Source organism: Prinia subflava, chromosome 5, assembly GCF_021018805.1.
Source record: "Prinia subflava isolate CZ2003 ecotype Zambia chromosome 5, Cam_Psub_1.2, whole genome shotgun sequence".
NCBI lineage: Eukaryota > Metazoa > Chordata > Aves > Passeriformes > Cisticolidae > Prinia > Prinia subflava.
The window spans coordinates 55088454-55221118 of record NC_086251.1 but is presented as its reverse complement, the minus strand read 5'-3'; the positions used below and the strand labels follow the sequence as shown (position 1 = coordinate 55221118).

The following is a 132665-nucleotide window of genomic DNA, read 5'->3' as shown; positions in this document are numbered from 1 at the left end:
AGGCTGTTTGGAGCAGGGTCACTCATACCAACAAGCTTTATGCTATTTCTTGTCCATGGTTGTGCAACTGCCCTTCTGTCCAGGTGTCCAGCATTGCCACTCAATGAGTCTGCACCAACCAGCCCCTGCCAACAGCTCCTGAAAAGGGAGTGAGGGGAAGGGCAGCCTAGCCCAGGGTGGCCACTGTAATTGTCTGCTCACTGTTGTTGTGGCCATCTCCACCTGCTCTGGGTCCCTTGGATGGGCCAGGCTTCTGAGGCTGACTGGAGGAAGAGCAGAGCCCTAGGTTGGCAAACACAGTCAGCAGGCACTGGCAGACACTTGGCAATCAGGTGTGTTCCTACCTTGCTCCAGCTATTTCATTTATGTGACTGTTTGAGGAAAACATCTGGCACAACATCTGACTGACACATATCCAGCTACAGAAAGCTGATAAAAAGCAGCCATCAGGGGTAACAAAATGCATTTTTGTGCATCTTAAGCCTCCTTCTCTTCCCTCAGCCACCAGACATGAGCCAGGAGTAACTGAGCTGATATCAGTGAAGGACAGGCTAAAGATGGTATGAATTTCACTTAGAATGTCCCTGCCTGATGAGACATTCTCTTAACCAATACATCCAAATTTTCCCACTTGCACCATCATTGATTTTGTGTATGATCTGGGATAGTAATTTTTCTTTCCCTCACCTCGGTTTCTGTCTGTAAATGAGGGAAACAAAAGGCTGTTTTGGTCACAGAGGTTGATACCTGCCAGAGCATTCTAGAAGAGTTAAACATAATTACAGCCATTCTGGCTCCGTTGATGTACATAACTTCTGGTGAACATCGAACAGCCAAAGGTAAAACGGGATGAGGAGCTAGAAAGTGAAACACTTTCAGTTTAGCCTGGCTGTATAAAGCATGCTTTCAGGACAAATGATGAGCCACAGCAACAGCTTCCCAGTAACCATGGTGGATTCTCCATGCAGAGTATTTATAGGCTGCCAAGCTTTTTTTTCTGACATTAAAGGTAGAGGATGTAGAGGACTAGAAATGCGTTTGAACACATTCAGCTTTCCTGTATCCAACAGCTGTTGTCCTCACTACTTTAAATTAGAGATAATACTATCATGTGAGGGAAGCCCAGGTCCCCGTGGGGCTCAGAGGCATGATCCAGCGAGCGAACAAGCTACCTCATGTCAGCTGAGATGTGGCAACTCCGTGGGTGCTTGCTCCAACAAGCAATAACAATAGCTCCCTACAGCAACTGCAGTGTGCTATCCCAGCCCTGCTTTCCCCACGAGCAAGTGCCATTCTGCTGCCTTTACGGGAGGCAGAGCGGGCCCATGGTCACAGCAGCCACCCCTCGGCTGGGCTGACCTGCAGTAGCTTGTCAGGTGGTAGGAACTCGACTGAGACCTCTCCAGAGATGTGGTCATTCTTCAGATGTCTTCAAAGGGGATTGTGGCTGTGCAGTGGCAAAGTTCAAACAGGAAGCCCGCAATCTTCTCCCCAGGTCTACGTGAAGTTCTACGGCTTCACAAGCAGACACTGCTGTTGCCATCTGAAGTAAATGCTTAAAATACTTTCTGCTGTTGGAATACGCCAGAACAGCCCTCCTCCCACATCCAGCCCCCATATAGAACGATCTAAATGCAAAAGAAATTACTAAAAGGGTGTTTTTGGAAATAATTAGGTCAATTAGAATGTAACAAGGAGAGTGGTCTAGACATACAGAGCATTTAAATTAGCAACAAACTGCTCCATTTGGGTTCTTCAGTTCAATCAGCTATTTAATCATCAATTCATCTATGTGAATTCCTAGCAAATTAGGGAATTTGCTAATTTAATGTACCCTCAAGGTGGTGACTAAATTATGTATCAATGTCACTGACGCCTGCTCTGTCTAAAGCATGAGGAACACAGTCAAGCTCTTCAGAGCAGGGCTTTCGTGTCACACACTCTCCAGGGATCACACAAACTGATGTGTTTTACAAAGGTCTGTAAGGTTAAAAAGAGACTTTGGTTCTGCATTAGCTAATCTGAATTTTGTTTAATGTTTCCTTGCCCAAACCTGAAGTCCAAGCACAAAGCTGATAATAAATGAGAGGGAACTGAAATGAACTTGTTTCTCAGCATGTCCTGTACTTCAAAGTGGCAGGTGGCCATTTTTGAAGCCAAAGGTAATAAACAATAATCACTTTTATAACTGATACAGTATAAGCAGAACTAAAAGTGGAGGATGATATAGGAAACCATAGCATCCTCTTACATGATATGTTAAGAAACCAGTGCTGTGGCATGCACAGTGTGTCTCCCAGGCAATAGAAAATGCCATCAGTCTCTCTTAGTGGAGCTAACCCTTACCTGGGTGAACCTGGCCCCAGTGGAAAGCTGCACAAGAGTTATCCATCACTCAGGTCACTCCTCTAATTGTAACTGACACATTAAAAAAATCTCTTCTGACTCTATAATTGATGCCCTGCCAGAAGCCAAGGTGTCCCTCCTCTGGGGCTCAGATGTGATTATCTCACATCCTTCTTCAGGACTGACACAGACTTTGGTGAGACTGAAATGAAGCTCTGAAGAACACAAGTGTGTGGTGTGTCTCTGAAAAGGACCTTTGCAGAAAACATGGGTGGGGAGGAAATGGAAGATGAGAAAGTTGGGTGGAAAGGAAGACAAACCTGGAATTTTTGAAAAATTTAATTTTGTGCTGCACAACCTGCCTGTTTTACCTTCTTTGCCATTCCCTTTAATTTAGACTCAGCAATTTGAGGAAGCCCCCACTGTGTAGTCAATAACAGACTGTGGATTCAATCTTGGGTCCTGCCTAGAGCAAAATGGATGCTGTTATTTGTCACAGAGCAGCTCTGCTAAAACACCGCGTGGAAAAGGGCGTGCTGCTGTCTGGTGAGGGCAGGCTGACAGCCCCAGAGATCCTTTCTGGATGGAGTGGTACCTCTGCAGGTAAGAGGCAGCATCATTCCAGCACGAGGTGCTCTCTGTCAGACACTGTCATCTGCAGGGGTTCCTGTGAGGTTACGCGGTGACGGAAAACAGGAGAGCGTCACCGGGTTCAGATGTTTCTGGAGTGGTGTTCAAATGCCTGGAGACAGAGGGATGGGTGCAGCCTTGGCAAGATCTTAAAAGCAAGATAAGGAGAAAGGAATAATTAGGCATCTGACTGGAGCTGAAAATTCACATCTCTCCTCAGGATTGGTGAACAGCTTTGGCTAAAATAAGATGCAATTTGAATCTCTGCCAGTTGCCTGTATTAAAATGAACCTTTCTTTTTTTTTTTTTCTTTTTTCTCCATAAGATCAGAGATTGCTTTGTTCAATGTTGGAGCACGTCAGAAATTCTTCTGTGATCCTTGGAAGTCTAAGTGGGGGGGAGTGGAGAAGAAGGAGTTGCCATATTGCTGCATTTGGCAGCTGGTGCAACCAGAATGCTGCCTCCAGGTCTGGGTCTGGGATTCAGCAGGGATTTTGAGAAATTAGAGAGGCTGCACAGATACAGTTACCTACTTTGCTACCTCTCTGTGCCTGTTTTGAGGACATTTGTCTTGGTTAAATATGAACTCCAAAGAGGGGGACCCTCTGCTCATGCCGGGGCTGGCTGTTTTCAGAGAAGTTTGCCCTTCAGCCCAGGAGCTTGCACAGGGATCAGCTTCCTTCCATAGCTGTCTGCTGGCTTTAAAATGACTTGCACCCTTCCCAGATGGGCCTGAGATGGCCTCCCCAGGTCCTTGGGATTCTGAAAGCTTGCAGGCACCACCACTGAAGCCCAGAGCAGACCCAGGAGATGGGTTTCAAGAAAAATACCCTTTCACTTCAGCAGAAAGTGAGATTATTTGGGCAATGAATGAATACACCAAGTATAGACTAATGTGGCCAGATCTGAAATGAAAATAAAGGCAATTTTAGCATTCCTTTACAGTGCCTGATTGAAGAATTTGGTCACATGGCAGGAAAGAAGGTCACTGAAGAGAGCTCTTTAAACAGAAGCTCATTCGTATTTTAAACTGGTCACATGCCCTTTCATTTGTGTCTTCTCTGATGTGAGTCCCCTCTTCCTTCATCTTTATTTACACTAATCTGTTTTCATCATTTCATAAAGCAAGCAGTCTTTTCTCAATCAGCCAGTCTGGAGGGGCAGCAGAGGCATCCCCCTCAACTCCTGCTTGCCCTGTGTCCAAGAGGAATCGCCTCTCCTAACGAAAGAGCGTCATGGCAATTGCTTTGACGTGATGCATTTCATGCTGACTGGTCAAGATCAATTTTAGAAACAAACTGTAGCACGCAAGTGCTACTCTTCCATTTGTCCCTGCAGTCAGGCTCACATCAAACCCATTCCACGTCACGTCGCGGAGCAGAAGAAAAGGTTTGCGGCTAAAACTCACAGCTAACACTGTCAGAAGTGTTCCATAGTGATGGCACAGTGGCAAAACATAGATTTCTATCAGAGAAACATACATCATGCTCAGAAGGACAGCAGTGTTTGTAAAAGCGTGCAGTACATAATGAGGAGAATTTCAGCACGCACAGCTAGGAGATGTGTCGGCGGCTACAAAGCAATAGATTTAATTCATACCTGTGAATAATTTGATCCTCAATTTTCCTCCACATTACTTGCTACACCCAAACAGCTTGTACAAGCTATCAGTGGGCAGAAATTGTCAAAGAGTTATGGCTTTTTAAGATCTGACTTTCTCAGCAGTTGCAAACGCAAGAGCAGAATGCTGATTAGCCCTAAGATGACATATGCATAAAAAAAAGGACCCCAGGAATATAATAATTCAAGGCTACTTAAAATGGAATGTGTTTTTGTAAACACTACACAAATAGTGATTTGGGGAATCTGAGCCCCGAGCTGAAAGCTAGGCTGAATGCATTTCCAGGGAATGTGCAGTTAGTACCTCGACTGTGGTAAGATTGCAATGAGCATTTTTGACTATTGCTAACTATACATTTGAGCTGTGTGGGTCAGCGTGGTGACTCAGCAATCAAAGTTACTTCATCCTGCTGCAGAGGACTGCAGTTTGGTTTCCAGCACCACATTTAGGATTTCCAGGGGGAGCAGGAGATGAGTCAGGGAATTAGAGCAACCTTGCATTACTTAACTAGTGCTTGTGGCTTGATCAATGGCACTGGGAAGGCTCTGCTGTAGGGAACCCCTGCAACAGTGTCGCAGTGTGCTCGCTGCTACAGAGCGCTGTGGAGGCTGCCAGTGCACTCAGAAATGGGGGGGAATATAGAGGAGACAAAAAATATACACACGGTCAGCAAATAATGGGAAAAATTACTGTAGCATCACGTGGCAGATATTATTTACCTTGCTGTGCGTGAAGTGATGCAGACTGTATCCCATCTGCGATGCAGACACACACAAAACTTCTGATTGCATGGCTAAAAGAAATACTGCTATTTTCTGGGTATAGACAATCCCTGGTAAACTGGAATGTACACAAACATCACAACATTTCTTAGAGCAGGAGTGTGTCCTCGGTCAGCTGCAACATCGGGCAGGTAATTAACAAATGCCTGGATAAAACTAGCAAGGTCTTGTTTATCAATCAACATCCTATTAATTAGCTCACGTGTCAATTTTAATTGAAGTGATTTGTATTAATAATGGTCGTCTGGGCAAGTTGTGTGGCATACCTGCAGGGAGCTGTGCTTGCTCCTGGGCTTAAATTTTGGCAAATATTCCAGCCTAGGAAATACCTTCACAGTTTCAGAACACTGATTTTTGAGAGCTAAATAGCTGTGTAACTGATAGCTATTTATTAATAGAACCTTTACATGAGAAACCAGCACCTGATAACTACATCTGAAGTGAAAACAGAATAACAGTGTTATGTAAGAAACTCTCTGGCTCAATCCATGTCATAAAAAAGCTCCAATGACACACATAAGGGGGTAACATTATTTGCAAATTATAATAATGGCTTTCCACATCTGTTCTCATGAAGAAGGAAAGCTGTGTGACTGCTGGTATTTTATTTAAGGTTTGAATCCATCCTATATTGCTTTACATTTTGCAAAAAAACCCACAAAACTATCACTCCTCTTCATTTTACCTTTTCTTATATTTTGTTAAAGGCAATGTTGTAACTCAGGTTACTCGGAGGTTGTCATCATCCCAGGATCAGGTCAAGCCTCTTCTGGAACTGAATTATCCCAGGTGTGCTTTCAATTTAAAAATGACTCTGTGAGGACAAATATTAGGACAATCACAGCTGCTTCTGTGCTACTGCACATGATTGTTATTTTATCATTTATAGACTTGCCAGAGCTCCCTGGTGCTGTGTGCTGTCCTCACACTGCACAAGAGGCAACGCCTGCCCCAAAGGAACTTATAATCAAAAACTGCAGAATGGGCTGGGAGAACGGAATTAATCAATGATTGACTTTCTCTGCATTAAATACAGGAGTGTCTGAGGTATGGAGATTCAATGACTTGGCTAGGTTATGCAGAGAGTCTATAAAAGAATTGGGAATTGAAAGTAGTCCTCTTCCATCTAAATCCAGACATGTTGAGTCATCAGTCAATAACAAGACTGATTTCCATGGCAGTAGTGTTTGGAGGCTTTAATCAGGTTTCATGTCCTATTATGCTGGGTACTGTGTAAATATAGAATAACAGATACTCTCTGCAGGCATGTCCTTAAACAGATCCCTGCTGATTTCAGTGGAACTCTACACGTCCAGAAGGATACCCTGGGGTAGATCTGATTTTCTAAATAGGGATGAGGCACAGTAGGTGGGAATAAAATCTGCAGGATTTATGGGGAACATACCATTATAGGTAATGGGGTAGAAACTTCTTTGATCCCTTGTTTTATTTTGGAAGAGGGTAACTGAACGAGGGAAAGTCATAAACTTTTTCAGTGATAATCTGGTACCTATATGCTTTGAAGTATCTCAGTAGTGGTGTTTTACTGAAATGTAAAATTTTTCTGCCCAACAATAAATCAAAAGCACTTAAAACAACTTTGGCAAAGCTCTTCTCCAGTTTTTAACACAGTCTTTAGCGAGGAGTAACCTCTTCGCTAGCTTAAAAGGTGGGACTGTGAAAGGTAGATGGAAAATAAAGATGCTATAATGGTAGAACTGCGAGCACGTTTGGAGGACATCTGCTAAGATGTTATCGTGGCAAAGAAGCCCTGCCCATTGGGTGACATCATTCCCTACCAGTGCCAGCCTGTCCTGGCAGGCTCCGGGGCTGCAGCGGGAACGCTGTGTGAGAGCCAGGCTGGATGCGGCAGAGGAACACACTGGGCTTGGTTCCCTCTGGGCTGGCAGGGAATAAATGGCTGAGGAGCAGCCGCTCCTCGAGCTGAATGCAGATGACAAGGCAGTGAAGACCGCAAGGCCAGTCAACAGATTGCTTTCTTTCATGGTTGCCTTTATTATTTTAAAAGTTGGTTTGTTAGATGAGCACCGAGAAGCTCCTGCGGCAATGATGCTCCGCACTGGATGTGGACACGTGGAGAGGTGGGTTCTGTCCCACACAGCCCTGCAGGGACAGTCCTGTCCTGACTTCCACAGGCTCCTCTTGGATCCAGCTAATGCATGAGCCCTTCTGTTCTGGGCTGGGATGGGAAGCTCAGCGGATAGGCAATGTCTCATGACTCAAAGTCCAAGAACACTGATGCTATGTGTCAAGTATGCTGAGGGGTGGGCAACCAAATAGGTATTTGTTAATCAACACATGTGCAGGGGTTTTGAGCCTGAATTTTGCAGTGCATGTGTCTGATTCTTACTCCTAATATCTTCTTAAACTTCTCCCCAATATCTACTTAACTTCTGGTTTCAATGCCTTATTCTACTAGCGTGCTTGAATCAGGACTGTGTTGTTGAGGCAGACCTCCAGATGACATTGATTTATTGCAGTTAGGTTTGTATCACAGACCAGCCTGGGAGTGCATGAACTGAGTGCCCTTCCAGTGAACCCAAAGCAGTGTGATCCTCCAGAGCAGTTCACATCAACTCTGGCCATCACTGGGTATATAATCCATGGGACCCCATTAAAGCTAACCTGAAGCACCCTCACTTCCCTGAAACGCCTTTGGTTTGGAGATGGGTCCTCGACATCCACAGAATCACTCCCAAAAACCACTCCTCCAGGGCCACTACTGCTCACTCAGACCAAGTGCACTGCAGCTTGTTGCTCTCAGGGAACTTCAGGCTGAGGGCAGAGGAAGAGGGTTTGGGCTTGGAGAGGAACCCAGCCCCCTCAGAGCAGGATGGACATAACTCACTCTGGCCACAAGAACAGCAGCCACAAGCCTGTCTAGAGGCACAGCTAACAAAACCAGTATAGAAGTCGCCAAAGGCTAGAAAAAGCACTCCAAAGTTTTGTGACATAAGACATCTGGCAGAAGAGGAGAAGTCAGTAATTTCATTGAAGGCAAGTAGTAGCATAAGCTTAGACACCAAACAAACACAGGAGAGAGATGCTCAAACAAACAAACAAAAAATACAATACATAAATTATTACTACACCTCTCCTTTCACAGGACTGCTTCTTATATTACAAATAAAGCAGAATCTGAATATAAATGAAGACATCAGTAAGCACAATTTTGTGGCTGCAGTAGCCAGATTGTCAGACCAGAATGATGTTGAAGCGGTCACTTCTGCCCTTAGTTTTCAAAACTATATAATTTTGAGCAGGTGATTCAAAGCATAGCAGATTGTTGTGCACATGCAGATGGCATTAAAAACACACTGAAGAAACTACAAGCAATCCCCTCTCTTCTAAGATTATTACGCAATAATAAAAACACTTGCCAGTCCACTGGGAAAATGTCTTATGCATATACACTTTAAAGGATATGGGAAGCCCCTGTCACCATAATGATTAAAACCTTAAAAACTTGATGGCAACTCTTGCTCTTTGGGAAACTGCAAATGTCATGAGGAAGACTGAGCTGCTCTGTGCTGGTTGTCACCTGGAGATCCATGTGGCCAAAACCAGTGCTCCAAGTGTTGCTGCCCCTTTCACAGAGATCTGCATTTGGGGATCCGCAGGGGTAATCAACCACTGAAACAGCCCCCAAGTTAATATGCCCACACCATGCTTAGCTCTGTAATTTTAGGTGAAGAACATAATCAGCACTGGGTGTGTGAGGGTTGGGAATGCAACAGGAACCTGAAAGTTTATACTTTTCTTTTAGTGTGTGTCTATAATGTCAGTATTTCAGTCTCAGAGGATTTGCCTATCTGACTATAGGTAAGATTGTGATGTTTTCTCACACAGATCATCGGGGTTTAGCTTTTTTGGGTGTCTTTCCTGATCTGTGAATTCATGATATGTCCCTTTACAAGGAAGGGGGAAAAGCAGCGGGGTGAAGCAGACTTCAGTCCCTGCAGATCAAAGCCCACATCTCCTGATGTGCATCCACAGCACCTAACAGTGCCTAGTCCAGCCTGACACTTGTGGTTATTATTGTAACAACAGAAGTGACTGCAGTGGGGTATGGCACAGAACTGATAGATTTGCTATTTTTGTATGTTTTATTTAGTGCATTTTCTGTGCAAACCAATTCAGTTCCTGCTTATGTATCCAAGTGCCACAGCATGTTTGCCCCTTGTCATGGTTATCATTATCCCTGGTGAAGAGGACTGTGCTGCTCTCACTTTGGAATTACCAGCATTGATACCCTGCCATTCCAGGGCTGTCTAGCTTTAGCATCCCAGGAACAGAAGCAGGAAACCAAAGCTAGGTCTCCTGTTCAGCCTATTCCAGAACTGAGGAACAGCAGCAAGGCCTCATTCAGTGCTGCTCTCCAATGTTTCCAGTTCAGCTGACAGCAGTTTTGTAGGAAATTCATTGGAGAAGTACAAATGAACTCATATATCTATTTAGTATCAAGATGAATTTCTAAAAAGCAAACACAAGTTTCAGCGTGACTATATTTATTATTTTTTCCAGAGAGCCTGCTATTGTTTTGCTATTGAGAAATACACCTTCAAATATTGGATTAGTTCAGTTTTAGAAGCACAACTATGTTTATTATATTTGGCGCTGTGAAAAACATTTCAAATTTCTATTTTTATTGAGCTAGATTTTTTTCTCTGAGACCAAAACTGAGTTGTTTGTTTAAAAGCTATTAATGCCTAGACTGAGATATCAGCTCTGTAATTCTAGTAAGATGTCATATAGTTTTTTCCTCTGAGTATGTCTGAGTACAGCCCACCTATTAAAAAGGGAGGAACAAATTCACTGTTAGCCCACAGAGGTGCTGCCATTACTTGAAATCATGGAACAGAGCTTGCTCTACTGGGGGTTAACTCAGTAATTCCACTTCATCTTACCATGCTAGTCTTTCTTCTTATGACTGACTGGATAATTTTATCCAAAGCTTCATAATTTAAACATTTAGAAATAACTTTTAAAAGTGACACTGAATTAATTGTTACCTATATATGTGTTAAAAAGGGATGGGAACAGGAGTGCCTGCTCTTCTGGCGTGGTATCAATACACTGTCTGGAAATCATCCATTCTTTGCCACTAACTCCCACATTCAGTATTTTCTGGTAATGTAATACCAAGGCTCAGTTGATGCACCTAATCCTGAAGCACTTAATAAACTAGAGTTAACAGATGTGAAATCTGAGGAAGTGCTCAGGGAAATCTAGGGACTTCCCTGAAAATTAGGGTTTATAGACTATAATCCCACTGATGATAGCTGAGTGATAAAACCCACATTGTTTGTATTTATAACAATTCTTGAGTGATTTCATTGTTCTCAAAGCAAAAAAAAGCTGCTTTTGTTCATTGTTGATACAAAGTCACTCTTGTTGTTGCAGACCAGGCACTTCCTACTTTACCTGGGTATTTTTATCCACAGCACTTTGCTGTGTTCGAGAGATAAGCCCTTACTCCAGACTCTGAATCACACTTCCCCCTCAGATTTGGGGAATGTCAGATCCAGATCAGGGTCCAAACCTTCTAGTTTGGGCCTGTCTTTCATCATGGTAAATCAACAGTCGGCAAATCTAAACAATATGTTCATGCTGAAATCTGGAGGGTTTTTTTAAATTGTACTTCCTTTCTAACAAACAACAGACGTTTATTTTCTTCTCTTTAGGACAGAAAACTGTTTACTCTGTGTTATTATTTTTTAAACTGCTGCTTCATTTGCAGGGGGAAGTCCTAATGACCTTGCTCACCACACAGCCTGGGAACTTATCAATCAGGAGAGCATTTTTCAGGAAGCTCTCCTGAAATCAGATCTATTACCAGAGATCCCCCTGCCTGGACAGAAGTGTCTCACAGCCAGTGAACTCCTATACTTAAATGCACTCTTTACTTCTAGATGTAACTACAGTCTGAAGGTTCAAAATTAGTTGATAAATTATTTTTTTCCTTGTTTTTGTTAAGTAAAATACATGTTCTCTGCCTGCCTGCAAGTTTTATACACTGATGAGGAATTTAATTTTAAATTCATCTTTAAGGACAACTTACATTTTAATACACACTAAGTAATTTAAAAGTAATGCATGGAAGGTCAAAATGTGATCACAAACCCAGATTTTTCCTGTCCATTACTTTTACATCTTAGAGAGTTCCCTCAGCCATTCCATTCTGCCCTGGGTAACTGGGCCAGTACCGTGGGGCCTGCTTACTCTGCTAAAGTGCCTGAATGGTACATTTTTAAAACTGTGCTAAAATATGCCCCAGTAAACCTAAAGGTGACGCACAGAAAACCCCACGCTGGTGTAGCTGCTCTGCCAGCAGGAACTGCTGTGTACATTGGTGGGAAAGGAGGCATTACTCTTTTTTCACCCTCCACGAAGAAGAGTGAAACATTTTCTCCTCAGCCTCATCATTGCTCTTCTAGCACAGCAGAGTACCCAAAATCCAGGAATGCATTTGACACTCGGGAACCCTGATGACAGATATGATCAGTAAGATCTAGCGGATCAAAATGGAAGAAGAAAGTGAATTTCAGTAAATGTTTACAATCATCAAAATGATGTGGTAAGAAAGCCTCTTATTATATCCAATAGGTTTGTAAAGGCAGAGCTGTATTCCCCAGCTTTACTGCTGTAAATGCGTTTTATGCACTTTTATGTTGCCAACAGTGCAAAGCTGTGGGAAGATGTGCTGTTTCCTAAATTTCAGCCAGCTTCCGATTGCAGAAATGTGATCATCAGTGATCGTATGTTTCTGAAGAAATCCAATCAGTTCTTACAACCCAGCTAACGTTTATGGCACTGTCAATTTGAGAATAAGCAAAATCCCTTAATGACTGAAGAAGACAAATTTTGATCGTGGAAGGGCGGAGAAACGTTAATCTGTCTTAGGTGTTTCCACAACATTGTTTTTTAGAGCAGAATGGCTCTCAAAAACCTTACCAAAAATATTGCCATGCTGTAAGCAATAGTTGAAGCAATTTGTGATGTTTTGAGCATTCCTGCTGTGAGAACAGGATGGCCTCAAGTGCAACATCCAGAATCACTATCCCAGCCCCTCCATGGGCAATTCCTTAATGCAGCTTGTCCAGTGTGCAAAGGGATGTTGGAGCACCCTCTAAGGTACTGTTGTAGCCCATTATAATCATCTGGTATTTTACAGGAGTGTGAGGGAAAGCTCTGAGGGCAGAGAAGCAGGACTGCCACCCAGCTTTCAGGGGAGCTTGCTGGAATCACCCCAAAAGGTTTAAATGAGCCTGGCCCTTCCTAGAAATGCTGGGGCTGCCTGGGCCTCTCACCTATGTGGGGTTGGGTCCCTCTTTTTTGGGGTTGCCCTTTTTCCAGGGAAGGACAACTAATCTGGTGAAGGGTGTGGAGAACAAGTCTTACAAAAAACAGCTGAAGGAGCTGAGGGTGTTTAGCCTGGGAAAAAGGAGGCTCAAGAGGGACCTTATCATTCTCTAGAACTCCGTGACAGGAGGGTGTAGCCAGGTGGAGCTTGTTCTCTCTTCCAGGCAATTCAGTGACAGGAGCAGAGCACATAGTCTTATGCTTCACTGGGAAAGGTTTAGGTTGGACATTAGCAAGAAATTCTTCACAGGGAGGGTGTTTTGACATTGGAATGGGCTGCGCATTTCAATGGGAGTCACTGTCCCTGGAGGTGTTTAAGCAAAGACTGGATGTGGCACTTAGTACCACGGTCTAGTTGACATGGTGGTGTTCGGTCATAGGTTGGACTCGATGATTTGCCTTTGCCAACCTAATTGATCCTGTGATTCTGTGAAATCGTCCGTGCTCCAGGCAGCCGGTTCATAGGCCGAGTCAGGAGAGGCCACGTCCCTCCCGGGGCACAGCGTCCCCGGCCCCCGGAGCAGGGCCGGGCCGGTGCCGGGGGAAGGGGGAACGCCGGGCTGCCCGGGGCCAGGAAACGCCGCCCCCGGGGCCTGGGGCCGGGCCGGCGGGTGGGCGGAGGGGGCCGGGCTGGCGGGCGCTGCTCCGCCGCGCTGTGGGAGCTCGGAGGGTGGCGAGGCCACGAACCCCGGCCGGGGAGCGGCGCGGAGCGGGGCGGCCTCGGCACGGGCGGGAAGCGGCGGCGGAGCCGGCGGCCGCTCCGCGGAGGGTGTGAGCGAGCGCCGCGGAGACGCGTGCGGGGCGAGCCCGGCCCGGGCGGCGGGAGCGCGGCCCGGGGCTGCGGGGGGAGGCGGCGGCGGAGCGAGGCGAGGGGCGGCCTCGCAGGGCGGAGCGGCGGGGAAGGCGAGCCGGCAGCCGGAGCGGGCGTACGAACCCCACGGGCCGAGCGCCTGCGAGAGGGGGAGGAGGAGCCGCCCCGCCGCCCGGGGATGGTGAGGAGGAGGCGGCGGCTGCCGGGAGCCCAGTGAGGCCTTCGCTCGGCGCCCGCCGCAGAGCCCGCCCGCCTCGCCGGCCGCCCCCTTCCCCCGCTCGCTCGCTGGCTCGCTCCCCCTTCCCTCCCCTTCCCCTGACTCCCTCCCCGGCTCCCTTCCCCTGCCGCCGCCGCCGCCTCCTCCCCGGGCTCCAGCCATGTAAGTGACCCGCTCCCCGGTTGGGAAGGGCTGGGGGAAGGAAGCGCCGGGGCCGGGGCCTGCTCGGCGCGGCCGCATTGTGCGGGGCCGGGAGGGAAGGGAAGGGACGGGAAAGGGGGCGGCCGCTCTCCCTTCGCCTTCCCCGGGCGTGGGCTTCCCCGCCGGCCCCCGGGCACGGCCCGGGCGGGGTGGGGGGCGAGGAGGCCCGGGCTGCGGGCGGCCCGGCCGGTCGGTGCGTCCTGCCGGCGGGCCCGGGGCGGACAGGAAGCTGTTGGCTCCCCGGGGATGCGGTGGGTGAGAGGGCGGCGGGGCGGGGGTCTCCCCTCGGGCCTGCCCCGGGCCCTCCGCGAGCATCCCCTGGGGAAGCGGCGGTGGGGGCGGCCGGGGGTGGTTTGTGATATTTCTGAAACAGCGGCGAGCAAAGTAGCCGAGGGCCCCCCATTTTATCACCTCCCCCGCCCCCATTTTCTCCCCTTGTCTTCTGCGGCCGCGTTGTTCAGCCCAGCTCCGCTTTGCGGACCACTGAGTGTTTGCCGACGGGGGTGTGATTCTCTCCGTGGGCGTTTGGCGTGTGTGGGTGGCTGTGCAGCGCTTATGGACTTGATTTTTTTTTTTTTTTTTGCAGTCGTGTTTTGCAGAGGTGTAGGGAGCTGTCTGCAGATGCCCCCCTCCCCCCGCCCCCAGGTGAAATTCTGCAGTTGCCGAAATGTTCTTAGAGACTTGAAGGACTTGTGTCTGTTTCTTTGTAAAACACATAATCAGGCTTGTAAACGTTCTGGTACTTTTAATATATTTTACTGACGGGACGGTAGTGATGCAGATACAGCTTGCACCTTATCGGTGGTGCGGTTCCCCCGGCCCTGGTCACCCCTGGGGGAAATATTTAACTGTTTTGCTTTGTTTTCCTACTACCTCTATCATGTAAGAAGCAAATCCGTGATTTGCGCTTGTTTGTTTTATTTGTACCGCAGGAGGGATGTACATTTCAAAATACAGTTATAAAAGGGAGTTACTAACACTTAATACTGAAGAATATTTGTTTGCAGGTAAATAAATTTGACATACTGCATGACTAGCAATTACTTTCATGTGGTAGTTAGTTTCATGGTGACAGCCACACCATTTGTCTGACTTAGCAGATATAAAGACACCGTGGAACTACCTTTGATTTTTTTTAAATAGTAGGGTTTGTGTTGCATGGAGTGTTTATAGAACTGCTTTTGGTGTGCAGCAGTGGTAAATCAAATTTAAGAATTGATCCAGAGTCCACAAGTCACTTTCAGCTCCAGTATTCACTTACAGTCTTATAAAAATGTCCTGTAAGTGATTACATTAACAATTAAATAGTTTCACAATTGTCTTGATTTCTTTGGGGATAGAACAACACTTCTGTTACAAATACTTTACAGTAGAATTTGATTAAATATATCTCAGGTTGGTACTGAAGTTCTGAGCAGCACAGTTCTTAAATTATATAAGCATAAACTGTAAAGGGACTTGTTCTTGTTTGGGAACATAAAGATTTTATCTGGGCTGCAGAGGGGGTTATGAAGAAGTCACTTTTCTGCCTCTCTCAGTTTTGAAATAGGTAGCTTACTTTGTCCTATCAAACTCTTGTTGTGTTTGCAGCATGGACAGCTGGATGTCGTAACTGTGGCCCCTCACCTGAACAGCATTAACCTCTCTCTATTGATCAGCAAAGGCAGGAGAGCACAAATATTTCAAATTATGGTTTTGTAAACCTAGATTAGGCCAACAGATTGAAAAAAAAAAATTTGGCAGTAGAGATTTTTGTTTTCCAGTTACCATTTTCCCCTTAAGTTAGTATCTGAGAATCCTTTGTGAACCTTGTGATCAGCTGCACTTGCTGCCATGAAATTCCAGTTTAGATGTGGTGTCATTCCACACACAGCACAAAGTAGCAAATCCTGGTGACCACACCTAAGTTGTGGCCCACAATGCCTTTTTGTAAGGGAAGCTAAGATGGTGGAACACCCTGGTCCTTCTAAGCTTCCTTGAAAGCTGTCTGCCCAGATTTGGTAACTGGGTCATGGTGCGAAGCTGCTGCAGGCTCAGAGGGCCTTGAGCACGTTGGAATCACTGCTGCTCCCGTGAAACACCCAGGGCGGGATTTGCGTAACGCAGGAGATGTACTCCGCTGGTCAGAGCCTGGTGGGAACATCTATCAGTGCGCTCCACTTGGAACGCTGGCTGGAGCCCAACTTTGTTGTGTCTGTGCTGTTTAGGTGCAGTTGGCTGTCAGCTGGGAGCTTGCACTGCGATGAGAGCAGAGTGGCTCATGGCATCCCTTGTAACGGGCCCGAACGCACCGCCCTGGCCCAGTGCAGTTCCCCTGTAGCTCCTCTGCTCTCATGACACTGTCATGTGGCCACAGTAGGCAAACTTGGGCAGCTGGATCCTGTTTTGCCTGGTCCTGCTGCTGTGCTATATGAGAAGATGTAAGGACGTGCAGCATGTTTGGACTCAAGGTGTCCTGGGAGAAGCAGGAATGTGCCACACTAGGGCAGTGGGCATAGATAACTGGTGGTGTGACAGGGCAAAGTGTTAGCCCATTCCCCCAGGGAATGCTTTTGTGTAATCTGCTTTCTGATCTGGGCTAATGAGTGTGGCCCGGACACAGTCTGACATGCCGGGGCTGAGGCTGGTGGGTCAGAGTCCCTTTAGTTCTTTGCTTACTGTCCCTCATGAAGATGAGGTGATCACCATGGGTGCTCCTGCATCCCATAAACTTCAGCATTACAGAAGACTTCCTTTTCTTCCTGATCTGCTCTAGGGTGTGAGCAGAAACAAATATAAAACTTTGCATTGGAAAGAGGATGGGAAATACAGATTAGTATTTCTACTTTCTTAGAGAAAAAATAGGTGAGGATAATGTATAGAAGAGAACGAGAGAAGGAGCTCTAATGCGACTCTCCCAAATACGGAAAAGATGGTTCTGCTCCACCTTCTGTTGGATGGTTGGTTTGACTGACCCCTTAAAGCAGGTTTCACTGCTGTAGTGGCAAGAGAAGTAAATTATCTCATCATTTATGAAGAAGTTAATAACCTTTAAGGAATTAATACGTACGCAAAGGCAGTGTCACCATGATACGATTCTGATGTCATGGCATTCATGATTTACAGCACTTCAGCTGCGTGAGGACTATTTCAGTGTTAAAAAAAGTATTACAGAAATGCCTATTGAAAAACAAGCAAAGAGAAAACTAAGAGAAAGACCAAGTTGTTTAGCTTTTGACAGTATTCAGTCCTGTGCAGACACAGACTGGAGCAGCCAGGTCATACTTACCTCAGATGCCCTCTTTTCACTGGGAACCATTCCTAGATGACCATAAATGAGGACTGTAATCATTCCTTTTTTTTTTTTTTTCTTTTTCCCCTCTAAGGATTTTATGGAAAAGGAACTTTTTCTGGTTTACACATCTTCAGTAGTACATTGACCTATAGTTAACTTGCTCTTCTATTCCGAGAAACTACTCTTGCTTGCTGCCACTGTCTTCAGTAATGTCTCTTACTGAAATAGATGCACTAGGCACAGCTTGAATGTGTGTTTTAAAATACACCAGATAAAGCAGGTTTGCTGCTGTTGTAGCTATGTCTATGGACATCTTATTAGACAGTGAGAAGGGATCCCTAGCTCTTGCATTCCAAATTAAAAATAGCTTAAATTTCTCCATGTGAAGTAAGTGCTCTGACATGGCTGACTGAAGGACTGAGGTGCAACCCAGGCTGCAGGTTGGTGTCAGGAAGTGTTTAATGTTTTTCCACTTCGTTGTGCCATGGCTTCTTTACAAAACCTTCCACCCTCTTCACCACCCCTCTCCTCTGAAAGGAGGTGGGCAGGTAAAGACACATCCCTGAGAGCACAGCTGCAATAGCAAGTGGGAAAGGATTCCTGGGTCGAAATGGTAGGGAAAAGGCAGTCCAAGATCCTTGGACACCACAGAGAGTGGAAGAAGTAGTCCCTCTGAACTTTTTATTTCTTTGTTGATCTGCTTTTTTTGGCTCTGTTGTCATTCAAATTTGGATTATTAAATGACAGTTTAGCTGATGACAAGCAGGAAGCTGCCAAGTGGTTATCCTGGCAAGTGTTAACTCAGGAAAACCTGGAGCAAGTTAGCTGCAGATTGGAGAATTCTAGTCCTTCATGCTTTTTTAATGTTTTTAATAATAGTATTGCCCTTTCTACAGCCTAGTTTGTCTTGTAGCTTCCTTTTTTATGTATGGTTGCTGGAAGGGATATTGATTGCTCAGTGCCTCTAAATGGTTGAATTCAGGATGCAGAGGTAGGATTGCACAGTCCCTGCACCCTTTATGACACAAAGTTAGAAGTGTTAACTTTCACACCTGGGTGATGCATTCCCATACTCGAGCTGTGATAACCTTGAGGGTTTTGTTCAACACTTTGCAAATTGCACAAGCCTCTAACTGAGGTCTCGTCTCTTCTTGACATCAGCAAGCTAGTCTAGCTTGCCTGGCTATTGTGCATGGCCATTTTGAAAGGAAAAAGCCTGCTATGTTTATCAGGTTCTATCCTAATTACTCTGGAGCTCAAGGAGTTGGTTCCAAGGTATCTCTGGCATCTGTGGACTACTGGTCTCTATTCTGCAGCATACAGTTCATATTTTTGTATTTTCAATAAATTCCTATTTATTTATGAAATTAGGAATTCTTACATGTCACTTGTTCCAGTGTAATTTTTGTGTGTCTTCCCTCCCTCAGGCAAACATCTGTTTCATGGAGTTGATAGTTCTAACTACTGAGATTGGCAGATTTATAATTTGGAAAAAAATGCCAAACTCACCTTGTTTCTGGGGAGAATTTCAATATAAACTGTGGACTGGAAAAGCTGAGGAGCAGTAACAAACAGTGTAGGTTTGTAGGCAGAGTGTCAGGGGAGTGACCTCCTTTCTCCGTCCATTTCTGCTGGTAGTGATGGAACATGTTCAAATTTGACCCTTGTGCTTTGAACACTGCCTGTTTCAGATGACTCTGATGTGGTACAAAGCCCCCTGCCCCTGCTGAGGTTTCAGTTCTAGGTTAGATTCATTTTGACCACCTGTTTTCTCCCATCCAGAGTTGTGTCTCAGTGAGTTATGGGGAATTAGGTGCTTTTTAATCTAGTTTCTGATGGATGGCTATCACCTGCATGCTCAGAGGTAATCGATGCACGTGTACCAGATGCATGCAGAGATGGTATAAATTTGTCAGGTAGGAGTGGGATGTCTCTGTGGTAGGTGAGAGACTCCAGTAAAAGCCAGGTCTTTGGTGGCAGTTTACAAATGCTGCTGGGTTTTGTTTTATTAAGCTTGTTGGTTGCTGCTGGGAATCTATCACCAATTAGGTTTTTTGATCACTCAAGTAACAGCAAATTGAATGGCAGCATGGACACTTCAGAGAGCACAGAAGAATTAAAGAAAAACGAGGAATATTTGTACCACAAGCAGAAAAATAATCAGACTCAATTGAGAAAAATAATAAAAGCTAATGCATTTGGGAAGAGATTACATTCAGTGAGGGAGAGAAATGCACAGAATGTTTCTGTGGTAATCAGCCATGAGCAAGGCACATTTTAAATAAGAAATGGCAATCTTGAGCTGTTTAGAGAGGGACTTTGTCTCATAAAGCAGAGGGGTGAAAATCCCAAGTTGTGCTTTGGTATTTTTCAGTGTGAGCAAGGCAGCAGCAAACTGCACTGCAGTTAGGGAAGAGCAGTAAAATTAATCAGGGTGCTTATAGGGGGTGATTTGGGAGAACAGTGAGGTGCGTGAGCTTATCTGTGGTTGTTTGTGTACCTCTAGGAGAGGTAAAAGTTAAAAATATCAAAGGTAGAGAAGACACTTTTTAGAGAGTCAAGGAGATCTGAGTGGGATTAAAGGGGTGATGCTGAAGGTAGGAAAATCTGAAGCAGGGTAGGAATATTTGCTGTCAGAGGTTTATCTCTAAGACACACCGTGTACTGGTTAATAGACTATTATCAGGCTGTAAAGAAACCTTCCAGGACATGTTCTAGAAGTCTTCCTTACCAGGAAATATTGAAAACTGTTTTTTGTGATATTTCAGATTTTTTATTGTTGCAAAGAGTGAGGTGGTGTTGCAGAGATTGAGGTCTACTAGGCGAGGTCTTGAATCCACCTGTAATTCAGACAGTACCTGGTAGTATTGTGAGTCTGCCCATGATCAGCCTACTCAGGGAAGAAGCAGGACTTTAGCAAGCCTGTATTTTGGCACATCCACCTGCCAAGATAAATTCTTGTGGAGAGCTAAGCCCTTGTTTAAGATGTGTAATAATATTAGAACAGAAAAATCCCAAACCAACAAAGCAGCAATGAAAACTACTCCCTGTTGTATCCCTTGCTCTACATCTGCGACATGCTTTGAGATGATTGTGTACTCTTCTTTTGATCCTTTTAGAAATAGCTGGGAAGGAGGAAAACGGAGGAAAACCCCTCGTCTCTCTTCTGGAGCCTTCTGCTGGAGTTGAAGAATTTCAGCAGAGTTATCTTTTGCCATAAACTGGTTTTTCAAGAGACATTCCTGCCATTATGAATGAAGTAGCGATAGTGAAGGAAGGCTGGCTTCACAAACGAGGTAAGTGACTCTTCTCTTCTGGACAGTAAACTGACTCCATCTCTCTCTAATGTGGTGTTCAGCAGCATGTCCTCAAATAATCCATTATTTTCCTGTTCATCCTATTGGGAAACAGCACATAGGGAGCATGTCTGACTTTTTTTCAAGGTTTAGAAAATGCATGTGTAAGAGGTTTTCTTGTGTGTGTGTTCACCAAAAATTAGTGTCAACTGCATTGAAAATGATGATAAAGGTGGTAAGTGAAAGAGGTGCTACTTAGGGTGTTAGAGATTAAACTGTAGTAAATAATTTTGGTTTGTGTGTAGGTCTGTAGCTTTCCTTTTTGTGCTAGAAGGGAGAATTAAGATGAATGTTTTTGGACAGTGCAAAATATGCCTGTATTTTGTGAGCAATGCTGTGCTCTTGCAGAGACTTGCTAGAAAATGTGCTTTTCTCTTTGTGTCTGAACTGCTCTGGGTTACCAATGTCCTGGATGAGAAGAGTGGCCTTGAGTTTGTGCACTCTGCATTTTGTACCACCAATGGCATTTGATTTTTATAAAAAGTCTTTATTCTTGAAAGAGTGGCAAAACTGAAAAGACAGTCACAGGTATCATTAGGCTTTTTGCCTTCTTACATGTTTTCTTCCCAAAACAGTGGATTTGTTCTTTTTTGGGGAGGTGTTCATTTTCAAGTACCCCAGCATTGATCCTATAGAGTACTTGACTTACCTGTTTCTTTGTATTCTACTATTGTTTCTTGGAAAGGAGAGAGCACTGTTAGGTACTTTCCATGATAGTGTCATTTTTTTGGACCAAAACCAGAATCTGTGTGCTCCAGCAGTAGGGAAGCTTATATGGTTCTGCAGACTCAGGATTTTTCTAGAGGGTTTGCAACAACTTGCCTGAAGGTGCAAAGGGTGTAGCATAATTATTTATGGAAGAAATTTGAAAGGCATTATCATAACCTTGGTAAAGACTGCAGAAACAGTTCTTCAGCAACAATAAGAAATTTCTAGGAATTTAGAAAACATGTTGATAATGTGTATTTTAAAAGGGTGGAAGTGTATATTTCTAACAATTGGATATGCAGTGTAGTTTAGCAGATTGATGCTTGATGTACAAATGTTTTGTTCAAGTTTTTTTAGGGAAATGGGTGGGGGGTTTGTTTAGTTTTTTTTTTTTTTTTTCAGTTGAAAACACCTTTACACTCATTAGCTTAACTAGCTCATTCAGTAATTTTGCTGTAACCAGGCTGCTTTTGTTCTGACAAAGTATTTGAGAACTATTCTATGTTTGGATTAAATAGAAGAAAGAAATACAGAATTGTACTTCCCATTCCCATTTATGAATCTAGAGACTCCTCAAATGAGAGATTTTTTTTGGTTTTAAACAATGTTTTCAGGCTGAGGGTTTTTAACCATCTGTTGCTGCAATTCTTCCTGCGCTTACCTGTAATTAAAAAAAAAAATCTTTTCCTTTGAGGAGCACTGGACAAAAATCTGAGGGAGAAACATTTATTTTGAACAATGTGGAAAAGGCAGTGTTAGCATGATTCAGAGGCACATGTGTCTGAAACTTTTAAGCAATCATGTATTTTAAGTTTGTCTGTGTTTAGTTTTGGGAACTGAATTTTTGTTGTTTCTAGGATTACAATAAAGCTGCTTTCAAGTAAAGAGACCTCTGGAGGATGTCTTAGTAAAAGATGCCCAGATCTCCTGATCTGATTTTTTTTAGTTGTTTTAAGGTTGCCTTAGAGAAACAGATTTCTCTCTGATGGTTTGCTGATAATATTGTGATGAGATTATGTGCTGAACACATTCCCATTTTGAAAATGTTACTCTGCATGTTCCTCATATTTGATGCTGCAAATTTGTGCCCAAACTCCTAAACTGTTAAATGTACCTTGGCATTTTTTTGGATGCCAGATTTCCTAATCCTTTTAACCTGTTTCCCAATGCCTTTTTGCCCTCTTGGTATGTGTGGTGACTACTATTTCATTCCACTCCATTGACTTTACAATGGTTAATTCAGTGTTGTCCTGGTGAGGAGGTTTTTAGGAAGCAGTGCTCTATCTTCTCTTCAGCCTGCTGGTGTCAGCTCTGGCAGTCTCTCGGGTTTTGTAGCTGTTCAGGGATAAGTTGACAAATTCAGTTCATTTGGCTCTGTCTTTGCTGGGGAGTAGCTTATCCACTCTCTGTGAACGTGTGCTTTTTTAAGCATCTTTTTTTAATAATCTACATTTATTGCCAGGCACTATCAGTTTGCTGGCTCTGCTAGATCAAGTGCTTCAACCACAGGATGTTTCCAAAACTGATGTCAGATACGGTGAGCTTCTGAAGTCAAGGCATAAACAATAATTAGTGCAGGGAGGGACTGCTAAGGGGGGGGATTTCAGATATCAGAAACATATATAGTTTGTCTTTGAGATCATTTATAAAACCAAAGGTTGCACTGTATGTGTTCTTTAAAGATCCTAGGGCTTTCCACATGCAAATATTTTAGGTAGTGACTGGCCAAAATCCAGATTGGGCAATGATGTTCTCTCAACCTAATGTTCCCCATAGCTTTGGTTGGATTTGGTGTCTCTTACAGTTCCTGTCTTGAGCAGTTGAACAGTGTGGCTGCGTGCAGTTAAACAGTTGCTACATCTCACCCCAGCAGTGGCTTAATTTTGGTGGTTTTAATGATTTGTATATGTATAAATCAGGCTGCAGAATGCTCTGGAGCCCTTCTGGATGGCAGGTGTAAGTAAGCATAAAGCCATCATTAGCAGGAGCAGGTGTTTCGGCCTGGCAGGGAAGTAGCAGGGCTTGCTAGAACCCTGGAGTTGTTTTCTTCTGTCAGCATGCTTTACATTTATGGTTTGTGTTTCCAAGATTAAAAATACAAATGGAGAAATGAAATTAAACATTGCTGCCTGACCGAGAGCCCTTGACAGTTCTCTAAGTCAGTCACTAAAGGAAGCTCCACTTCCATTAGTGCAGATGTTTGTTTGTGCAGGGGCCAGTCGTGTCCACGACATGTCTAACCTCAACCAGGCAGAAATAGAATTCATGAATGAACTTTCCCCTCCCCATCCCTTTCCCCATTGGCAGTGCTGGGTTGAAGGTTCTGTTCAGTGGGAGAGGATGGGGGAAATGGTTTGACACAGAGGTGCTGTAATTGTGATTGAATATGAGGGGAGAAAGAAAATTATCTGCTGAAATTGCTGCTTGTTGAGCTCCGAGATTATGGGGTTTCTGAATGTATGTCATGAGGATCCTTAATTTTGGTTGTGTGTGGGTAACTTTTTGGAGAACAGAGGTGTGCCCAAGTGTATTTTACATGCTTTACTGATCCATTTTAAAGATCTCATTGGTTTCTTGCATCTTTGTTTTCTGGTCCCTGTTTATAAAGGTCCTTCTATTGTTTTCAGTCTTCATCCTGTTTTTTTTTTTTTTTAAGTCTTTCTGCATGGCTAACAAAGAGGGGATTGTGCGTTTTGATACTCTGTCATCTCTGTCCTCCCTACTATGTCCGGTTTTCTTATTAGGGCATAAACTTGTATGAAAAAAAGGAGTCTTTTGGAAGCAGCAAAAGAGGGGGAGGGAAAAATGTACACTGACATTTGAAAAGGAAATAGAAAAATCTCCATTTCTCAGTCTGAGAAATCTGAAGCAAGTATAAGGAGCTGGAGAGACCTGTGTATTCAGCCATTAATATTTAGCAGGAAATGCAGAGCTATTTTGTTTTTAAATAGTATATTAACACCAAATAGTAATTCTAACCATGAAAACCATAACATGTCCTCCAAATGCCAATTTTTATGGGCTTCAGGCAGGTAAAACTATTTGACTGATGGAGTCAATGGTTTACAAGCTGATCAAAACTAATACAAATACGTAAGATACCTACTCCACTTCTGGATATAATATCTTTTTTTTTCTTTTGGTTAAAGAATTATTTCCATAATGAATGGAGTGATACAGGTGACCTAATAAATAACAAGTGGCCTGTTGTGATTTGTCTTGCTATAGCTTCATTGCATAAAATGGATGCAAGAGCCACGTATAAAATACAAACCAGGACTAAAATGCTGATTGTTGCTCTTTTAACTTTCTCTAGCAGAATAGCACAGATGGTGAACTTTAGCTTTGTTATTTTGAGCACAGGTTCATACTTTAAGTATTCTGTTAGTGTGAATCAAAAGAGGATTTTACAAGATATGACCAGATACATTTTTAAGCCAGGGAGTCTCTGGTGTTGCTGTTTTTCTTCACCTTTTCTTTCTTCTCTCTTTTCTGTTCTCACCATGTTCCCTACCTCTTTTTCTGTATATACGTGTGTGTATGTTTTATGTTGGGGTGTTTTTGTTCCTACCTTGGCTCCTGTCTGTCCCTGGGATGTAGTGATGCACTGTCTTGGTGACCTGTGTAGTCAGAACCTCTGAGGTTCAGATTAGTTCAAGGATCGTCTGGCTTTCATGGTATTTCAAAGAAAGGCTGTGGCACTTGATGCAAAGGATCCTAAGAGCCACCTGAACTCTGAAGATGCCAGCTATAGAGGGCACAGCTGCTTCAGAGGAAAAGCTGGGGGGAATGGAAAGGTAAGAAACAAGATAGGGGCTGAATAATAAGCGGAGTGGGGCTGAATGAAGAATGGAGCAGGGAAGTTGTGACAGAGGGAAAGAAGCTGATGCTGTTTCTAGAGCTGAAGGGTTGGGTTTATAGGGAAATCTGTTGCTCTTCTTGTTGGAAACAAAAGATAAGCTGTGTCAGTTTGTGGTTTTCCTTGTGTGTCTCTTTTTCAACACAAGGGGCAATAGTTTTGCAATTCTAGCTCTTGGTTGCTTTCATTTTGCTTGTCCTGTTCTGGGAAAAGGGGACTGGGGAGGAACCAGGAAATTGTCAACCAATAAATCTGACCTTAGTGGTAGGCAAGATGCTAGAAACATTAAGACAGGATGAGATCACAAAACATCTGGAGAAATATGAGTTGATAATGGCTAGTCAGCTAGACTTTTGGAGGGTAATCTCATCTGATGGAATTGTCTGTGGAGAGATCGTAGGAAACAGGCTGGATTCAGCATACTGTAAAAAGTTTGCTCTGCATGACAGGGGAAGTCACAAACTGAGAATCAGCTGGTGCAGTGTAACTGTACTGTACTTCATCTTTGAAAGAGCTGTAGCCTAGAAATGGCTCATCTTCCTTTCACAGAGTGGACTACTTGTCTTTGAGTGTTTCTGTTACTTTCCAGCATCCTTTCAGAAAACATTTTTCCAGAACATTTTTGCATGAAACCCATTCTTTAATCTACAGCTTCACATTTTTGAAGGGTGACATCCAAATGTTTCTTTCTTCAGTAAAAATGACTTCCAAAAAGTCTTTATTCCAACATTTTCACAAAATACTTTCAGTTCTTTAGAGAAGTGATGCTGGGTTAGATGTGTTTCTCATTGATTGTAAACTGACTGTAACTCACATGCAAGTGACTGAACACTCTTGCTTTGAATGGCAAAGAGGAAGAGCTGGGATGTTGATGCCCAGGTTATTTATGTTAGTCCTGGAAGTTTGCTTTCATATTCTGTTTCATTGCACATCACAAGCTTAACAAACTAGGTCTCAAATTTATCTCTGAAAGTGGGGTAGCGTCATAAATTATTGTTACTTGTTATTAAAAGGGATTTGAGAATGAGGGATCTAGGACGTTGCAAGCCCTGTAAAAGCAAGCCTGGGAATGCTTGATACAGTGGATCATGCAGAAAGTGCCTGTACTGGCTTTGATTTTCTTTTTCATGGTTCCTTCCTTTTCAGAAAGGGAAAGGTAGGCCTCTGGAAAAAAGAAAGCTGTCCATGTTTTCTGTTCTTTTTTTCTCTCAGTAGGCATATTGAGAAGTCATCAGGTTTGGATGTAGGAAGAAAGAAGTACTGAGTGAGTATGCTATTTTGAGGTAAAGAGAGGAAGAGAATAAAGCTTGCTCCTTGTTCCTGCAGGGGTGGTTTTAGGCAAGGTGCTGTGCCATGCATTTAAAATTTGGCGCCTTGTCCTCGCTTGGAAACGTCTTCCCCTGCAGCCCCTGTGTGGTTGCCAGAAGATTCCTTCCCTTCCAAGTGGTGCTGCTGCCACTGTGTAAGCACCATCAGTTGCATTCCTTGTCTGTGCCTGTGGCGTCCCCTGCCCAAACTTGCTCCTGGTTATCCCTTGTAGCCTGCATTTTGCCATCTGGAAAAGCTGGTGAGGACTTCGATGCTCTTAGAGCAGTGCATACGTGACATGTGGTGTCTCTCCTTTCATGCACTTTCTGTGTTACTAATAATTCTCTTAAAAATTGGGGTTGTGATTGGTTCAACAGATTCATTTGGGAAACAGACCCTGATATCTGTTGGGGAAAAAAAAAAGGATTTGCTTAACATCTCAACATTTAATTTTAATGTATTTTAAAAGAGAGAGCATTGTGAAAACCAAATATCTGTCAGCTATGTGGGGTTTTTCCCCTTTTACGTATTGGAGGTGCCAATTTACTAAGAAAAAAATCACCAAAGTCTTATTTAAAAGTCATGTCTCGTGGGGGAAGACAGAGGAGAGATTATTGTTTTCAGATACATTATGTTGTAGGTACAATGTGCTTCTTAAAGGGGGAACAAAAACCAGGAAACTATGTGAGGAAAGAGGAAGAAAAAGAATGGACAAAGAAAAACACCATATTAGGTGTGAAGTAGTGTGTTTTTGTGAGAAATATTTACTGCAACTGAAAGCGGGAAATAATGAAGACTGACTTTGAGTGCAGTTGGTAAGCATGCTACAGACCTCTGGGATTACTCTCCCACCTCTTCAAGTTAAGCCAAAAATCTGAAAAAGATAGCTGGTCAAATAACATTGTGAAATTTGTCAGTTTATTCAAAAGTGCATGGTCATATTTGAGGACAGCTGAGGTAAACAATCATCACAGACTGTGGCAAGTCAGTTACTGTTTCCCCAAGTCTCTTGGGTAAGTTGGGAGAGCATGTTTTGAAGTGCTGTCCAAAACCCAGGGCTTTGGTGAGCTGCATGTAGAAATACACTTTGGAGTCAGTGGTTCTGTGCATGGCTGCAATGGTATTTCATGCTCATACTGAGACTGAGTGCAGCATCTGAGTAATTTATGGGGCTGTCAAATCAGCGTCTGCCTGTGCTTTACTAATGGACTCCTAATGAGAACCACAGGATGAGCATGCCCGAGGAGTTGGCTTTGTACTGGTGGTGAACCACAGCCTTCACAGGAGATACTTGTTTTTGGGAGGGAGCTCCAGCCATGGAATGGTTGGAGTTGGAAGAGAGCTCTGAAGATCATCCAGTCCAGCCCCTGTGTCATAGGCAGGCACACCTTGCACTGACTCCAGACCATGTTGCTCCAAGCCCTGTCCAACCTGGCTTTGGACAGTTCTAGAGATGGGACATCCACAACTTCACTGGGCCGCTTGTGCCAGTGCCTCTCCACCTTCAGAGTGAAGAGATTCTTCCTTAAATATTATGTGGTCTAAATCTACTCTCCTGTATTTTATAACCACAACCTGTCACAATAAACCTGATAAAAAGCCTTTCTTTCTTAAAAGCCCGCATTCTGTATAAAATGTGAGCAATAAGGTCTCTCCAAAGCATCCTCTTTTCAGGCTGAACAGCCCCAAACTCTCTCTGCCTGTCTCCATAGGAGAGGTCTTCAAGACAAGCATTATTTGCTGATGGAGACTCAAGAGGTTGACACTCTTAAGATGAACTTAAGGTGCTGATGGAAATCAGGCTGCTTACAGTAATTGCTACTAATTCTCAAATTTTAAATGCAGCCCTTATGTTTATGTTTGCTTTATAAATCAGTTCCCACCTGTAGAAGTCACAAGATTTTGAAAGTTTTGCCTGGTTTTTTTCCTGAAGCAGAGAAGCTTGCTAGTCCTCATGACGTTGAGAAAAAATGGAGACGATAACCCAAGTACCTCCTTCATGGTTTAGAAGACTAAGCAGAACAAAAAGGGCTGTTTAATTACTTGTCACAAAAAAGCTCAAAAAACAGAGGATTTGAAATAATTTGTAGTGTGTGTTTTTATTTTTTTAGCTTCCTAGCCTTAGCAGTATTAGTACCCTGCTATTTCTGCAATTGTGTCAGAGGGTCTGGAGGTCACAGAACACATCCTGAATATACTTCAGAAAGCAGGCAATATGAAAAAATAAATTTCTGATTATCTTGACAGGTCTAATTGTTAATAGAAACATAGAAATCTAACTGTATTTGAACTGCTTTTTTATTTATCAAACTTTCCTAAAATAAATCTTAAGATTTGAGAAAAAATACTTAGTTAAAGTTTTTGCCATGTCTTCCTATACAAGCCTTAGTATGTGCCATACTACAAATGACAACATACTGCTGCTCTGTGCAAAGGATGTAGTTAAACTGGTGTGGAAAATATTTGCACTAAGTAGGGTTTATGCCCAATATTACAAGGCTACACACAATTTGATATATTTTTGGTTTTATGCCTCTGTTAGGGCTTCTCAGTTGGAGTATTAGTAAATAGTTACACCCTTGAACAACCTGTTATGCAGCTCAAAATCCATTGCCAGGCCTCTGCAGAGTGGGAATACAGCCTTTTATTTGCTGGTTGCTTTTCAGGGGCTTCCAGGCATGGATTGTCTGGAATGATGTTTTTACATGTCATAGGTATCCCTGCACCTGTCTGGGGTCAATAAACCATCTATGAACAGTAATCATTTAACTAACTGAAAGTGTTTTCTTTGTAATGTAGATTTTTCTTTGTCTTGTTTAATTATTTTTAACTTTTGATCATGCAGACTCCTTGCCTTCCTATGCTTCCTATTAAGTAGAATAAAAATTTGGGAGCTCCAAGGAGTAATTCAAGACTCAAACGTGTAGTTGCATAGATTTAGCTGTATTAAATGTTTATTATTCTACTGGAAATCTATGCATGGAGCAGTCTGGAATCCAGTTGTGATTATCTGTGGTGACAGTGCTGGTTGTAGGATTTGGAATTAGTTTTCTAGGTGGACTTTGATTTCTGGGCAGAGGATACGAAGTCCTATGCCACTGTAAATCCACTGATCAAGTCATTCTGTGGGAAGTACTCTTCATGCTACTGGGGCAATGTATTGAGAATACCATTCTTTAGATCATCATGGGGTTTATTCCATAATTTTTTTTTAGAAGAAATCCTGCTTTTTTACATGGTTGTTACTAAAAATGGTTTATCTGCTTGAATCATAGAATGGATTGAGTTAGAATGGACCATAGAGATCATCTAGTTCAGCCCCTTGCAACAGACACCTTCCACTAGACCAAATTGCTCAAAGCCACATCCAAACTGGTCTTAAACACTTCTAGGGATGGGATATTCACAGCTTCTCTGGGCAGCTTGTTCTAGTGCCTCACCACCCTCAGCCTAAGGAATTTCTAACCTAGGCTAGTCTAAATCTTTTCTCTTGGTTTGAAACCATTTTCGTCACTGTCTGCCTGTGCAAGAAGTCACTCTCTCTTTAATCCCTCTTAAAGAATGAAATCAGTGACTTTAATATTGTCTTTGGTGTTATTTTTCAGAGAGTGAAAGAGTAGGATACTATTTGACTTTTTGAATTTGAAATTTTCTTTCCATCAGGGATAGTTGTAAATCTGGTCTTCTTTTCTGATGTAGGTATGTTTTTATTAAAGCAGGAACATTTGAAAGGTACATAACTGATATATCTCCTGATGTAGAAGTCAAAGTTGCCTTATCACTTGCATGATAAGAAAAGCATTTATTCTAAATAAGAATTAGGGGGAAATTGCATTTTCATTAGTGGAAAAACACTGCAAACTTGCTGGCACCAACCTCCAGCTGACTTGCAGTATCTCTGTAACGCCTATTGAACACTTTTGTGGCAGCTTGTTTCTGTTGTTTCTGCTGAAGTTTAGCCTGTAAAGTCAAGATATCTTGATCTGAGAGATGGGAAGATGGTTAAATTACATCATCATGGAAGAATAGCAGCATACTTAGCTTTAAAGCCATTCACAACTACATTGGCACCCCTTTGTTATACAGTGTAGCTGAAAACGAACTGCAGCAATAATGAACCAATCCATCTAAATCACAGCAGCTGAACAACTGACTGTTCTATCTCAAAATGCAAATGCTTTGTGCAGAATGGATTTAATTGTAAATGTTTGCTTAGTAGGGAATATGAGCCTTTTAGTTTGTGACAATAATTGTGAATACAAAGACCCACAGAATTTTAGGGTTTACATAGCTTGTCCCTGTTCTCATAACAATATTTCAAAGTCACTTTTTTAAAACATACCATTTGGCTTTTTTCTAGCCAGTGAATAGAACTCTAAATGCCCAATCTCCAAGTGGTGTTTTGGAAACTGAAGGATAAAATTAGCTCTATGTACTTAGATCAGGCAGAGTTTTCGTTATATTTCTTTCAAATCTATGTTAAGGCTTTTATGTAGCTTCAGATAATAAGAGGAGAAAAATGCTGACTTTCAGAGCTTGAATTCGTTTCGCTGTGCAGAAATGCCGAGTGTAACTTAGAGTATTAAGCATTTTCTTTGAGGTTCTAGTAAGGTGCTCTCAAACAGTTAAAAGGTTACTGTGAGGAATTTCTTTTCTAGTCAAACTAACAAGCAAAACCTCTCTGTACTGAAATCATCATTCTTTGTTAAATTCCTGAAGCCTGACTGCTTGAGTGCAGCTCAAGAGGGTGAATCTCTCTCACTGATTTGAATGAATTAAAATAAAGCAGCATTGTCATTTTGGGAAAAGAAAACGTTCACCGAGCTTCATGAAAAAAACCAGGAGTACCTGCCTCCAGGCTGTTCTTAGGTATCTGTGTAAGGAAAGACAGATATAACTTGGAAAACACACAAAATGTGCGTGTTTATGCTGCTTTTGGCATTTTGAGTGTTCTTTAATAGCCTTCACATGTGGATTAGTCCTTCTGAAAAAAAAAGGCAACCAAGCCCCCTGAAGAATAGGCCTTTGTGACACTGGAGAAGTTTACTGTGCCAAAGTTATGGTAAGAATTTGTAAATTTTGGCTGCTGAAGTACTTCCTTCTCCTGCTACGTTTTTATGTTGGAAGCTTGTAAGTGGGGAATAGAGGGTGTTTTTTGGTGGTTTGTTTTTTTTTTTTTTAATGACAATGCAAACATTCATTTGACAAACTAAACCGCCCGTCCACATGACGCTGCTGCTCTATATAAACACCCTGTTGATCTTGTTCTGCAGAAGTGTTTGTTGGGCTTCCTGAGTCATACGGAAATGCTCCACTGCTCTTCTTGGGGCTGTGCTGTGGACTTGGGCTGTATCTGCCCAGATGTAGTTTCCAAATTAATGTCCCTGAAAGACATGTTTTTACTTGGAACAGGGCCCTCAAAGTTGGGATGTTTTTTGATGCCTCATTTTCTCTCGGTGTTTAAAATTTTTCATTCTGCTGTCTCAGGAGTAGGTTTTGTCTTGGTTAAAGCTGGACCTATTTGGAAGATGTTTGGTGCTTCACAGTTGCCAGCCTTTCTCCCTCTTGCATATGATGTTTCTTCACACAGATCTGTTTCTTCACACAGATCTTAGTTTGTGGCAGGCAGTAACTCAGGCTGGAAGAGCAGTGCAGAGCACACAGGCCCAAGAGGACGCTGGTGGCTGCAGTGCCAGGTGAGCCTTCCCGGCAGCCTGGGATGCAGTGACGAGCTGTGCAGCACAGTTGACTTCACAGGGGTTTTCTGGAGTAACCAAGGGCAGAATTAGAGTCCACGGCTAGACTGTCATGGTGACAAAATATTTAGAAAACATTTTCTTGCTTGAAACAAAAGCTTGGATTGTGCAACACAAAGGACTGTCCCAGTGTAATAAATGATGCTGTGTATTTTTAAAGGGTTCTGTGTGTTCCCTGGCTGTCAGCTCTTGCCAGATTCAGCACATTCAGGTAAAATGAGGCATTTTTTCTCCAGACTGTTGCTTTTACAAGCTGGGTTAATTCTCACCCTTTATGCAGTGGGGTTGCAAAGATGTGGCAGCCAAATGTGACCTCACATTTTGAACACGGTGGGACAACCCTGTTAAAGACATGCAATGGAGCAGTGTCTTCCCTTCAACCATGGTGGCTCAGCTGCATTAAGAGCAGTTGCTTAAAACCTAACCTTGTAATTGGCCTAGACTGATCTGATTTCTAGTGTGCTCTGTGACTAGACTTGGTGATTGCTTTTATTGGGTTAGAATGTGCTGTTCTTGCTGCAGTAGGAACTTTCTGTTCTGTAGGTGTTTCATCCTTCCGTAATAACTCATGCAACTTTCTTTTTGTTAATGCCTGAGGTTCTGTGATGCCCCAGTCTTACCAATATCTACTCTCTGACTTGAATGGAAGCCACAGGTCTAAAGTGTCTGTAGAATATTGTTCATTGGGAATAATATAAAATGATTTTAAGATGAGCAAACATATAAGAACAGGATGAAGACTGCTAGCCAGCCATGTTCAGTTTAGTACACTGCACCATTTGGAATTAATGCATATTTTCCCCAGTCTAGTCTGTGTTTCCTGGGTAATATCAGTTGTAATTTCAGAGAAAGCATGATTTTACATGTATCCCGCCTTCTCTGCTTAGAGCAGCAGGTGGCCAGATTTCTTTCTGAAAAATAAGGACTTGTCTCAGCTCTACAGCAGCTCTAAGCAGATCAGCTGCAGAGGTTTTTTTTAATCTTCAAAGTTGATTTTTTCAAAGTTCCTCTAGTTGTTGGACTGTACTGTTATTCTTGAAAATGGAAAACAAAAGCAAAACATGGAGGGGGGGAGTCCACTTTTCTAAGGTTTGCATCATCTTGCATTTTTGTATGCTTGGCATGTACCCGTGCCCCATTCAGAGTGCTGCTCTGAACAGGGCAGAGCTCGTTCTTTAGGCTGCTGCTTTGTCCCTACCGCTAGTTCCTCTGTTGCATTGAGCTGCAAAACCAGCTGCTTTGGCTTTTCATACCTATTTTTACCATCTCTAATTTGCTATTAAGATGTTAACTTCTGCCTCCCGTTAGCCTAGCATGTGTCTATACTGTGACTACATCGTAGAGGCAAGCAAGCACTTACATGCTTTCTCTTGTGCTACCCTTTCACACATGGGAAATGGTCCCTGTAAACAGCTGCAGTGCTGCTTTATTATCCTCTTCAAAAGCTCTGGCTCCTTGTGTTGCTTATAAAAGGCCCCAATGAACTTGTAATGTGTGTGTACTGAGACTGCTGTTCCCAGCGATGCCCGGTATCGGTCCCTCTTTTTGTGTGCGTCTGGCTGGCTTTCCATTGTCCCTGTCCTGTGACAGGCAACTCTGCAGAACAGGGGCTGTCTCATTGTTCCATGTGTACAGCAGGTGGCTCAGATCCAGATGTGTAGCTGAAGTGTACTGCAGTAACACCAATCATTATGTTACAGAAAAGCTGCATCTAAAATAGGGGAAAAAATCAGATCCAGTGTAATAAGTTTTATGCACTTTTAAGGGTTGGGGTTTGGGTTTGTTTTTTTATTAATCCTCTGACATGTTACTGGTACGATTATGCAGAAAATAATATATATTCAAGTTCTCTTCACATTTTTAAGAAACCTTTCCTATGGGCAGAGGAAAGCTTTCTTCTCAAGAGCTGCTCCAGGCTACTAGCAATGGGCTACTTCACAACAACTCTTGTTGGTTTCTTGGAGAGGTTTTTTATTCCTGTGAATAGAGTACGTGTGCTTATGGCAAAACCTCATGTTTCTGGAGACTTCCTCTTTTCAGACATTATTTTAGAAAGGGAATGACACAGAACAGGATGTGTGGTTGTAGATACGTGTCCACGCTTCAGGGGCCATGCATACCTTTGTGACCATGTACAATCCTGTGCTTTTTCTCTCATCATTCATGTGGTGAAATAAACAATGGAGTGGATTCATTTCTCCTTTCTATGCCCAGAACACACAGCGAATGTATTGATACTTATCTTTCTGTTGACTTGTAAAATGTTCAGACCAGTTATTGGAGGTAAGGAGATAAAAATGAGGGCACATGGCCAAGCAGGCTTGAGATTTTATTCCTCAAATTTGATTTGAAAATTGCAGTTTGTAAAGCTGCATTTTCACTATTTCTTGTGTTTGTATGTTTTTAAATTCTGAATTACCTACATGCATTGTTAGTGTTAGGCATTCTCTTACAGCATTCTGAGGGACCCCACTTTGGGAAGGGTGGTCAGACCAGATCACCTCAAATGGCTCTTTTTAACATATTCTGTGATTCTTGACCGGTTTAATACTGGGATATGGGGAATCTCCTGCAAAATCCACCTTAATTTTGAAGGAGAATAACAACTCCATTTGTAGAGGTGCTTGGCTTTATTTTTCATATTCCTTGTGATGGCCATCAAACAGAAAATAAATAACAGTTCCTTAGTTGCCAGCAGGCCTTTTCATTTTTCAGTGTTGGCTGGTCTGTTCAAATACAGAAGATGGGATTTTTCAAGAGAAAGATCCAAAACTTGGAATAATAAACAAATGTTGCTTATTTACTACTTTTTGTAAGTGTTTTGGGTCTGAACCCAAAAGTTGCTTTTTGCTTTAAGTGCTAGAATCTCTAGTTTACTGAGATTGCTATGAAGCTGTGAAGCTGCTGGAAGCTTTGCTTTCGTTTGTTTATGTGGCGCTTGTTGTTGTGATGCTTGCTGTCATAAAGTAGAAACGTTTCTAACCTCATCCCAGCCTTTCTCCTTCACTTTTTTATAAAAGTCCTGGTATAAAAAGAAAGGGGAAAAATTTGGGGGTAGCAGGATGTGTGGTGGAACTAGCTCTGTTCTTTCTGAATCGCCTTCAAGCAGGGCTTCTATTTCATGGCTGATAGAAGCTGAATTAGGTGCCTGGTGGTGCTGCCTTCAGAAGAAGCTGGTTGGCTGCAGCTCCTTCAGACTCTGTGGCAGAGGAGGTGTGCTTTAGGTGCACATTTTGTTGCTGGTGGCTGGAGTTTACAGCAGCAGCTTGTTGTAAAAGTCGAGGCCTGGGCCATGAGGTCCAGCTTATCAGCAGCAATTGACAGAATAGTTCATGGATAGTAGAGGTGACCTGGAAGTTCATCACGGGTGATCTGGTGTCCTCAGCTACCACCAACTCACAGATTTCTTCCTTTGACCCAATCAGTGTGGTGAGTGTGGCATTCATCAAGGCCTGTTCATGATGATTCACTAGCAGTCTTGTCCTTTTTTGGCTGTTGAGATGAGCAGTCACCTTTTGGAGATTCAATAAACCCGGTGATCCATAGTGGGATGGATCTCTGCTGTTTGTTCCAGGGTAACAATCACCTCAGACAGTTGACTTTAAATGCTACATTATGAATGCCCTTAAGTTGTAGATTATTTCATAACAGGTTCTCTGGATGGTTGCAACTAGAGTCCCAAAGGGCAGAGTAAATTTTGGACCTGATGTGCTGTTTCACTTAGAAGAGAGAGCCTTTGAGGGCAAGGTTGAAGCCTGGCTCAGCCAGGAATGGGAAACCTTGAGCAGTGGGCAGCCTCTGGAATTTGTTTTATCTGAGAATATTGTTGTGTGAAGTCTGGAGCCACAGTCTCCATATGAAACTACATTAGACTTGTGTTTGGATCTGTGTATGAAATGAGATAGCTGTAGTACAAAAGGGACTTCTTAAAATTTCTTATTGTTTTATAACCTAAACTCTCTAGAACAGGGAGATTCTTGAAGGATGCATGTCTAACACCAGCTTCCTGTTAAACTTTCACTAATTATTTTAAAATTATACTTAGAATCTGCTGTGGATGTTTTTAATTTTCTGCTTTGAAAACTTGATACATCTTCCTTCCTTTTCTCACAATACGAGGATAATGGTGGTTATTTTGGAAATTGTTTTCCTTGTTCGGATTTGAACTTCTGAATGCAAACAGCCCTTATATCTGATACCCTCTTCCATTTTTCTTGGTCTGGAAATGTTGTTGCTGAAAGGTATATCCATTACTTATTCCTTGTGGCCATGGGGAGCTTGGTAGGTCAGTCAAATTGAAGGCAGAGCATGTAGGAGCTGAAGAAGTTTCTGGTGCATGAGGGCACCGTCCTGGAACTGAGAATCAAAGCCAGTCTTCCCCTGCTCTGCCACAAACTTCCTCCTTATACAATCACCTCGGACAGGGTTATTTTTCTCTCTCTGTGCCCCAGTTCCCTATCTGTAAAGTAGTGATAACAGCACTTCCTTACTTCATGGGGATGTTGTGAGGACAAATGCAGCTCAAGCTGGGGGGTTCTTGGATATTGTGGTAACTGGGAGCACACATGGGAGAAGGCAAATGTTCCACATAAAAGCTTTCTGTTCTTCGAGCCCAGTGGTAGATCATGGCACTGATATGAGCATGGCTTCCACTGAAGTTATGGCTTGACTGGTGCCATGTCTTCCCTCCAAAGATTTCCTTGCTCACTTCTGTGTGCCGGCAGGGAAAGCCCTTAACATCCTTCTGAATGTCAGGTTTTGGGTCCTTGGCTGCAGGCTTTGTGAGCCCGGGAGCCTGGGTGAGTCTTGCTGTCTGTTTTCCAGCCTGGCCTGCCCACAGTTACAGAATGGAGAGTGTGCTTCTGGCACCAGCCACCCAGGGCATTTCACAGACTTCACTCACACCCTGGAAGGAGTTAAAAATATGTATGAATGGATTTGCACTTGCGAAATCCAGACTACTGTAAGCAGTTACTCTGAGCAAACCTTGGGCTGGAGTGTGACCAGAAGAAAGCAATTGGCCCTGACATAACTGGTTAAATTTCATAGAAACCACATCCTTTGTGTTGCCACTGACAACATAACATTCCTTAATGTTTGATTTCAAGCAAAGCTTTATTACTCAGCTGTACATGCAGGCATACTTTCTTCTAAGGAATTTCTGTCCAGAGTCACCACAGAGTGAAGCTCTTTCCATTTTAATGTGGACTTTATAGTCTTGTTTATATATAGTACAAACAGGTAAGAGACAGGAAACCTATCTGCTTAATATGTACATTGAGACATGACTGAAGGGAAGGGGGCGGTGAGTTGAGTATTTGTTCAATTGAATCTTGCTCATGCAAATGAATTTGGTTTTGAAAGCTTTTTGGGCTAGGAGATAGAAGCATACCTCATTTATTGCTTGCTCCTTGGAACATGGGGCTCATGTCATCTTTCTTGTTCACCTGCCTTGATAAATTCTATATTTAGCTGTCTCTGCCCATCCACTTGAACGGGACAAAAATAACTTCAGTGTAATCCATCCTCTCTGTCCTTTCCTCTCCACCCCTTCCCTCCCCTTTCCTTTACTGCTGCTGGGTTTAGGGCATTCAGTTGTTTGGGAAGTGGTGTTTGTTTTGCTTTGTTTCCTTACAAGTGGGGTTGGAGGGCAGGAGAAAACATTTATACTTTGGCATAAAATTGTTGTGAAGAGTATGCAAACTGTCAGAAACACTTCCTCCTCTCTTACAACATTTGCTGAGGGGTCAGAGTGTGTGCAGAGTGTGTGGAGGGAGGTGGAGCAGAGAGGTTGGGAAATGACTTGCATGTGGCATACATCTGTCTGACAAAAAGCCAACTGTGCCAGGGGATAAGTGGACAAACAAACAGTGTTTTCAGTCCTGAACTCAGAGGTTCAGAACTTAAAGTTTGCACAGGAGCAACCCTTCAGATAATTTCCAATTGGACCTTGACTTGTGTTGTGCAAACACATAGTAGCTAGCACAGAGGAGTCTGTCCTCAAAAACCCTGCCTGGGAGAGGATCTAGGCACAGGCTGTGCTTTGCATGGCTTCTCCTCTGTCCCACAGTGGGCATACAGATAAAAAGATACATGTATTTGTGTATGTGTGTGCATATATACATAGTCTAACACAGATCAACACTGGCCAAAACCCCCAGAAGTATTTAAGCCTTAACCCCTTCCCTTTAGCATGAATTAAGGTGAAGTAGCATCTGTTAATCTGCCTGTGTGGACATCGGCTATTTTTGGATTGGATGAAGAATGTCCACTGAGTTTACCAAAACGCTTGCAGTCTATGTTATCTGAAATATTATTGTCTTCCACTATTAAGCTGATAGGAATTTAAGGGAAATGGTATTGTTTTGGTGAAACTGCTTTGAAATACAGCCTGCCAAGTTCTTGTATCTTGAGCTGAGTGGTGGGTATGTTGTTCCTGACAGACACTTTGTCTGGAGATGTAGGGGAACTGATTGTTCTGACAAAAAATGTTGCTTTTTGTAACTCAAACATTTTTTTTTATTAAAGATGTTTAAAAAGAGGGTGATGTGGAGGAGAAAGATTGAGGGAAAACCCTTTAATTGATGCCTAAGAAAATTCAAGTTGTTTTTTCAATAAATTTTTCATTTCAGTATCTGCTTTTCAAAAGAAAGTGAGAAATTTTCCCTTTCTTTTTCTTATTTTTGCATTCATAGCCTTGCTGCAGGACAGAAGGAAGAAGGAGTTGTTTTTGAAAATCGGTGACAATTTGAAAGATTAAAATTCTTTGTTCTTCCTCCTCTTTTGCCTGTGTGCCAATAAACGCCTGAGCTGTGTGGCAGTGTCAGAGTGGCAGTGTCAGAGTGGCAGTGCAGCCCCGTTTTGGTTTGCACCCTGAGTGATTCAGGGGTGAAGGACAAGTGACTGGAGGACACTGATCATGTAGGGTCCTTCTGTGGTGTGAACTGTGTAGGGCAGTACAGTGGAACCACACCCCAGGCCTGGCTTGCACTCAGGAGCCAAAATCCTGGTTTGAACTTCTACACTGTGAATTTGTAACAGTGCTCGGTAGCAGAGCCCACTGCTCCTCTGTGTGGTGGTGTCTGATTGCCGTGGCCCCTGCTCAGTCCTGCTTTTAAAGCAAAGGGCACTCGAGTTTCTAGGAATGTTAATTCCTTACTTTGCAAGCACAAATACGTGCCCTGTGTGTTTGGAAAGGAGTGGGCCCCGAATTCAGAGCTTACACTCCCAGGCACGGTGTAATCCTGTTAGGAGTCTGGGCTGCTGCGATGGTCCTGGGCAGGCCGTGCTGCCTCGCAGGCATCTGCCTCTCTGCCAGTTGAGTCAAATCAATATCCTCAAAACTGTAATTTACACTGTAAGGATGGATTACACTTGTCATGGTTTACAGAATTTTGTGTTGTGTGTTTAATAAAAGAAAACACTTCCTAATGCTTATTATTTCTGAAGTCCGACACGTCTGAACTAAAGCTCAGTGTATACAAGGCAAACTATGCTTTAATTTTACAACTGTCTGATGGGACTTTGCGATTTATTTGTTGTTACTTCCTTAATGATGTTGCAGTCAGAGGCACTGTTTTGCTAAATGTTGTGTAAAAAGTAAATTGTAGCACAGCAGATGTTGGTATTTGGATGGATGTCGGTGCAATGGGGGGACAGCAACAGTCATCTCTGTCAGCTGTCTTCAGGCTCGGCAGGCCTGCTGCGTGGTTACTTTGGTGTGTAAAAACAGCTCGTTTTGCAACTGGGAAGTTTGGCATTACATTTGGCACTGAGCCATGTAGCTGGGTTAACACAAGTGTTTATCCAGTCATTTTCTCAAAATTGGTAACTTGAAAAGAGTATTATGAAACTTCAGTACAAAGAAAGGGAGAATATGGATGGATCTCTTTTTAAAAGGCACTGATGTTTATAATCCTAAATTCTATTTTTAAAAGAATCTTCATTTCCCTCACCCCTGTCTTTTTTGCTTTTTCATCATCATCCTTTTTCCAGCTTGCTATTTACAGTTTCCTTTTTGAAGATTAAGACATGGAGGCACACCTGATGAAATGCCATAACCAGCATTCTCTGCATTCTGTCTGCTGTTACGAATTAGATGCAAAGAACAGAGGACTGCAAATGAAGCTGTTAAATTGCCACTACCCGAAATTTGGTAGAAATTCCAACTGCAGCATGAGACAAGAACCTGCTTGTATGCATATCTGCAGAGCAGTTGATTTCTGTATGATAAGTTACTATATATTTTACCTTTGGGTTAAGTACAACAATCCTTGCAGGCCATCAAGAATTTTTCATAGAAATCCTGTTAATATTGGATATATTTCTTTATGGAAGTAGCAATTTAGATTGCATTTTCAGTAAGGACAGGCAGGAGCATGTGGTCGTTTTGCAGAGCAGAAGTTTCAAACAGATTTTATACCTGAAATTTAAAACCTGTTGATTTAATGTTCACTGCAAAACTTTATCATAAAGGAATAATTTTTTGAAAACATTTTGATCTTGTACTGCATTTGTGATTAAATAACTAGATGTCTTCATTGCGTAGAAATGGGGAAATGATTAAATTAGGAAATTTGGATTCTCTGATGAGGGTAAGAAAAGTGTATAGAAAAATATTCTGTCAAACCAGTGATTGTGATCCAGTAGTGGACTTGGGCTTAGTTAAACTTGTAGTTGAGCTACAATTTTACCACCAAATATAATACTAGGATAGTAATTTTCATTTGGGTCCTTTGTTCTCTCTCTGTTTTTCTTTTTTCATTTTTTTAAAGAGAAGGGTGTTACCTGTATTGTCCAATTTCTATAGCCAAATGTGTCTTCATTTAGAAAATCATAATTTGCAATAAGTCTGCCCACAACCAAGGTTCATTTAATGTGCGGTGGATAAATGAAAATTGCAAGTGTTCAGTGACTGCTTTTTGGAAACATTTTTGTCTCTTAGTTTGATACTCAGGCTGTAATCTTGAAGTTAAAATGGTTTTCTCACAGGGGCTGGGGAAATAAATGTGCAAAAGCATTAACAGGGAAATAATGTAAACCTTGTAGCTTCCCCAGACCAGAGGATGGTAAAGTCTTGGTGGCCAGTGTGACACTGGAGGATTTTCCTGTGGGTGTTGGCTGTGCTTGTGAATGAGCAGGGTCAGTGCAGCAATACTGTGCTCACAGCCAGGCTCCACATTAGCTCTGTGGAACATACCTACATGTCTGTGTGTATCTAAAGGATATAGCTTTGATATTTCAACTTGCTGAATTTGGCTGCTTGTCAAGAACCAGGCACTAAGTGGGGAGCATACTCTCCCCATGGACTGGGCACAACCTGTGCTTCCAGCTGCCTGCGTTGGTGCTGGGACAGGAGCAAGAGGAGACTGGTGATGGCCACAACTGGCATAGCCTGGGGTGGGGATCAGGCTGTGGCCTCTCCCTCTACTCTCAGCCCAGTCAGCACCTTCCCTTCTGCCCATCGGAGACCCAGCTTGTCCCTTTGCCAACACTGCTCTGATGGACCTATTTCAGCCAGAACTGTAGCCACATTTAACTCATGTCTAGCACAGTTTTCTGCCTCCCAAAGGTGCCTCTATGCCCCCCTCTTTCCTCCTCCTGCTCCCCTCCCACCTTACTGGCAGCAGCAGGGTTTGCAGGGTGGCTTTGCTTGGTTTGACCCTGGAGCAGCAGAGGAGCTCCCAGCAGCTGCCACTTGAGCTGGAAACATCAGCTCAGGGACCAGTGGCAGGAAATGTTGTAAAACAGAGGGTGAGCTAAGCATGGAGCAGTGCTTGTATGCAGGCTTTTCTGTAGGTGTGTCTGTACCTTCCTTGCCAGAAGTCCCTGAGGCATGAGCGTAGCCCCAGATGGCCTTCAGGAATGTTACCCCATGTGACCTGTAGGGCTTTTTCCCTCTCCTTTAAAAAAGAAAAAAGAAAGAAAAACAACCAAGAAAAAGCTGTCATATGAGTTCAAAGCTTTATTTACGGTTTTCTGATGTTCTCAAAATGTGGCAATATGACTTTCCTGGAGAGCTATTGTAGTTATTGCAGGTTCTACACCTGATGGGTAGCTATAATGCACTTAGGCAAGGGATGTGTTTTGGAATTTGTTTTGCTTCTGTGCTTTGGGGATATCTTAGTGGGAGTGGGAAGATGGAACTACAGAGAGTGGACTGTGCTCAGTTATGGGATGAGGCTGTCAGGATTCAGGTGGATGAAGGAATGTGTGTGGTAAGGAGCAGTTGTGTGGTGTGCTCTGCTTGGAAAACCAGGTGTGCAGGAAAGGTGGGGCTGATGCAGCAGTGCCTCCGCTCAGAAGATCCAGTGAGGCAAGTGCCAGATTTGATGCCCACAGAAACTGGTGTGAGTTTAGGGCAGGCTAGGGGTGATGTTTGTTTTTTTCACTGCTTATAGGAGCAGTTTGAATAGAAAAGATGGGAATTTTTGCTGTGTCTTCCCCAAACAAAAGTATGAGGCACCACAGACTGGAAACTGTAATTCAAAGTGTGTCCATCTCTTTCCCACTTCTGTGTGGAATATACTGTTCATTTTTAATGCTGTTTTTAAAATGAGAAGTGACTTCAGTGTAGCAAGATGCTGTTGGCAACAAGGAAATTAATTTATGGTAGCAGTGTCAAGGTAGGTGGGTCTTTATTGTGTCTTTTTTCAGGTTGGTCTTTATTTCATTTATCCTTGTGTGAGAAACAGATCTTCAGTGTGACTGAAATGCATCTCTCCTGGAGCTGTTGTGGAGAAGTATAATGAGCTTAGTATAATAGATAACTTTGGGGTTAAAAAATAGTTGTAATTATATGGGTGTGGTTTTAGTTGTATTTTAGACACGTTTCAATGTCACAGGGCTAAATTGTGGTACCACTGAAATCCAGCAGAATTTTGCTGTTTGATTATATTAAGACTCAACATTTTTACGGTCTATTATAAAAATAAACGAGTTGTAATAGTTTGCCTGACTGAGCTTAAGGCAGCAGTGTGGATTGTGCTCTGCTTTACAGTGACAACACACCTCAGTCCAAGGCACAGAAATCCTTGGCAGAGTTTCTTACGCCGGTGTTACTCAGCTAAGCTTAGCACCAGAGCTGCAATGGCTCTTCTGCTCTTACGCTACTCAGTGGTGAAGTTGCTTTAATAAATTCTCAGCATGCAATTAAATTACTTTGCAAAATTCCTCTGAAGTGAGGCAGCACTCCTGTTATCTGGAGGAGATTTTCATTGCTGAGTTTGGGGTAGTGACTCAGTAAAACTTATCTGTGGAATACTAAATTTGGAGGCGTAACCAGGAGGTTGCCATGATAACAAATATTAAGGCTTGCTTTCTGGGAAGTGCTCCTAATTTTTCCATTGATGGCCATTAAATGCCTCAAGATAAATGAAACTTTTTATTAGAACTAATATGGTCTTCTTGTGCTCCTCCAGGATTTTGTAGACTTGCTAGTGACAAAATGAAGAAGGGAAATCCAAATTAGCCCCAGCCCTATAAAGATACCACCTCTTTTTTAATGTTGCTTCTTATTTTTTCCATTGAAATGTTTGCTTAACTTTCATTCATCTTTCTACAAAATATTTATCGGTTTGTATAAACATGTTTAAAATTCTACATTGATTTTATTTGCTTGGCACATTTAAGAAATTTCCTGATGCACAGCATGATCACACAATTACTGGTAGAGTTTTTATTGTAAGTGACCGAAAACAACTCTGTGCACTTAAGTTGAAAATTAGGACTCAAACCCAGAAGCTAAAGGATAACAATACAATGTGTTAATTTTTTACTCTCCATAAATTGCTTATTTATTAAAATCCATGTTCTGCTGCTTAGTTTTTATGAAGAGAGCTTCTTTCTCTCCTCTTAAAACTGCCTCTAAAGTGGGTTTATATCTATTTTAGAAATACTGCCGTTTCCATAAATCTCCCCTAATGTCCTTTAGCCTTTTTTTTCCCTCTATTTCATTATAATTCTCTGAGGTTTTGATTCACTTTGTGAATGACACAATGATGTAGTAATGGGAGCCAAGAAGAGCAAGCCAGGGACTCAAGGAGTGGTGGATGAAAACATTCTCAACGTGGATGTTTTCTATTTTCTTCGTGGCTGTCTCCAGCTTTTTCCCTCCCTTGCTCTTGCTTTCCCATGGGTTCCCACCCCCCAAGCTACATCTCTCAGCCTCACCAACTTTGGGATTTTAGTGAGAAACCTCTGCTGGGTACTTTGTAGGTTTAATGTTCATAAAGGAAATAAATGCATCATAAAAATCACTCTTGCCCGCGTCTTGGACTCACCCAATCTTTTTTTAATGAGGCAGAGTGAGGGAAGGGACCTAAAATAATTTTTAATCAATTAATGATGCTTTTCTTGAACATCCCCTATGTTTGGATCGTTTGAGGAATACAAGTTAAAAAACTGTGATTTCAGTCTAAATTTGTTCTGGAAGAGCTTTGGTTTGTGTGTGTTTTTTTGCTTTGTCCCCTCAGACACTCTGCCAGTCTCTAGATGGGGATTTACTGAAGAACAAAACTGGGTTTGTGATATTCAAATCAGGCATGTTCAGATAAGCACAAGAGTCATGCCTAAGGATTCTTAGGTGAAAAGGTAAAATAATTGAATCAACTTTCAGATGATGTCTAGAAAAGCCCGTCCTTGTTCAAATACACCAGGGTGTGGTGTGTTTGCTGTTTCTGGTTTAGTTTTTATTTTTCTTCGTATTTGTAGTAGACATAAAGTCTTTGGAGGACTAAGTCACGCTGTTTTTGTAAGTACATGGGGTGTATTTAAGAGCCTGATTTGCAGAAATATTGACTGTATTCAGATTGAGCTTGAGGAATAGTTGCTGCTATGTCCTTCTTCTAAGGGAAGGTATTTAAAAACTTGCAGAGGCTTATTAGCTTAAGCGCCTTGTTAGCTGCTTGTGCTATTTTCCATCATAGTGTCAAGGTAAAAATTACTTGGGGAAAAATAATTGTTCTAAGTATGCTTAATTCAGTTCAGTGAATCTGACACGTCCTCTGTCATTTTTATTTATTTATAAAAATGGGAGAGAGTTGGGCAGCTGTCAGAAGCAGAGAAGTACACGACAGCACTTTCTGTTACAGGAATGTTTTATTTTGTTAAAATCCTGTAGCTGCTTCCAAGTTTATTGCAGAAAAGATTTCTCTAATCATGTTGGACATCTCACGGTAGTTTTAAGTCCTTTTGTTCGCACCATGAGGTCGCGAAGATGCAATTCACTCTGAGATTGTTTTCAGTATAGCTTAAGAAATCACTTCATATTTTCATGTAATTTATGTAGGTATCCTTAAAACTGCTGTTTTTAATGAAATTTCATTTACATCTTCTCCCACTGGAGACAGCTGTAGGTTAGGACTAGCCTGACTAAGCTGTGCCAAAGGTAGGAGTAAGGAGTTTTTTACATGCTGATTAATTCTCTTTTGCTCCTTTGGGAATATCTGGTATTGCTTAAATTGATTGCTGTAAGCAATATGGCAACATTTTTGACCTTCTAAACTGAAATTCAGCAAAAAAAAAAAAGAAAAGAAAAATATAAACCTCCATGTTTCAGTTTTACATAACTACAGTTGAAGAATAGTGGTAAAAAATACAGAGGTGTCATCTTCTGCAGTGGTGTTGTTGGCTGGTGATCTCAAACCCTTTGGCAGAGACAGAATCTGAGAACCTGGTAGCTGTCCATCCCCTGCACAGAGAAAGTATTTGGTGAGAATCTGTTTTTCTTTCTCTGTAATCTTTCCGCTTCTCATCTCTCCCATGGCCAGCTTTGTGAATCAGAGCACCCGGTGCCTTCTTAGGTGTTTCCCACCTGCGCTGTTGTGTAACTAAAGAGAGGGGCAGCTTCCAGAACAAACTTTTCTACATGGCTTTGTGGGAAGCCCTAAGCCAAGGCTATGTGCTGCTTTCTGAAGTTAATTTACAGATGTGGGGTGCCAGGTGACCAGTTGTCCTTCCACAGCTCCCTTTGTCACTCAAAGGCCAGACATGTCATCCATCACCCTTCGCCCCACCTTCCCTTGCTCTTTTCCTCCCTCCCCATATTCCCCCAAGATATGATAATGAAGCAGGTGCCCTGTATTGCAACTCTCCCTGAGCTTGAGAAACGGCAGGAGGTTTAGAAAAGCTGTAACCACAGGGGAGGAGGCCGCTCTTCTCCCGAACCTGTTGGCAGTCACGTCATTCACGGCCGTGCACCCCACAACCATCCACTGCCCGCGGGGAAGAAAGTGGGGAACCGATCTGTGGTGCCCCGAATCAGCCCACTGAGCCTGTGGAACCCCACGCTAGGGCCATGGCAGGCACGGAGGAGCCGGGTGTGCAGTGCTGGCCTGGCTGCAGGGCTGGCCTGGCTGCAGGGCTGGCCGTGCTCAGAGGAGCCGGGCTGCTGGCGCAGAGGCCGTGGGCTGCGGGTGACCTCCCCACCGGGGAGCAGCCCCGGCGACAGGCCCCGCCACCTCATTGAGATTCCAGGCACAGGGAGCGCCTCTGCAGCTGTACGCCGGAGGCCGTGGCCAAGGAGGCGTCCGGAGAGGGGCCCCAAAAATCATCAAAGAACCGGCCCCTTCGCTGCGCCTCTGAATAGGCAGACTAACCAGAGGTCCTCCTCTCTGCGCCAGCGTGTTGGGAAAGACATTAACATAACCTCCTTTTTTCTTTCCTTTCTTTTTGATTTCTCCAAGCTACCGAAAATCTACTGTGTTTAAATATTTGGTTCTGACAGTTTGCTAAGGGGAGCGAAGAGTGGTGCACCAGCCTGGTGGGTGTCTGTGCAGCTATTCTTATAAAAAACATCTTTGAGCTGAGAATTTTCATTCGGGTCACCGTAGACTTAATTGTTTGGTGTCAGGTCGTTAAGATCCAGAATTAGCTCCCTGCACTTGGAAAGGGTTCGCTTCTGAGTGCTTTAGAAATGCAAAGGCAAGATTTCAAGCACTGCTTTCTTTTTCCAAATCTGTTTTGATTTCAAGCTGGTTTTGAAGCGAGTGGACACTTACTCAATTTACTCAAGCAGTAAGAGCTAACTGTAAATTCCCATCCCACTCCTCAGCACGAACGAGCGAGATGGCAGCTCCTGAAAGCTTCACGTCTTTAAGGAAATTGGCATCTGTTTTCTGAGCCCTTATTAGGCCGACAGGATGCAGACCACTTCTGGTGGCCATTGAGGCTCAGAAATGAGTCACTCGGCCTTTGATGGGTGGCACATTAGCGCTGCAGTTGGCATAACTTTCATGTTCCCTCGGACAGGAACTGGGGCTGTGCAAGCAGGGAGTGCCGTACATCATCAGAGCGTGGGGGAATGTAGAGAAGGCTTGCATAACTCAAAAGCTCTAATTTTTTGAGTGCTATGCTTAAATGCAATTAAAGGTGCTACTTCTTATGCTCAGAGCAGAAAGTTTAATGCATTATTTATTGGTAGATTTGTGGTAGCCACTTGACTGCATTTCATGTAACTGAGACTTTGTTTTCAAAGTGCTCCTGGGCTTGTTACTTGGTTATTTTGGGCTATAAGAAAGTCCATGGTCGGGTGCTTTTGTAAGTGTCAAGGGTAGCATAGGATGCTGACTTGGTTAACGTAATGATTTTTTTTTTCCAAACCATTGGTATGTATGAGTTGATTAAAAAAAAAAAAAGCAGAGGCTTCTTAAATATAGTCTGTTCTGAATTAAAGGGTGTGGTGTTGGCTTTGAGTGAGCTTGATGCAGCAACAAGCATGCAGCAGTTGGTAAATAAAGATGGATTTTCTTTTGTTCTGCTGGTGCTTGCTGCTCATTATTCTCCACTTACCCCGTGAGCTTCCCAGGGAGTGGCAGCTGTTTCTGATGTTAGACACTCTATCAGTGGTAGACAGCTCCAGATTCGGTGAGATACTGTTGTGGGGAGGAGAGGAAAATCATCTAACCCTGCATTATTGTAAATCCTCAGTAGAATTAACTTTTCATGAACCAAAGGACTTTTGTGTTTAACTTTTTCTGAAATATTCAGGCATAAGTGTGCTTTGCAGTATGTGTTACAGGGAAAAAGCTTTTCTGGCATGAGATGGATTTACATTCTGAGTGTGTGTTAAGTATTTTAATGTGCAGTGTGTGGGGGCAGACACAAGGCAATAAAGGGAAATCAGTCTATAACAATCTTTGTGTATGTTTCCAGATATATACAGCTTGGGAATCTTTGCAATTTGGAAATTGCTTGGAGTAAACAGAATGGTACATAAAGGTTTTAAATAATAAAACTAGCAAGCTACAGAGGAGTCTGTTTGGTTCCAGGATTTTATATGTAGGATTTATAACCCATGCTTTTGCTTTCCTGTCTCTGCAGTGTTAGCATTCTGTTACTGAAAACAAAGAAGGCTCTGCCAGGGCATTACACAAGCAATGAATCACAGAGGAAAAAATGTTTTGCTTTGTAAATTGTTCACTTTTCCATGGTGGATCATTATTTTTTTTTTTTAGTGTTGTCTGATAGAATTTGCCACACATGCTTGCATTTACTGTACTCGGTACGATTCTTTCTAGTGTGACTATACAACTGCTAATATTAGTGACTTTAAGTAACTTCTTCTTGTGATTCTTAAAAACAAAACCGCAACAGGAACAAAGAACACAGGGCAAAAATTGAAACAGCTCAGTTCACTCTTGAGGCATGACAGCTTGCTGAGTATATCGGAGGAAGGAAAAGGTGTTGATGTTTTCCAGACAGCTTTGTCCCAGCAGTTCCACATAATTATTTTTTTTTCTCTATTGACAAACTCCTTTTCTGCCTCCAGTATTCAGATTTGCTGTCACCTTTTGATGTGGTCCTCGTGAGCTGTAGGCTATTTATAGTCTGTTAGTTAATCATAAAAATATAAACTTGTTTCTTAAGAATATGCACTTTGTACATCTTTTTGATGACTGTTGGTGAATCCGTATGTCCGAGCTTCTGCAGAGGAATGACAGCTTGCTCAGGCTTGAATGTAAAATTATTCTTGGAGATCATCTCTTTGGGAAATCACACACCAAGCAGTGTCTTGCCACTTTTTTTGCAGGATATAGAAGTACTCAGTGTGTTATATAATAAGAAAAATTGTACCAGAGATGATGCACTGTGCCTCATACTGTCCTTGGCAAGAACAATAATCAATAATATGTTGGATTGCCATACTACAGTATTTATTAGCTCCAGACATGTGGAAAAAAATTAAATAAAATCACATTACTTATTTGCAAATTAAAAAGGTGGATCAAGAACTATAACCAGCTAAAGCAGTGCTTAAAGGAAGATCCAAATAGAATGATCCCTGCAGAAAGACAGGTGGTAATGAAATCCTTGATTTTTCACACAGAAGCAGTGAGTGTGGAGGAGGATGCTATATATGTATGGAATGCACCATTTTAAAGACTTTGTGATTAATCCTGTTAGAGGATGTGTTTCTAAAAGAGAAGCAGATCAGTGGGATAAAGCTTTAAGAAAGTATGAGAGCCAAACATAAGCATCTAATCTCAAAGAAAGTCTCCTGTGACAGTGCAGTGTAATTCTGTTTAAAATTATGTATACTTCACTGCAAATAACCAGATCATAATTTCAGAATCTGCAAAAAAATTAATGTCCCCTCTGTAAATGCCAGTGAGGAAGATGGGTAGCATAAAGTAGGAGTTAGGGAGTAAGGGGAAGTAGAAACTCTCAGTCTTATCCCTGTTCAGATATTTTTTGTCCCATCCAATTTGGATTTAGTCCCAAGTGTGGATATAAGGGGTATGTGGTGATCATTAGATGTCCTGGGTGTGCTTTATGCAAGAGAAAAAAACACCAACGAGTCAGGTATATAACAACATGTTCCAAAATCCTGATAGTCTGGGCAGCCACCTCCCCAGCCTGCTTACCTGGCAAACCTCTAGTCAGGGGCTGGGCTGAGCGTGCCACAGATCTTCTCATCCCTGTAGTCACATCTGTGGTGTAATTGTAATGAGATTGGAGTAATCTCACTGATCTGGGCCCAGTTGGACTGGTAATTTAAATGTGAAAGGCGTCATAATCTCCTGCTGATCCCAGAAAGTTTTCAACATTTAATTAAGGTCAGAATTAAAAAGATGATGACAACAAAACCTTCTACATTTACCTCCTTGCCTGTAAATGTTAAACCATGACAGGTGAGTTCTTCTGAAATTCCTGGAGTGATGATGACACTTCTGTAAATGCCTTACAGGTTGCTGTAACACTTAGAGCTGTAACAGCCATCTCTAAAAGAAAGAATGAGAAGGTTTGTGCTCCTTTTCCTTTCCCCTTTCTTGCCCCATACGTGTTTCATCAGTTCAAATGGATGTCTTCTGCAGACGTGGCCCCTGCAAAGGTGGCTCTGTGTGACTCCCTCTAACAGTTTGGTGGCTCTTAGTTTTTTCCTTTAGATTAGGAAATTGAAAGCCCAGTGAGGACTAAAGAGGTGAAAGCAGCTGGTAGGGGTTGTGTCTGTGTCGTGTGGGTGTCGGGGTTGCTTCTGCTTCTGTGTGCAGGAGGGAGAAGGGTGAGCATGAACGGAGAAGTGACACAGCTGCTGCCCAGAGCAGGTTGAAACTGCACCACAGACGGAGAGGAGGTCTGTGGGGAGAAGAAGGAGACAAAGCAGCTGCAAGGGAGTTCCTGGGGCAGGGTGCACTTTGCTGGGACAGAAATCACCAGTGGAGGAAAGCTGAGCAGCGGGAAAGTATGAGAGGAGCCTGGGAGAACAGGAGAACAGGAGAAGGTTACCAGAGCATGTAAATCTGGTGAGCTTTCTGCTCTTACTGTTCTTGGTTGTTTGAAGAGCGTGCCAGCAGGTAAACCTGTGGGCACTGGGCACCAGCCACTGCAGGGCAGCACTACAGGGTGCCAGGCTGGAAAGGAGTTCAGCTCGTAGTGTGCTCCCTCATCTTCTCCCCAGTGTTGATCAAACCAGTGAGAAACCATACACAAGGGAAGAGGGTATGGTTGATGCATGGCTGTGGGTGCTTTGTAGTTGACCATTTGCTTTAAAAATTCTTAAATCGTTTTGGGGGTGGGCAGAATGGGAAAAGCATGGCCAGTACTGTGTTCAGAATAACACCTTGAATGAGATTCTTGTGACTGAGTTGAATAGAAACATTACTGCAGGACCTTGCAGGACCAAGAGGGGCAGCTTGGCACCGTGAAAAGCTGTTTGGGGTTCTTGAGAGACTGCCTCAGAAAACAATGATCTGGTCAATAAGCAAAAAACTGAGGCATACTGACAGTCATCCAGAAGAGTCATCAGTAGGACTTTGTCTTCCTTCCCTGAAGACCAGCTTAATAAATCCAGTAAATAACTGAGGTTTTGATTAACTCTTGTCTTCTTTTTTTGCTGCTGAACATTCTGAATAACGCAGTCACGCAAGTGTCACTGTGCAGGTTACTCAGATGAGCAGTAGTGTGGTGTGAGCAATGGGTGTTTCCTCAGACAAAGAAAGGTGGCATATCTTTCAGAGTAGATGTTTGTTTTCGACTTTGTGGTGGCTATACATCATCCAGTGTTTTCCCCTTCATATTGTGATATATCATCTTGTGTTTCATGCTTGAGATGTTGTGAGAGAAGTGAGTGATGTTATGTAACATAAGCAGAGAATTATCTTCTTATGGTCTGAAAGTGACTGTTGGTTTGATAAAGCAGTTGACTAATTAGTAAATTACCCATTGTTGTTTAAAATACTTGCGCTGCAAAATGTAAATGAAAAAAATTTCTCCACTTGTCAGTATGAAAAATGACAATAGCAAAAATAATACATAGGACATCTGCTCTGATTTTTTTAAAATTTAAAATGCGTTTAAGGCAGATGTTGCAGAATTTGAATGGAAATCAAAGTAGATGGAAGAACAAAACATAGCTGTTTACCTTTTATGAAGTCCCATTTTTATGGCTAACATTGCTATCAGTATGTGACTCAGTGCCTGTATTTTTCCACTGTTTGTATCAGACTGAACTGAAAGTTCTTAAAACTGATGCTGTCAGAATGACATGCAGTTCCAATATTACCAGAAATTATTGGTGTGTCAGTATTTTGGGGTGTTTCCTGATGTTGTTTCCCTTTGCCCATCCTCTCTTTCCAGGAGAATACATCAAAACATGGAGGCCGCGGTATTTTCTGTTGAAGAACGACGGCACCTTCATTGGCTACAAGGAACGGCCACAGGATGTTGACCAGCGGGAATCACCTTTAAATAACTTCTCAGTAGCTCGTAAGTGTTTTCAGCTGCTCCCTTGTCCAGTTTGGGGGTTGATGTCTTCTTGTAATGTAGCTGGTAAACTGCATCACTAACATTCCAGTCTGCCCAGAGCATTGTCTAAACACTTAAGTGTGTTTATTTGAGCTGATAGATCCCACTGTGTTTCTCAGGAGTGGGAGGTTTGATGCTCTGCTTGGTTTTTTTGGGGTTGTTGTTTTTTTTTTTTAATTTTCTAGTAATTTGCCATTTCTGGTTATTGAATAAAATGGGTTTATTTGTTAATGTTTTGTGTGTATGTTAGTCAGCAAATTGCTTTAAAGTGAACATTTGTCCAGGTGCAAGTACTTGGCAGGTAGGTACAGCAAAAGCATTTCTGCCACCAGATCTGGATTCCAGTGGCATTGACATAGGTCAGAGTTATTGAGTTGTTAGCATAAGAGAATGCAGAGCAAGCACATTTTAATGAAGCACACTTGGATTTTCTTAATTTTGAACACAAACCCATCAAAGCCAACAAAAGGGTTTGGAAATTAATAACATCTCCTAACCTCTGCACTCTCTACTATGCAAACATTTCCGACTTTGCTCAGGTGCTGCAGCACAGGATGTGATAGAAGACTCCGAAGATAATTTCCTTTTCTTGCTCATGTTTTTAACCTTTCACTGTATACTTCCAGCTTTTATTTTCTCCTGTTCTTAATCTTTCCTGTCTCATGATCTGCCTGTGTCTCGTTCCACCACTTAAAAATAGATCATTGTGGCACCTGTTATTAACAATGGTTTGTTCCATGTTCCTGGTGACTACTGGAAGCAAAGCTCTACAGGGAGAAGGGTAGGGGCTTTCCCTCTTCACTACAAGGTAGCTCACATACAGAGAGTTCATCTTTGTAGCTGGTCGTTAAGCAGGTATTTGTTTTGAAACACCCTGCTCCTCAAAGAGGGCTGGGCAGCAGTAGGAATTAATGGAAATGTTCATTATTTTTCCTCCAGTAGCAGCATATACCTGTTCTGAGTGGTGATGGGAATAAATAGTGGACATGCTGTTGCTTGGTGCCTCTGTGCAGGATTCCAAGTGCTTTGGGGCTTTTTGTCTCGTTGGAGAGGCAGATTTGTCGTAGTGTTTTCATTTCAATAATGACATGGTACTTTCCTCTTTAGACTGGTATCTTCTTATAGATCAAGAAGGTAAAGCAAAGCACCAGAAAGCCATTAATTCATAAATTAATTCAGTACTTGGTCTATAGCCAGAGGCTTTTAACGAATGCATTTTCTGGAGGACACTTCCATCCTCTTGCTGCTAACTGCATTACTTGGGCAGCTCAGTGCTAAGGACTAAAAATGTGTCCATCACCTTTTCTTTGTCCAAGTTGCCTTTAAAATGGATTAACTTAACTCAGTTTTCACAACAGGAGTATGGTGCTTTTTTGGCAGATTGAGCCCATCAGTCTCAGCATTTATAGATAAACAGGTTTGTTACCATGGCATCGGAGCAGTGTCGGAGAAGACACAGCACATGCCTGTAGATGAGTTGTAGTCCCTGTAAGAGGCAGCGTGGGCTGGATGGTGGGTGGGAGGATGTTCCTAGCAGTGGCTCTTGCCTGGTGAACAGGCAGGCTCCTGCCAGGCTCTTGGCCTTGAAGATTAGAGTGGGGCCTCCTTGCTAGAAGTCATTATTGTGTATTTGGACCCACAGAAGCAGCTGTTTCCCCACCAGGATTAAACTTCTCATGTAGGCAGTAGCAGGCAGTGCTGCCAGCACTTGTGTCCTTCTGGGTGCCCTCCACACTTCCAGAGGTTCACAGAAGATTCTGAGTTGGACAGGACTCACTGGGATCATCGAGTCCAACTCTTCAAGCAAATGGCCCATTATGGGGGTTGAACCCACAAACTTGGTGTTACTAGCACCAGGCTCTAACCAGCTGAGCTCATCTCAGGGATCATTTTTGGATGTATTTTGCACCACAGGCTTTCCCTTTGAACCTGCTTGCCTGATCCTTTCATTTAGGTTAACGTGTTGAGTTAGTGTGAATGAATTTGAGCTGTCTGTGGAGGAAGGCTCAGGCCAGATCATAGGCCTGTAGAAGCCTCCTGCCAGTGGGGAGGAATTTAGATTAAATATTTCATAAAAATTAATCCTTGTTTTCTTTTCCTCCAAGAGACCCTGATAACCCTGACTTTTTTTGTTAGTTAGTGAACCAGATTTTTTTTTTATAATGAGATGGCAGGCTGTCTCTGTCAGTCTGTTCTTTGGAAGTGGTCCCATGTTTCTGATTAAAATCTTTACCCTCTTCTGCTGTACAAAAATATAGGCTTTTTTATTTTTGCAAGTAAAAGGAGGGGTTTTTTTAAGGAGAATTTATCATTCATAGTGTAAAATTCATATGGAGTGATTTTGTCAGCGCATGAGAAGTGGGAAATAATTCATGAGAAAGCTATGACAGAAGGTAACAACTAATGGTCACCTGTCTTTTCCTTTAACAGGTATGAAGAAAGTATTAGCAATAAATAGTTTGTGATTTCCATGTGCTTGACAGTCTCTTCTTTCTCCTACTACTAGTCTTTTCCTTTTAGTCAGTGAGGGTTTTGATGATACATTCTTTGAAACTTGTTTCTAAGGCCCTCTAGCAAAAGAGAGGCTTACTATTTATGTAAAATAACTTCCTCTCCACCTAGTTTTCCTTTTAAAATAGCTGTATACCAATGTTTGCTGAGTTTAAGGAGTTTCTTTTCTCTGGAATTAACCTATTGATAATTTATTTAAAGAAAAAAATAAAACAACAAATGAAACAAATAAAAAGAACCCAAAGCAATATCCATGAAACATGGTGCCTATGTTTAACTGAGATTTTTGAATCTTATTTGTGTTTGTATTTTGTACTTTACCACTAATAAGGCAAAAGGAATAAAAAAGTCTGTACCTAAATGTTTTTCTCCAGAGCTCCTGCAGATGAATAACCAACAGAGCCTGAGTTGTAAATCTGTGAGATAAGTAGCCTTCATACCAATTGTAATCTGGGATTATCATGTATGTCTCCCTATTAGATTATAAGCCTTTAAAACCATATAGCTGAGAAAAGCAGTATATTGTGAAAAACCACATGGAGAGAGAGGCTGTTCCTGTTAGAGAGGGATTATTTCTCCCAGCTGTCAGAAAGGAAGATGGACTGTGGTGGTTTTGTGGTACTGTTGAAAACATAATTGCTCAACAATACGAGAGCTCCTTTTGGGACAGGACTGTGTGTCTGCAGTCAAACATTTCTCAGAGGGCATAGGATGACCAGATTAGTGGTTGGATTTTTTGTCTGCTGTTACTAAGAGCCACCTTTGTGCAGGTCTGTAACTTGGTGCTCCTGGCCCCTCACTTTTGCTATGCTGAACTCGTCAGAGTTGAATCTGTGTAGTGGTGCTAATAGAAAACAAACACTTCAACATAATAGTCCTGTTTGTCTTTCAAAATTTTATTTCTTCATCATTCTATTTTCCTTATTTACCTTTTTTCTTTCTTTTTTCTGTTTCTCCATACCCTTCCTTAAAGAAACCAAAGCAGGAATAGGAAGGAGTCTTCCTTGACATTATTGTTTTAAGTGTGATGTCATTATATAGGGAGCAGAGTTTGACACTTTCATCGAAAGTAATCTGCCTTTTAGCTTAAGAGCTGGGAAAGCAAATATTGTGACATTTTAGAAAGTCACTGGGATAATACTAAGTGTCTTTCAAATACAAAATGGTAATTTACATTTGAATGCCTTGGTGTCTGTTCCTGTTAGGAGCAATTTCTCTGTCCTACTTACTTTAAAAGACTAACGCCAGGAAAGAATCAAGAGGTTCTTTAGAGCAATTTAAATAATTTTTAACAGGCTGCTGTTTGTAGTATTTACTCTGTTGCAAATGGGGAATACTTGGCCTGTTTCACAGAAAAAACTTCCTCCGAAGTGGGTAAGCAACCCTCGGCCCCTGTTTGAAATCGAATGTTTTTATAGCAGAACCTCCAAACATGCCATAAATCAGACCAATACTACACAGCATCTCTGTCTGCACTCTGCTGGAGTGGTGCATGTTGCAATACATGATTACAGAAGGTGGATTTGGTGCTTTTCTAGCTTTTCAACTACAGTGAAGAGCACACAGTTGAGTTTGAAAGTAAAAAAACCAACTAATGTTTATTCATTTCATTGATAAAATCCGTGTGATTGTCCTATATGGTGAAAAATAAGTGGTAGTTTCAAACTTCTAGAACTGATGTAGTACAGCACTTTGGTAAAGCAGTTTTAAAGTAAAGCCTTCTGTATTTCTTGATATGTGGTGTTATGATTGAGCAGGGTAATTAGACAGCATATTGTTCACTAAACAAAACAATTCTGGGTGACATTCTTGAATTATAGTGGTTATTAACTGACAAATCTCTATTATTCATCTTGCTGTATGCCTTAAAGATTGCTGGATCAGCAAGCTTAACAAATATCAATGGACAGCGCTGATTGAGGGGAAGAGTAACATTTAATTGGTCCCCATCTATGGCAGAAAAAGCCTTGCGTGGTGCTGAAATGAAATGGTTAAATCTAGAGTTCATGGCTAGTTGAAATACCTATGCAGCTACTTCAGAATGTGAGTCTAAAGTGTTTTTAAAATCTAAGCAAAACCTCTCTGTTTATTTCTTTATAATGTTGTAATTCAGGTTAAGAATGGGAGCACAGCTCTGGATTAGGACAAGGTTAGGAAATAGCCCGATGTTGTTCGAGTCTTCAGGCAGATTTGGTGTTTTAGGGCTGCATTGTGCAGGCTCCTAGAGGACAACCCCAGCCTTAATCTAATCACGTTAAGCAGATAAAAATGGGAGGCAGAACAAACAAACAACAAAAAAAGAAGGGCAGCTAAAGGGAGGTGGGAGGTCTGGGAGCAGGAGTGAGATGTCCTGAGCTGGGTTTATCAGCGCCAGGCTCACGGGCAGTTGTGTTTGGCTTTGGTTGCCGTTCTGCGAGAGGACAGAGGTGGCTGCGTGGAGTTTGTTTAATCTGAATGAAGGAGTGTCCTTTATTGCGCTCAAGCCTTTGCGTGACTCATTAATAAACTTTCTCTTATCTAATTGGAGTGCTTTAGTAGGGCGCAGTATAACCTCAGCGTGCTGTTAAAGAAAAATTATATTTCTTGTCATGAAAAATGCAGAGTTACTAATTGAAAAGCTTATAATTCCAGCAGCAAATGAGGCATGAAATATATTGCCAAAAATACAGCGCCCAAAAACACTGGCAGTAAATATTTTATCTTGGTGCTAATTAAGAGCTTGAACTTAAAACTGAGCATTCTAGATTTACACTATAATGAAATTAGCCTAATGGTGCCAGTGTAGCCTTAGTAATGTGCACTGTTATTCTGGTGGATTCTGTCCTCCACTTGCACATTGCTGATGGTGGAGGAAGTTCATAGCTCTAGCAGTAAACAGAAATTTCTTCTTGTCTTCATAGTGCCTTTTTGTTTATTTAGAAGTCAATTTAGAAACTGACGACCAAATAACAGCAGCTTGTGGTTTTGTTAACTGCAAGGAAAAGAGTTTAATGCAAGAAAAACTTGCACAATTATATTTTATGTCCCCCCTGCTCACTTGGTTTCTTAATTTAACTTTCCTCTAGCAAGATCTGTTTAATTAATTAGCTTTTCTATTAATGTTTATCTAAAAAATGTGGTTTAGCTCCTACTGTTATTTCATTGATTTTCTTTTGTTTTTCAGATCTCTGTTGGTAGAGCTAAAGTGTACTCTTTATCAGGAGCATTTTCTGGCCCAAATTCAAAGGATAAACATTTGTAACATCCTAAGAAGCTTAAAGTAATAGATGTGATTCAAAAAAAAAAAAAAAAATTACACTCCACTTGAACAGAACCTTTTGATGAAGGAAGTGGTGCTTAGCATGTAGCTGTGCTTCTGTAGCCTTTTTAGGCTGTGCTTAAACCCTGGCAGTAAGGGCAGCTGCTCGCTGTGTGTCCGTGCAGCTCTCCCAAAGGCTTTGGAACGGGGTCTTCTCAGGGGGTGCCTTTGCAGTTTGATGTTCCCTCTAGTGTTTGAGGACTGGAAATGCTGAGTCTCATCTTCATCAGGTTGCTGCAAAACGATCAGACGTTCTCTTGCAGCTCCCTGGAATCCATGGATGAGGTTTTATGTGGGAAAGTCAACAGGAGGAAATGTGGGGGCTTGACTTCAGTTTCAGTATATGTAATTGCTGCATTATCAAATGACTTTGACCATGTGCTGTGCTCTGGATGACCTTTAGAGTATGGGACCTGAGTCGGAATGGCATCTATGTAATCACATCACATTTCTCTTAGCTCTATGGGCAGACCAAATGTGGAGCCTTTCAAAGCAGAATTTGATTTCAGAGCTGCTTAGATGCTATCTCCCAAGCTATTTATTGGTTTCATCAACACAGTAAATTGTCTCAAGTCTCCTAAAGAAGTACTTACAGAGATTTCTATGGCTGATTAATTGCAACAGTTTGCTAGATAAGAATAAAGACAAATGATTATTTAAACCTGCTTATGTACCATGACTCTTTCTTCCTTGATTGTGGTAGAGTGCCAGCTGATGAAGACAGAGCGACCTAAACCAAACACATTTATCATTAGATGCCTCCAGTGGACCACAGTAATTGAAAGAACATTTCATGTGGAGACTCCAGAGGAGCGGTATGTTTCATTCATATTTAATGCATAAACTCCTTGCAAAAGCAGATGCAAGTGTTCAGCATTAATAGTGAGTCCTCTGCTGAAGCTCTTATTTATCAGATGATGTACATCTGGACTGAAAAGTGACAAATAAAGTTCGAGTGCCTCGGTTTTAGTGCATTTTTCAGTATAAAAGCCATCCTAAAGGGGAGGTTCAGAGAGTGGATTTTGAGCAGTGTTTGTAAATGAATTGTTGCTAGGTTGGGTATCCAAAACGGACAGGTGCAGGTGTGTACAGCACACAGGTAGTAGTTATTTCTGGAAATGTAAGGTTCATTTCTCACTGTAAGTGTTGTGGTATGTAAAATGAAGGGTTTCTGACCTGGGAATTTCTGGAAGGATGAGCACAAGTGAAATAGATTCAGGCAGAGTTGAGTTGTATCAAAATAGTGACCTTTTAAAGTCTGTTTAGACACCCTGTTTCTAAAGGAAAACTTAGTTGTATCATTGCTGATTGCTAATGTTTTATGCAAATTAGATAATAAAGGTGATAGTTATCTGCTGCAGGTGCAGATTTCTGTTTCATCTTTTAGGAAACAAAGCTAAGAGCTACATCCTGTGCTCTCATCATTGAAGAATTGATCTCTTACCTCCAGAGAGAACAGTTTTCCAGCACAGCTATAATACAACTACTGAGTATTTAAATATTTACTTGCTCTTCAGAAACTGAATTTAAATTATTCCAGTGTCATTGCCCTTAGGAAGTGGGTATCTTAAAACCCTGGTCCTCCCTAGATATGATACTAGCACATGTTTGTTTTGAAGACCAGTAAATTCTACCTGGTATTACTCACTTTTTTCATAGCCTTTGCATGCACTTTGCATGCTCCTTATTACTGCTTTTGATTCTGTTACAATGATCAGAGGAAGGTTAAGTCAAATTAAAAGCTAAGAAAAAGAAACTGGTCCTTGTTTCTTTTAGGAACTTCGTGGTCAGTGACCCTAAAGGGAGTGAATAGCAGTTTCCACTTGGGGGAAGATTGTATTTCAGTCTTGTTTTGTTCCCTCCTAGCCAATTAAGTCAGCTTTGTGACACTTCAGGGCTCAGAGTGTTAGTCACCTCTGTTGTGTACTCTTGAGACATAAAAGCTGAGGGGGAAATTCTCTTCTCCCAGAAATCAAAGGTACTCACTTCAGGAGGGCCGAGATCTCAACCAAGTCAGTAACAAAAGAGATATGAAGGTCAATATGCCTTTAGCTTTCTGTATGCCTTTAGAACCTTTGCTTTTTTGAAAGAAATGGAGAGAGAAAAGTGCAGAAGAAGTTCTTTTTGTAATAATTTTGAATATAAAAATATGACTGGTAAATAAGGGAATGTGATAGTGATAGAGCAGTCTGTGCTGGGAGTATAGGGAGAATGTTCTGAATGTTTGGCATTAGCTTGCTGCCCCAGACAGGGCTGGGGCACAATTCAGGCAAAATTCAAAATAAAAAACTCACAAGGCAGGAAAGGCCTTACGTGGTGCAGTTTTCATTAAAAATCTTGTATTGGATACTTTTTCCCATGGACTTTGCTTCCTCTGGGGAATGATCTGCTTCTTGCATCCATTATAAATGGAAACTCAGATGTTCAGTTATGATTTAAAAAAAAACCAACTTCATAGGACCAGTGAAAAATTGGACATTGATAAGGATAGCATGGCTATCTCTGTGCACAGTATGCACAGAGTTGTTCAGCGTTGACTGCTGCTGATCTTGCTGTAGTAGCAAAATACTTTACCTGGGATGTCCTTAGAAGAGGAATTTAACCAGTCCCTAGAAAACACGAAGTAAACCACCACATCCTGTTCCCTGCATACACAAAAGACAGCGAACCTGTTAAATTTACAGATAGTAAACAGATAGTCCACTGGATGTGTCTTCAACCCCTGTGTGTGTCTTTAAAGCCTGTCCCGAGACCCTGGAAGCCCTTATGAGTTGTATTCTTTATGTTCAATAAATTTGCAGTGAAATCAAGTGAAGGCCGAGAACTTTCACTTCAGTGGCTTCCAAAGGTGTGAAATCTCCCAAAGGACACTGGAGTGGAAGTGGTCTCCATGGGAGTTGAAGGGGTCACTGTTAGAGCACTGGTTGCTGAAACAGCTGTGAAAACTTTATCATGACTGAGACCTATGCCTAAGATGAAATGTCACTGCTTTTGCTGACATTCTGCTAAAGTTTACACAGCAATTGCTGTACTAATGTCATCATCTTTACAACAGAAGAAATAACCTAAGTGTCCTGAGCTTTAATAACTTCTCCAAGAACATCCCTTGCCACTACAGGCACTAAAATGTAGAATGTGTGTGTGAAGAGGTGCCATAGTGTCCGCAGGAGCTGGATGTGTATTTCAGTGCACGACAGAAATGTAGAAGCTGTCTTTACTTGCTTTGTGCTTCTTCATGTAAGCTTTTTGGTTTTGGCAAGTCTGTTTTGGCTATGTGAATCTCTGTATCACCAAGAGCTGTTGACTGAATGTTCATTAGAAATTCTGTCATCTGAAAAGCCTTGTATTATGTCCAGACTAGGAGGACATCAGTTGTCTCTTGTTTCTAGTACGATTCATAAAAGTTTCAAAAATGCATTTTTACAGTGCTTGAAAATGCACATAATTCATGGTATCTTCCATTGATTCATCAGAGAGTGTGAGTAGCTCTGTATTCCTTGGTGATGCTTGCCATGGCAGATGGTAATCTGAAGCCACAAGTCATTAATGTCTTTGCCTATATTTTGCCAGGGAAGAATGGACAAAAGCCATCCAAACAGTAGCAGACAGCCTCAAGAAACAAGAGGAAGAGATGATGGACTTTAGATCTGGCTCTCCCAGTGATAATTCAGGTGCTGAAGAAATGGAAGTTTCTATGACAAAGCCAAAACACAAAGTGGTAAGTGGGTATAGCAGGAATGACTGTTTTTCAGGTCTTCTCAAATACAGACAAGACATAGCCATCAAGCCATGTCTGTTCCTCTGAGAATTACATGATTGGCTGTAGATGCAGCTTCTGGAGGAGACACTTGTCTCAGCTGAGCAGAGCCTGTCTGGGTCTGCCAGAGTTCTGACTTCACATGTCCTTACTGGATGGCTTTCAAGGCCAGCTCAGGTCTGGGTTTGGTGTGCCTGTTTTCCTGTGGTACAGAGGCTGAAACCAAAGCTCCTGCTGTACCTTGTGACTCTGTAAACTCCTTGCAGGCTGGTGCAAAGGTATTCTGGTGGATTTGCAGGATTTAGGGTGGGTCCGTGGATTTAATTGCTCTGGATTAAGGGTTTAGGCTAACTCCAGCTAGCCACTGCAGTGTCTGTCTGTAGTGCTCCCACAACTTGGGGTTTTGCATTAGGCACTACACAGTCTGAATGCAGAGGGCCAGCTAAGGAATCACTTTCCATGACATGAGTATGTGCCAGAGGAGATCTTTGCCCTCTTGAGCCTTTTTAGGCATCTGTCTTCAAATTCCCTTTATTTCTTTCTACTCCCTTGTGTTCTTCTCTTCATATTTCTGTTCTTGAAAGTGTTCCCATCTGTTCCTGCAAGAGGGATTGATAGAACCTTTCCCCATGTACTGTCTGTGGATTTTAGTTGGGGCCTTCCTTGTGTCTTCATCTCACCTTTGTTATCCTCACTCACTTTCATAAATTTGTTTCATTTTTGGGAAAACTGATGAAGTTTTTCTATAGAAAGATAGCCATCCACCAGTGTCTTCACTGAGCTCGTGTGTTACCCTTGTGTCATGTTGGTGCTTTCAGAGTGATGTGGGTGGCTACTTTCATGCCACTCTGGGTCAGAGATTGCCAGTAGGCTTCTGGGTCCTTGGCTGAACAGAGAACGCTGAGCAGTCCTTGGTAGAAACGCAAGAACCACCTCACTCATCAAATGGACACAGAGACTGAAACAGTGACTGTCTTTTCCTGGACATGTTAGTGAGGATAACCAAAATGATTACGGGCTCCTGGCATCAACTGTGCTAAGCAATTTAGCAGAAAATCTCCTCAGCCAGCTCTAGGGGAGAATATGGAAAAGTTTGCTGGTGGGGGCATCTTAAATTTTTTCCCAAACTGAGGCTGCAGCAGCCTTTGGTTGTATAAGTTTGGGGTTGCATGTGTGGGGGAGAAGGGGACAGTCCAGCCTTGCCCTGGTGAGACAGTGAACTGCCCCACATCCCCCCTAGAGCCTGTACCCAGCCTGGCAGAGCTGCCAGTCACTGGCACACCAGAGGAGTGCTCCATTCTCCCCTAACCCAGCTGCTGAGTGGCCAAAAGACCACAAGTCTCACCTGGGGAAAGACCCATGAAGTCCAAGGGGTGTTTAGGATCAAACACAAAGCCATCACCTTGTCTGGACCCTGCCTCTTCTTGGAGTTTCTGTCTGAACACAGCTGGAATCCAGGAAGTGGTAGCTGTATGTGTGCTTTTCTGTATCTTTTCTGTCTTTCTGCTCATTCCCTTTTGTTGGAATATTTTGAGTAACTTACCATTGAATGGATTTAAAGTTTGCTAAGTTGAATGGTCCAAGTAAACGCTGTGAGAAGTGTTTATGTTGATTAGATGTTGTAGCAAACCTTTAGCCAAAGTTGCCTGATTTCTAAAGTTTGCCAGTAAGCATTTTGTGTTGTTTTAACCTCATGAGAATATCTGGTTGGTATTCCTCCTGTGTGTCCAACTCAGAATAAGGAGAAGGTAGTTTTTAGTCAAAACCGGTGTTTCCTGGCAAAAAAGGCCATGGATCCCCGATCTAGAAGCTTGATCAGACACAGACACGTAGTCTGAGAAAAACTCGCAGTAAACGCAGGTGCTTGCGGAGAATATTGGAATTTTGTCAAAAGCAGGGAAAAAAACATCTGGTAAAGGTTCCACTTCGGAGTCTTTAATGGCTGTCCAGAAAGATATAGAAGCACGTGTTGGAAGGGCCAGAGAAAGAGCTGATGAAGTTGCAAATTGCCTTGGGGGCTGAAACAATAGCTCGCCTGAGGGCGGAGTGAGAATTAACAGCCCAAAAGCAACTAGCCCCAAACCTGAGAAACCTGTTCAACAACTTTGTGCGGAAACAAAGAGCTTTAGAGTTGCAAATGAGCACCATTGAGGAAGGTGTGGAGGATGAACCAGGGTCTTCCAGCCGAGGGAAGGAGTTGGGCCTCCCTGAAGGTGATTTCAGCCCCCTCAGCTCTTCGGAGGAGTTTGATGCAAGGAAGCCAACCCTCCTCCCCGCCTCCAAAAACATAAACTCTGCCCATCGGTAAAAATGAGGATGTTTGAGTCCCTGAGCATGATGTCACTGATGTCACCTCCCTCCACTCCTTGGAGGAGGGGTTTGACTCAGCAAAGCCAACCCCCACTGCACCCCACCCCAAGCCCTGCTATCAGGAGGCAGAACCGATGGTGATGATACCACACTCAGCAATAAAATTGGTTAATTTGCAAGGGAAAATTACCAATCATCCTAAAGAAAACAAAACTGATGTTTTGAAAATTTCACTGATGGGGAATGAAATAAAGCTTTCTGAGGAGGGAGCGACCTCTTACGTGAAAAGTTTAAAACTGTTGGAGGGGAAAAACTCATCCCTCTCCCCCCTCCAACGTGTAAAATTACTGAGAGTGTGGGAGGCAGTGGGCTTCCAGCCAATGCACAGGAAACACATGGTACCCTGTTGGCCTTCCCCAGTGTTATCGTTATTTATTGCAAAATATAAGGATCTAAACCGAGACAAAAATTCTGCTCCAACTCCAGAAAGTGGGAGAGGGTAGTGAGTTCAAATATCCTCAGTTTCCCTGTATTTGCAATGGAGCTGTGCAAACTCCTCCTTACACTGCCTCCTCCTGGCGGCAGTGGGTATCGAGCCTTGCCTGCCGCTGGAGGCCGGAGGTGGAACTGCAGAATCAGTAACCTCTTGGGGAAAAAATGCTTCTGTCATTGTGCAAGGTTTTTGTTTTAGTCTTGGTCATAACTCTGCATGTTCAAGTCTGTCCTGACCTGTCAGAAGATTGGGTGTATGTCTGGAAGTGGAATAAAGGCCTGCTTAAGCAGAAGAGGAAAGGACTTTAACTATACACATAGCTGTGAGATCTGCAGCTGGAGACACCTAAATTATGTGAATAAAGTCAGCTCTGGACAAAGAGGAGCACAGAGGGGCCATATTGGACAATACAGTAAACAGTAAATCTGTTGGAGATAAAGCTGAAATGAAATCTGAAGTCTAAAATGAAATGCCTTAAGTGGTTTATCATTTTGTTTTTTCAGAACAATGTCCCCAGTATGCCAGCACAGTTGTTTGCTCCTGGATTAGTTGACCATCCTAGCAGGACCTTGTACCTAACAATTGTAGTAGCAAGTATGATTTCAAAGGGCTGAGCAAGAATGAAAAGAAAGTGGTGTCCTTTTCCTAAGGACCACTCAAACATCACACACATAGAACAAATATATATTATTGGTTGGCTTTTGGATTGGAGTCCAAGTTTGCAAAATTGGATGTAATGGAATGTGTAGGTACAATGAAAATTGTTTTGTCTAAAATAAAAAAGTCTCAAAAGGATAGCTGGCTACTCTAACCCAAGTTAGCCTACACGGTGCTAAGAATGCTCATCAGTATTGTTAAGGTACTAGATAACTTAAGTTTCATTAATGATGGTAGCATTTTTGATGTGTTCTAAGGTTATTTTCACAGACTGTTAATTATTCAGTGAAACTTTCTGTAGCAGAGAACATAAAAGATTGCCAAGTAGAAGCTTCCTCTTTCTGAAGTAGGTCTTAGTGGGACCAAGTTTTCTCCTTCTAGAAGTGTTCCATGGGAGAATGACATGGTGATAGGACAGAGGAGTTGCTCTCCTTTGCTGCATCAAGTGTTGACATGTTTTATCTTGAAAGTGTTTAAGATATTTATGTTCATACATGTTTATATAAATTTGTTGCTGTAATATTTTGAGATGCTCATATTTTTGCACTGGTTGTCAGAGTGAGTGGAAAAGATTCCTCCCTCCAGTTTAGTTTTGGGAGCTCGTGTATAGGATTTCATATGATGATGGAAACAAGTTTGTGTATATCTTTCTATCTCCTCCTCAGTGCAGAGTATAAAATTACTGTATTGAGGGAAGCGTGTGTAGTAATGGTAAGCAATGTGTGAGGCATGATTGTACAGAAGAAGGGGATGTTGAACTGTTGGTGGACCTGGAAGGAAGGAGAAAAGGGGTTGACAGTGGAACTGAAGTAGAGCTGAGGAGTTCCAGGTCTAGATAAAGAAGATGTAAGTAATTAAGAGAAAAAAGATTTGGGGTTTGAGAACTGCTGAAGGGTCTGGTGAAGTTGGAAAGTATTTGGTTCAAACTCAGGACCTTAACTGAAATTATGTGCAGAGAAGGTTGGAATAACTGAGTATTGTTATATTGGACCCCACCCCTGAGGCAATTCAGACTGTTAGGTAGTAGAATTTTACTGAATTTTGTTTCCCATGGTGCCCACTGACTTATTCCTCTTTCCCTGGATACAGGTTCTGGTAATCCCCCTGAAACCTGTTTGGGGGGAGGGCTAAGGGTAGTAATTTGGGACATTTAGATTTTTTTAGGTTGTACTGTCTTTTTCTGCTCATTCCAAATTAACGCTGTGTGAACTGTTTAATGTTGATTGGATGTTGTAGTAAACCTTTAGCCAAAGTTGCCTGATTTCTAAAAGTTTGCCAAGTAAGCATTTTGTGTTGTTTTGACCTTATGAGAATATCTGGTTGGTATTCCTCCCGTGTGTCCAACTCAGAGTGTGTGAACCACTGGAAAGCCCTTTCAAAAGTTCCATTGAGTGAGTAGATAGAAGCCTTACAGGGTCTCTGGTTTTTAGTGCTGTTTAATGAAGTCCAAGAAAACTGGTTTCCTAGAGAGGTGGGGAACATCAGAAAAAAGGTGTGGGTTTCATCCCTGGAATCAGAGCAGCATGTGCCTTTTAAAGAATGTCTGCACTGGCCAAGAGGTCAGAATGGCTATGGTTTGATACGTTCAGTGTTACTTGTACAGTTGAGTCTTGAGTCATGCAAAAGAGCGTTCAGTTAATTGAAAGCTTATGTTTTTTTGTAAATAGTTTGATTGATTATCGTTGGGAGTGCACTGGCATTCATTTTTGTGGAAGGATTGTTTCTGCTCCTGAATTCTACTAAACAAAAGGATTAAAAAACCCACATGTGCGACATATGCGATGCATTCTCACGTGAATGAGGAATTCTGGTCTGAGAATAATACACTTCTTGTTAGATCATGTAATTCAGTTCTTCTTTATCTGTATTGTTAACAGACCATGAACGAGTTTGAATACCTTAAGCTACTGGGAAAAGGCACTTTTGGAAAGGTCATTTTAGTTAAAGAAAAAGCAACTGGACGGTATTACGCTATGAAAATTCTGAAGAAGGAAGTTATTGTAGCAAAGGTGAGTAGATGGGGAACGTAGGGATGTGGTTCACCCTTGACAGCCTTTGTCAAAGTCACGGGAAGGATTCTCAGAGTAGTTGTAAATAATTGCTCTGTTGGTGTTTGTAATGGACCCCTGATCTGGGGAGTCACTGTGCTGATTTCCTTCTGCTTGCGTTTCAGGATGAAGTAGCGCACACGCTGACAGAAAACCGGGTCTTACAGAACTCTCGGCACCCGTTCCTAACAGTAAGCATTTCTGCCTCTGCACAGTGTAACTTGACATCAGCACCACCAAGGCTTTCCTTACTTTTTTTTTACTTAAAGCATCTGAGATCTGTGTTTTCAGAGTGGCTGTGTAGTTTTGTACCCTTCCATTTTTGGGCTGCCCAAAGGAAAATACTTCAAGTTTTCTGATTCTTGCAGAGCAGGTCCTCAGCACCTCTTGAAGACAGTGTTTGAGGGTGTGGTTTGACATTAGGGCTCACCCATTTAATGACTTGCTATCTCTGAGAGCAGTATCTGCTTTCCTTGCCCTTCAAATGTTTGGTCTTCTCTTTGTAGCAGAGATCAGAGTGACCCTGATCTTGTGACAAACAAATTCAGGAAGATGTGCTGGGGGGAAGAATTGTCTTCGTTGTTTTTTTAAGCTCCCAGAAACAGCTCACTGTGGAATCAGAGCCCTGGTCAGCCAAAGGGTAGTGGTAGCACCATGTGGAGTGGGGAGAGGAAGAGCAGGACTGTGCTCTGTCTGCTGCTTTCCTTTTGGATTGTAAAGTCAAGCATATTCTCATTTTAGACCTCCAGTGCCAGCAGTCTCTCTGGGCTGAGTTCAGATAGCCAAGTTCCATCTCAAGATTTTGTTTCTAGCATTTATTAAAAGTGGCCTCTGAATTGTTTACAACTGCTTAAAGCCTCTTAAGAGACTCTGTAGGATCCTGGTTGTTTCTTTTGGCCAGGTACAGGGGCTTAGCTGGAATTCAGACCTTTTAAGCATGACCTCTGGAAGTAAATATTGCCTCTGTTGAGCCAAATCAATAATGTTGACATGTCTAAAACCTGGTCCTTAATTTTTCCAGGAAAAATATGCCTGGTTTAAAAGTGTCACCCTTTGTAATGAAGATAACAATATCATATCCAGTATTTTCTTTTTAATGCTTTTATAAACCCAAGTACCCAGCAGATGAGACATCTGCTACAAGACTGGGTTTAGCTTGGGTATTAGGAAAAAGTTCTTACCCAGAGAGTAGCTGGGCTCTGGAATAGGCTCCCCAGGGAAGTGGTCACAGTACCAGCCTGAGAGAGTTCAAGATGAATTTGGGCAGCACTCTGAGGCCCGTGGTGGTATTCTTGGGGTGGTCCTGTGCAGGGCCATGAGTTGGTCTTGATGATCCTTTTGGGCCCCTTCCAGCACAGCATATTCTATGATGAAAAATCTTAATACTATGGCAAACAAGTTGATGTTACTCTTGCCACAGGAATACATGTGATAGGACTGTCCACAAGCACCTTGTGACTCTCCATCACAGCCTCCATCCGGTCTTTTTTTGTGAATTGCTCCCGAATTGGTATTGCCAGTGTTGGCCAATGCCTGGCAGGCTGCCAGCAGGGAGCAGTTGCAGAGGCTGGGGGTTGCATGGTTTGTGTAAGAGTTCTTGTAGCCATGTGGTGAAACCTTGTGCTCCAGGGTTTGGTTGTGGCCTCTTATGTGTCAGTTGAACCTGTGGCCAGAGGAGGAAACCTCACAGTCCTGTCAGTGCACTTTGAGTCCCTGTTAATGGGCCAGGACTTTGTTTTGCAGCATTTTAGGTGATGATAGCTTCTGCAAGGAATTTGTTTAATGTTTTATTAAATTTATTTAGTGAAATAAGGTAGCAGTGAATCAGTCCTCAGCTGCAACAGGAAAATACAAGTATTATATAAGATTTAAGGACAAAAGCTTCAATTTAATTGAAAAGAAAATTTCATGTCTGCTTCTGAAAATCTATTTAAAAATGCTTTTCTAGCTGTCACTGTGATCTGTCTTCTAAGTTTTGGTTTAAATCTGTTTCAGGCTTTAAAGTATTCCTTTCAGACACATGATCGCTTGTGTTTTGTTATGGAGTATGCTAATGGAGGAGAGGTAAGGGAAATAATACAGTAATGTTTAATGCTTTAGGATTTTCCTGTTTTACTACTAATTTTGCTTGACATTATTTAGCTAAGGTCCATTTTTGCAATTCTAATTAATCCAAGTTGTCCCAGTTAAACAGAGCTGTTTTTTAACGGGTTTAACTAACATGAAGAATTAAGACTCTTAATTTTTTCAACTCCATTTTTAGTACGTAGACGTTCTGGGCATAGGTTCATATTTTACATGACAGCAGTATATTGTAATCTGACATTCAGAAGTTCAAGAAGGCAAGGTTGCTTTCTAGTTGACAGACAAGTTTTAACACTTAAATTAATATTGTGAGGATACTTGGAGGGAGAACTAGAAACTGTTAACTACTGTTATAGTCAAGAAGGAAAAGTTGGAATATTAACATTTCTCTAAATTGTGCATTAGGCTGTAGTTTTAATATGTAATTGTACTTCAGTCAAAAATAGTTCCATAATTTTCTGAACCTGTGAGACTGTAGTACATGAACTGGTTATCAGTGTGCATCTGTGAATATGAGACATAATTATCTTGTCATTTAATTTATGATGCTCTTAAACACATTTGGGAACACAGCTGGGTGAGGGTGGGGAGAGGTTTTCTCATAGGTAATAGCACCTTCCAAGCAGGATGCTGCTGTAAACTGCAAGACATAATTCAGAAACATTTAAAATTAACAAATTATTGTTCTTGTAGTTGTTTTTCCATCTGTCAAGAGAGCGTGTCTTCTCCGAAGACCGAGCTCGGTTCTATGGGGCTGAGATTGTTTCTGCTCTGGATTACCTGCATTCAGAGAAGAATGTGGTTTATAGAGATTTGAAGGTACGTAGAAAAATAATTTTCAGGCTTTTGAGGTTTGGCATTTTGTTTGTTGTTAAAAAAGCAAATGATCCTGAACTATTAAGAAATCCTTTCCTGACTGAACTTTATCCAAACTGTTGTTGCAGCTGTTGGGCTGGACTTTACAGGATATCTAAACCCTTTGATAGTCCAAGAAGCTGCATAAGGCATTTATTGTGACTCTGGCAGCATTTCAGAGAATATGAAGGGTTACTGGGCTGCAGGGGTTTCATTTTCACTTGCCTGCTTATGTTCTGAGAGAGACTTTGCTGGTGCTCCTGCACGGTGGAACATAATCCTGGTCTTACCAGAGGGATGGAAATTCACGCTGCATGGATGTTGTGCTTCCTTGCAGTGTGCTCATATCATCTTCATAGTAACTGCCTAAGCTTCAAGTTACTCATTTGTTTGGGGAGCACAGAAGGGGAAAAGAAACCCCAACCAAACAAGGTGTCTCAGGGTAAACAAACTTGAGACATTCTGGAGGAAAATGTAAAAATAGCATTTTCGTTCTTTCTGAGAAGAGTTTTCAGAACAGGATGAAGGGATCCTGGTAGTTTATTTAGGGGCAGTCTAAAATGAACCGTGCTCTCTAATGTTTTCAGACTATGTCAGAATAATTTTGGGATCTCTGCTGGGATTTTGTCTCTCATATCACCATGATTCTCCTGTAATGCACTTTATTGATACACTGAGGAAACTGTCCTAGTACCTGGGTGACTTTCTCAAAAGTTAGAGACTCAGGGTAGGATGAATACCACGTGCAGAGTAAATGGGATTTACATTTAAAGGGTCTCTTTGGAAGTGGTTCCTTAACCTTGCATATGATTTTTGTTTTATTTATTTTAGGCTATTATTTACTGGTACAGATTATTTCATAAAATCAGAGTAAAAGCAGGGATGAAGTTGTGTGACGGGGAATACTTAATATACTTTCTAAAGAACTGGTGTTCTATGGATGATGATATTGTAGAAGCATAAATATAATGTTCATGTTCTGCCTTCTTTCTGTATATATGGTTGGGGACCCCAAGACTACAAATTAATTAGTGTTCCCTAACGAACTGAGGAAATTGTTACAAATGTATATTTACATTCTACATGCTCTGGCAGCTGTTGTGGCTCTGACCCCATGTTCAAAACTGATCTGCAAAATTCATGTCTTTGATTATCCTGCTCAGGACCAGTGTATGTTAGAGGTAATCATGTCTCTTCATTTGGCTTTTCTTCCCAGTTGGAAAATCTTATGCTGGATAAAGATGGACACATAAAAATAACAGACTTTGGACTATGTAAAGAAGGCATCAAGGATGGAGCAACAATGAAGACTTTCTGTGGCACTCCAGAGTATCTTGCACCAGAGGTATGTTTATGTTGGCTGTTGTGTTAAATTGCCTTCTTATGTGCCTTCCATGGTAGCAGTAGGAGTAGAGGATAAATTCCTGTGCCATGATGTGCTCATGCACTGACTGCTGTTATATAATTACACATACTGAGACTCCTTTATTTATCATGATCTGGAACACATCTTTAGCATAATGATATGTGATCATTTTTTGGCAGGGTAGATTCTTCCACTTGATGGACTACGTACATTTTACTGGAACAGTGCAGGTTTCTTGTATCAGATACATAATTTAAACCCCCCCTTTATAATCACTTCAAATATTTCATGATAGATTACCTTTTTTTGCAGCTTTCTATGTGTTGTCCTATTTGAAAGGTATAGGACTTAAGAAGTAAATAGGACCTAAGAAGTAAAAGTATTGTCCAATTCCTTTACTATTTGAGCATGGTAAAAGGTGACATGCTTCGAGAAACAGGACAGACCAAGCTTTTTCTGCATTATTTAGCATGGCATGCATTAAAAGTGCTGACTGTTTTATGATTATAAAAGCACCAGATATTTCTCAATGTTGATTTGAGCACTCCAGTTTCAGAGGAAATAAATCCAGGCAGGGAGATCTCAGTTCCCAAATAGTATGTTTTGGGAAAAGTTTTTTGTGCAATTTTTTTTTTCCTTTTCAAGTGCAAAATGCAGATAACTGTTTGCAGGTTTGTTCCTGGAAAGACTCTGAGTTGTGCAGCAGAGGTGGTGTTAGTGTTGGGAGTGAGTTAGGGGCAGATGAGAAGTGAAGTTGGCACAGCTTTCCTCTGGGTTGGGAGACTTGAGCATTGCAAACCTGCCTTGAATTGAACTGTGCAAAAGTAACAAAGGATGGGAAACCAGCATGGAGAAGGAATATTTCTGCTGAGAGCTGATGTCTTTGCTGATCAGCGCTTTTGTGCTCTCTGCTTTCATAGTGGTGGCAGCATGCTCTTGGGTTTTGTTTGGTTTTTGTTGGGTTTTTTTTAACTCCCAGCTGCTTTCAAGGGCTTCCAGTCCTTTGTACTAATGAAGAACGTGGGCACCTGTCGAAGTAGCTTGCAACAAAGAGGCGGAGCCAGTCTCATGATGACTGCCAGCTTTTCCATGGATCACCAGAAGTCTTCAGTGAATCTAAATTGGGGTCCATGCACCACAATTTGAGATTTACTGATGCAGAGAGTAATTAGCAGCATGACGGAGTGTTTGTTATTCATAAACATGGCTTTTATTTTAGCTTCCGTCTTAAAATCAATTGCTGAACTTCAATTTCTCATCAAGGATTTTATGAGGATGCTAAAAATATTTATTGTTTTGGTTTTTCCTAGCTTGGAATGTGGGGATTCCCTGTGCAGGCAGCTGGGCTGTTCTTTCTGTTCTGTTTTTTGCTATTATTTTTTCTTTTTAATATTTATGATGAGTTGGCTTATCCAAAAACCCTGAAGGACAAATCCTTTTCATTAACTCAGTTCTCTCCCTTACTTGCAAACCCCATCTTTGAGTTCGAGTGTTAAATTCTGGGGAAGCTTTTGTCATCTGGTTAATAGCATGCAAAAATCTGGAAATTGTGTGCAAGTGATCTTCCATGTGTTGAAGGTCACACATCCTTAAAAGCAGAGGTGTTGATGCTCCTGTCTGCATTTGTAACTGGAGTCCAGCACAGCAGTGTGTCTGTACAGTTGTTGCTTCGTTGTTTTTAGGTTCATACTGGAATCTCATGCATGGGTGACAGTGACTGAACCATGTCAGCTTTGATGTGTCAGATGCATCAATGGCTGTGATGTTTACAGCTGTTCTGCCTTTTCTTTCAAATTCCATCTCACAGCAGTGTAGAGCTGCTCGTTAGGAAATGATGATCCCTTAATTTAAGTGAAATGACCTTGTTACTTTACCGCTCCGCAGCTATCCAGTGTGTTGCAATAAATTATGGGTGAATGCAATATCTTTTTTTATGGTGTATTTTTGATACTCACGCCATATGCAGTCACTAATATGAGGATATGCTCATTGTGCTAAGGAACTTTGAAGAAATAAGCATTTTCTATTGTGTTTAAAACCATTACTTTTAAAGGAAATGAAGGAAATCTCTAGTTAGTAATCTAGTTTATAATACAGAGTATTAATACACTTGTTAAAGTAACATCTGAAGTGTTCACTGCATTTCACAAGCACCTTTAACATTAGCTACGTGCACAACAAAGATCTCTGTGGTTTTCCTTTTATTTCAGTCTCCCCTATTGCATCTTGCACATTGCTGCATATTGCAGCAGTTTAAAAAACAAAAGTACAACCGGGAGGCCGTGTGAGTGTTTTATTTTGGGTGAGCCGAGCGCAGGGGAGTGCGAACAGGAAGCGCAGGGCGAGCGGGGTGAGTCAGAGCGGGCCCTGCCGTGTCACAGCCCCGGGAAGGACGGGCGGCGCTGGAATCCCGGCAGCTGCACACGCAGGGGCAGCTGCACAGCCAGCTGTCGTGTGGTGTGAATCACACGGCCGGGGATGCTGTAAATAGACCGACGTGGGGTAATCTAATACCTGGCAGCCTTTTGATTTTTACTGCAGGCCCTCTCCCTCGTTCAGATAATTAAGGGGAATAATTAGTGAATAAAGAGAGGCAGAGTGCAAACAGTTGTTACATGAGTGCCTCGGTGCTTCTTTTTTATGTGCAAAACCTTTACTTTAAGATTTGTAAGAGGTTAAGATCTTGCTTTTGTTCAATTTGCACTGACTTTGGCTCTTTTACCTTTTTATTCTGAATCTCAGGAATGTAAAGCTCACACAGACACTGTGCAGCAAGAGGACAGGATGGTGATGCAGTTGTGGTTTGTGCTGTTAGCAAGAGTAAGCAGCTCAGTGCAGGCCCGTGCAAGGAGTAAAGATGATAACTAAAACCTGAGGACAGGGTCTGGAACATGAGATGTTGGTGTCAGCTACAGACAACTGCATAGGAGACACAAAGTCTAGAGGAGTCCTTGTAACATCCACTGCACAAGCCACAAAACTCCCCACTCCCTTCAGCAACCCACTGTTCAGGAGATAGGAATGAACTGTGCCAGGGTTTCTCTGGAGCAAGCCAGAGAGGTGGAGAGCACTGCTGGGGTCCCGAGTCCCTGCACCAGCCACTGCTTTGCTGGGTAGAAGTGCGCAGGGGAAGGGAAGAATGAACTGTGCTGGGCTCCTTTTGCTGTGAGACCTGGCAGAAATCCACCCCACTCACTGTTCTGTATTTGCAGCCCTCTAAGCAGAGGCAGAAGTGCCTTTGCAGCGGGGCAAAGGGTTGGAGGGGAAACATTTCCAGACAATTCGGCTGCCGTTTTACAACCTTAGAGCCGGTCAAATGTTAGGAGTGGTGTTCTGGCTCTTAGTGTTTAATGTAGATTGGTCATTGAGTATTTGTGGGTGGTCTTCTAGGATGTGCAGAGCCACCCCTTTGGGATGCAGGTTGTTAAGAAGATGATGGATATGTTTGGTTTTTTGCTTGTGAAGGAACAGGTCAATGGCCTTTTCTCCCTGCATTGGCTCCTTGGTGGGTTGGGTTTTTTCTAAAAACTTGGATCCCATTTGGAACAGTTTGTGATATATAAGTGAGAGTTTAACAGCTGGCTCTGTAATGTGAGAACAGTTCTTGGCCTTTGGACTTTCAAAGGTTGTGCTTATCATGACCATACTGTGAGGGAGGGTGGGAGAAGGAAGACAAGGAGGCTGCTGTAACATACCTGCTACCTCCCTTTCCCCCCTCTGCTCACCTGTGGTGGTGAGCATGGACACCAGTTCTTTTCACATCGTTCTTCTGTAAATACTCTGCTGGTAGATTTGTGTTGTGAAAGATGGGCTTGCTGAGGTAAATTTTGCTTCTTGAGTTCTGTGTTCATGCCTGCTTTGGGAGTATCTTCTAAAGCCTTTTCCTTATATTCTGCAGGTTCTGGAGGATAATGACTACGGCCGTGCAGTGGACTGGTGGGGTTTAGGAGTTGTGATGTATGAGATGATGTGTGGCCGGCTCCCTTTCTACAATCAGGACCATGAAAAGCTTTTTGAACTCATCCTCATGGAGGAGATCAGATTTCCACGCACATTGTCACCTGAAGCAAAATCCCTCTTGTCAGGTTTGCTGAAGAAAGATCCTAAGCAAAGGTAAGGCTGTTGCTTAATAGTTGCACTTTTTAAAGGTATTTGAGACAAAACTGTAATTTAATTTTTAATCCGCTCAAAATGGTTCTCCAACAAGATGCAGCAAGTGGATCAACTCATTTATTTTTAACTTTTAATATGAGCTGACAGTGTAAATAGCGACATAAATAGCAGCTTTGGTGCTGAATTTCAGAGTATGGTGGCTGCCATTCAAGCAAAACTATAGCCTGGGAAAAAGCAAATTAACCCTACCTTTGGCCATGATGAATCCAGTGGCTGCTGTGAGTTATAAGATGCTCTACACCAAATGCTTTTACCTTCTGTTGCAGTTGAGACTACTGTCCCTTTCCCGAATTTTTGTCTAGATCTGTGCCAGTGATTTAGCATCCTGCTTTGGACAGTAGGTGGTGGTGTTTGTACCACGTTTGTGGTGGAGTTTATACCATGCTCAATTGACTTTTCCTATTTCCTCCTTTTGTTTTTTTGTTTTTCTTTTATTGCTGTTCTTTTTAAAAAATAACCCTTGATTTAAAAACACAAAAAAAAGCTCCTAATGGCTAACAAACAGAAAATAAAACAAGATCCAAAAAGGATGTTGACCTTCACACAGAGATAAACATCAGTTTTAAAACCTGCCATCTTGTCAACCCAGACATTTTTAAAACAAATATTATTGTGACTCTGCCCCTGATCTCCTGTCCTGAACCTTCCACTGCTAATGGGCCCCACATAGGAAGCCTTTCATGTGAGGTGCAAGCAGAGAATTCCCGTTTGCTTTCTGGTGTTTGTTTAGTCTCCGTGCATGTGTGCACACATAGCAGGAAAACGGGGTTTGCCACTACCTGTAGCAAGGATTCCTGTCATCACTGTAGGCTATTCCCATCACTGTTTATTGATGGAAAGTCCTGTTGGGAGGTCTGGTGATGCAGATCCACAGTTTGTGATGTTGGAGGGTTCATCTTGGTGGTGCTGGGGGGAGCTGCAGCCTGGAATGTCACCAGCCCTGTACAAAGTGGCAACAGCTGCAGCCCCTCGTGAGCCCCTGTGAGGGGAATCCAGGAGAGGGGTGGGTAATTGATGAGCAGCCCCCAGGCTCTGTGCTCTGCCAGCCTGGCTGCAGCCCCTGCCAGCAGCATTCCTGTCCAGTAAAGCGCTGGGTTAAATGCAATTGTGACCCTTTCAGAGCTTGTTCAGGTGGAGCCTTTCAATCATTGGGAGCACAGGCAGCATCTGCTGCAGTTTGTTCTTAAAGGAGCATCCCTGATGAACCAAAATGCAATTTGTTTACAAACAAAGAACACCCACTTGTTTCTAATTACGAGATTTTCCCAATGCCAGTAATTACTCCACAATATGCTCACTTAATACAAATAGCCACTTCTTCACATGCATCTTCTGCAGGCTTGGAAGCAGCGCTGCTCTGATCTGGTGGACAGATGATTTTCATGCTGCTGATAGAAATAACTGTTGACTAGACAAGCCTGCACACATGCCTTATTGTAATTACGCCTAATTACACTGGTGCTTCCCAGGCTTTTTTTGAATCATGGACTGCTCTTAAATACTGATTTTGCCCCAGTCACTGTTTCCATAACTTTTTAACTGAAGTTGTGGTTCAGCAAATCCCCTGCACTTTGTGACATTTCATATGCAGCATGGAGAACTGTTCTGGAAGCACTAGAGGTAGAAGTCCTGCATCCCGCCCTTGTAGTGTTTTGGTCTTTTTTCTGGGTGGTCTGGGTGCTGGGGTGGGTGCCTGGCATACTTGGTAGTTGACTCACAGTGAGCTCATGAAGCCATATGGACAAAAATCAGCCAGAGAGCTACTGAAATACATTCACTGAAAAGTTATATAATATGTGATAGTCTGGTGCTGTAGGGAGCCACTGTGTAATTCAACAGAAATCCTCTCTTCCATAAAGCCCAGTGGTGGACAGAAGTTGGTGTCATTGTAATTTTGTGGCAGAAGGCATCAGAATTGGAAGCATGACTCTGCATGAACTTCAGAGTGAGATGGAGGAGGCAGCCAAAACCATGAGAAAAAGGAAACTGGGAGATGTTGTCACTTCCCCTAAAATCATAAAAAAAAAGAAAAAACCAACTCAACAATACAGGTTGATACTATGAAGCTCACAGCCAAGGATAGTTTGAGTTAAATATCAAGGAGCTAGGGAATTGTGATATGTGTCAGTGAATTAAATCTGAAAAATGACCTGTTGTACCTGAGCTGGATTTGTAGAAGCAGTGTTAGCACTCTGTGTTCAGTAATATCACTTCAGTCTCAAGCTCCCAGGCACATGGAGAAAATGTGAAGAACAATAAATTACATTCTGCATTTAATCATGGCTGTTTTCTAAATTTGGTCATATGAAATCCATTTTGTAAGAGAAAAGGAATTTTGAAGTTTCTTCTGGGATTGATAGAAGTTTATTAATCTTGTAATGTGAGCCCTAATTTTCCTAAGAAGGAAAAAATCTATTCTGTAAATATTTCCTGTTAATGTGACCTGAAATTCCCCTTTGCTGCTTTGTGACGTGGATCAAATGAAAGGAGGTAATCAGAGCAGTTTTTCATACATGAAACAACAAAGTTTTTACCTTTTATTGTTCTTCCTCTGGCTGTGGAGACTGCAACCTGTGGAAGTGGGCATGGATCAGAGCTCCCCATATAAATGGGCTAAGTTTAGATGAGTTGGTGGGTTTGTACTCAGTGTCTTGCAAGCTCTGGATCTTGGCAGGTTTTTAACTTGAGAGAACTTCAGGATGGTTTAATTTGAGTTTTGATCGTTGGATTTCACTGCGTGCCTTAGTCCCTGTCATAGGCCAGGATTGTTCAGCCTCTCTCAGATGCGGTTTGTCACAGGCTGCTTCACCTGCCTCTGTGGTGCTGTTGGACCTTGCCATTCAGCAAGAACAATAGGAAGATGATGCAGCATTTCAAAAACACCTGTTTAAAGATCTGATGACTTCACAGGTTTGTGGTTGTGGCTTTGGAGATCTGAAGGTGCTCCCTGGGACCTGGTGGTCAGTTCTTGCAGCCACACGGAGATCTGGTTCTTTGTTCTTCCCTAGCCACGATGATTCTTTCTGTATCCACATGAAACTTTGGCCACGGATGTTCAGGAGTGTTAGAGTCAATCAAGCCCTTACTTGTATGAAAACCAAACTCCTTGATTTTTTTCCCTAGTGAAAGAAGGAGATTTGTAGTTAAGCTGTGTGTCTGTGTCCTCTGTGCTGCTCTGCTTCAGGGAGGTTAGGTGGCTCTTGAACACCCTTGCTCTCAGGCACAGGAAGGTGTGAAAGCTGCTCTGCTGGCATTGGAAAAGTTAGAGATGACACTTGCGGGGACTTCAGTGCCCTGGAGGTGGTCCCAAACAAGCTGGTGGCCAGCAGGAGGAGGTGATGTTGGAGAGCTGGTCCTCTTGGACAGCACACTTGGATGCCTTGGGGACACGCAGGATTTTGGAGCCACACACGACAGGTGACTTGTGTTTGCCCCAAAATGTGTGTGCCTTGAGTAGGAGGGTGCTTCTGTCTCCACACAGCTCCAGTGTCCTGGGTATCAGCTGAAGTGCAAAATGCTCAAGTCTTCATGTTTCACCAGGTGCTTTGAGACAGGCTGAGATTTAGCTGTTGTGTATGACAATTTTAGTCTAAATCAGTTCTGTCCACAGCAATTTAAACAAACTCAAACAGTTCATCCACAGAGATCTAAATTGAAGCTGAGAAAAACATAAAAGGCAAGTTCAAAGATTTTTTTTTTCTCCCAGCTTTCCAGAAACCACTATTTTAGAGACTTCCCAAGCTTCACCAACCTCAAACATGACTCCTCTCAATTACTAATGTTGCAGAGTGGGAGCTTTTTCAGTGCTTTTTGATCTGCCATGTTTGTGTCACATGCATGTGGTTAATGAAGAAGTGGGGAAGTAAAGCTCAGCAAAGAGCTGGGAGTTGGCTGCATTAGTCTTCCCAAAAGTTGTAATCTCTGAGCAGGAAAGCACCCAGAGACTCTGTGTACAGGGCTTTGGGAAGAATGTGGCCTTTTCCTTGCAAATCTGGAGTCTTCAGATCGTGCTGTTCTCAAGGCCAGGCAGAGCTTCTCTGTGCTGATTGTGCCAGTCACAGGAAAGTGATGTGGATAAGCTCCCAGATCCTTCCCTGTGGCTATTAGAAGCCTGGAAGGTGAGGCCACAGTAAAATCAGTTACTGGTGTCCATCTTCACTGTATCAGAGAAGGAGGAATGGGAGTCTGTGTGCTTGGAGCTGGTGAATGCCAGCAGTGTTTGCTGGGCTGTTGTTCTGGAGCCTGGTGGGGTTTTTTGTGCTGTTGTAGAACCTGGTTTGGGGGCAGGGGTGACTCAGAGAAATCATGTGAAGACAGGGATGGGAAATTAGAAGTGTGCCGGTTTTTTATGAAAGAGCTGGGAATGGAGCTGGGAGCTGAGCACTGTTTACTTCTTTGTGGGCAAATAGAGGTACATTATTTTTCATGTGATCCACTAATTGCAATCTTCCTATGTGTTCATAGACTATATTTATATACATATGTTTAAAAATACAGCAAATTTTAAAAAATTGTTTCTACATGATGTATCTGTGGAATGATCACTGATTGGCCTCAGTTTATGGAGCACAGATATTTGTCATTAAATGGTTAAAGGGACTTAAAAGCAATATGCAGTTTCATAAAAATTTTAAATGTGAAAATAATTTCATTTGAATATTGATGTTGCACTTTATTAATAATTTTCACTTTGGGATTTAACCAAAGAAAGTCTCTCAAGTAGACAGAAGTTGAATGAATAACCAGAATTGTTTGGTGGTTAGGTTTTGAGGGATGTTTTCTCTTGTTTTTCTTTAAATTGCTTTTTGGCCTCTATACTTTCCATTATATTTCTTTGTATACTGTAAATTTCTGTAGATTCTGCTTTTCAAGTCCTATATATACTCTTTTTGGTTCTGTCTGAGGACTTAAATGTGCAGAATTTATTATCCAGGAATCTCTTTAGAGCTCTTATTTCTGCTGTATTTTCCTTTATTTATTGCATGTCCCTATGAAAGACAAACCTGCTGCTCTTTACGTTCTCACTGGTGCTTAACCATGATTTTTGTGTTAGTTGCCAATTTAATTTTGTTCTCCTTGAGAGGGACCTTTCATAATAATTCTGGAAAACAAAACTGTATTTTGGAATAAATCCATATCCAAAATACGAGATTTCTGTTGTTTCACCATTCACTTTGACTGGACTTGTGTAATTTTTAAAAGGTAAATAAAACATCTGGAGTCTTTCTTGGCATTTCCCTGAATATGTGTTTGCCCTTCATGGAACACAGGCTCGTATTAGATAACATATTCTGCAAAGCACTTGTACATGCTGCAGCCAGCCAGGATGCCTGCTGCTCTGCAGAGCACCATTCAGGTGTTCTGGGCTCAGAGTCACTGCTCAGCCCCTGTGCAGTCTGGTGACAGCTGTGGATAAAGAGGATTGACTCCTCCCTCTTCATCAGCCATCATCACTGTGCTGTGGGAGCAACAAGGAGTCTGGTAGAGAGTTGGCAAAGCCACTAGACCTGGGGGGAACCAGCCGAGAAATGATTACTCACAGAGTTTGTTTCTGTTCCCAGGCTGCCCTGGAGTTTGTCTCTGTTCCAGGCTGCTGTGCAGCTGTAGAAAGTGCTGCCAGGCAGATGGGAGAGCTCTCGTGCAGCTGGGTTTGCCCCTGGGGCTGTGGGGTGGACTTGGGCTGGTCTTAGGGCTCACCTGAGGAGGAGAGATTCAGGCTGGGAGCTGTTCCACTGCACATTTCCTAAAGGATGAACAGGAGCAAACCCCTCAGGTCACTGGCACTGGAATGGAAGAGGGCAGGGAAGCCAGCACAGCCTCTGGCCTGCCAGGCACCTCTGCTGCCGGGGTCTCTGGGGCAGCTGTGGCCTCTGCCACTTTGCCTTCTCTGCAGATGGTGCTCAGGCATGGCCGAGGGGTTGAATGCATCAGGATCCATTGCCAGTCAGCACTGAGAACAAAGTGTCACAGTATTTGACTTCTCCACACTGAACTCCAGTGCTGTCCCAACAGCATTGTGCCTCAGTCTGCATTCCAGAGCATGCTCAAGCTGTAAAAATACCACTTCAATGGGTTTTAGCACAGCCTTCATATTTTCTCTGATATTTTGAACCAAACCCCTCCCCTGTGTCCCCAGATAATCATGAATTGGGGCATGGGGTTACCACACGTGGCCTGCAGGATGTTTAGGGCCAGATGTTGTGCAGCAGTGGATGAGGCCTGGCCAGGTCTTGGCTTCAGGCCCGGAGAACAGGCCTTGTCCCTGATGTCTGTAACAGCAGAACTCCAGCCTGGGTCTTGTGGAGTCATTGCTTCAAACGGGGTCAATATCTCAGTTTGCCAGTGGCACCAGGCATGGGGGAACAGGCAGAGATCAGCCTGGGTGAACATGGTAACACCTGAGCTTTGCTTTAACCTTGTTACCTGAGTCTCCTGCTGATTACCCAGTGTCTGTTTTGTTTTCTCAGCGCCTGCCTTTGCTTGCAGATGTGGTTCAATCTTTTAGAGAACATTTTAACCTCCGCAGCAAAATTTAAGCATCAGTTAGCTCAACACTGCAGCTAAACTGATTGCATCTATAAGCTGTGTGGACAGTTTTATTTTGGAATAAAAGTGCTTTATCTTGATATACCTCAAGTCAATAAAACACCCTTTGTGCTTTCCTGAAGCCAAGGAGGAGGAAAGATTTGCATATGCTATGATATTATCACTGCAGTTGTCAACTGTTTTCTTTAATGGAAATTTAAATCAGGTTGCATAAATCAGTTTGCCTTAAAAAGCCTTGTCTCTCTTTCACTTCAAATTCAGTTTTACTGCTGGCATCACTGTGCTCTAGAAAACTGTAAGGGGTAATTGCATGTTAATGTAGAGAAAGGATCTGTGCCTCAGACTTTCTACCTTGCAGGATCTGCTGTGGTCCCCAGGACAGCATCTTTTCTGAAGGGCAGGTCTTTTGAATTGTGGTTATTATTTTTTCCTTTGTCTAAGAGAGGCATTTTTTCTAATTCTGTTTGTTAGCCTGTTTTTAAATCTTTCAGTGGAACTGTATTGAAGCCTAAAATAGGCCTTGCACAAAAAACCAAACACATAGCAAGTGCTAGAACTGCTCCCAAATGCATTATATAAACTCAGAATTTCTTCAGTATGCTGCAATAAAAATTGTATTAGAAAAAATAACTGTACTCAAACATTTAATTACTTATTTTGCCTCCTACAGGTTAGGTGGCGGTCCTGATGATGCCAAGGAGATTATGCAGCACAAATTCTTTGCTGGCATTGTTTGGCAAGATGTATACGAGAAAAAGGTATTTATACAACTGTTCTCCAAAGGTGAATTCTAGCTGTGGCAAATGTTTCAAATTTTGTTGCTCTCTAAAGGTACACAGAAACCCTCTGAAGAAAAGGTTTGTAGTTGTTTTTAGCTACAACTAAAATACTGTAATCAGATTACTTCTGGATTTTTATTCTGCAACGATAGGAGTATCTCTTAATGAGATGCATGGTTTTATGGCTGAATAAATAGGATGTAATCAAAATAGCTTCCAAATTTAGAGAGTCTGTAAGCTTTAAAATGGCTTTTCCTGTGATCTCTTGCTGCTGTTCCTGGCTGTTGACTGATGCATCCCTTGCAAGCCCAGAGTTACTGCTGGTTCCTGAGCATCTGAAGCCAAACTTCCTAGAAGCAGTAGTGGAAGATGGGCTCTTCTTTCACACTGCATTTTCCTGCCTTTTCAATCTAATGTCCTAATGTGTCAGCATTCTAGACAAGTGCAGGCTCTCACATCAATCCAAGCCTAATACTATTTTTGTGTGTGGCAAAGAACTGATATGAAGTATCTGCACTTCGTGGTATTTCTCATGGGTTTTCCTTGAGACCCTCTGGGTTTGTTGCCTTGCAGTGGGTGCCACTGAGGTCAAAGAGCCCAGCCCTTCCTGTAAGAATGTGCTTCATCAGTTGTCTGTGCTTCACTGCCCCTTCCTTCTCAGATAATTATTTCATTCCTCCAAGATGCCCTGCTTTGTGCTCTGAGGATGGTGTGCTGTTGGCCTCTCACATTCAATTCTCAATAGCCACATCTTCATAACAGTTGTGAAATGCAGCCAACTAAAATGTGGGTCTGCTGATACAAGGCTCCCATCTACTGGTGCCACATGATCTCACTCATTCCCAGCCTTTCCTGATTTCCCTCCTTCCCCCAGCACTTCCTCGTGGTATCAGATCTCATTTAAATACAGTTTGATTGTCCCTCCAGTTGGTGGGAGCAGAAGCTGAGTTCCTGTCCTGTAGTGGGAGCATTGTCCAGTGCCTCTGTACAGCTACAGAGAGGGCTCTGTTTCCTTCTCGTCCTTCACTTCCTCACAGATCTGTGTGGCTAAAGGAACTGAAAAATCAGAAAACAAGTTTTTGTGCCTTGAAAGTGTGGGTAAGACGTTAGACCTCAGCCCTTTTAAAGCATCCCTTGAGGGAGAGCTGCATGCAGTCATGAGGGCAGGAGAGAGTTCCATGCAGTTTATTCAGTATAATGTGAAAAGTAGATCTGAATTCCTATTCTAAACAGGAAGTTGTTCCCATTTTAACCCAGCTGACAAGCTGAATGCTTGAGGGTTTGCTGGTTTTATGCAGTTTAAGGTAAAAAGCTGACAATGGGGCTCAAATGTTTTGAGTAAAGTTATTTGTCATTTGGTAGTCGTCCCAGTTCCCTGAACAGAAGAGAAATCACACAAGCTGGAGGGAATGTGCTATTTATCCATAGGACTGAGAAAGCCTTCATAAATTGTCCCATAGTGGTGCTGATCCAGATTATTCTGAAAACCATCAGCAAATTCCAAATACTTGCATCTTTTAGTGTAAACTGTTCTAATTGAGACAATTCCTGACCTTGGCCTATCCAAGGATAGGACAGATATCCAAGGATATCTAGATCCTGGCTTTGCTCGTGTTCCATTAGTGTTTGCATCTGAGGTAGGTATGCTGTGCAAAGGGAGAGTCTGTGAGTAGTTGCTGCTACATTCTGGGTGGTCCAGAGAGGGTCTTGCAGCATTTTCCTGAAGTGCAGTCCCATGGATTGAAGCTGGATTTTGTCAGCTGCCGAGAGGTGTTTGTGTGCTATGCTTGGTTCCCCACCGTCTCCAGTAATGCTTGATATGTGTATGAGTGTGGGCTTGGGTAATCCAGAACATTTGCTTTGTAATTAAGCTCTTTGGAAGCATAGCTTTGCTTTAAATTACAAGGAGCTTGGAATAACTGGGGTTGCCCCCCAGATTTAAAATGTTTACTAGGCTCACTTGGAAGAGTGCTGTCTGTCTCTGGTGCAGAGAAGGGTGCAATTTAGTTTGCAGCATTTTGCCCAGCCATAAGCAAAACATACGCAAAGAGATTTTAATCATATGGGCTTTTTTTCTGGTCCTTTTTCTCTCTTAAATCAGCCTGAGCCTGCGGGTACCAGTGCTGGTCTGCAGCCGTGGGAGGCTACAGGTGGCACCTCCCTGCCAGTTGAACTGCAGAGCTATTGCAGTGACAGCTTTTCAGTAAAGTGACATATTTGCTTGTTAAAGCCAGCGTTGGAGCTTTCTGCGGCTTCCCCTCTGTTTCCAGCTTAGCGCTCAGAATTTGACAGCTAGGGGGAAAAGATGTCTTGTGGGTGCATCATAATCTGTCTCCAATTGCTTTTAACAGATACTAAAATAAAAAGGAAAATGATACAGGCAGCGCTAGCCCATTCCACATGTGTGCTGGCTTGGGCTTGCTGCTGCGAGTCGCTCCAGTGTGCTCAGTTCAGGTGTCTGCTGCAGTGCCCAAGCCCTAAATCACTGCATGCTGTGCACAGCAAGCACAGCAACTGGGGGCACTGCCAGTGCCAAAACCACCATTAGCTTAAAAGGACAGATAGAGCTTCACACACACATGCACAGCCTGTCAAAAACAAACCCGGGGCTGCTTTGGGAAGTAGGCAGAAACTGCTACAAGGAGAGAGAGAATAGAATTACATGAGGAAGGATCTTCCTGCTCCACAGGGCTTTTATATGTTGGTATGATTTGATTGAGAAGTGTTATTAACATAATGTGAAGCATTCCCTCTTCAATAGCTTCAGGGGACTACAAGGCTCAAAGTGACTCCTGACTCTGGGATATCCTGTTTCCTTTTCCTTTTTAAATTCAGGACATAAAGACCACTTCTAAGGAACATATTTTTTTGTAAGGGTAATGTACCCAGCTCCTTTAAGCCATTCTTGGGCACAGAGAATTGTGAGTAATTGGGAAAAAAGATGATGAATATGTGCTATAATTGTGCTCTCTTATAATAAACAGCTTTTATGCCCCTAAATTTTTAAAGATTGATTTTAAATGCTTCTTTGTATGTGGGAACACTGCCATATATATACATTACGTTTCTTACAGTCTTTACATTCAAAATGAACACATTTGTTTGGAATGCTGTTTGTAAGACAGGACACTGTTAGGTGCTCTCAAAACAGATCAGAAAGACCATCCTGGTGATAGAGAGCTTGAAACCAACGTTTTTCTTACTTGCCAACTTGACAAGCAAAGGATTCTTCACATCCAAGCAGGAGGCAAAGTCAGGGGTGGGGAAGAGGTGTTTTGTGTATTCAGGATTTGCTGATGTTTTCCAGGAGTGATTTGTGTCGGTGTCGTTCATGTTGTACAAGTGCAGCAGTGCATGTCTTGGGGTCACTGCATCATTCCAGTTGGAGCAGTTTACTATCCACCTTGCTAAAGCTCTCCCTGCAGTTTTGGATTGGGAGCTGGACGCTTCCCCAGTCACACTCCTCAGCTGCTGCCCGGTGAGGCTGTGTCTGTCAAACGATGGCCCCGCGTAACCGCGGCGGGCAAGCGCGGTCCCGGCGCTGTTCAGTTCTCGGGAGGGCTCAGAGCCGTGTTTGCATCCTGGTTCTGCTGCCCCGTGCAGGGGAAGGTGAGCAGGGTCTGAATCCAGCTCCACTGCCCTCCGGAGCTGTCCTGTTCCAAGGGTGCATCTGTGTGCAGCAGCTCCCCATCCCGCTGCCCAGGCGTGCTCCTCCTCCAGCCCGTCAGGCAGCTCTGCTCCATCTGGAGCTGCTCTTGCCAGAGCCTGCCTAGGTACACGTGGATGGTTTCCAGCCTGTCTGCCCAAGTGAGGCTCAGGAATAAACCCCAACAAGTGCAGCTCTGGTGGAGCAAGAGGAGGATGTTCACTGCTGACTGGGCTCAGGTTTTTGTAAGCACTCCAGGTTTTCCAAGTTCAGAGCTGACATCAAACTGCTTTTGAGGGACCAAGAGGATTAAAACTTAGTGTTGCTGCTGCCTTGGCTTAGATTCTGCTGGGTTGGTCACACCTCCAGCGTGAGCTGCAGGAGCGCAGTAGTGCTGTAGCTGAGACTTCCTGGTGAATGTTACAGCCCTTGTGGTGATACACAGGGTTAGCTGATAAGTTTTGTATCCCTATGCATCTTTCTTACTTATTTTCATCCTCCTTAAGCATAAATCTGACTCGATGAGATTGACAATTTCCATATAATTATGTGGGGAACTAGTATGTGCTGTTATTTTTAAACATGGGTCAGCATGTTATTACTTGAAGAAGTTTTAGGATTTTAAGGGTTTTTTGTGCAGTTAAATCCTAGGGAAAAAAATGCCTTAAATGCTCCATAAATAGGAAGTGCACACCTAAGTAAGTATTTTTTACTATATATGCTTCCTTCTTTGTAAACTGGTGGTTTTTAGACATTTTAGGAACTTCTAGAAAAAGGCACCGTAGCTTATAACTATGTCAAATTGTTTCAAACAACACTGCAAGAACCTGTAAATAGACGCTTTCTTTTTCTTTTCATAGCTTGTACCTCCATTCAAGCCACAAGTTACATCAGAAACAGATACAAGATACTTTGATGAAGAATTTACAGCACAGATGATAACAATCACTCCTCCTGACCAAGGTAAAGTTTTTGCAAATGTTTCCACTGTGCTGTCCACACCACCAGAAATAATTTACTTTGATGGGTCTCTTCAGCCCATATGAAAAAGCATCAGTTTAAACTTGAGAGTTTTCCATGTATGTTTGACCAAGAAGTTGATAAATTGATGTGAAACTTTCTACGTCTTTCCAGTTTTGAAACTGTTTAATAAGAGTGAAATTATTTATACTGTTGTCTTCTCCAAATCTGGACATTCCCACTGGAAATTAGTGATAATAATGAGTTTTGCTCATGTCCATATCCACGTGCACTGTGTATATATGCAAGCAGTCAGTTGAGCATGGGCTAATGTCCATATTCAATCAAAATACTGTATTTTTGTGATATGCATGCTTGATGGTCTCAAATAGCAATTGCAGAAATTCAGAACAGTGAATGTGGATTTACTAAATGCAGCTCCTAGCAATTTTAAATGGACATCTGCACATCTGTTTTCTGAAATAACTTTACCATGCATTATATTGTTGTTGGTTTCCTGAAAATTAAAAAAGCAAATGTTACCTAGTGGTTTTTTTTTCCTCTTTCAGATGACAGCATGGATTGTGTAGATAACGAGAGAAGACCTCATTTTCCTCAGTTCTCCTACTCAGCCAGTGGAACCGCTTAATGTTTTGCCATTCAGAAACAAAACAGACTGCATTTCGGGGACCTTACTTCAATGGACACTAGAGAACTTTCTATATTACCGAGTTACAAACTGTGTTTGTATTACGACTTAGGTGAATTTGTAGGAAGCCTCACAGATTCTGTATTTAAAGCAATTCTTTGACGAATTTTTGAGAAGGAGAACAAATCCATTCTTTTAAGTATTATGTCAAGGCTTTTATGCTGAATGACCATAGGTTTTTAAGAATATACACCAAAACTGTTTACTTTAGAAATAATTAAGGTATTCAACATATCAGCAACTCTGCCCAGAAAATCCCCTTATTTTATTTATTTCATACAGTTCATTATCTAAATACAGAATCTGCATTCTGAACAATTAGATTTATATAAGAAGATATAAGACTTTAGTAGCTAGTGCAATAATATAAGCAACAAAGTGAACAAACTCTGGAGGGTTAAGGTTCAAACTCATTTTGGACAGCAGTGAAGTGTCATCCAACTCCAGAAAACCAACTATAGGAACAGCATTAATGGCCTCAGTGAGGTAAATCAAAAAGCAAAAGTTATTTTTGTTATAACATCTGCTACAAGACATTACATATCAAACTGAATCCGGTGGGATTGCCACGCCGTACAGATGAGTATTTCATTCTAGACAGTGCATTTAATTATTCCATTTGCGTAGAACTTAGGAATTCTTCATAGGATTGGCTTCTCAGAACCTAGAAAACACTTGATTTACCAATCTAATACGAAAGGCAACAACACAAAATCACCCACTTCCACCACTGTACAGAAATACCACACAGGTCTAAGTGAGAAATCATCCTCATGACGAGTCAGCCAGACACGAGTACATTTGGCACTGAAGTAATGACTTGTTGCCGCTTTTTTTTTTATGAAAAGATATATGAATATATATAAACACTTAATGATTTTTTGCATCATGCCAGATCATTTCTTCTTTCTTGAGTGTGCATTAAAGGTATCAACCAACAGTTCATGGTGCCTTCTCACTCTCGAAGATTCAGTTTTAACAGTGTTTCCCATGTATAAAAAACAACTAGGTTGAAACTTCATATGTGTTTGAATAATAATGGTGTTCAAAAAGTGAACTTTTTTTTTGTTTTTCATTTTTAATCTTAGTGGGAAAGTCCCCACACTCTATTTTTGTTGTATCATGTTTCTTTGTAATTTTCATAAAAGCAGTCTTATTCTGTCTCTGCTGCAAATAAAGTTATTCCATTGTAGGTTGCGTTCTTTAAATTGCGCTCTTTTTTTTGTTTTTTTTAATTCTCTTGACTGTATAAAAAATGATGGCATGTATTCCAGTTAAGTAGCATTCAATATTTTCATTTAAAAGGAAGTATATTATGAAAACCTTCTCTTCCCCCTCTCCATCAGGCACTGCTGTGCTTGCACAGAGAGCTCATCATCTTGACTTGTTTTAACAACATTCAACTCTAGTATTTTTACTCATGATATGAAAGTTTCCCCAAATACTTAAATAAAATTGCTTTAACCAGTTAGGTTCTTATTTCTTGTGGTAGGAGCCTTCTGAATTTGTAGAGATGCAACAACTGCTCCAGTTTCTCTAGTTTGATGTGTGTGTAACTGAGGGATTCAGGTTGTTCTGTTCCTCCTCAGTTGTTTCATCTCTCTGCTGATCATTATGCAAAGATAATTTTGGAAAACGCTTGTTCAGAGAAATGCACCCTGTGCCAGGAATAAATTGTCATGAGGTGAATGAGGGCTGGCCTTGTTTTGCTGCCCTCCTGGTGCCAGCAAAAGGCCCTGATCTGCAAAGGTATTTCTGTTCCACCACTGAGGCCAGTCTGTGCTGCACAATCTCTGACGCTCTCCAGGCACTAATGTTAATCACAGCTGGGAGTTACAGCAGGCTGGAATGTCCTTTTTCAAACAAGAATACAAAGAACAAGATACGAACACCCAAGAACAACTGCAGTGTGCTTCAGACTAAGCAACAGGAGTTGCAACTGTGGTAAGCCATTAAAAATCCAGCACCTTTTTTGGTTCAAAGAATAAGCTGTAATTCCCAGTGCAATTTACTGCATGTTTTATGCAAGGAGGAAAGGGGGAAGAAGAGATTGATGTCTCTGTAGAGTCTGGTGCTGGACAGTCTGCCCCGTTCAGCAACTCTGATCTAACTGCTCTCCTTCCTTTGCTTCCAAGTCTTCATCTGTGTCTCCAGCCAGCCCAGGGATGAAGTCCAAGGAAACTTCTGCAAGTCTACAAGTCTTGACAAGTTCTGAACTAACACAACTTCGTGCATCCAAATATAGGCAACACGAGTGAGCAAAGGTTACCATAATCTGCCCCAGGAAAATCTGCTCTGTCAAATGCAGGAGCAGGCATGGATCAGGTTGTTTTGGTGAGGCTGATTATGTCTCAGTGTTTTTCTGCCAGTTGTTGCTAATGGATTGTTTTAATTCCCTTATATAAAATGGAACTCATAAAAAAAGCTGCTGAAAAGCTCTGAATGTTAGTATTGTTAGCAACTGAGAGTTAACAATGAAGGCCACACCTGAATGCTGGGTCTTCTGCACAGATTCTCTCACTTTTGCTAGTGCTTGTTCTAAATATCTTACTTGTCCATAATGGAATGGTTATAGGTGTTACAGCTGTCTATCTGCAAACATAAAATGTGTTCTTTACATTCTGATTTAGCACAGAAAATCCTATTGCAAAAACCTGTGACCCGAGTGTCATTCACCTCAGATTCTTTTTGTACCATATATGCAGAGACTGCTTAAATCTTGTAAGTTTCTTTAGCTCTTTGATTTGAAACCTCAAAACTTTTCTAACAATCTCTACAGCCAAACCCTCCCCATTCTTCCTTCTGACACTGAAAAACATCATCTTGCTCAGGTGTTGCACATTGCAGCAAAGATGGTGCATCCCAGGTTCTGAACACCAGTTGTGGATCTGTGTTACAGCCAGGAACCTCGTTGTAAATTCGGACTTGGAGAAAAAACCCTTGGCAAGAGCACATGAGTAAGTTCTCTGTGTGCCTGCAGTCTGGAATTGAGGTCAGCTGGGCAGTGGTTGAAACAGATCCACTCCCCTGAGTGCTTCTTGGGGCTGGGACATGGGCTGGAGCCAGGTAATTCTGCAAATTCCATTTTATATTCCCCAGTGTAACTATAACATCCAGTACAATCCCATTAGGATATGACGGGCTGCTCTCCCCTTAAAGTGGATGAAGATAACTCTGGTGGATAGCATTCCAAACTTTGCACAAACTGACCTGTACCCCCCATCCCCCCAGTACAATAAGCAGCTTTTTCTCCATTTTTCTTTCTTCACCTTCACTCCTCCAGCAGGTGACCTCCACCTGCTCTCCAGCTCTCATACTGAGCCTCAAGTCCTAGCTGGTTTTTCTAATTTGTTCAGTTTTCTTCCTGAAAAACAAATTACGATAGTTTTTGGAGGTTTGAGGGCAAACACTTGCCTGGGTTGATTGAATTGGATGGTCCTTGCTTTAACTAGTGGGAAATTTTTTCTGCTGCTTTGGATTGTGCCTATGTGTTGAAGTGCTCAGTACACCAGCACTGTGTTCTCATACTCCTGCGTGTTTTGTGTTACCATTTCAATCTTTGTCATAGAAAATACGCTTTCCTTCTTAGAGAGCATGTGCCATAACAGATTTTTATCTCCAGTAGCTGGCTGTAGGATGGTGGTCTCAGATCAGAGGTCACAGCCCACAGTGGGAGTGAAAACTCCAAGGAGACAGAGGTGCAGAAGAGAAGCCCACACGCAGAAAGTGCCTGTGCAAGTTGTACAGATATGCCTGAGAAGTTTGGGCAATGATAATTTAGCAGGTCCAGTTTATTTCACTGTATCTAGAAGAGCTTCAGAGAAAAACACAGTTGAAGAAACAGGAGAATGTGAAGGATCTTGTTTCTTCACGTTGCAAACGAGTGTTTGTCTTCTGCTTTGAGCTCAGTTTTTTTTAATAACAGGGAGGTTGATTGCCACGAGGAGTAACACAAGGAACACACAGTGCCCACAGCGAGCAGGAGCTTATTATCCCCCTGCAGCTGAGTGTGCAGACGTGTGCCCGCTGTCTGCTGCAGCACACGCTGCATTCTAATCAGGTGATGACTGCTTGCTCCCTGTCCAAAATCATTTTAAGCAAATGCTGTTTGCTACAGTAGTTCCTGCTTGACACTTCTTAAAATTTCTGTAACTGATGGTCACCACCCTGGTTTTGTGAGTGTAGTGGGTTCTTAAGGACCAAATCAAGGTCTTCATGTGTAAAAACTCTACTTCCCTCTGTGGTTTTTCAGCCTGCACATAGCTCAGTTTTGTTTCCCCTTTGCTGAAGTGCTGCTTCACATGGGGTTTTTTTGCCTGTAACTGGGTTTTTTGCCTCCCACCAAAGATTGGGTTTGTGTTAAATGTAACCCTGTTTTCCACACTTTTTAATGTCTTCTGTTGGGTTACAGTAACTGCTTGTGTGTTGCATTTCACGGGGGCTCTGAGTTTGTTTCAAGAAGATAAATGGCAACACAGCATTTGCTGTATTTTCTAGATTCTGAAGGTCTCTAGATTCTCTACATATTAATACATTCACCCTGCAGAAGATACAATTATTTTTATGCTGGAGTGAAAAGTCTTCACAGAGGACACACAAACCCTTCCCCAAACACTGAGATCTTTAGTTATTGGTAAGCTCCCTGTATCTATTCCTTTGTGCTGCTGTGTCCTTACAGTACCAATGCTGTTAGCCAGGAAGTTGTGTAGGACTGAAAAAATCTATATCAGAACAAAAAATAATGATTGTGATCTTCAGCAGAGTGCCTGAGAGTTCATCGAAATTGAATTAAAATGAGCATGAAATCCATTCTTAAACACGCTGGACTCGATGGTCCTTGTGGGTCCCTTCCAACTTTGCTTATTCTGTGGTTCTGTGATCCTGCTCTGCATTAGGACGTGCACTTTAGAGGCTCCTTACTCTGAAATTGGCTTTTTATTTTAATTTAGTGGGGCACAGATTTGTCTTCAGAGAACAATTCCAACACCTCCCACACAGAGGGCTGGAGTTGATACAGCATTTGAGTGATGTTTTTTTTTCTAAATAGCTAATGGACTTTTCTCACATTTGATAAATTGCTCCAGTGACTTTTAAAGGCTTTGTGGATGTGCAGAAAGATCAAAACATAAACCCTTCAATGAACTTCAAGAACAAAAAATGGAGTGCTATTATTAAGATCGTTGCAGTACGTAGTAAGGTTGTGTATAGTATGTTTAACTGCTGTGATGTTTCCTTATTCTGATATTATTGGAAGAAATGAAACTAAACAGGAAGACAGGAATACCTGGTGCCCATCCAGTAATGAGTGTAGAGTTAAACTGAGTAAAAACAGAACAAAGTCTCTTGGAGCAACTGCAGATTGGAAAGTTGCAGAGGAAAGGAAGTCGAAGAGAGCAGAACAAAATGTACTTATTTACGCAGGTGAGGTCATAAATTTAATGTGTAACTAAGATAAAGGGATTAAACTTAATATCTCCCTTTACTTAATTGTAAAACTTAGAATCAGGTTACCTCTCCAAAGTTTTACTTTCTGTGGTGACTTTTGATGACAACGTGGAGGAAGTGGAGATCAAAGGTGGCTGATTGGTATTTAAAATTATCTCTTTTTTAAAATTCCCGTAAGCAGCCAAGTGAGTTGTAATGAGGGTGATGCTTCCTGGACTGCCCAGTGGTTTTTTAGGTGACTTTGAGAAACGTGTCATAGCTGTACCTTGCTTGAGGTGGGAGAGGCATCCCAGCAATGCAGGAAAGCACCGAGTTTGGCTGGAGGTCAGTGTGTGAGTGGCACAGGGCTGTCTGGGGTTCCCCTCTGCAGAACACTCGTGTCAGCTTTCTTTTCAGTTCACTGACAATAACTCAGCTTTTACTAGCAATCGCTCAATAATCTCTCCTTACAAAAGAGGAGGGGTCAACAAGGACACCTCAAACAGGAAGAAAACCCTGGATATAAATGCCTTTATTTTTTTAACGGGTTCAGCTGCAATTTTCTGTGAGCAGCACTGGATCCGGGCGCACAGGCTGGTGGAGCCCCGAGCACCCGAGGGCTGCTGCACAGGAAGGCTGGAGCAGCACAAAGCAGCTTCCAACTCCCCATCTGGAAAAGCCCCCACAGGAGCCCAGGCAATGGCAGTGCCATCTGTCTTCTGCTGAGCAGATCTCCTCTCCTGGGAGCAGGGAAAAAGCTGGCACATGGAGGTGGGCTTTCCATTCCCTGCTGCGCAGAGGTTGGATGCAGATTGCTGGGTGGTACCTGTAGAGACCAGCCTGCACTATTAAGTTCCTTTTCCCTTTTTTCAGGGTTGGGTTTTTTTTTCAGCATTCCAGTTCTCTTTACTTGCCTTGTGCCTTATGGCCTCATTCTCCCATCTATTCCCAGCAGACGAGAAACAATGGATTCCTTCTTCCTCTTCCCCCTGGCTTTCATTCTTTTTTTGTGCCTTCCCTGTCTCATTTTCTGCAGTCTGTTCTAGAGGGTGTGTTATCAACTGACAGAGTATTTCTTTAAATAATTATTTTCCTCATGCTGGATGCTCCTCGGGTCGCTGTGGAGATTCCATTGACCCCAATCCTTAAGAACACTTACCCTGTCTGTACAAACCCATGTCCTCAAGTTTCATGTAGACTCCTGCCTGGTGTATTTTGGCCTGAAATACTGGCCTAAACAAAGAAAACAGCACATCTCCCATTGAGTTTTAAAGTGATTTCCTATTCCTATTGATATTTTTAATATCAATTCTGCTACAGATAAGAGGAGAAGTGCCCAGTGTCTTTTGTCATATGCTCTTGTTCCTTTAGTGGAGTTAGAAGGGAATTGCTTTCTTTAAAAAAATATTTGATTACCCCTTACTGTCTGGCATCCATTTCTGTTACAGGACCTACCTAAATTTATGTGGGTTTCCAGCTGATAAAATAAAAAACCTGGGGGAAACAAAACAGAAAATTTGTCTGCCCTTTATCTCACTTCACTTTGCTTTGTGGTATGAACTATCAAGTTTAACCTATCTAGAGTTCTCTAAAAATGTAGAGTTAAGTACCTGATAAGACACTAACTGAAAATTGCTGATGGAAAATATTTACATCTTCTCTTTAAAACTCTTACAAACACTTAAGAACTCTTTAAAATGTGGGAAACTAAACCCAAGCTACTTCAGCATCCTCAAGTTCACTGCGTCAGTCTGCAGCCTGTACATCCTGAGACCAATTCACCCACTTTTCTAGTGATGTGAAAGGCTTGCAATATTCATAATACTCTTGGAACTCAAGACTTAATCGTGTCTTTTCCCATCCTACTGCAGAACCATGAAAAGCTTCTCCTTTGTGGCACCCAGCCCACATTATCCCCTGCGTACCCACTGGTCTCATTTTCTAAGAGGAACTGAGGGGGAATTCCTGCCAGGCAGCTCTGTGGAAGTTGCCCAAGAAGTTTTAACACCCTATTCCTGGATGATACTGTCCCATCCTGTAGTTACCCTGCTTGGCTCCAGCTAGTCTGCAGATGCAGGTTCAAAATAAAATCAACCTCCATTCTGCTCCCTCCCCCCTTATTTGGGCAGCTACGTGAAATCCAAACATATGGACTCCATAAATCCTTTGTAAATGGCCTCGTGTTAAACACTCAGCCAAAGCAATGGTTATCATTAAACAAATAACGACACCACTAGAGCAGAACACAAATTACACACAGGGGCAGAGCTTCAGCTGTGCAGCCCAGTTTGCCCAGTGACACCGGGCTCATCGACACTGGTCCCTTGGGCTCGGTGTTGGTGCAGTCAGCTCCTGCTGTGAAACCAACCTGGAATCCACACACTCCTCCTGCAGAGCTTTAAGAGGTGCCCTTGCAGTGCCAGACTCTGAATGAAAGGACGTTCTGCAGCGTTTGGGGAGGAGCAGGACGTGCACACTGGGACAGGCAGCCCAGGGAATGGTGGAGTCACCATCCTGGGGGTATTCCAAAGCTCTGCAGATGGGGCACTTGGGGACAGGGTTTAGTGCTGGGCACAGCCGTGCTGGGTTAATGGTTGGATTTGAGGTTTTTTACAACCTAAATGATTCTATGGTTCTATATTCTATGGTGACAGCAAATTTTCAATAAACACAGATTATAATCAAGAATGCATCCACAGCTAGGCAAACCAGAGTAAAACAACTGAAATAAAATACTGCTGGAGACAGGTTTAAATATAGACTGACACGAAAGTGCGTGAAGAGCTGTTCTACTGCTGGGGCAAACTGTCTCTCAGTAATGTGAAATGCCACAGGGAATGTGTCAGAATAGTTTGCTACAACAAATAAACACACACACACACACCCAGCCCACTGAATTTTTTCAATAATTATAAACTCTTACATGCAATCTAGGTACTCCCAAAACTTTCTGAACAGTAATGAAACTGTGGAGCATGTTACATTAAAATATGTATCAAAATAATCATCTTAAATTTATTTTACACCTTCCAAGGATCTCAGTTCATCGCACTTTTGCTTGTGTGGCATCTGACCAGATTGTCAAAACCCATTCTTACAGGGTGCTGCAGGGTACTATAACTTAAGTGATTCATGCATGCAGCTGTTGGAACTGCTTGTTGGGTTGTGAAAAAGCTTGTGGTGCCAAGTGCTGATCTAGGAGAACTCAGATCTCCATCAGCCGCCTTGGCTCCGAGTTGTTACTGAACAACAGATGGTAGCAGGAGCTAAGCAAACTAAGAAAATATTCTGAGTTAAAGGCCTCACAAGAACTGAAATTCTTGAGAAAATACAGAGAACAAGTGTTGAGGTTTGAACTAGTTTTCATGTCCAAGTGATGTATGCCACTAAACTTTAAAGGGTACTCTCATTTCTGGCAGCCCTCGTTATGGTGGAATTCTTCATTTAACTTGGGCAGAAGAGACCACGTGTGGAATTAATATCACAGACATCTCAGGTACAGCTCAAAGCCATGACTCCTGCACATGAAGCTGCACTTGCCACAGTGCCTGGCACTAAGGAAAAGATGAAAGACCCTAAAGTCAGGTTGTTTTGCAGATTACAAACAGCAGCAGCAATGAAGGGACAGCATCATGAGCACTGATTTCTTCAGCAGAACAAGGACAGCGTTGCAGTTCACAAATGGGAAACTTGTTAGTGCTAAGGGGAACAGAAGTGCACAGGCTCTCACTGTGTCCTTATCAGAAGCATCAGCACAGAAGGGACAAAGTCAGTGCAAGATGTAAGAAAAACTGTTCTAGCAATGATCCCAAACATGACAGGGGGGTATAGCAGAGTGCACAGAGTGAAGTCTTGTACCACTGAAGAAAGGCAGTGCCTCCAACTCGATGTTCAGTAATTTCTAGTTCTTGGTCTCACCAAGACACACACTCCAGTATCAGCTAGGTGAGGAACAAAAGGTATTTTCAGGACTCATAGACGTTTGTGTTCAGCATTGCTGAGCCAAAGCCACAGGAATAAAGCAGTTTTCTATAATACTTCTTTACTCCATGCCCTGGCTGAGCAAGAAAGCTCCTGCATTCCTGTGACCCATCTAAGTATAGAAATTTCTTCAAACCAGCTCGGTAAGCAGCAGTACAGGCAACTACACCCAACTGAAACCAAGTTCTCTCATTTTTAGAGAAGTGAGGACTTCCAGAACAACCTGGAGTGAAACCACTCAACAGAAGAGGAAACAATTTATGAAGAAAATATTCAAGCTGGCTTTCTTCTTTTAACATTTTTGGGAGGAGACCATGAAAATCTGCACATTGACTACATATTTTCAACCTTACATTTTACTGTACTTTAACTCCTTATACTGGTCATCCCAACTGATCACAGTCCCAGGTTTCTAAGCTTGTTTTTACCACATTTAAAAATACTAAAAAATCTATTTTGAGGCAGTAAATAATCTTGCTATCATGGAAAGCAAAATCAGAACAATCAGATTACTCATTTGGGGAAGTATTACTCAGTGCAAGAACGCGTGGGAGAACAAAGCTCCAAAAATGAAACTCACTGGGACAAAATACATAAAAGTGCATTAAATTCTGTATGTAAACTACTTGGTTGAAAATTGAATCATTTCTTTAGGTTCAGAAATCCATATTCAGCAAAATGCTGCACTCTACAGCACATCCACCAAAACACCTAAGGATATGAGTAAGTTTGATCATATCAGTAGTTCTAGCAGAGTAAACAGGATGTAAGAGTGGACATACTCAGACCACACAGCCTTCTACCAGTTCCTCATTTCTGACAGCAGCAATCAATGCTCAGAGCAGAAGGAGCAAAGTTAAAGAGTTTCAACAGTACTATAAACTCCTAAGTGTATCCAAAAGCACCACACCTCAATACACAGCTTTGCAGGCCTCAAAAAGTCATGAAATCCTTGTGCTTGTAGCAGACTCAAGCACAGATGTGGAAGTCACCAGGCTTCTTGCTCCCCTGTGTCATTTCTTTGCAGTGCAGGGTCTCCAGGGCCACTAAAGCCTTGTGTGCAGCAGCAGCAGCTCTGGATCTCTGGCACAAGGGGGTTTGTGCTGCCACTGCTCCTGCAGCTCAACAAGGTTTGCCCTTCCCCTGGCAAGGACACCTTCATCTCCCTTCTAGTGCTGCTCATCTCATCAGAAAAGCCAATGAGGCTGGTCACATGTCCTCGATAAATCTGTGTGACTGTTCCCAGTCAGGTTCCCACCCTTCCTGTGCCTGGATGTGAGCTGGACACAGCTTTTGTGAGGGTTCACACTGTAACATTCCTGTGGACTGAGGTCAGACTGACCACCCCATCGTTCCTCAAATTGTTCTCCTCAAAGACTGGCACAACTCTCACCTTTTCCCCATCACCACCAGGACCATCCCTCAGGTGCCACTGCCAGCCAGCACATCACTGTGCATTTCCTGGTCCAGATTCACAGTCCTACTTGTGGCATGGACATCACTGTACGTTTCCACATCTTTATAAAAAGCAACTTGAGTAGTTAATTAAATGCAAAGAAATGTATAATGGGAATATTTGCATTTTGTTGTTGTTGGGCTTTTTTTTTAAAGAGGAGTGTGACATTTTGGCATATAAACACCCTTATTTGTCATACTGATACATTAGAATTCAAAGGAAAAGAAAGGGATCAATATATGCTTTTGCATTTGATTTACATTTTGCTCTTGTCTTTACAGGCAGCAAAGTGGTCTGTTCTGAATTTCAGGCCATATTTTATGAATGGTACAAAATATCTGGGATTAAAAAAAAATCTGTTTTGGGAACATTTGACCTACAGATTTATGAGGGGACTATTTTAAAACACTTCCTCCCCAAACTAGCAGTCCAATTATTACAGTATCGATCAATGAAGACTTGAGAGAAAACCCAAGAATTTGGGTAACAATGGACATAAACCCAACGTCGCGCTGCCACCCTGTGGCTTGAAGATGAAACTTCTACTGCGAAGGTTGGAGGAGGGATTACGTTTTACCTTTAAACCTCTAATCAGATTAAAGAGCACTTCTGCACAAGGAGCCGCTGGCAGCTGTTGGAATTCAGGGCAGGTTTTAGAGAAATCTCACAGAACAGATCAGGAGAGTACCTGGTGACACCATCGGGGTTCTGACGTGGCTGTGCAGGTTATCATGGGACACCTGCCTTCAAAACTTTCAACTGGGTCTTTGTCAGGGAAAGAAGAAAAAGGAAAATATCTGCATCTCAGAGAACAAATAAATGAGAAGGGGATCATGATTCAAACTATTACACCTGAGCAAAACAATGTGAGAAAATACAATTAAAGAAATCTTAAAATTTAAAGTCAATCCTATAACCACAAAATGTTCAAGCAATAATAAGCTCTAACATCTATCACAGGGTTTTAATGCAAATCAAAACCATAAGAACTAAAAACTTTTATTAAAAGTGTAAGACAATAATTTGATTCCAGCTGAGTTTTTTCCTAGAGGAAGGAAACAAAATAACAAAAGAATACACATCATCAGCAAATATTAAAGCCTGTTGTTGATCACAATCATAGCAGTTCAAAATGCAATCAAGTGTAGAAGGTTTGGTATTTCAATATCAATATAAAATATCTATACAAAAAATTGTATGTGTGTGCATGTGTATTAGCCATTAAAATATGCAACAGACTGTGCGATCACTTTCACCCTATTGCAATTTTAACAATGTAGAATAAAAAGTAATTCAGAAGAATTTTCTTCCAATTGTTTACCCACAAGAAGTATTTGTCTTTAAATTACATAGCTCCTACTTATTCCTTAAGGAATCATTAACATTTTGTGAGGTTTCTTGGCTCTTTTAATAGGTGAACCAATTTACCTCACTAAAAACAACGTTCAAAGCTTTGTCACCTTCCCCTTTTCAGTAGTGAAAGGCCCTAAAAGAGGCTGGAGGAAAGAGCAGCAGGTGACTCAACATGGGGGCACAGGTGATCTTTCTCAGCCTTACCTGTCCTCATTTAAAAGCCTGCTGGGAGAAGGATGCTCCCTCACATCCCTCTCCTTTTCCAAGCTGCCACAGCCGAGGCTGTGCTGCACAGTTGGGCTCTGGAGCCCCTGTGCTGCTGCAGCAGTTCTGTTCTGCACAGGCCTGAGTGCTGCTGTTGGGTGGGTTGAGGTTTTCCTCCCTCTGCTTGGACAACCCCACATGTTCCTGCAGCAGCCTGGGATCTAAGCTGAGCCTGCCAATCCGCAGTAAACCAGTGCAAGGAACAGAGGAGAAAGCTCGACAGACACAGAACAAACTGTGGAGATACTCTGTCACACCCTGTCCCAGCTGGAGCTTCTCCAAGCACAGAGGGCTTCGTGTCCAGGGAGTCAGCACCCTTGGAATCCAGATGGGTGGTAAAGGCAGCACAGAGAGCTTTTAGTTGCAGAATTTGCCATGATGAAACTATCACACCTAACCAAAAGTTACAGTGCAGCAGCAGATGCAAGTTCATACACATGCTCCATCCGTGGGAGCTTAATGACAGGGAAGTTCTGCTGGGATTCAATTTTTTAATCCAGTTTGATCCTGCCAAAACCCAAAGCCATCACGCAATGACTGGTAAGGGAGCATGGTGAAAGAGAGAAGTATTTATTCCTTGCATGGTGCTGGCATTTGCTGTTGTCTAACCAATCCAGAGGCCAGTTAAGTGTTTTCAAAAGAAAACAGGCCCAGCAAACCTGGGGACAAAGGTACTGTCTCTCCATTTCTACTTCTGGGAGGCATCTCTCCAAAGATTCAGAAGATTTAAGCCCTTTGCATATTGCTGCCCCTTCTGAGTGTCACAGCTGATGGCAGCAAACACAGCACAGAAACAAAGCATAAATGCCTTACCCATATTCATGAAGAAAAAAAGGACATTGTCTTTCACTCTCACCTGCATTATTTGGGGTTTATGCTCTGTCCTGAGAGAAAATACAACTGCATCTAATTATCACCTGTTCAGAAAGGAATACCAAAGCCTATGAACTGGCTACAAGTCAGTGCCCAAATGTGTAGGACACTAAAATAAAAAGGAGGGGAAGGGGCTGAGGTGCTGGCTGTATTAAACAAAAGACACATCAATCACAGAATGGAGAGTTAACATTGATATATTTTTAATTTTCATGTTGTCTGGATCACCTGTGGACTACTGCAGTCATTTACCACCTTACACTGTCCTTAAATATCTGGTGTCTATGAAACCACACATTTCTAGAATTTACTCAGTTATTAGTCTTAAAAGAAATGGTTTTATCTTGATCAGATCAGCTGACTTCCCTTTAGATATAAAGGTCTGCTCTTTGAGACACACATCACCAGTAATGATATACAGGCCTCAGGAGTTTCCCATCCATCTGTAAAATCACTACTGCAGGATATTTTTACCCATCAATATGCTGGCTCCTCAGGGGATCTCCTTCCCTTGGAACAGCAGGCAAACTTTGATTTTTGACACTTTGCACTGAGTGGGAGGGGAAGGACATATGATAACAACAAAAAAGCACAATATTAAACCCAACTTCCTGCTCAGTTAATAAACCAGATAATTTCTCTGACTCTTTTGCAGTCCTAGGGGTACCCTATGTGTTTTATTGTAACTCTGTTACAGCTCAACGATCAGTGGCAACAGATAAGCCCTTGTGAGGAGGAGTTAATTAAGCAAAGAGAAAAATCTTTGTACCTCTCACCCAATGATTTTTCCCTTCACAGTTTGTTTTTCTTTCTTTAGGCATGATAAAGATTTACAAACAGTCCCCAGTCTTACCTCCCACTGTTTATCTGAGAACTGCAGGACTAGAAAAAGAACTTTCCAGAATAATATTTGAGTCTTTTGATAGATACAGGCAGTTTTTTCACCTTCTGAAGCCAGAGAAGCAGATGTGGTAATCACTAAACCCCATTCCTTACAAGCACCACTTCTGTGCAAGAGTTGGCCATGCTGTTCTGTGCTCCTCCTGCCCTGCTCCTCCCAGCCTCTAACCTTCTTCCAGCCCTCCTGCTTTTCTTCTCCCAGCTCTTCATGCTGCATTAAGTATCTATCCTAATGCACAATCATCTTTCAAGCAGCTAGAGGATAACAAATAAGAACATTAAGCCATGAAATCCATGTCATTGTTTACAGAGGACAGCTTTCTATGAAATACAGCAGTGACTAAATGAGCCAAAAAACCATTTCTATCACTAGTTTGAAACACAAATCATTTGTAAACAACATGTCTCATCTCTCCCAGAGCCTAGAAGCAAAACATTATTTTCAGTCTCTCACCCTCAGGAGAGAACAAGAAAAAGCAGACACATACTTAAAGGTTTCATTTTGAAAAATATGTTTGACTGAAAAACGCTTTAGTTCACTGCTTAAAGCGCCAAATGAAACAAAGCCAAATTTTAAAACTCCTTCCTAAAACGAACATCTAAATGCAATAAACCACAGGTTCTTCCCATCCATAAAACTCAACTTTGTGGTTTAAAGTGATTGTCACAGGAGCAACAATTTTATCTGCCCTGTGACACCAGCTGGGAACTGCACCAGAGATCTGCCACCATCCTGGTTTCATCTATTAGAGCTTTGAAAAGATGGATAATGCTGTGGAATTCCTGCACATTCCAACTAATTCTTTCACTACTAAGTCACCTGACTTGAGACTTTTTTCTTGTTTGTTATGGGAATAAAGATAAGACACATTTCACAGTTGCTCAAAATGAAGACTGGAGTAAGAATCAGTAAAGTCTCCCATTTTAACTGGCTCCAAAACATGCAGAAGAGGAAAACTAACCAGATCCATCAGCATGTCTAGCCTGGCACAGCTTAGATGAGAGTGAAGTGATACCCCTCAGGAAACCCTGAAGGACACAAATGCTTTTAAAGTGTGTCTGCATAGTTACACAAAGTGCTACACAGGCTAGACAGGGTGTCATCCTGCACCTCACTGTGGCTGATACACCCAAAGCCACGCCAGTGCAGCTGTGAAGAAGAGCTGCTCTCCAGCAGCAGCCACCCCCACCCTTTGCTAAAGCATTTACCATTCTCTTTGGGTAGCTGCAGTATTCTGACAGGCAAATACCCAGAAGGCCTCCAACAAAATGTTAAATAAAGGTGTCCCCACGAGGGAGAAGTCAGGCTCTCAAATTGCACTGCAATGGCCTTTCCACCTCTTCAAAGAGAAATGGCCAAAGTGGAGGGAAACAGGTAAAACAGAGTTACTCCACTCAAAACATACTAATTACAGTTTAGAAGACTGGGAAACATGAGTGGCAGGCTTTGCTTCAGGAATTCAGGGTGAAGAACTTGAGAAACAGACTGTCCCACAAGGATTTCTTTTCTCGTGTGTGTCAAATCTATTCTTTTTATCCTACAGTCTGAAATCAGCCACTCAAACCAGACTTTTCCTGAGGTAAAGACCACTGTCGTTTTCTCTTAGGCATAGTTGGTTTGCCAGATGAAAAGTCTTTTTTTATGAAACATAGCAAAATCAGTAAAGGAAAACTACTTTGAGGGGCTGTCCAGTCCATTCTTACAGCACAAACAAATACTAAAGTGATTTGAAAAGAAAATGAGGAATGAGCTGGTTTATGGAGTGGTACCCCTGAGTGCTGACCATTTTTCAGACCACTTCATGAGCTATTTCTGAGTAGGTATTCAGGACAATTTGAAGTTTACACTGTAGGTGATCAACTCACACAGGTAAGTTGCTTTCCAAGAAAGACCTTTCAATGAAGGTACTGGAAAAATTACTAATGAGAAAAACTTTTCTGCTCCAAGCCTGGTGTGCTATTGCTCTTTCTATCAAAGTTACCACAGAAAGATTAAAACCATTCAAGCTGTCAGTAATCACAAGATGTTTGTGAAAGCTTAAAAAAACCTTAACCAGAATCAGCAAATTCTCTTATTTGGAAAAGCCTTCAGACTTGGCTGATTTTCCTAGTTAACTCACAAAGAAAATGTTGTGTGTCCAGAATGGATTCACACTCACCTGAAAGCACAGAAGGAGCAACTGATTTCTATTCTGATCCCACAAAAGTGTGTCCTAACATGACCAATACGTGGAGAGAATATTCTGAATCCTGTATCACATCAGGAACACCAGGTAAGAGCACAGTGGTCCCTTCCAGACAGGCATGTCACAACTAGGGAAAAGGAGAAAGCCGACTCAAAATGATCTAAAAAGCTTGAAAATATAAATGTTTATTTAGCTACAATATTTAAAAGCACAATATAAAGATATAAAACATAGAAATTCCATCACTAATTCACAGGCTAAAAGGATTAATTGACCAGCTTCAAGGGGAAGACTTCATGAAATTCATGGACGTTTTAGCCACAAGGGTTATTTCATCAAGTTTCAGACTTGAAATACTGAACAACCATTGCAGAGAACTTGCTCTCCCACATCACCATAACTAGGGAAAAAAAAAAAAAAAAAAAAAAAAAAAAAAAAAAAAAAAAAAAAAAAAAGAAGAAGAAGAAGAAGAAGAAAGAAAAGTCAGTGTGCCTACTGTTTTGGAACATAACAATGGCATACTATTCCATTATCAACTGCAACCACGGACTCCCACATAGTACACTCAGTATTTCTTTATATCACGGAACTATAACAATGAGGGAAAAAAATTAAGATTATTCCTTGGAAGTGCATGCATTCAGCACTGGCCAGCATGCTATATTGCTGGTGGGAAAGCAAGAGATATTTTTGCCTCCTACAGCCTTTAAATAAGAAGCTGAACCAGACTTGCACTACAGTTGATTAGAGTGCTTCATGCAGGCATCTTGGTTTGCATGCTTCAGAGTTTTAGTGCTAAAGCATGGAAAGTTTAACTCCTTTATGTGTATGAGCTAGATATCTGCTGCACCCAACTATCATGTGTGATTAAAACAAGCTTCCAAACTCGAGAGGCACTTACTCCACGGCGGAGCACAGGGGGCAGGTGACGGTGCTGCAGCAGCTGCAGAGCCGGCTGCAGCTCTGGCAGACGAACCGCTCGCACTGCGCACACGCCTCCTTCACATCGGCCGCTCTCACACACGACGAGCAGGCTCGGGACGCTCCCGCCGGCGGAACTGCGGGGAAAGACACGGAGAAGAAAGGATGAGCTCTACAGCAAGGCAGAGAAAGCAGCTGGAATTCCAGGAGCTGCAGAACGCGGGGCGTCCGCGCAGAGCTACAGGTGGCAGCATTTGGCAGGAGGATGCGAAGGGACAGGGACGTGCAAAGGCATGTAAAGGGACAGGGAGCGCCGCTTGAAACTTCCTTGGTTTTTTCTCTGCTCGGTGGCCAGACGCTAAGGGATCTAAAGCAGAACATACACGCTGCGGTTCCGAAATCCGTCAGCTCAAATCTAACACTTCCCGTAAGAAAAGTCAATAAAGAAGAACTACACAGCACAAAACTACTCATCATCGTACAGACCTCCTTGGGAGGGGAAGCCACAGGGCAGCACTGGTCTCTGTAGTGACCAGGGTCAGGAACAGAGGGAATGGCCTCAAGTTGTGTCAGGGGAGGTTTAGTTGGATACTAGGAAAAGGTTCTTCACCCTCAGGGTGGTCTGGCACTGCAACAGGCTCCCCAGGAAAGTGGTCACGGTCCCAACCCTGCCAGAGTTTAAGAATCATTCCCACAACTCTCTTAAGCTCATGGTGGGAAAATCGGGGGTGTCCTGGGCGGGACAGGAGTGGCACTTGGATGGGTCCCTTCAGCTCGGGGCATTGCGCGGTTCTGGGGCACTCACCCCTGTCCGCGGGCCGCCGCCGCAGTTTCCCGTCGTGGCCGATGAGGAGCTGCCCGCTCCAGCGGGGCCCCTCGCTCTGCGCCTCCCCGGCCGGCCCCGGCTCCGCCGGACGGGCGGCGGCCGCCGCGCCCTCCATGTACGCCTGGGCACCCCTGAAGAGCAGCCGCCGGGTCCTCTCTGCCGGCGGGAGACGAGAGCAGAGTTAGGGGCGGGCTCCCCATGGCCGCGGGCCGGCACCTCTCCCCCCGGCGGGCCGGCACCTCTCCCCCCGGCGGGCCGGCACCTCTCCCCCCGGCGGGCCGGCACCTCTCCCCCCGGCGGGCCGGCACCTCTCCCCCCGGCGGGCCGGCACCTCTCCCCCCGGCGGGCCGGCACCTCTCCCCCCGGCGGGCCGGCACCTCTCCCCCCGGCGGGCCGGCACCTCTCCCCCCGGCGGGCCGGCACCTCTCCCCCCGGCGGGCCGGCACCTCTCCCCCCGGCGGGCCGGCACCTCTCCCCCCGGCGGGCCGGCACATCCCACCCCGGCGGGCCGCCACATCTCCCCCCGGCGGGCCGCCACATCTCCCCCCGGCGGGCCGCCACATCTCCCCCCGGCGGGCCGCCACATCTCCCCCCGGCGCTCCCCCTCCGCGCCCCGCTCACCGAACACCTCCCGCCGGTACTCCTCGCCCCGCACGCCGCGGCTCAGCTCCCGCAGCCCCACGCGGGTCTTCAGCTGCAGCGGGGCCGCGTCCCCGAAGGGGCAGGAGCGCTTCGGCATGGCCGGACCGAGCCGCGCCCGCCCCGCCCCGCGCCGCGTCACGGCCGCGCCGCCGCCTCCCTCACATCCCGGCCCGGGCGCTCGGGAACAGCGGCCGCTCCGCTCTTTCCGCAGGGAAGCGAAAGCTTCTCTTGCAGAGGGAAATTTCTCTTCCCGCCGCGCCCCGAGCGCCCGGCGGGGTTGGCAGAGGCGGCGGCCCGGCCCCGCCCGCTGCTCCCGCCCCTCAGGCGTCACCTCCGTGCGCCCGCAGCGGCGGCGGGCCCGGCGGGGCAAGGGGACAGCAGATTGGGGAGCGGCGTTAGTCAATAAACTGGAATCACGGAATGTGCCGGGCTGGGAAGGACCCACGAGGATCATCGAGGCCGACTCTTAGCGCTGCACAGGACACCCCGAGACTCGCACCATGTACCTGAGAGCGTACGAACGCTTCTTGAGCTCTCGCAGGGTTGGGGCTGTGGCCGCTTCCCTGCGGAGCCTGTTCAGTGCCCATCCACCCTTCGGGTGAAAAACCTTTTCTAAGCCTCCCCTGACACAGCTTCTGCCACTCCCTCGCGTCCTGCCGCTGGTCACCAGAGAGAAGAGATCAATGTCTGCCTCTCCTCTGCCCCTCATGGGAAGCCGTAACTGCGGTGAGGTTTCCCCTCAGTCTCCTCCAGGCTGAACAGACCAAGTGCCCTCAGCTACTCTGTACGGCTTCCTCACCAGACCCTTCACCATCCTCGTGGCGCTCTTTTGGAAACTCTCTCATAGCTTCAATCCTTTTTTATTTTGTGGCACCCAAAACTGCCTGCAGCACTCGAGGTGAGGCTGCCCCAGAGCAGAGCAGAGGGGACAGTCCCCTCCCTTGCCTGGCTGGCAGTGCTGTGCCTGATGTCCTCAGGGCAGGATTTCCCCTCCTGGCTGCCAGATCCCACTTCCCATCAACCAGGACCCCCCAGATCCCTTTCCTAGTTCCTCAGTCTGTCTCTACATTCAGGGTTCCCCTGTTCCAGGTGCAGAAACCAGCTCTTGTCCTTTTCAAGCTTCATACAGCTGGTGATTGCCCAGCCCTCTAGTTTGTCCAGGTTTGTCTGCAAGGCCTCTGCCATCCAGGGAATCAACAGCTCCTCCCAATTTTGTTTTATCTGTAAACTTAGTATCCTTTCCAGCCCTGCATCCAACTTGTAATGAACCCTCTTTTCCCTTTTTGGCAGGCTCTCTCATTACGCATGGTGCTCTTCGTGCAGCCTAAACTCCCTGCCCAGGTTTGGGCTATCTGAATGCTGTGGAACCAACAAAACTGTGCACAAGCTTGAGAATTTCCTTTTTGAAAGACCACCGAGGAGACTGGAGAATCCCTGTCTGGCCAGGGGGCTCTGGTGGGCTCCTCAGCACCAGCCAGCATCAGGAGTGGGTTCACCACTTGTGGGCACAGTGAGTTTCTGGGGACTGACACCCAGTTTCAGCTAAATTTGGAGTTCTCCAAGACCTTCTGCCATGAAAGGGAATTACTGCAATTAATTTGATATTTACAGGTGGGCTGTAGAGCACCCCAGGTGTGGTTTCATGGATTAAAAGTCTCAGATGCCATTCCAAGTGGCAGCCAGTCTGGGTACTATGTATATTTTGAAAAGACATTGTTTTCCTCAGGGTAAACAAATTTAAAACTGGTGTTGGAGTTGAGGTGCTATGTTTTGTGTCACTTGAAGGTGATCTGTCAAAACAGTTTTATTTCTTTCACAGGTCTCTGAATTCAAAACTTCCCCTGTATGTACTGTGGACAGAATCACAACCAAGTACAGGAGTGATTTTTCCATGAATGAACTTACAATCTGCCACAGGTGAAGGACTTGTTGCTGGTTTCTTTGTTTTGTTCTGGTCAAAAACAAGTTATCATGTAAAGACTTACATTTCTTCCTGAAAAAAACAAAGAAACAAAACCTCTAAACACCAAAAACCAAACAATAACAACCTCCTCAAAAGGTAGCAACAGAATCAGTATTTTTTAAAAGGCTTTCATTCAGAAACTCATAAAAACGTCAATGTACATTTTCAATACTAGCACAAGATTTAGAACAGCAATCATTTCTATGAAAATACAATTATGCAAGACATGCATTATAGATCAGTGTGCTGCTAATGGACTAACTCTGGTCTGGTTTCATTGCTTGAGTTTTTCCAAAACTGCTGAAACCCAGGACCAGTAGTACTGAGCACAGTGCCTAAGTCTGGCTGCAGAATCACAGGTTATCCTGAGCTGGAAGGGACACACAAGGATCATCAAGCTCTGCCCAAGACAGTCCTAAAAATCACACCAGTGCCTGAGAGCATTGTCCAAACACTTAAATGATGAGAGTGAGTTGCTGAACTGCTAATAGTTTGCAGCTACAACCACTCTGGTTTCATACAGGTTAATGTGATTTTTAAAATTATTTTTCTGATCAGCCTAGCCTTCTGGTCTGTGGAGCAGAAGCCATGGTTGTAATTCACAACAATTCCAAAAAATCGCTTCTGATCTTACTCCTGCCACTCTTTCTTTAGCTGTAAGGATTTCTACTTTGGCTTTTTCTGCACATACTTGCAAATGCATACTTAAGGATGTTCAACAGACTTTTCTAACTGCATATTGAAAACTCCTAGCCTTTCTTTTCTGTCCAAGGAAACTACTATGTAAATATTCACTAGCTAGACACTCTGATGTTCCTGAAGTTCTCTGGGGAATATTGGTTAATCAGAATGTAATTCCAGTTGGAAAGAGGCATGTCAGGATAGAGGACAGTGGATCACACATATTTCATTAACGTGGCATGGGATAAACATGCATGGAACTGAGCTGTTTAAAAACTGGATGAAATACAAACAAAGAACTAAAAGTACTATTCCACTTGTGGGGAAGGAGTGCTCTGAAACACTGATCTCAAATATGAAGTAGATTTGAAAGGGAGCAGCTCCTGCTGCAACAGTGCTGCTGATGCTGTCACTGAAGAGTAAATTTAAGGGCACTTTTGCAGAGTCACAGGATAGTCTGAGTTGGAAGGGAATCACAAGGATCATCAAGTCCAGCTTTTGCTGAGGGCTGATTACATTTGACACATCGCCACCACTACCCCACTGCAGGAATCTTCTGTTGCAGCTCTCTGAGTCAGCCTCGGGTGGTGACACCTTTTAATTGCTTTGTAAGTCTCACCTTCACCAACATCTGCTACTGACCAGCTCTCTTCTCTTTGCAAGCTATGAAGGCAAAATAATTCTGTCTGCTCTGTACCAGCAGGCCTGAGCACCCTGCAGGGAGGGAATTGGCTCACCTGCCTGTCTTCTGAATTGTTACCCAGCAGAATGGTGCTGAGTGTTTTATTATTTCCAGAGCAGTGAGCCTTGAGAAATATCCACTGGTGATTTAGAAGTAGCATAAAGGATGAGACCTGACCTGGCAAAGCTTGTTGGCATTGAGTGTTCCTGAAAATTAGTGCTGGTGATATTTCAGGTTAGTTAATGAGATTCTGGATATGAAAAAGCAGCCCAAACACATCCCAAATCCATGAAGGCAACTGTGAAACACCATGATTTTGGTTTATCCTTGAAAACAACCCACCAAAACCAAAACAAAACCAAACAAATAAACCCCAGAGAATAAAAAAAGATAGTCTTTTTCTTGCTACTTTGCTTTTCCTGTGCCTGTGTGAATATTACAGACAAATTGCCTGGTTAATAGTTTGGTCACTTACAAGCACAAAGAAAAATGACATTTCATGTATTTTCAACAGTTTCCATTTCCAGCAAGCAAGTCTAATGCACAAAATGGACTGTTGTTGTTAAGCCTGTCTTTCCTGTGTTCTATTTCTACCAATGCTTCAAGAAATTCAGGGCAGACACAAAAGAACTCTGGATGTCCCCTATGTCTGATTTTTACAGAAAACAATTAATAACCATAAAACAATGAATAACCATTCCCTATTGATTCTCTAAATAACATTCATGACTATGAAGATGTCTATAATCCTTCTCTATTTTTTTATTCAAGCTGAAATATTTTGTTCATATTGAAGCACTCCTTTGCAGTGTATCCTGTGCCACATCCAAGTTCATGGCATGGAAAACTGTGTGGGAAGGGAGGGAGCCCTGGGTACCCCAAGAGCTCTGCACAGTATTTCTCGGATACATCACTGCTTGTGTCCCTTCTTCAGAGTACTTAGAAATATACTGAATGGGCAGAAGCTGCCTCAGTTTCACCAATATACTGTCCTTGGGATCACAGTTATCCCTTTGTCTTCACATCCCTTTTGCACTGAGACCAGTTTAATTAAGTATATCACATTCTGACCTGGACTACTATAGACCCTGTCCAAAAATGTTTAGATTTAGATTTTTATACTCTAGTAAGCAATTACAGATTTAAAGTGGGTTTTGTTGTTTTTTCTGATTCATCTGATCCACTGTGAGACAATCATAATAAATGTTTACCTGTCACTCAATGCTTCCAACTACTCCAAAATATAATTAGAAATAAACAGCCAGATAAAAATCACAGTGTAAGTCACAAACATTGCAATTCAATACTGAAAGCTTTCTTAAAAGGAAAACAACTTTCAAGCTCAGCAAACTGAAGAGAATTCTGCCTTCTGTTTTAGCCAGGCTCAGGGAAAATATACAGGATAGCTGATTTGGCTTTATGAATGTAAATATCTGCCATCCTTACTTCTTCCCCTCTGTGCCATGTTTTGCAAGAAACTTACTGTAAAAAAGTCAAAGTGTTTAATTTCAGAAATAGGTGGCAGATAAATAGTGATACAAGCCTTACAATAATTTATCTATCCCTTCAGCTTCACTTCTACCAAAGCCCTCCTCTCCATCTGCTTGTAGTAAAACTTCCCATTTTTTCTATTCCTTCATTACTAGGACATTTAGAAAGATATCAAAGCACATCACATAGAGGTGGGACTCCGCCTCCCTATACATCTTTAAATAGGGAGTTTCCTTAGTTGAATTGGTATAAAATGAGTGACTTTTGGCCAACTCACTGGTTTTTTATTATTTTCATGCTGAAATGGTTAAACAAATCATCTGGAAATTCTTTCAAGTGGAAATTATTTGATAGTAGCTGATATAGTTGGCCATGTGCCAGCATGCAGTCTGTGTTCTCTGGGATGGGGACACATCCCCTGTCGGGCCTAGGGTGAAGCTCCACGTCCCATGTGCACAGTCCCACTGCACTGTCCTTTCTCTGCTCTGCAGTATGGATCTGGAGATTAAAAAAACCCTCCTTGCATAAAGCTGCTTTTACTGCAAGGGCTAGGGGCTGTTTTCTTTCTTCTCTGTCCTTCCCCTAGTCCATCAGCCTTAACAGACAATATGCTTACAGCTGGGATTAGAGGGCTACACCTGGTTCAGACATTATCTGCTCACAAGAGCATGTTGTTTCATGGAGACTTGCTAGCAGGGTTTATACCCTCATCTTGATGAGCTCTTGATGTGGTTCATACATCCAAAAAATATTTGATGAACCAGTGATTTGCAGGATTAAGGGCTAGCTCTTGAGACATGCTGCTTTTAAGAGAAGGCTCTGCCATCTTGTCACCCCAGCCAGTGCTTGCTCTTAAATTAGCACAGCATGGTTGAGTTTCAGAGCGTGTTTTGTTCCTGCCAGCCCTGAGATGCACCAGTGCTGCTCAGCAGATCAGAGCACCTCAGGGTCCCACTCACTAGAGGGCACCCTCAAAACTATAAATTATTTTTGCTGTTACAAAGATGTTATTGTTCTGCTGACACGGGTTTACAAAAGGGCTGCTTTCCCCCTTTTTTTTCATGGTTGTTGTTGTTTCTGGCCCTTCCATAGTGTGCTTTCATTTCTGTTGCACTGTTTCCTTTCAGTTTGCTTCTTTCCAGATTATTTTAATCTGTCATGAAAAAATGAATATGAGCTGTGACAGTGAGAACTGCTGTCACTGACCTAACATAGTGCCAAGTGTTCTGTTTTTTCTCTGCAGGCAACAATGTTTTTGATTTAATGCTAGGTGGCTGTCATAAGAATTCTTTACATCCTTGTCCAAGTAGTGCTATCCATTATTCAGTGTGAATTTACACAGGAGAGGCTCTGAGAGGTAGCTCTGTCCTTTCACTGTCCCTGCACAGGATAAACATCCTCTCCCACACATGGCTTGGGAAGGGATGAGCAAAACCTTCTTCCCTCCACTTTGCATCTGCATCCAGCCCAGCTCTTGTTATTTTGTTGTGGAAGTGAATCTTTGCTTTGAGACAGCTTTATATGTCATTCCTGGTATGCTCTCCTCTCTGCATTCCCCGGAGCAGCCGTTCAGCTGGAATAACTCAGGGTGCATCTGCTCAGCTCAAAGGGGCTGTGTCAGCGCAGGCTGGCCAAGAACCCAGCTCTGCACTCACCATGTCTAACAAACCATTCCCAGCAGCAGCCCACAAACTGTGTTTATTTTAAATATGTGTGGCTGTGTTGTCAGCCCTGCACAGAGAAGATCTCTGTGCAGAGAACAGAAGCTGCACAGAGTCAAAGCGATTCCCTGAACGTTGCCAGGATAACATGCCACAGCTACAGGGACTGTCACAAGCACTAATGTGGAAATTTCCTGAGCACAGCCTTTGCAGATGTAATCCATTTATGCAGGGAAGTCTTGAAGGCACTCATTCTCTCTGCTCTCTGCTGAGCAGTTTGCATGGGTGGTGAGGTATTGGCCATAAAAATAATGCTCAATCCTAGGCCTACCATCCAGGGTGCCAATTAATAGAATGAGACTTTTTTGTGCTGCTGGCATGTTTCCTCTGCATGGAAATTATCAATGCATTTTGCATAGAGCTCAGACTTTCATCAGTACCAGCTTTAGTATTTTAATTACATAGTGTGAGGCAAATCAATCTCTAATAGACAAAATGCCTTATCCTATTTGTAATGCCTTAACTAGCTAACATCTTTTATTTCTTTCACTTGACTTCTTTTCCATGCACATTAGAATCTATTATAACTTATTTGTATTTATGCTCAGAAGCTTCTCATCATGTATAGACGTTAATGTTTTTTGATTTTATTTTCTGCATGAGGATTTCAGAGAAAATATTGGTGTGACACAATCCTGTCCTTCTTTTTTTTCTTTCCTATCTGCAAGATTTAGAATGTGCCCAGATTGTTGGTGAAGGTGTTCAGTATTGCCTCTGATAATACTGATCCATTATCACTACCTAAGCTGTAGGAAGGGCTACTTAAATATACAAATGCATCACCACTGTAACTGGTTCTAATGTAAAACTGTGATACTGTTATTAAATAACTGATGAATAATGAAGAGTAGCCTGACATTCCTCCTAGCTCTTCAAAATTCACAGCTCCCACACAATTTGTCCCAGGCACAGGTTGTTCTTCAGGCCAGCTCCAGCACCCAGCACATGAACTTCCTGCCATTTTATTCCAACTTCACTTCTTCTGGCAAAGTTGGAGCTGTTACTTATCCCAGTACCCAATGTACTCAAGTAGAGATCACTTAAAGCACATTATTTTTTTCTGCAGAATATACAGTACTAAAAATCAGTGGAACAAATACTCAGGGAATGGGTTTGATGTCTTAGTCCCCTTTTCCAATTATTTCCTTTAGAAGCTATAGATTGAAACTTAATGCTGTTTCAGAATGACAAGGCGAACTTACTCAGTAAATGTCTTGGAGCTATATTTTATCTCAGACAGACATGATTGAGGCCCTGTTGGTACAGCTACAAACTGCATTCCTGAATTCTGAAAGAACCCAGCTTCCAACGAAAGCATGAAACAGTGATAAGAGTCATTGCCAGGGTCACCATAAGGGCACAGCCTCAATGGCTGGGAGAAATGAAGCAGAAGAAAATTGGAGTACAAAATCTGAACTGTTTTCAGTGCTAGGGGGTTGTAACTGAGCAGCAAATCTGTGACTGTGGTACTGACATGCACGTGACTGTGCTCTGGGAGCAAAAGGAGTCTTATCTGTAGCAAGGCAGAGTCTTGAAACAGGAATGTCATATCATCTTGGCAGTTCTCCCTTTCTTCTTCACCCATTTACTACGGATGCAAAACATGCCATTACAATGGGTGGTGATATACAGTGGATACGTAGCAGGAATCCGTGGTACTATTCATCAAACTGAGTAATGGGAAACACCTTCCCTCCCTCTCCTGGCCATTACCCCCTCAGTAGAGCCCAGCAGACCCTCTGCTTTGTTCAAGATGCAAGTGCACTGTTGGCTCATGCTCATCCTGACATCTCATTTAAACCTCAGGTTACTCTTGGCAGAGCTGCTCCTCAAGCAGGGGCTTCCCAGCCTGTACTGAGACATGAGGAACCCTAGGCCTCTTCCTGAGCTTCAGGTTTCTATGGCCCAGCCCCCAAGCTTATCAATGTCTTTGCCATTTTTCAGCCACTCTGGAATTCAGAGCTCAAAGGGCAGGTTTCCATTTATGGTAGAGAGCTGCACTATTTTAAGAATCTCACTGGAAACTCAGCTCTAACTACTATAGGTTTGACACAGTGAGTTTCCTCTTTAGAAGCAAAAAACACCATGAAACACCTCCTTGTGATCATGACTGGTAATACACTGTGTTTCCCTGCTTGTCATTTCGTCAGACTCACCAAAAGATGACTCCAGCATCACTTGCTTGGGACCTTTTCCATTTACAGGCCAGCCAGGCTCACAAACCTCAGTAGCGAACACCATTTCCTCACATTTCAAGAATTAGGCCCCGTTAGCAGGAAAAGTTTTGTCTGCTGTGGGGAAAAATGGACACCTGTGCCGGAAGGGCACGTATAGTGTCCTTAAGACAGTCATATATATATATTCCGGCAGTCCTTAGGAAAACTTGTCTCCAGTGACTCAGCCCAGGGTATTTTAAGGATTTCAGCAGCCACCTAAACTGCCTGAGGTGCTCTGCCCCTCCTCAGGCACTGTAAAGGATCACCTGAAACCCAACACTGCTGTCTGAGGCACTATTTACAGCCCTGCAGTGTAAACTCTGGTGTCTATGCTCAGCTCCTGAAAAGTAATGCCTGTCACAGGAAGGGTGCATTATCTTGAGACTATGAAAACATTAAAATACACAGGTATTTGGGTTTTTTCTTCCTGACAAAGATATTTTCTTGCCAAACACATTTATTTAGACAGTGTTCAAATTTGTACTGCTTTTAACCACTGAAAAATGGTGCTGTTCACCAAAATTTTTTACATTATTTGGAGATATAAAGTGAATGTGCTCACAAAACACCTTCTCTCCTGTTTTATTTTTCTTACCATCTCATAGAGCTGATGGGCAAATATTTAATAAAGTGTCTGCTCCAGAATCTACAGATATTAATAACACATGAAGGTATTTTTGAACAAATAATTTCCTGTAAGTATAAAAGAGATTGAATGGCAAAATCTTGGAATCCTTCTGTAAAACACACTCAATTATCAAAGTCCAGTTGTGATGGACCAGTGCTTTGGGAAGAAAAGGACCTAGTTCCTGACCTGCCCAAAGCAGGCTGTCCCACCACACTTCTCTCATGCCAAGGATCCATCTAGCACCATGGCAGCTCAGCAGGCTCCAAGCTTCAGGCATCCTCCTTGTCATTGGCAATCTGGATCTAATAAAAAGAGACAAAGCAAGCACTAACACACTCATTAGTGACCAACAAACCACCAGGTCACACCCCTGGTGGACTGCCACAAACAAGCACTTCTAGAAAGAAGATAGCTGGAGCTGGATTTCCTTTCTTGCCTGATGCCCAGTTAAAAGGGTGATGTGAGCTCATCCTTTTTGCCAACATCTGACACTTTAAACCAGCTCTCTGATGGACACGACATGTTACTGTACAGGAGGCAAGGCCAATTCCACAGGGAATAATGAGTGGGCTAGAGCTTGACCCCATGTAAAGTATTACTGTCACAGGATAGGGGCAGGAATGTCTATTTTTTTTCCTCCATCCCAATCATCAGACACAGCTCCCCAGCTTGGCCTTGTTTATAACTTTGTTGTGTGTGTGGTTGTTTGGGGGTTGTTTGGTTTTTTGCCTCAGATCCTTCAGCCACCAAAGACCATTCTCTGTGAAAATATGTGTGTCTGTACACACACACACACACACACACATATATAATTGATGCAAAGGAAATGAAGAAATACTAATTAATTAGCAGATCAATTCTCATACAGGTCTCAGCCATTGTCCTGAGTGGTGTGTGAGGCATTGACCTGCTGTCAGGTACTGGAAGGGTCACTTACCTGCTGCTTCTGGCTCTTTCTAAAACAGCTGACAAAGGAGTGGTTTCTATGGAGGCTTCTGGAAGCCCTAACAGCACTTGTCTGAAACCCAGTCAGTTTTAGAGGTGATAATTGTTTATCTGAGCCAGTATCCACCTTTGCTTTCTCTCAGTGTTGCTGATAAAGGGCTCCAGGGAGTTCACATCAGTTGTTCTGAACCAACTTTTATTGCAAGAATTTCTGCATCACTTAGAAAATGTATTTTTCCTTCACAAAACCACTGGTCACTCAGGTGAGCTAACTAAGGATGACCAACCATGAATCCCAGTGGTAAAAGCAGATCCCTGCTCAGTTTGTAAATAGGGAAGGGAGACAAGGTTTGTGGAATTTGTGAAAAAAGGTCAGACACTGAAAATTTGTAGACTGAGAGAAAACATATCTTCATTCACTAATGCTGCTACTTATTTTTTAAAATTCATGAAATATTAAACCAAGTTTGTGTCTGAAGTTTACTTTGTTTAAAAATAAGGGAAATAGAGACCAAGCACTGTTACTTTAAATCTCTTTTAATACATCTTCAAGGACAAAATAAACAGGTGTGGATCAAAAAATCACCTGAAAAAAATCTGCATAAGGTGTAAGTATAGATTGCACATTACTATGGAAATGCTTTATTTTCTTTCCTGTTATAAAGTGCATCATGCCAGAACTGTAAGGCCATATATAGCCAAATTAAAAAATTACAAAAGCTTCAAATCCTATCCTGAATGTGTTAAGAAGTGTATATCTGACTAGGAAGGCATTATTGTAAGGTAAGCATCAGAAAATATCTCCAAAACAGTGTGCAGGAGTGAATCTGTAATTGCTACTTTTAAAAAACTATAATCTTTACTACAAATTACAGCTTTTCAGTAAACGTTTACCCTTATTCTTCCATCCAGATATCAAACAGCATGATGCATCAGCCAGTTTTAGCCATTATTATTGAATTTGTCTGGGGAGAAAGAAGTAGTTAAATTCATCACAGTGACTGTTATTAAATGAAATTCCAAACAATATAAAATACTATACATGGAAAACAGCTAAAATTAAACAAAATTTATGTTAAAATGTTCCTATTAAGCAGTGTCTCTCAGTAGATTAAAGAGCTTTTTGATAAAAACCTGAACTTATTCACATTTAACTCAATGACAGCACATGTAAAATTTAATAGAAGAAGGACTTTTATTTAAAATATCCATGCTATGAAATGAAATGCATATTATTTTTATGGTAACAGAGTAAGTAATGGGATAATTGCCTATTACATCACGCTCACTGACAACATCACTGGGTTTTTTGATGAATCCTTGAAAGCAAGGACAGGCCATGTGGATCTAATGGATACTTAATGGAAAAATGGAAAAAAACCCAATTAGGTGGAAAGCAATCCTGTGAAAATTATTCTATAAAAGCTATTGTCTTCAATATGCCAAATTCTCAGCTTAGAGTTGATCATTTAATCCAGTTATTCAGCACACCAAGTGGCTCGTTAGTCACTGTGGACTTTGCCTATAAATCAACCAAAGCTTAAATATAGCGGCACCTCCCAGCATAAACACACGCAGGAAGATGGGGCCAAGAAAAGGAGCAGCTCTAGACCATCCAGAAGGCAAATGTCACAGGGTTAAGCCATGTGAAAACAAAACTCGGTAACTATCTCTGAGCATCTTTATGCTTAAAGTACCTCATATAAGTGAGGCACACTTCACAGTGCTTGTGATAATTAGCACTTATCAAGTACCTTTCAGAAGTGCTTTGCAAACATGTTAAATAAGGTCAGAAATCTCACTGGTCTTTCATCAGAACAGCTATAAATACCATGGGGTAGAGCTTCCTCTGCAATTCAGAACAAGGATTGCAGGGCTTGACCCAGGGAACTCCAAAAGGCAGTGTTGAAGAGGTGAGGGTGGATTACTGATTGCAATTTTACAGACTGCAAAACTACCAGCAGTGAGATTGGTCAAAGACAGACAAAGGAGTTAAAACAGAAGGAAGGATCCACAGCTTTGGGATCTTTTTTGTTGGTTTTTTTCTTAGAGAAAAATGGTATTTGCTTGTGCATTAAGCCAGACTACAATGAACTGGGGCATGGAGAGACTGCACCAGAGCTGGATGGTGTAAGAATTCTGCCTTACAAGCAGCAAAACATCCAGAAACAGTTAGATTTAGTGCTTTGCACTGGTACTTTTAAAGGTATGACACAAATGGCTTTGAACATTATCTGCTATTTGATTTTGAGTGCGATGAGACAAAGGGGATGAGTATGGCACAAGATCCTCCTGACAGGTTTTCCTTTTTTCCCCATTTCTAATGCCAAGTGTCACTGTTTTGTACCCTTGGAGTCACCATGTCAGAAAAGGGCTGTTTTTACATAATGCATAATGGCATCACTGAGGATGTGATGCCATTTCCACAGCCCATGGGAATGATACAAAAATATTGTTATAGCTCTCTGAGACATATATAAAAAAGGAACATCTACTTGGAGAATTTCACAGTTAGGGAATAACTGTCTCTAGAATAATCTTTTTCCTCTACAAGAGGTAGGCCTTTTTTGAGAGCTCTTGATGCATAACCATTACAAATTAGAAGATCTACAAAGAAGTCCAAGTACATTCTTGAAGATTCTGAGACCTCTCCACAGCTTCTACATGTCCCAACCCTGGCTGCCACGTGTCATCCCCTTCTATTAATAGGCATTACATTTTGCTGAGGAAGGTCAAAATGCGTGAGGGGTGTAAATACTGCAGCAGTCATCATTGAGTCATGCATTGATTTATTCTTGGAAACCTGTGAGCTGTGGAAGTGAGTGCCTTACAGAGCCACAAGTCCCAAGTTCCTCAACAGAGTACCCCAGTGGAACTTGGAAAACTTCAATCACAGGACTAGCAGGAAGAAATGTCTCAGGTTCATGGAGAAAACGCAGTGTGCTGCCTCAGCTCCACTCTCCTCATGTGTCTTGTACCCTGGGGACTCTCTTCCTTCCACCTTCACTCATTCCTTTTCCTACTGCACAAAAGAAAGGCCTGTCTCCAGCCTGTTAGTACACAGAATAGTTCAAAGAATTATTACACAGCTCAGCGTTGTCCAGTTTGGCCCCTTCACAGATGTTATCTCAGTTACTAGGATAGGCTTGTGATAAATACATTTTACATTTTAGCTGCTCTCCATTCATTTTAGTAGGCTATCAAAAATATTATATAAAAATTACATGTAATTGTGTTTGCTTTGCTTTGTGCAGTCAAAAATACCCACCTAACTTTGCTATATTTTATAAACTGAAAATCTTTATACTTCAACCAATTTCAGTGCATGGTATCTGTCCTAGTACTGTCAACCCAGATACACAGATATTTTAACATCTGAAGAAAAAACCCAAGCTTCACAATTCTAAAGTTACCCAATAATTACTGGAAAAGGCTTAATACTGGTTTCATCGAGGAGAAATACTATATAGGTGTAAAGTACTTTGAAATAGTAACATGTATCAATTGAAGAAAATACTTCCCTATTTTGTTAGAAATACTTTTTTTACTTTTTTGATGACGGACACCAAGGAGATTTTACACTGAATTTACTGAGAACTTAAATAAAATGTTACAATACAGAATACATGTTGTGTTTCTATTTAATTCCTAGAAGAATTTGTTTGTTTTAAATAGCATTTCCATTCGAAGAGGAAGCAGTAAGGAACCGATGAACGCCAAGTTGTGCTTCTCATCACTGAAGTGCTTCATTTAAAACAGCTGGATCATCGACTCTCTTGATTTCCCAACTCCAACCCATTTAACTAGGGAGGAAAACACATCTGTTAGAACAATTACTGAGAGTAAATACTATAATCAATGAACTGGACTAATTTTCACCTTTCATCATGCTTCACAACAGACTGACCAATTTTAGTAAGGAAGTTTCATTGTCAAAAATCCATCTACTCCAGCTGCACTACTGGACTAAAAGTGCAATATACTGAAGTTTGAAAGCACAAAATAATTATACCATAAACACAAAACATTGCAGATGGAAGGCCTAATAGAAGATCAGGAATGTTTGTTGCAGGTTTAAATGCCATTGTTTTGAGGGACAGGATGTTTAGCTACATCCCTGCAGAGAGGAAGCCAGAGCTGTGCCAGACTCTGAAGTCTGCATGATGTGGAACAGGAGATAGTGATGCCTCCATACTGTAATATTTTTGAATGTAAGACTAACTGTAAACCTTATCCAGTGTGAGCAGCCACCCCAAATTCCCCACTGCAGCTGTTCCAATGCAGTTTTATTGCCTGTGGTTGCTATAGAATTGACTGTGAGTAGGTCTCCTTTAGCAATCAAACCTAGCAAGGTATCCTGACTTTACACAGCAAACCAGAGGAATAAAGGCAAGGGCAGAGCTGTATTTACACATCCCTTGGGTGTCCTTGACCACACACAGGCCATTCTCTGAGTTTCAGTCTCTGCTATCAGATGTGTCCTGATCCGTGACTGATACAGGAATTGCCACGGTTGTACTGTACTGATGTGACCTTTGAGGTGCTTTATGAAAAACAAAGTACACATGCCAACTTTCTAAGCTTGTTACTGTGGAAATTCCCTTGCAAACTCCCCCATTCATGCCACACCTAGCTCTTGGCACATCTAGAGCTCTAGCAGTTAGATTTGAAGAAAACTGGGTGGCTTGACCTGTGCAAATTGATGATGTTAAGATTCTCATTTTTCCAAAGTGGAAGAACTGGGCTAAGCAATCTTGTACCTGTTATGCAACACAGTTCCTTATATGAGTAAGAATGGAAAAAAACAAAACAAAACAAAGACATCTAAGTTCAAACAGGGATGCAGTGCAGGATGCAGAGAGAAAGGGGGAGATGAGGACATCAGCCTAAAGTAGAGGCTGAAGCATGGTACACAGACCCCAAAGTTTTCACTGACAGAACATGGCCATTTGCCAAGAACAGCACATGTTTATCTTCCCTCTGGTTAAATCCTTGCCAGCAGCAGCTTGGAGCTCTCTGCAGCACTGCAGACCTGCCTGCTGAACACCACCCTTTGCTGCTTCTTGGCAAGCTGTCATTCACCCCCATCACCCCAGCTGCTGGTACTTTCATTCCTTCCTGCCCAAATAAAGTGACTTCCAACTAACAAATTGAGGCCTTTCACAGAGCTGTGCCTGTCTGCTGTGGCACCCTCACATGGACCTCTACAGAGAAATTTACCTGGCACTCCAACGTGGTTTTCCACACAGCGGATGTAATTCTGGGCCTTGGCTGGGAGGTCCTCCCATTTTCGTGCTCCAGTTGTGTCACTTTTCCACCCAGGCATTGTTTCATATTCTACTTCCACCTTCTGCAGGATCTCCTGGTTAGCTGTGGAAGAACCATTTTTGTCACAGTTGATTTTAGCAGCTCTGCCTTAAGAGAACAGATCTATGGCTCTTGACCAATCAAATCTTTTGACAAGAATTAAAATCTGATATATGAGGAAATAGTATTTTTACTGGTTTATTCAATCATTCACTCCTTTATTCTTAATTGAGGTTAAATTCTGATACTTAGGAAGATAAATCTGATTCCAGAGGGATCTAGGAATGCAGTTCCCTCTTCCAAGAACTGTAGAATGTACTCTCTGCTGTCAACATGGAGTCAAAAACAACACTAGAGGGTGTGGGGTTTTTTTGGGTTTCATTTTGGTTTTGTTTTTTGGGTTTTTTTTTGTTTTTTTGGGTTTTTTTTTTAGGAAATAAGATTTTTTGAGGTTTACAGTAGTTCCACTTTTTGGTTCATATTTTCACAGAGTAAAACAATAGACAAGGTATTACTGCCTCAGAGAGTTTCATCTTTACAAAACAAGGTTAAATCAGTCTTGTGAAAAACTCTGATGTCTACAAGCCTTTCCCCACTGGAATTCTCATTGTGTCCACAGCCAGGAACCACCACGAGTGGTGGGGAAAGCTGGCTGCTGCCAGTCCATCCTGTGCCTCTGGAATCTCCCATACCTCAACAGAACAAACCTCTTTTCTTGGCAGAGACTCTTACAACGTATCTTGAAAACATCATTAATGTAAAAAAATTATGCATTATTACATCTAAAAAGTGTTAACATGAATTATTGAGGGGGCAATATATATTTTTATTAACCACAGTGTTGTTGCTGTTAATAAAGATGAATAAAGCTATCCAGAAGCAGCTTTACTCTGCTTGTTTCCATCTCATTTTTGTACAGCTTTTATTTCAATTTTGCTTCATTAAATGCTATTGCCACAGTCACTTACTCGAGTCCTGCTGACTTTCAGATCCCTGATTCTGCCAATAAAAATCTAATAGGACAACACATAGAGGCCCTAACACAAGATTTTATTTGTTCTGAAGTTCTTGCCATTTTACACAGATGCGAGGTAAATGGAAAATGCCAATGTAATGGTACAGTCATCTTTATACAGATACTTCAGCTCCATAAATTGCCACAGAATGTCTAGTGAAAAAGAAATCAATTTTGATTTTAAAAAGCAAAATTGCCTTAACAGGCAGGAAAGATAAAAATGAACATAGACGTTTAACAACTTACCTGGAAAATATGGAATTCTTTTTCCACCCAATTTGTAGGCAACACCAATTTTAATTTCATCGAGGACATCAAGAATATCCAGTTTTGTTAATGCCAAACTGCACAAAAAACATCAGTTAGTTACACACATGATGAACCTCCTTTTTAATACTTTCCATTATTTTTTTCCCTTTCCCAAATCCAGCTCAAGCAGCCCAGCCAGCAGAAATACACAAATGTATTGAACGATGAACATTGTGAACTGAATTCATGCCTCTGGGATGAATACTTGACTGAGACACTACAAGACATTTCCAAATTCTTGGCTGCTCACACGGGTGCACAGTGCTCAGCTCAGTGCATGGAAATGCACTCTGCCTGTGGAAAGGGGCACCTGCTGGGCCTGGTTTGGACACTTGACATCACTGACAGTGACTATTCCTATTGCTCCTACTGATACACAACCACTGTCTGACAGACTCGTTAACTGATTACACCTTTGTAAGAGAACAAGCATAGTCTGGTTACTAAAACTACATGTACAGTTCATTAGAAGGATCCCATCCTGACTTTCGGTGCCTGCCTGGGCTGTGCTGTCAGTTTAATGAACTGTGTTAATTTTGTGAATGAACACATCAGGAGACAAACATGGAACCTCAAGAAGACACTGATCTCAATAAAACTGCATTTTAAAACTCATCAAATTATCCACAGCAATATTCTAGATGTTGCCTGGCAAAAATCTGCTAATCTGCAGCTAAGGATTTAAACAGGTATGTGCATAATAGTCCAGGCTATATGTGCCCAGTAAGTACATGATGAATGAAAGGACTAAGTGAAAAGACTTTTTGAGAAAGAAGCACCATAGAGCCAGTTCTTCAACTTTTTAAATCTCCCTGTGTTTTTTAGCTATCACACTTATCATAGAGGATATGGTTTTGTTGATAGGAGTGCACTAATTGTACAGAGCTGAAGTGGAGTAAACCTAGTGCCTTCTTAAAATTTTTGACATAAACTAGAGCTGCATAAGTTTAAAAAAAACCCCAAAGCTAAAAACTCCTTTTGATAAATTAATTAACAAGACCATTGTTCCTTTGTAACATTAGTAGCATAAACAATATTAAATTACGTTTCAGCCTATAATACATTAAAATGCTCAAGGTCATGTGTTTGCTTATATGGACAAGTTTGCCTGAATGCATCAACCAAGGAAGCCACTTGGTCCCAAAGAAAATAAAACTTAACACATTAAAAGCAGAACTTTTAACACAATATTTGACTACACCTTTGTACATAAATGAACCTGTTGAAACTGGAATGAAAGCTGTGCCAGTTGCTGTACCCTTGTATGATTCCATTCATTTCACTTATCAAGGCAGTGGTTCCAAATGATGCGGAATTGGTCCTACAAGTAGGATCTATTAGAGTCAACCAAACCCCAAACCCAACAGATTTTAGACCATGGAACAAATCAGCATGAAAGCACTGGATCAAAAACACTAGAGTAAACTGTTAGAAAACCAATATATTGATCCAATCTACACAGGCCCTGTGATGGAAGTGAAGTGAAAACATGTACTAAAAAAATCACAGCTATCATGTTGTAAAATCACTTAATTTGAAAAAAAAAAAAGTCAAAGGAATTAGATTATTATTAGCATTAAGACAGTTCTCAGTTGCCCACTATGCATTACTGTATTGCTTAAAATGTGACACTTTACTGTACTTATATTAATGTTACCTACATATTTATTCTGCGAAGCACAAAATTATCACTTCCAAATGTAGCGCAAAATCTTTGATGCTTACGCAGTGAATCCGTTGATCATATGAGCATATTTCAAAATGACAAGATCTAACCAGCCACAGCGCCTCTTTCTGCCCGTAGTCACCCCCCATTCGTGGCCACGGGACTGCAAAAGATCTCCAATTTCCTAGAGGGAGACAGAGAGAATGCTGATGGTGTTTCACTGAAAACATGGCTGGAAAACAAACACAAATATAGACAAACAGCAAGAAAAATCGTTCCAATTTGAAACCTATTTTTCAGGAAAAAAAATTACTAGGAGAGGGCTAAGGCAGATAGCAAATTCCCTCCTACAGGATTTACAAATCCCCTCCTACAGGATTTTTGTATTGCAGTCATTAGCATTTCAAATCATGTATTAACGGGACCTTCATGTTTCAAGGAGAGACTTTTCTTCCTTCTTCATCCAATAGGAAGATTTCCTTGGCAATTCAGTACTTTGTAAAATTTTGTTTGCATTTACTTTCTTCATCTGGTCTTTTGAAATCTTTTGGTTTTGGGGACAAGACTGTAAATGCTTGGGACAAGACCAATGCTTGTACTATGTCTAGATAAGAACCCCTGGGGCTCCTTGCTTCTACCACAGTGTGAGACTGCCAGCTGTTCCATTCAGACTGGCAGTGTCTATACTGTGGAAAAAATAAAGAAGGAAGAAACTTTATGTTCATGATTCATAAACCCAAAGGATACCATCAACTCATCTGAGCCATTAGAGAAAGGATTTTAGTGACTAAATCCTTAAATTAGATTCGGAACAATGCCCTAGAGATCGCTGTGTGCATAGCTCATAATCAATATCCTGAGCTTTCTAGTTTCTTGATAATGAAAATACAGCAGAGATTTTAAAATAACCAAATATCTCCCCTTCTCTTTATTGACCCATTTGTGTATGACTGGCTGGCACACACACCACATTCATTCTATAAATCACACAGAACACAGGCTGTTAAGCACAGAAGTTGTTCTTGTAATTTAAGCTCTTCTGGGATGCACTCTCCACAACAAACTCTCACCACTGAAATACACCTAATGGTTATATAAGATGATGACATCTGTTTTCACACTGATCATTACAACAGAAGCGTGGTCACTGCAATGTAACATCACCACACTCGCGTGCCTCTCGTCTCACAACAAATACCTTCAGTTCATAATGTAATTCTCCTCTCCTCACGCCTGCAATTGCTCAGCATCATTATTACCATGCCAATTTATCAGTGGAATAACCCTCACCCCATTTTGCTGACTGACCAGCTGCGCACAGCACGTTTTGTGCCACCAACCTACATTGATCTGCTCGGTGGGGAAGGCGCCGATGCCCACGCGGGTGGTGTACGCCTTCACCACGCCGTACACGTCCCCCACGTGCTGCGGGGGCACGCCCAGCCCCGTGCACACGCCGCCCACCGTGCAGTTCGAGGAGGTCACAAAGGGATATGTGCCTGTCAGGGAAACACAGCAGGGAAACATCACCCTGGCAGCAATGGGGAGAAACAAACACGCATTTTTCTTGATCAGTTCAAAGAAGGCTTTCGCTTCTTTTTATTATGTCATTCACCCCTTACAACTTTCACTGAGGATTGCACACAAAGGAGAAATTCAAAAGCATCTCAATACTATCTCCATTAGGCACAGGATCTATTATATGATACTTCTGCTTTGTAAAGCTTTCTTCCAATGTTCTGTGTACCACAGAAATTATTTCCATTACGTTCATGAATAACCTGGTGTAAAGGTCACGGTCTAGCATTCCCAATGCTCTGCACAAGTGGCTCTGAGTATCTGCCACAAATTGTCTGAGTCTTAAGAGGTTACTCATGATCTCTGCACTGTGACTCCGGACTGGAGAATAAACTTCAGTCCTTAATTTTTTCTTCATTGATTTAATTAGACTTTTGGTAAGAAAGCAGAACAGAGACCAAAGGTAGTGGCAAGACTTAAAGGTTGCTGCAGCAGTTTAATCCTTCTCCCATGGCAGAGGAATTACCTAAGCAGAACTGCAAGGAGTATCTGGATTGTTTGGAAATGTGTACATGCATTTAAAAGCAATCAAGACAATCTGCAGTGAAATTTCAGCTGCACTGGAACGAACTTCAGTAAAAATCAATATTTGAAGCCCAAGCACTTAATCCTGTTAATGATACAATCTCTGTCTTAATGAGCTTTACTTCTGGGAGATCTGCTCCTATTAACAAAAGACTATTTTGTTTCTTCATTTTCCTCCTGTTTGCAAAGTCAGTATAAACACAAATCAAACTAAAACTAATCAAAATATAACTGATCTCTTAGGAATTAAGCTGAGTTTAGAATATAACTTACCAAAGTCTATATCAAGTAATGCTGCATTGGCTCCTTCAACAAGGATCTTCTTTGGGGAGCCATGAAGAGCCTCATACATAAAATACACACCATCTCGAACCATGGGTCTTATTTTTTCAGCATATCCCTGCAAATTCAATACAACTGTCAGCTTCCCCAGGCAATAGCTGGAAGCAGAGAACACTGTGTTCACTTTTGAAAGACAAAACATACAGATAAGTCTAAGCTTCCAGCCTCAATAACTGTGTTTTCCTGAAAAATACCACCATTAGCTTATACTCCTTTCAATCTATTGAACCACTCATATAAGAAAACATGACTTATTATGGAATTAGAATGCCATAATTTCTGTATTATTTCTATTCACAGAGATGTGGTATACCTACTGGATTTTGTTGCTATAGTCTTTAGATAGTGTGTGTCTATAGTCTAGTCACACTGAGGATGGGACTTATAACTAGACCAAGCACCAAAATACCCCCATATCATTGCTTTTGAATATTAAAAAATATTCACAGCATGTCAGCTCTGAAAAAGTATAAGAAAAAAAATTGGGAAAGGTAAGACATATTTTTAGCATCTTCTTTTCTTACATATTCATGAAAGCTGTTTTACCAGTGGCTCTTCTGCATTTATTTGTAAAAAGACAATTTTCTTGTACTGCCAGGATCTTGAAACATGCTTCCACAAACAATTCTTCAGTAAGCAAGGAAGTCCCACCAACTCACTGGACACTAATTGAAGTCATCACCCTGCATTCTCTTGACTGTTTGATACAACAGTCATTTTAAACAACATTCCAAACAGTAAAATATTATAGGAGAATTAAATCCTCCACAGAGCTTACATTAATAACTACAGTAAGAGAGAGCATTCTACTACAAAGCATAACTTCTGTTTATGCTTTTATAATAATGAACATATGCATTTTTCATCTACATTAGCTGAATAAGTGGTATACCTGGTACACTTCATTTTTATCTTTTAAAATTAAAATAAATTATTCAAGTGATAAATCCTTACCTTTAGCTTTTTCAATTGTCCTTCTGTATCAATTTCCAATGTGGGAAACATTGACTTGTATTGTTGTGCAAGGTTTTTAAACCTGTATAATATTGAAATTGTATCTATGAGGAACATAGTCACAGAATCACAGAACCTTTGGCAAGAACTCAGTTTATATTATGCTGAGTATATACTGAAAGCTATAGGGAGAAAATACCCAGGACTCTGGCACCTCAACCAGTGCATTTCCCAATGTTCAAAATTACATTTTAAATGATGAGAAACTCTGTGAAGTACAAAAAATACACACACACATTCTTTCCGATTTTCTTCTCCTTCTAGACAATGTATATATAAAATTCAGACACAGATTTAAAAACATCTCCTTAAAAGCAAATCTGTCAGGCAAAACGTGTCACTCTTTCACATAATATTTAGAAATGAAAATAGTTGTACCTTGAAGAAAATTCATCAAAGTCAGAGAGGAGGTCACAAATCCGAAGGCCTGTTCGTGCAGCTTTGGAAGAATATGTTGGTCCAATGCCCTTTTTTGTTGTGCCAATACTAAGTAAAAAGAAATAGCCCCCCACCAGTATGTATAAATACATGAAAAATACACTTTATTCCAAGTATTTTTGTCAAAGCTCTTCACTATATCATATACTGGGCAGGACGTCTGAGACATAAAAAGATATTAAAGTTCTATTATTAAAAATATATATATAATATATATAATAATTATATAATAATTATAATAAATATATAGCACCTTTCAGGCTTTGTATAACTATTGCCAACATTTGTGGTATTCAGTAAAGCATGAGGCCTTGAGTCTGGCTGACAGTTTGTTCACTAACATAAGTAGGAACAGAACAGAAGCACAGAATTAGTAACATCAACAAGGCTCTTTCTGTTTTCCAAAATTACACTGATTTTCCAAGTTTGCATAACTATTAATGAAATGAGGGTGTTGAAAATATTTACTTTTTGCCTTCCTGTGCTTGACGTTGCACTTCCTGGAGCCCATCTACTGCCTGGTGAAAGTCAAACACTGCAGTGGAAAATCAAATGGATAGAGTGAGAGAACAAAGGAGAAAAATATTCTTTAAATCACAGACATCCATAATTTCAAGACAGTGCCTCTGCTGTCATTGACAGTGCACAGGCCTCCTCAAGTGCAAACAGAATGAGTATTCCTTAAACATTGTGAAAACATGTGAAACATCACTCTTCAGTGGATACAGATTCTATTATCATGCTTCAGATTACACAACATAATAAGAAGCTGTGTTAGATCAAACACATAGCTGCTCTGTGGAATAATAATTTAAATTAGCATCATGAGCTAAGCAATCATGTGTGAGGGTTTTTCCCCCTTCAGTCTTCACTTACCTATATGTGCTCTATCTGATATAATCAGTCTTTTCTCCCAATCTTTCAAACCTGTCAAAAGATGAAGAAAGGTAGGATTTCAGCCATGCTGATTGGTCGAGCTTTGACATTGGCTTTTACATTTTCTGTCTTTTTGCTAGTTTATATGGCTTCATGTTAATATAATTGTAGACAAAATAGATATACCACAAGACCATATCAACTATCAGCAATTGTTTCTGTTGAGAAACTTTTCTCATTTTTGACTTATCAGCTTTCTCATTTTGCTATGGACATAGACACTTCTTAAATGCCAGAATGCTGTGGCTTACATAAAATTCTTTAAATAAATATTCTTGTTTAACTTGCTACACAATACGTCACTTAAACTCCATTTGTGCCTCCGAAAATAGAGAATTTCTATATAGAAACATAAAACAATCTAAGCAGCAGAGGATCTTGGAAGGTCAGAGGGTCTAAAGCCATGCTCAAAGCAGAACCAACTGAGTTTATATTTGGGTTTAAATTTAATTTGGGTTTGAGTTTAAATTTTGGGTTAAATCATCCCTATCTGAGGTCAAGAGAAGCTTAGCACACACTTTACGATTTATTTTCCATCGAATGTGGCATCAAATGCCATAAAACTCCATGAAACCCATGAAAAGACTGCTGTTGAAAATACTTCTAAAGATTACCACACATTTCAACATTTTAAATACTGTTTCCTCATTTAAAATCCAGAATGTTATTATCACACTGCATACTTACAATCAGAAACAACAGCTTACAAAACCCTCAATCTGGCTACCAATATAAAGGTAGGTTAAAAAATTACTTGATACAAACCTTTCTTTTCATTCTTTTCAGCTTCTTCAAACAGGCCTGGTAAATGTATAACCACTCCATTACCTTCGGGAACATAAATGATTTATTTTAAAGCAAGGAATAAACCACTTATTTTTAGGATGCAAGGCCTGTAAACACTTGCTGTCTAAAATTTTATTTAACAAGTAAAACTAGATTTCGCACGAAGCGATCCTGAGAACATTTTTTGGATAAATCCAGGTTTGGGGTAAGCAGCTAGTGGGCTGCTAAAGCCAGGAAAAGCAGAGCTGGCTTGTTTGAGGCGTGAACACCAGGCTGCTGCACAGCTAGCTGAGGTAAGCGCATTCTTGTCTTTGTTCACCGTGGACTTTGCCCCGCAACTTCAGCTGCAATTGTTCACAGGGAGAAGCTCAAAGAAGTCCCTGGCCTTTCCACACTTGCAAGGCTATGTGAAAATATTTAAATCTTCTTCAATATTCAGGGTTTTGTTTTAAACTCAGCTCAGACTAGCGCTGTGATACGTTAGCAATGCCTTCCCCCTGCTTTTGAGCTACAAAATAGAACCCGCAAGCAATAAAGAGCAGGACTGGCGAGACGTGGGGGATTAGTGATGCAGTGGGCTGGAAACAGCTGCTGCCTCCTTCTCGGGAATGTCAGAAATATATGCAAGAGCCTGTCTCAGCCTAAATTTAGCATAACTCAAGTTATAGTCGTTACTAATTGACAAAGGAGTGAATCAGAAAGCAAGAAAACATACCATATTTAGCTGAGAGAAAAAATACGTTTAATAGAGTCCAGTTATCCATTTGGAAATTATTAAATGGAACAAAACTGAAACTCCATGACTCACTAGAACTTACACTCATTTTTTGAACAGTCTGTACATAATTTCTTTCAGAAAGAATCAAAACTTTGGACAAGAGGCTTAAATTTGCCTACCATTTAAAGA

At 42.2% G+C, this 132665-nt stretch overlaps 3 protein-coding genes across 5 annotated transcripts in view; 1 reads left to right on the top strand and 2 right to left on the bottom strand.

The window, feature by feature from the left end:
- The first annotated feature begins 13368 nt into the window (after positions 1 to 13368).
- On the top strand, positions 13369 to 89881 carry AKT1 (AKT serine/threonine kinase 1). Of its 3 annotated transcripts, none has more exons than XM_063399474.1 (14): positions 13369 to 13952; positions 20385 to 20561; positions 52329 to 52457; positions 59009 to 59120; positions 61876 to 62023; positions 67400 to 67531; positions 67696 to 67761; positions 69566 to 69634; positions 70349 to 70474; positions 71727 to 71855; positions 75775 to 75989; positions 83266 to 83353; positions 87881 to 87983; positions 88550 to 89881. In XM_063399474.1, the coding sequence occupies exons 2-14, from the start codon at positions 20516 to 20518 to the stop codon at positions 88627 to 88629; spliced, it is 1443 nt and encodes a 480-aa protein (XP_063255544.1). In that variant the 5' UTR covers positions 13369 to 13952; positions 20385 to 20515; the 3' UTR covers positions 88630 to 89881. The 3 variants fall into 3 exon arrangements, with proteins under 3 accessions (XP_063255544.1, XP_063255545.1, XP_063255546.1); XM_063399475.1 differs by lacking the exon at positions 13369 to 13952 and adding an exon at positions 14078 to 14242; XM_063399476.1 differs by lacking the exons at positions 13369 to 13952; positions 20385 to 20561 and adding an exon at positions 37475 to 37493.
- A 15406-nt stretch (positions 89882 to 105287) lies between these two features.
- SIVA1 (SIVA1 apoptosis inducing factor) lies at positions 105288 to 107800 on the bottom strand. The gene is made up of 4 exons (XM_063399477.1): positions 107495 to 107800; positions 106853 to 107029; positions 106028 to 106184; positions 105288 to 105526 (listed from the first exon to the last, which is right to left on the bottom strand). Exons 1-4 carry the CDS (start codon positions 107610 to 107612, stop codon positions 105469 to 105471), a joined length of 510 nt encoding a protein of 169 aa, XP_063255547.1. The 5' UTR covers positions 107613 to 107800; the 3' UTR covers positions 105288 to 105468.
- Positions 107801 to 121412: 13612 nt separating this feature from the next.
- ADSS1 (adenylosuccinate synthase 1) overlaps positions 121413 to 132665 on the bottom strand; it is a 24512-nt gene continuing 13259 nt past the window's right edge. The window contains exons 3-13 of the mRNA XM_063399473.1: positions 131738 to 131800; positions 130913 to 130963; positions 130505 to 130571; positions 129977 to 130084; positions 129539 to 129620; positions 128516 to 128642; positions 127484 to 127638; positions 126199 to 126323; positions 124411 to 124508; positions 123063 to 123212; positions 121413 to 121645 (exon numbers count right to left, since the gene is read on the bottom strand). Coding sequence (XP_063255543.1) covers positions 121593 to 121645; positions 123063 to 123212; positions 124411 to 124508; positions 126199 to 126323; positions 127484 to 127638; positions 128516 to 128642; positions 129539 to 129620; positions 129977 to 130084; positions 130505 to 130571; positions 130913 to 130963; positions 131738 to 131800 — 1079 coding nt within the window. The 3' untranslated portion in view covers positions 121413 to 121592. The remainder of the gene's footprint in view (positions 121646 to 123062; positions 123213 to 124410; positions 124509 to 126198; positions 126324 to 127483; positions 127639 to 128515; positions 128643 to 129538; positions 129621 to 129976; positions 130085 to 130504; positions 130572 to 130912; positions 130964 to 131737; positions 131801 to 132665) is intronic.

Excerpts from the sequence above, each read along its gene's own strand:
- SIVA1 (XM_063399477.1), bottom strand. The coding sequence starts at position 107,612 with ATGCCGAAGCGCTCCTGCCCCTTCGGGGACGCGGCCCCGCTGCAGCTG. Across the intron at positions 107,030-107,494 it reads GTACCGGCGGGAGGTGTTCG|AGAGGACCCGGCGGCTGCTC; the intron begins GTGAGCGGGGCG and ends TCCCGCCGGCAG. Across the intron at positions 105,527-106,027 it reads CCCCTGTGCTCCGCCGTGGA|TTATGGTGATGTGGGAGAGC; the intron begins GTAAGTGCCTCT and ends TTTTTTCCCTAG.
- AKT1 (XM_063399474.1), top strand. The coding sequence starts at position 20,516 with ATGAATGAAGTAGCGATAGTGAAGGAAGGCTGGCTTCACAAACGAG. Across the intron at positions 52,458-59,008 it reads AAATAACTTCTCAGTAGCTC|AGTGCCAGCTGATGAAGACA; the intron begins GTAAGTGTTTTC and ends TGATTGTGGTAG. Across the intron at positions 67,762-69,565 it reads CTCGGCACCCGTTCCTAACA|GCTTTAAAGTATTCCTTTCA; the intron begins GTAAGCATTTCT and ends AATCTGTTTCAG.